This window comes from Atractosteus spatula, chromosome 13, assembly GCF_055471065.1.
Source record: "Atractosteus spatula isolate fAtrSpa1 chromosome 13, fAtrSpa1.hap1, whole genome shotgun sequence".
Lineage (NCBI taxonomy): Eukaryota > Metazoa > Chordata > Actinopteri > Semionotiformes > Lepisosteidae > Atractosteus > Atractosteus spatula.
Window position 1 is genome coordinate 1,962,218 of NC_142718.1, and position 139,558 is coordinate 2,101,775.

Here is a 139,558-nt window from a genome sequence, read left to right on the forward strand (position 1 = left end):
CTAGTCCCTGGGGAGTCCAGCACACTGACACAGCCCAGTCACAGGCTCTAGACTCTTCTAGTCCCTGTGGAGTCCAGCACACTGACACAGCCCAGTCACAGGGCTCTAGACTCTTCTAGTCCCTGTGGAGTCCAGCACACTGACACAGTCCAGTCACAGGCTCTAGACTCTTCTAGTCCCTGTGGAGTCCAGCACACTGACACAGCCCAGTCACAGGGCTCTGGACTCTTCTAGTCCCTGTGGAGTCCAGCACACTGACACAGCCCAGTCACAGGCTCTAGACTCTTCTAGTCCCTGTGGAGTCCAGCACACTGACACAGCCCAGTCACGGGGCTCTAGACTCTTCTAGTCCCTGTGGAGTCCAGCACACTGACACAGCCCAGTCACAGGGCTCTGGACTCTTCTAGTCCCTGTGGAGTCCAGCACACTGACACAGCCCAGTCACGGGGCTCTAGACTCTTCTAGTCCCTGTGGAGTCCAGTACACTGACACAGCCCAGTCACAGGCTCTAGACTCTTCTAGTCCCTGTGGAGTCCAGCACACTGACACAGCCCAGTCACAGGGCTCTAGACTCTTCTAGTCCCTGTGGAGTCCAGCACACTGACACAGCCCAGTCACAGGCTCTAGACTCTTCTAGTCCCTGTGGAGTCCAGCACACTGACACAGCCCAGTCACGGGGCTCTAGACTCTTCTAGTCCCTGTGGAGTCCAGCACACTGACACAGCCCAGTCACAGGCTCTAGACTCTTCTAGTCCCTGTGGAGTCCAGTACACTGACACAGCCCAGTCACAAGCTCTAGACTCTTCTAGTCCCTGTGGAGTCCAGCACACTGACACAGCCCAGTCACAGGGCTCTAGACTCCTCTAGTCCCTGTGGAGTCCAGCACACTGACACAGCCCAGTCACAGGGCTCTAGACTCTTCTAGTCCCTGTGGAGTCCAGCACACTGACACAGCCCAGTCACAGGGCTCTAGACTCTTCTAGTCCCTGTGGAGTCCAGCACACTGACACAGCCCAGTCACAGGACTCTAGACTCCTCTAGTCCCTGTGGAGTCCAGCACACTGACACAGCCCAGTCACAGGACTCTAGACTCTTCTAGTCCCTGTGGAGTCCAGCACACTGACACAGCCCAGTCACAGGCTCTAGACTCTTCTAGTCCCTGTGGAGTCCAGCACACTGACACAGCCCAGTCACAGGGCTCTAGACTCCTCTAGTCCCTGTGGAGTCCAGCACACTGACACAGCCCAGTCACAGGCTCTAGACTCTTCTAGTCCCTGTGGAGTCCAGCACACTGACACAGCCCAGTCACAGGGCTCTGGACTCTTCTAGTCCCTGTGGAGTCCAGCACACTGACACAGCCCAGTCACAGGCTCTAGACTCCTCTAGTCCCTGTGGAGTCCAGCACACTGACACAGCCCAGTCAATTTCAATTTAAATGAATATAACAATGATTTCTAAATCATTTCTGTAGGGTTAGAAATCTGTTTGGCAACACGCTGCTGAACAGCATGATTTTCAGTTTCCATTATGACCTACAAAAAAATCATTGTCATTGCACAGGGTCTGTCATCAGGGTATCTGACATGGCCTGCAGTGTATTTTTATCCGTTGTGCTCAGAGCATTTTGAAGTGGCCTGGTGAAATTAATAGAGTCCAGCCCACAATTATTCCACTGTGCTGAAGCACGGAGGGGTAGGGGGGTGGGGGGAGACAGTAACTTGCCAGGAGTTAATACGTTCATTTTTTAAAACAAAACAAAAAACAAACGGCAGCTCTGAAGAATTCAAGACCAGCGCTTTTTGTGTGTGTGTGTGAAGCTCAGTGTTCATCTCCCACAATGTCGCACTAAAAGCGCGGGCGGACGGGGGGGGAGCGGGTAACGGTTTCCTAACGGCGCGGTCTCGCGGGGAGGCCGTTAGGAATTGATGCCGTTTTGAATTCGGCTCGACGGGCTCAGGCCGCGCGGCGCCCCGGCGCTGGCGGAGCTTCACGTCGTAACCGAGTTCCGTCCTGACAGCCCGCCCTGGGAGACCAAGGGGGAGGGAGGCGGCCGGCCGGTTCCTCACACATAAACACAGCAGATCCGAGTTACATTACACGGAGCCTGAAAAATTACAATTTGTTGTGGTGGTGTTTTTTTTGGGGGGGTAAAAAGTCAGCGAACGCACACACTTCTGCGGCGATTCGGTCGGACTCGCTCTCCCTCCTCACGACTCGGAGGCAAAAACCTGCACAGACCAAAACATGAAAATGTCATGTCGATTTTTTGGGGGGAGGGGTTGGTAATGGAAAAAAATAAGGGGGATATAATTTTATTTGGATCGTTTTGAAGCGTACCAGTCGCCAGTCGGTAGTACAGATTAGTAGTTTACCACAGGAGGAGTGTTTCTTTAAACGCGCCACCAGAGCTGCGGGTCCATAACCACAAAAGACTTAAGTTTCACAGCTCGAGAAAAATATTTTCCTACATCTCTCTCCGTTTCTCATCCCTTTCTTCTCTCCTTTCTCTCTCTCTCCCCTGCTCAGATTAGGCACCGTTATTACAAACTGGCGCTGGCTGGCGTGTGGAGACGGTTCAACTCCTGCGCAGCAAAAATGACGCACTTTTATTTCTACCGTTAACCATGCTGATCCCTTCTAGTTTCTTAAAAATGTTTTTAATTCTCAAAACGTGTGCTGTTAATTACAGAGACATAACGACAGGATAAAGCTATCTGATCACTGACAGCCGGCAGACTATATGCCGCAGGTAGATTGGAAATATACATTGAATAACAAACAATATATAACACCTCGACGAGCAAGGAGAATTCTTTAGATATATTGGTCGCGGTTTTAATCGCGCAATACAGTGATGGCGGGTATGAGGACATCAAGCCACAATAATAAAATACTGAGCACGGATAACTGCTATGAAAAGCAACATTTATCCTTGTCAAGGGACCGCAGCAGAGAGAGAGAGCGCGGTGCTGTTTTCCCGGCTGTTGCAGACAGATGAATGTAGGTCAAAAATTCAACTGGATAACTTGAGGCCTTTTTTTTTTCCCCTGCCTGAAACTCGGTGTTAAACCAGGCAAAGGAGAGGGGCGCACACTCCGGCACAGCCAGGAACAAATCTAGGGCAGTTCCGAGCCGAGGCAAAGTGACCTCCACTCGGGAAGAGGAGACAAAACAGCGCTTTCGATTGAGTGTGCGGTAGGGCTGCGCCGGAGATAACAGCCTCCTCATTCAACGTCTGCTGAACGTTTTGAGAGCAGGAATAATAGCGAAAGTAACACCGGGATTAAGTCTCAGGGCTGCATACAGAATCAGCCAGCCGGCGTCAGGTGGAGCCGGAGCCGGAGTTATTAATAACCAGGTGTATCAGCAGGTGCGACAGGCTGTTCAGCTGGTCCAGTTCAGTAGACTGGAAACCTGCGGGCACACTGGGACTGGGGACCCCCCCCCCCGTCCTGAACTTAAGTTCCGCATATTAAACTGTAGTTTAATAACGAAGTTACAGAAGCGGTTTTATGAGAAATAGAGTCGCATGAGCCATCTAAAGAACAATATTGGCACGGTCACAGGTTTCTATGGTCTTCAAAGGTCCATCTCTAAGTTATTTGCAGCAATCGTTTAGGATCATCCTAAAACCGAAACAATAAAATCTCAATAAAAAATATGGTAAATTTAGGGTGGGTTTGCTTTCACTTCACTATTGATTTTTATGCAGTCTGTGTGAGAATTGTGTTTTTATATATCTGTGGACCAGTGCCTGTGTGAACGTCTGATGTCTATGGTATCTGATATCTATCCACACCTGTGCGTATTGTAGGTACAGCAGTGTGTCTGTGCATGTGTTTACGTTATCTGTGCTTGCACCTGTTTGTGTATGCGTGCAGAAGTGTGTGTCTGTATCTAAGTAGCAGCATGTGTCCTCGTGTGAGCGCCTGTGTACCCAGATATGTTTGTTTGTGCCTGTCAATGTGTGTGCACCAGAGAATGTTTGTATGTACACTGGCGTGTGTGAACCTGCATGTTTACATACAGGCCAGCGTGTATCTGTATGTCCGTGAACATCACAGTGTGCATGATTGTCTCTGTGTGTGCAAACGTCATGCATGAGGATGGGTGTGATAAACAAAAGTTATAAAAGTTATAAACATTACTGACAGATGCTACTGTATGTGGACGTACCCAGAAAGCAAATTATTTTTTTGTGAAGTACTTCTTTGAAATCCAACAACACCTGCTCTTACCCAGTAATGGCGTTTCTTTTGTTCCAATCAGAACACAAGGAGACAGGGGATACTCCAGAGTATAGCAGGAAGTACACACGTCCGCCGGTGTGTGTGTGCGTGAGTGCTCGAGTCTGTGAGAACCGTACTGTTGATGCTGGTGTCATCAGTCTTTCTCTCATAGTAAACACTGCTGGTCGGATCATCTGGAATCTGACAGCTCAATTTGTTACAGCGGTGGGATTTCACTCTGTCAGCAATCTCTCCCCACAGCTCGCTTCATCAGTACGGCCTCCCAGTCCCTGAAAGCCCACAGCCTCCAAGAAATCTCCTGCCCTCCCCTTCGGTGAGCCTACTCTTCCCTCTCTCGTTTACTTTCTTTGTCCTGTCGCTCCATTATTCCGACCCCAGCTGAGGAAGTACAACCCTGGACTGACCGGTGCTGCGTCCAGCCTGATCTCTCCCAGTCTGTCGTACTGCAGGGCTTTGTGAACTCTAAATGACCCCACTGACCTGTGACACAGTAACGGGTGCAAAGGCCTCTGATGGGCGCTGTACAATGGCTGACCCTGCGCTCTGACCTCCAGCTTCTCTCCCTGTCTGTGTGTCTGTGTCTCGTGGAGAGACAAGTGGAGGTATGTGAAAAGACGAATTCCTAATGCAAGAAATTGTATAGGGCCAATAAAGTGATCTCTCTCTTACCTTGGGAGCCGATGACCAGGGTTCAGTGCTCTACTGGACCTGCCCACTCTCACTGGTGTCAGCGGTGGGATGGTGGGCTGTAGGCTGGTTGCTGAGCTGCAGCAGGGGACGCAGGCCCGTGGGTCCGGAACGCTTTGCGACAAGGTCATGCACTCGTCATGGACGCTGGTCACTAGGGTTCGACCCCCCCCCAGTTTCCCTTCAGTTGCAGTTCGGTCACTCAGCAGCTCAGTGTCCGTCACCTCTTCAGCGCGGTCAATGGGCTGGGTTTGTGTGTGGTGACCTTTCCATATCCCTCTCGGGCAGGGTCAGCACACTGCGGCGTCCGTTTGGCCAATCACTGAGTCTGCGCTGACCTTCCTGTGCCGCTCTCAGGCAGGGTCAACACGCTGCACTGACCGTTCGGCCAGCTGGTCAGCGCCGCCCTCTCTCCCCCTCCGAGCGGCGCCAGGGGGCCTGAAGCAGCCCTCCTCTGCGTGGCCCTGCTCCACGCTGCTCGCAGGCAGCCAGCCTCCCCCCCCGTCTGACACTTAGCTATTCTCTTTAAACATCCGCGTGCAGCAGCTGCAGTCGCTCGTAGGCATTCCCAACTGGTGCCACAGTCACTGCTGCACAGAGGGGCCCCTGGGCTGTGGAGTGTGTGTGGCTCTCTGCTTCGGAGTGTGGATACAGGATATACGGGTGTGTGTGTGTGTGTGTTTGCATGGTGCAATGCGTCTGTGTGTTCCTGTGTTATATCTTTGTTTGCGCCGGTCTGCGCCCATCCGTCTCTCTGTCTGGTTGTGTCCTGTTCGTGTTCTGCTGGATGGACGTCTCAAGTACTTTAACTTGCCCCTGTCCAGACTTGCAGGAGTTTGGGGTCACACACCCCCTCTCTGCCTGTTCCCCCTGACCCACAGGAGACGGGGGCCGCACGCCCCCTCGCTGGCCCCTCCCCAGCGCCACGGGAGACGGGGGTCACACGACCCCTCGCTGGCCCCCCCCAGCCTCCATGTGACAGCGGCTGTGTCCTCCGTGCTCAGCGACGGTCTCCAGCAGCGTGCGGGCTCTTCACAGCTCCCCTCCGCCCGCGATTCGCTGTGCAGATTAAATCAAACCGCTGTCACCGAAAATCCCACAAACCTGTCAGAACCCACAATTTATTGACGCTGCAGTTTGGCCCGTGTGTTTAATACCGCCACACACGTGCGATTAATCTTGGAACAGTCAGGGAAACCAAGCACGCGCGGCCACCTATCTTCCAAAATAGGGGCCTGTTTGTTTTTCAGAAATTCGCTGTCGGTTTTCGACACAGAATAAAACCCGGAGGAGCTGGAGTTATACCTTCACACCTCTCCACCCAGGAAGCTGAGTGGGGTGGAAATTCAGCCTCCAGGAAATCAATACTTCCCCCCAAAACAGTTCAGGTTTTGAGCTTTCGATTTCCCCCTTTTTCTCTGCGCCCTGGGCACACGCATGAACAAACTGCACCAAGCACACTGCTGGCTTGAAAGGCTCCGAGTCTCATTGGCCACAGGGTGTGCCAGCACAGCAGTTAACAAAACCTGCTTCAGTTTACATTTCTGACCCTCGGGCAAACAACTGGACACAAGGAACTAGCAGGACGAGCATTTAAACCCGGGGGCAGGAGGCAGGTCATTACTCGAAGGGTGGCGGGAGCGTGGAACAAGCTACCCAGCCTTAAATCTGATCGTCGGATCTGATATCCAGGCTTCTTTAAAAAAAAACAAACAGTTGGACTCACTGAACCACACCGGCCCACAGACCTCTCTCATGTTTTAATCCCCAGTCAGACAGTAATTACATTTGTTTGCTCATCCAGGAGTTTTCACTAAGAAAACCTAGGAAAAAAAAGCCTCTCTATTCTCTGGATAACGGAATGCGTCTGGCAAGAATGAGTGAATTGCGTCACACTTCATTCAGAAAAGACCAAACTCCGACCTGTCTTCGGCGCGAGAGATTTTGAAAAGACAGAAGGAAAGAGGAGATTACGATCCGAAACCCTCCAGCGTTATAGACCCAGACGACCCGAGGGATCAGCGCATGCTTAGCAGGGAGGCAGGAGCTCAAGGGCAGGGCTGGGTGCTAGGAGGAGGCGCTTTTTTACGGCTAAGGGTGGGCTTCACTTTGCACCAATAGTGGCGGGAGTCTGGAACGAGAGCTGCCAAGCTGTGCAACCCTGTATAAAAAGAGAGAGGCACAGAAAGAGAGTGTGTGAGAGAGCAGGGAAGAGACGAAAAGCAGAAAGAGAGAGAGAGGAGCTGTGTCTGGAACAGGGGACCAGTAAACTAGGTGAGGGACTGCGTGCAAGAGCCAGGCACAGCTGACAACGTGCTCCCCCAAGAGCGCTGTCTGATCAGAGCGTTTGAAGTCCTAAGCGTCAGAACGAGGCAGCGATCGCGGGCCCTGCTTGTTACTGTGATTATTCCAAGTGCATCAAAACAAAACAAAATGGGAACAGAACTGTGGCTTCAGTATTTTTAGAAGGAGGAGGGGAGGAGCTGGAGGATGAGGAGGAGGAGGAGGGGTGGCTGTCTTGGGCTGTTTAAGCTTGAAGGAGAGAGGATTGCAGCCTGGATCACAAGGAAAGTCGCTGCCACACACACACACACGAGCACACACACGCACGCACGCACGCACGCACACACGCACACACGAGCATACACACACACACACAAACACACGGACACACGCACACAAACACACAAACACACACACGAGCACACACACACTTACGGCCAGACACTCGCGATCAATCCGATCTCACAAACACCCAGGCCCAAGCCAGCCACGTAGAAACTCTTTCAGGGGAATTAAGAGGGAATTAAAAGCATTTGCAAATCCCCCCCCCCCCCCCCCCCCCCACCCGCCCCACCAAAAAAATCAGACTACAAAGCTCCCGACTCTCGGAAGGAGGTGCCGGGGTGGGGAGTCTATATTTGGAAAGAGAGGAAGGTATTTAGTTACAGAGCAATCAGATTATGGCGCGCAGCCTCTGCGGTGGAGACGGCACTTCAGAATTCAGCACCTGCGAGATAATTTAGCACAGCCACACGTAAGTGGATCAGAGCGGCTGAAGATGGGAGCGAGACTGAGCCCCCCCCCCACCCCCCGCCCGCTTGCCTGTCTCACACTTTCTTTCTCACTCTTTCCATCTCACTTCTCCCTCGTGAACGGCTCTGTCTCGGGCGTTAACTCTCATCTGGCATGACGGACGAATCACAGTGCCGCCAGAGCAGAAACCAGCAGTAACCGTTCACAGACACTGAGGGCTGTATCGATATGATGACTGCAGAGACTCGCGGCGCGCTGCTCGGGCGGGGACAGGAGGTCACGTGCAGCTCCCAGCCCCCTCGGGACAGGACGCTCTCCCGTTTTCGGTAGGACTGGGCGTTCTGGGATTAGGCTTGTGATTTCAGGGAGGCAGGTCTGTCTAGTCTCGGAAGATTTTCTGCAGTCACTGAGTCGGAAAGTAATGGTTTCTCTCTCACCCACGCGGGCTCTCGCTCACCCTGGGTTACTGGTCCCAGTGCAACAGCTTCTCCCAGCTCTTCAGGTGCTGCTGCTTTAAAGAGAGAACCTGCAGACACACTGACTGACCCCTCCAGGACCAGGACTGGACAGCCCTGCTGCAGACACACTGACTGACCCCTCCAGGACGAGGACTGGACAGCCCTGCTGCAGACACACTGACCCCTCCAGGACCAGGACTGGACAACCCTGCTGCAGACACACTGACTGACCCCTCCAGGACCAGGACTGGACAGCCCTGCTGCAGACACACTGACTGACCCCTCCAGGACCAGGACTGGACAGCCCTGCTGCAGAAACACTGACTGATCCCTCCAGGACCAGGACTGGACAGCCCTGCTGCAGACACACTGACTGACCCCTCCAGGACGAGGACTGGACAGCCCTGCTGCAGACACACTGACCCCTCCAGGACCAGGACTGGACAGCCCTGCTGCAGACACACTGACTGACCCCTTCAGGACCAGGACTGGACAGCCCTGCTGCAGACACACTGACTGACCCCTCCAGGACCAGGACTGGACAGCCCTGCTGCAGACACACTGACTGACCCCTCCAGGACCAGGACTGGACAGCCCTGCTGCAGACACACTGATCCCTCCAGGACCAGGACTGGACAGCCCTGCTGCAGACACACTGATCCCTCCAGGACCAGGACTGGACAACCCTGCTGCAGACACACTGACTGACCCCTCCAGGACCAGGACTGGACAGCCCTGCTGCAGACACACTGACTGACCCCTCCAGGACCAGGAGTGGACAGCCCTGCTGCAGACACACTGACTGACCCCTCCAGGACCAGGACTGGACAGCCCTGCTGCAGACACACTGACTGACCCCTCCAGGACCAGGACTGGACAGCCCTGTTAATGTAAGAACTTCCTCCCCTGGCTGACGGAGTTTCAGCAAGGAAGCCAGCTGACCGGCCTGCTGCCCTGAGGTCACGTGAGCAGGACGGTTAGGAGGGTGAAGAGTGCCGGTGACAAGGGTGACGAGGAAGAGGGGGACTGCACGCCCTGGCAACATTCAGCCGTCTGGAGAGAATTTGGCTCAACCCCTTGCTTTGCCTTTTTACAGATTTCCTGCTAATTAATTTTGATTCGGCGTCTCATTGCTTGCTAACTTGCCGGAGCTTATTAAAACCGAACGGGGAAGCTTCAGGTTTGCCTTCAGCTCCGTCACGTTAAAGGACTCGTGCGTGACCCAGCGTCGCCAGATCTACTGGCGAAGCTGCAATCAGCCGATGTTTATGAATCTTTTATTTCTTTTATAAATGATTAACAAATGGTTAATAAATACATTATAAAGTATTAATAAAACATTACGGATGGCTGATTAAAACATTGCAATATGGGGAGCTTTTCAGTTTCTGTTTAACTGTATAATATGGAGACGTCAATACATTTTAATAACACACCTGTAATCTTTTATGAACACCTTGGAATTTACAGAAATGAGTCTATGGTTTAATTAAATGTGCTGGCGTTTAAGTCATTTGTTCATGAGAACAGGTGTGAACGAGAGAATGTCATTGTTCAGCAGCAAAACATAGGTGCTGTCTTTTGTTCAAAGAAAAACACTGAGAGAAAGTGCCTGGTGAACAGTGTGTTTGGCTTTTAGCTCCACCAGGCCTCCTAATGATGTCATTCAACAAACTGTTGGCTATTATTTTTCTGCTGTCTTAATTGGACCAATTAATCACAGTTCGAAAGTCTTGAGCTGGTAGTTACAGAGCAATGGAGGGCCCGTCGCAGTGGGAGGAGCTGAGTTCACTGTATCAGTGATGTCAGAGAGAGACACGCCCATCGTCAGGCCCGTTGCAGTGGGAGGAGCTGAGTTCACTGTATCAGTGATGTCAGAGAGAGACACGCCCATCGTCAGGCCCGTCGCAGTGGGAGGAGCTGAGTTCACCGTATCAGTGATGTCAGACGCCCATCGTCAGGCCCGTCGCAGTGGGAGGAGCTCAGTTCACTGTATCAGTGATGTCAGAGAGACACGCCCATCGTCAGGCCCGTCGCAGTGTGAGGAGCTGAGTTCACTGTATCAGTGATGTCAGAGAGAGACACGCCCATCATCAGGCCCGTCGCAGTGGGAGGAGCTGAGTTCACTGTATCAGTGATGTCAGAGAGAGACACGCCCATCGTCAGGCCCGTCGCAGTGGGAGGAGCTGAGTTCACTGTATCAGTGATGTCAGAGAGAGACACGCCCATCGTCAGGCCCGTCGCAGTGGGAGGAGCTGAGTTCACTGTATCAGTGATGTCAGAGAGACACGCCCATCGTCAGGCCCGTCGCAGTGTGAGGAGCTCAGTTCACTGCATCAGTGATGTCAGAGAGACACGCCCATCGTCAGGCCCGTCGCAGTGTGAGGAGCTGAGTTCACCACATCAGTGATGTCAGAGAGACACGCCCATCGTCAGGCCTGTAGCAGTGGGAGGAGCTAAGTTTACTGTATCAGTGATGTCAGAGAGACGCGCCCATCGTCGGGCCTGTAGGGGACTAAGAGGGGTGTTTTGTGGTCCTCGCCAGTCTCTGGGGCACTGGTTGTTAAAGTTGTTAATGGGTGACGGAGGTGAGGACTGTGGTAACAGTGCTTAAGGTGTCAGCTCCCATCACCAGAGTCCATTAAACAGGAAGAACGTGCGCAGAGTCACAGCTCTCAGTTAGGAAGACGCACAACAGAGGCCCAGATGTGCGTCTGTGTTTTCCTGTCAAAGCGCATTTCCATTTCTCTCTCCCTTTTTAATTCCTTTCTTGTCTGCCTCACTGTCTCATGCAGGCAATGGAAGCTCTGTGTAACGCAGTGAGCAGTGTAGGGATGTAAACAACATCTTTTCATAACTCACAAAGTGCCATCACAGGTACAGAAATCCCAACGATAGCGCCAATGTTTGTGCGTGGCAGTGTGTGCACGTCAGTGTCAGTGCAAGTTCGTGTGTCAGTGTGAGTAAGGGTGTGTCACATACTGGACAGTCCCACCACTCACATTCATGCTGACAGTGTATGTCAGTGTGCATGCATGTCGGTATATGTGTCAGTGTGTGTCAGTTTGCATGCATGTCAGTGTATGTGTCAATGTGTGTGTCAGTTTGCATACATGTCAGTGTGTGTTAGCGTGCATATGTGTGTGTCAGTGCATATGCATGCCAGTATATGCGTTAATGTTGTGTCAGTGTGAGTATGCATGTGTCAGTGTGCATGCATGTCAGTATATGCGTCAATGTGTGTGTCAGTGTGAGTATGTGTGTGTCAGTGTGCATGCATGTCAGTAAATGCATCAATGTGTGTGTCAGTGTGAAGGCATATTGGTATACAGTATGTGCCAATGTGTGTGTCGGTGCATATGCATGCCAGTATATGTGTCAATGTGTGTATGTGTGTATGTCAGTGAGCACGCACGTCAGTGCGATTATGTGTCAATGTGTGTGCGCGTGGGTGAGTACAAGCCTGTGACAAGCACGTGACCCGGACTGTGCAGAGCACTCACCCAGAGGAACAGGCCTCTTGCCTGCTCTGGCCCTGCTCCACAGCAGGCTGAGTGATGGAGCAGGGAGCTTCAACAAACTCAATCCGGCAACTTCTGCGCAATTTGCATTTAAATAACTCTAATAACCGGCTAATTCTTTGTGGATGTCTCCTTTGCAATGCTTAATTGCAAACTGGTAATTTGTCTAATCAGGAGTCTTTTTAATTATTTTCTGCTCTTGAAACACTGGGAGATTTCGAGTCGCCAATAAACATTTTTTCAAGGGGCATTAAATCGGCAGGTTTTTTTTTATGATCTGAAAACAAATGAGAAAAAAAAAAAGACTAATTAGGCAAGTAATTTGTCCCATTAGGGGTTCAACGATTAAGCTGAGAGCTCAGCTCCCACTCAAACCCTCCCCACTGGCTGAGCCCTGACGGCTACTTGTGCAGGCCTCGGCCAGCTCGGGGGTCCCTGGCCCCGGCGTGCGTTTACACAGGTGCCTGTGGCAGCCTCCAGAAGAGCGAAAAATAAAAAATAGCCAGCGACAGCACCCCCTGCTGGCAGAGGTGGGGACTGCGCCCCTTGCGTCAGCCAGAGGAACACCCGCACGGGGGGGGGGGGGGACTGTGCGAGTTGCCACGACAATGCGCCCCACTCGACCTTTGTCGAGGGCAAGGGGGGCGCCGTCTGGGCTCGGGCCTGGGATGGGTGATGGGGTTCAGACGAGCGTCTGGGCTCGGGCCTGGGATGGGTGATGGGGTTCAGACGAGCGTCTGGGCTCGGGCCTGGGATGGGTGATGGGGTTCAGATGAGCGTCTGGGCTCGGGCCTGGCATCGGGCTTCAGGCTGAAATCGTCACGCAGCCTCACCAATCTCCTCCGCCGTTCGGGAAAATAAAAATGTCTGTCAAGGATTAGGAGTGTTAGTGCAGCGCGGCGAGGCAGCCCGATGAAGAGTCGCCATGGAGAGTAATCAGCAGCTTCACATTTCCCTGACAGGCCAGAGAGAAGCCCCACTCGATTCCTGGCAGCGTCATCCAGCAACATTTCGAAATCCATAAACAAGAGCGAGAGTTTGTCCAGATAATGGGATTAATGAGGTCCGACGTGTGATTGGGAGCTCCAGGTGGTGAAAGGACAAAAAACAAACAGCTGAAGTTCAATACCCTACTGCCATAACAGCTAGCTCAACACCCCCTCCTGAACACACCAGCACTCCCCCGACACGTCTCCACACCCCCTCCTGAACACACCAGCACCCGCCCAACACGTCTCCACACCCCCTCCTGAACACACCAGCACCCGCCCAACACGTCTCCACACCCCCTCCTGAACACACCAGCACCCGCCCAACACGCCTCCACACCCCCTCCTGAACACTGAACACACACCAGTAATAGAAGAGACAGCCCCCCTTGTGGAACGGGGGCTCTGGACTTGCTCTGAGCCGCAGGACGAGAACTCGATGGGACAGGACTCGCTCAGGGAGGGCGGTCTGGGGAGCAGCAGGGCAGACACGGCTCTCCGAGGAGGAACTGAGAGGATTAATCCATCCAGGGATTTGGGAGCATGGAATTAGAGAGCTGTGGATAAGTCGGCGACAGTGAGACGGATTTACACAGGAAGAGAAGAGATACCCTGGCAGGCTAGGGAAGAGCTAGGTGAGTCACTGACACTCGCAAAACACACAGACTCAGAGAGACACACAGAAATACACACAGTCTCAGCCACACAGACCCAGAGAGACACAAACACACACAGTCTCAGACACACAGACTCAGAGAGACACAAACACACACAGTCTCAGACACACAGACTCAGAGAGACACACAGAAATACACACAGTCTCAGACACACAGACTCAGAGAGACACAAACACACACAGTCTCAGACACACAGACCCAGAGAGATACAAACACACACAGTCTCAGACACACAGACTCAGAGAGACACAAACACACACAGTCTCAGACACACAGACTCAGAGAGACACAAACACACACAGTCTCAGACACACAGACTCAGAGAGACACACAGAAACACACACAGTCTCAGACACACAAACACACAGAGAGACTCACACACAGACTCTCTCTGAGTAACCCCTACAGCTCCCCCTGTGGACCCCACAGTCTGCCCTGTCTTGACAAACAGACAGACATAGAATCACAGACAAACAGGAGACATGGAGTCACAGACAGAGAGAGACACAGACAGACAGACAGACAGACAGACAGACAGACAGACAGACAGACAGACAGACAGACAGGCCTCTCCCTCTCTCTTGGCTCTGGGGAAGAGAGCAGGGCCAGCAGGGCTCGGGATCAGGCCGCGAGGAAGAGGAGTGTCCCAGCGAGGTTTTCCCAGTCACTGGCTCTAGACTCGGGTTACAGTCAGACAGTCAGGGGTCACCACTGACCCTCACAGCACGGCCACACTTAACCGGGCCCGAGACCCGGTTTTAAGTGACGATGGACTATGGCTTTTAAACACACGAGGGGCGTGTGCTGGCGGGAGAGGGGGCAGTCTGTAACCCTGGCTGCTCACAGGGCCAGGCTGTGCAGTGCCCTGTGCAAGTGCTACTGGAAGTCAATAGGTCTGGAATTACTGACGCCTCACTCCCTCTCTCGCTCTCATCCTCTCTCTCACCCCTCCCTCTGTACCCCTCTTTCTCTCACCCCTCCCTCTGTACACCTCTCTTTCTCACCCCTCCCTCTGTACACCTCTTTCTCTCACCCCTCCCCCTGTACCCCACTGTCTCTCACCCCTCCCCCTGTACCCCCCTCTCTCTCACCCCTCCCTCTGTACCCCCCTCTCTCTCACCCCTCCTTCTGTACCTCTTTCTCTCACCCCTCCCCCTGTACCCCACTGTCTCTCACCCCTCTCTCTGTACCCCCCTCTCTCTCACCCCTCCATCTGTACCCCTCTTTCTCTCACCCCTCCCCCTGTACCCCCCTCTCTCTCCCCTCCCCCTGTACCCCCCTCTCTCTCACCCCTCCCCTCTCTGACCCCCTGCCTGTGTGCAGTATTGACCCAGCGTGATGTCCAGTCAGCCCCTCCCCCAGCTCCTGCAGGGTCAGTGGCGTCTCTGGTCTGCGGTGAGTGACAGAGAGCGGCCGCAGGCGGATCCACACCGGAGAGAGAGAGGAGCCGGACTGTCCGCCCTGAGGTCTCTCCCTCTCCGGGCCCTGGGCCTCTCCCCTCTCTCCCTGCGCGTGCACAGACACACTCACACACTCACTCATGCTCACGCGCCTCACACACGCTCTCACACACACATGCTCACACACTCACACACATGCTCACACACTCACTCATGCTCACACACTTTATACACTCTCACACACTCACTCACACGCTCACTCACACGCATGCTCACACACTCACACGCATGCTCACACACTCACTCATGCTCACACGCGCCTCACACGCGCCTCACACGCGCCTCACACGCTCTCACACGCTCTCACATGCTCTCACACGCATGCTCACACACTCACACATGCTCACATGCTCACATGCTCTCACACGCTCTCACACGCTCTCACACGCTCTCACACGCTCACTCACACGCTCACTCACACGCTCACTCACACACATGCTCACACATGCTCTCACACACGCTCTCACACACGCTCTCACACACGCTCTCACACACATGCTCACACACTCACTCATGCTCACACGTTCACTCTTGCTCACTTGCACATTCTCACGCGCTCTCTCACACACGCTCTCTCACACACGCTCACTCTCGCCCCGAGAGGGCTGGTGCTCAGTCGAGGAGCCGTGCCCTCCCTCTCCCCCCGGCCTGCCGCGCGGAGATGAATATTCAGAGCCGTGATTGTTGGGGAAGAAGAAAATATAAAAAATTGAACAGTAAATTTCTAATCTGGTAAGAACATTCTGATGAAGTGGCAAAACTGGCTGATCCCCAAAGGCACTTTTCACAAAAGCCCTGTTTCTGTCTGCCAAGGAAAGAGGAGGGGGTATTATATAAACCCCCCCGATCTCCCCCCTCCTCTCCTCCTCTCCTCCCGAATCCCTTCCCTCTCCGAATCCCTCTGATCCCTCTGTCAGAGCTCGGTCAGCCGCGCGCTCGGGCAGGGGGCTCTCAGAAGGTGCCCTTCCTCCTTTCCTCCCCTCCTGTCTGTCTGGCTGCCCCTCCGGCCCCCCCCACTGCCCTCCTGCCTCTGTGTGATGTCAGGGGGCATGCACCCCGGCCTTCCATCCCAGGGAGACAGGGGTAGAGAAGGAGAGACAGGGGGACAGTGGGAGAGACAGGGGTATAGATGGAGAGACGGGGGACAGATGGAGAGACAGGATGACAGAGGGAGAGACAGGGGGACAGAGGGAGAGACAGGAGGTCAGTGGGAGAGACAGGGAGACAATGGGAGAGACAGGAGGACAGAGAGAGAGATAGGAGGACAGAGAGAGAGATGGGGGACACATGGAGAGACAGGAGGACAGTGAGAGAGATGGGGGACAGAGAGAGAGACAGGGGGACAGTGGGAGAGACAGAGAGAGAGAGATAGGGGGACAGAGAGAGAGACAGGGGGACAGTGGGAGAGACAGAGAGAGAGAAAGGGAGACCATAAGACAGAGAGAGAGAGACAGGGGGACAGGGAGATATGAAGAGAGACAAGGAGACAGTGGGAGAAACAGGGAGAGAGACAGGAAGAGGGAGAGAGAGACGGGGGACAGAGGGACAGGGAGACAATGGATGAGGGACGGAGGGAGGTGGAGAAAGAGGGGAGGAAAGGGAGGCAGTGGGATGCCGAGGGATACAGGGAGAGGAAGAGAGGGGGGTGTCAGTGACAGAGAGACAAAGAGTCATTGAGTGTGCTTCAGAGAGCGAGCGAGGGAGAGGGGGAGAGAGAGAGCCTGGGAATGTTACAGACATTTGCATTCAGCGCCGGGAGATCTTCACACAGCGACACAGCATCGCAGAGAGCGCAGAGGAGGAGAGGACCAGGCAGAGCCAGCGCGGACGGACAACTTTCTTCACAGAGCCATGCTGCTGCCCCTGTGCCACAGGGGAACCCCGGAGTGAAAAGCCAAGACCCCTGGATAAGAACAAACAAACCTTCACCTGTTTGGCTGCACGGCGCCCGGCTCTGGGGAGGGCTGCCTCTGTCGGAGAAACTTTCCCTGTCCGACCCCCGGCTCCGGGATTCTGGAGGGGACGCGGGGGGGGGTCTGGTGATGAAGGCGACCCCGGAGTGAGTCGGATCGATCTGCTCTCCCGGGAGGGAAGACAGGTGTGTGCGTGCGTGCGAGAGAGGGGGAGAGGCAGGGTGAAGCCCAGCACAGCGAGGAGGGAGAGGAACAGAGGGGGGCTGTGAGAGAGACGGGAGGTTCATACAGAGAGCGAGGAACCAGAGGTAGCAAGAAAGAGTGCAGAAGATAGAGGTGAGAGAGAGACTGAGGCACAGGAAGAGTGTGAGAGAGAGGCTAACGCAGAAGACGAGTGTGAGAGAGAGACAGAGGAAGAGTGCGAGAAAGAGACTAGCAGAAAGAGTGAGAGGAAGAGTGTGAGAGAGAGACTAACGCAGAGTGAAAGAGAGGAGGAAGAGTGTGAGAGAGGAAGAGTGTGAGAGAGAGACTAACGCAGAGGACGGGTGTAAGAGAGACAGAGGAAGAGTGTGAGAGAGAGACAGAGGAAGAGTGCGAGAAAGAGTAACAAAAAGACAGAGGAAGAGTGTGAGAGAGAGACTAACGCAGAGTGAAAGAGAAGAGGAAGAGTGTGAGAGAGACAGAGGAAGAGTGTAAGAGAGGAAGAGTGTGAGAGAGAGACTAACGCAGAGGACGGGTGTAAGAGAGACAGAGGAAGAGTGTGAGAGAGGAAGAGTGCGAGAAAGAGAGTTTTTTGCGGGCCTTGGCGAATTCCTGTGTTGACGTGAGTCTTGAGGGGACCATCGCGGAGATAACGTCGCTGGCGCCTCTGGGGCGCTGGGCTGGAGGAGGGGGAGAAGCTGAAGGAAAAGGTAGAGACGTCCTACATAAAAACCACTTCAGGGAAAATAACGGGACACACAGGGCGCTCAGGCCGGGCCGTAAACCTGCAGGCGATAAATCCGAAGATTAACCACCGAGAGGTGAGAACGCAGGGCTGGAAGAAAAATCCTGACCTCTGAAGTGCGGCCCTTCGGGGAAGGGGAGAGCTGTGCCCGATCGGTTTTTATTTCCACTGACACTCCTCGCGCATCTCGGAAGACCTTTTCCCTTTTTGTATTCTGCGGCATCGTGCGGCGGATGTTCTCCTCGGAAGGGGTGGTGGGGCTTGCCGACGCTGTCGGAGAACGGTTCCTGTTCTTCCAGTGACGAACTTTTCCCAAGGAGTGAAGTGCAGTCTGGATTTTGCGCGGGACAGGGCGGCCCTCGAGTTCGAAGACGCTCATCCCCGTCTCCGATTCCCTCCCGAGCCGGGGAAAAAACCCGCCAGCCCTCCCGCCGCGCACGATGGGAGCCAATCCCCTCTCCCTCCCGCTGCTGCTAGGCGCGTTGCTAGGGGCGGCCTCCCTGGGCGGGGCCGCCAAGCAGAGGAAAATGGGCTTGCAGCAGGCCAATCAGACGCAGGCCTCGCCCCTGTCCCCGGAGGTCACCCTGGCGACCCCGGAGGAGGCGGAGATGACGGTCCCGCCCTCCGGCAGCCGTTGCCGGGGTTACTACGACGTGATGGGCCAGTGGGACCCGCCCTTCAACTGCAACGCCGGGATCTACCTGTTCTGTTGCGGGACCTGCTTCTACCGGTTCTGCTGCCAGTTTCGCCAGCACCACCTGGACCAGACCTCCTGCTCCAACTACGACACCCCCAACTGGGCTAACACCGGCAGGCCCCTGGTGCCGGTCACCGAGATCCACGAGGAACCGGACCGGGACAGAACCAACATGATCGTGTACATCATTTGCGGGGTGGTGGCTGTTATGGTTCTGGTCGGGATTTTCACCAAGCTGGGACTGGAGAAGAGCCAGGGCCCACAGACTGACATGACCAACTCCAGGTAAGGGCTCATGGGAAAGCATCGCGGGCTGAAGGCGGGAACTATTTGTGGGGTAGGTCTCAGAAGGCGGGAAGGGCTGGGATTGGTTGGTTTCTGGTTGTCATGGAGAGGACGTCGTGCACAGATCACAAAGGGGGGCGTGGCCTAAGAATTCTTGACCCTCCAATCAGAGAAGACGGCTATCCAGTTTTCAGGTACTCAGATGGTACTGTGATTGGCTCGCCAATCTGCTTTGTAGCCAATCAGGAACCTCATTCCCCCTGGGCCGTTCTTATGCCCTGTTGGCGAACCACACGCCAGCGTTGTGTGAAGCACAGAGAACGTGTCCCTCATGTCCACTCTGGGCATTTGGAATAGGGGCGATATTTTATGTTCTTACCGCGTCAGTGGGGACGGTGGCGACTCGCTGATATTTTCCTGTGGCTGCTGAGGAGGTTTGTCAGGTTTAAACCTGACCGCACAGAACAAACTCGGATACGAGTGCACACAGGATCATCGGAAAAAAAAATGAAAACAGGACCTAGACACATGCTTCCCGTACTGTAGTGGAAACGGAAGAAATTCTCTTACCGTTGTTTTTGCAGAACGCAGAGGCTGTAGTCTCGTCGAGCGCGAATGAAACACAGAGGTTGGGTGTTCAGCAGTAACTCACTGCTGTGTCTCGTTTCCTCAAGGTGCAAAACTCCCTTCATCTGGTTTTTCTTCTGGAAGTTGCTCTGAAAGTCAAGACTCATCAGACTTCGGTGGGAGTCCAACAATACAGCACGACGGGGGCTTTGCTGTAGAACGGGGGGGTCTCAGACTCCGTTCCCGGAGGACCTGTGTCTCCTGGTTTTTGCTCCAACCACATTCCCGGTTACATAACCGGTCTAGTTATTAATTACCTGTGATAATTCTGAGCACGCTTTTGAAGTGCTTCAGAGATAGCTTTTGTCTTCAGTGGTTTGAGTTTGAGGAACATCCGGTATATGTCTCACTGAGAATAATTAGGCTGCTGTTTAATTGGGCTGCTCCGGTTGGAGTGAAACCGAGGAGACACCAGGCCTCCCAGGAGAGGAGCTGGAGAACCTGCGGTGTCTAGTCCAGGGGTCTGTAACCCTCTTCCCGCGGGGGTCTGGTGTCTTCAGTTTGTTTTCCTAAGTCCAGTCACTTAAACAATTCAGCTCTGTGTGGTCTTTTACAGTTGATTAGACAAGACGTCCGCTTCATTAACCCCAGACCCTGGTGAGAAGGGTTACAGGTCTGCAGTTGATCAAATAATTAGCCCAGCTGTGTAACAGAGGATGAGGCCGGACCAAAGAAGACACTGGCCCCCCCAGGCCCCCCGAAACCCTGGTCCAGGGGCAGTCGTTTGCCTGTGGGGTCCACAGCCTCGTTAAAGCCCTGGATGACTGTCTGGGTGTCTCCAGTGTCCCTGTAGTCGAAGCCACTGTTGGCTCCAGGGTTAGTGAGAGGGGATGTGTGTGGGTTAAGTGCTGGGGAGGGGCCAGAAAAAGGGACAGGACTGCTTTTGGAGGGCAGTCAGGGGGGTCTGGAATAGGAGGAGGAGCTGGAAGGCGGGATGCAGTGACTCCAAGCTGGGAGCGAATGTGCTGGGTTTCTGGGAAGGCAGTGGTTGGACTCAGAGGCTGAGGGCTAGCAGGGGTGGCTCAGGTCTGGTCAGATTTGTGGGGTATGACAGCGACGGGGCGTGTCCAGGGGTGGGGTTATGTCGCTCAGAGGGGAGGGCGTGTCTCGGAATCCGGGCTGCTCATTGGCTGGCAGGTCACAGGAAGTGGAGACGGAAGGGAAGTGCAGCCACCTCTCTCAAGGCCCATCAAGGAGCTGGATAACCTGCCGGCTTCCTCTTCGGGAGCAGACAAGTCCCGCAGAACCCTGAAAAACGCAGTATCAGAGCAGGTGGCAGTATCCTAACGTCCTCATCCTCCTGTACCGCGTGACGTCACGGTGTGACTGGCGTGCACGCATGTCGTTGCTGTACTGGGATGCAACTTCTGTCTGCACAGCTGATTGTTTTGAAAGCAGTGAGGAAGAAGCAATGGCCGATCGGATGTCTCTTGACTACGTTAGCGTTTTCACACGCAAGGATGCGGTGCACAGATTTCGGCCCAGTTCTCAATGACACCTCCCCTGGCTCCGACCCAGGCGCCTGGCTGAGCCTCCCCCTCCCCCTCCCCACTCACTTCAACTGCACTCAAGAGGGCTCCATCAGTGGGGGCTAAGATACCACACAGAGCGGTGAGAGTTTGGGGGTGCAGTGTGTCAGAGAGTTGAGTGTTTCCAGTTTAGTGTGGAGGGGTGAGAGTTTCAGGGCGCAGGGTTTCAGAGAGTTGAGTGTTTCCAGTTCAGCGTAGAGGGGTGAGAGTTTGGGGGCGCAGTTTGTCAGAGAGCTGAGTGTTTCCAGTTCAGAGTGGAGGGGTGAGAGTTTGGGGGCGCAGTTTGTCAGAGAGCCGAGTGTTTCCAGTTCAGGGTGGAGGGGTGAAAGTTTGGGGGCGCAGTGTTTCAGAGTGTGTTTCCAGTTCAGAGTGAAGGGGTGAGAGTTTGGGGGCGCAGTGTTTCAGAGTGTGTTTCTAGTTCAGTGTGGAGGGGTGAGAGTTTTGGGGCGCAGTGTTTCAGAGAGCCGAGTTTCCAGTTCAGCGTGGAGGGGTGAGAGTTTCGAGACGCAGTGTTTCAGAGAGTGTGTGTTTCCAGTTCAGTGTGGAGGGGTGAGAGTTTCGAGACGCAGTGTTTCAGAGAGCCGAGTGTTTCCAGTTCAGCGTGGAGAGGTGAGAGTTTGGGGGCGCAGTGTTTCAGAGAGCGTGTGTTTCCACTTCAGCGCGTGTCGGAATGGGCAGACAGGAGTGGCACAGCGGTGGACGCAGGCAGACAGGGAATCACGCTAACTTGTGAGAATCCTGTCCGGGAACAAGTACAAAAACACATCTCCACCAGCCCCAGCCCCCACCTCAGCCCAACAATCTCATTTCACAAGCCATTCTCGGAACAAAGAAACCTCTCCACGGGCCCCGCCACTCAAATCTAATCAGAGGGCTCCCAAACTCAGAGTGACAGTGTTTTTTCCTTTTATCTCCTTTTCTGATCCGAACTGCTTGTTAATCAGCGTTTCAGCCGTGTTTTAACGAGTCACCGCTGTTCGCAGCCATGTGAAGCCAGCAGTCGAATACCTCCCAGTGGCACTGCAGTTTGTGAATCGCCCGAGGTGCTTTGTTATATAATTTATGATTCTCCTTTCATTTTCATCATCTGGGTACGGAACTGCCTGATTACTGTTTGATCGAGTTTGCTCTCGACACGCCCTTCTCTCTCTCCGGTGGCCCTGCTGTCCCACTTTCAGCTGCAGTAACTTGGGGGTGCACCCTAGCGCTGGGTGGCTTAAAGAGTGGGCGATGGGGGAGCCACAGCCCTTCAAACAGAGGTCTTAAAAACGAAGCCCCCAGCGGTCCCTCTGAGGAGCTGACCTCTTGCGCTGGCTGTGGTGGGGGGAGTGGTGGAAGCAAGGCATGCTGGGAAGGGCTGTTTTTTTTTGTGGAAGACAGATTTCTACTTATCCGGGCGTGACCCAGGGTTAGCTTTTCCCGCTTGATCTTCAAGGTCGTCACCCCGGGGAGCTCTGAAGGGTGACCGGGCCGAAAGGCCGGGGAGCTCCCACTGGGAATCCCAGTTCCAACACTCGGACACACCCCGCGCTGGAAAGCCTGTGGTCCAGGTGGTGAGAAATATGGTAGAGGTGAGCAAGAAATACCGATGGCTTTCTCTGATAACATCAGACTAGACTGCAGCTGTTTTCCTCTCTTCTTGGCCCTTTGGCTAAGATCAAGTGTAGCTGTTCCTCCCTTGAGTGCGTTGGGGTATGGCGGTAAGTATAGCTGCCTTCCCAACGGTTGACTTGGGCTTGATTCTCAACTGAAGCTGTTCCTCGCTGGTGAGGCTGTGGCCTGTTCTGTAGGGGCGCAGGGCTGATCTGGGTGTGTTTGGCTTGATGTGTCTCTGCAGACTAGGTGTGATGGAGTAGTTCCCCCCAGCAGGTTCATGAGCGCATCCTCTTCTAATTGAGCAGACCTGGCCCGATCGCGGGTGTGGGCGATGGTTCATGCGTCGTTCACCTGGAGAATCGCCAGCCGAGGCTGGAGCGGTCGTTGTCTTGTTATCAGCTGTGCCAATTAAGGAAGGAAAGAGTTTCTCGTCGCCCGGAATCAGTCTGGGTCCTGACATGGTAGCTCCACGTCCGTCCCGGGGGCTGGAGATGGGAGGGCAAACAGAAGCCAGAATTCCGCCTGGGATAAGCGAGGCCGGAGTCCGGAATCCAGCAGGTTTCTTGTGGCTCTCAAAGTCCTGACAGCTTTAGTCTCAAGAGAAGAGGATTAAATTTAGAGCCAAGAACAGTTTCAGCAGCCTGAGGTAGAGAGAAGGGGTAATTAATATGATTACTCAGAATAAAGTATTGGCTACACCTGAAAAGCAGACCTGCTACGACCACAGGACCCTGCTGTCACCATCCACGAGGACACACACACAAACTGGACCGCTGCAGGACCCTACAAAGACCACATACACTAGAGGAGTACCTGGCCAGGGGAAGAGACAGCAAAGACAAACAGACTCTGATGAAATACAGGCTCAGTGACCACAGACTGGCCATAGCAACTGGACGCAGACAGACCTGGCTGTCCAGAGAGGACAGGCTCAGTGACCACAGACTGGCCATAGACACTGGACGCAGACAGACCTGGCTGTCCAGAGAGGACAGGCTTAGTGACCACAGACTGGCCATAGCAACTGGACGCAGACAGACCTGGCTGTCCAGAGAGGACAGGCTTAGTGACCACAGACTGGCCATAGACACTGGACGCAGACAGACCTGGCTGTCCAGAGAGGACAGGCTTAGTGACCACAGACTGGCCATAGACACTGGACGCAGACAGACCTGGCTGTCCAGAGAGGACAGGCTTAGTGACCACAGACTGGCCATAGACACTGGACACAGACAGACCTGGCTGTCCAGAGAGGACAGGCTTAGTGACCACAGACTGGCCATAGCAACTGGACGCAGACAGACCTGGCTGTCCAGAGAGGACAGGCTTAGTGACCACAGACTGGCCATAGACACTGGACGCAGACAGACCTGGCTGTCCAGAGAGGACAGGCTTAGTGACCACAGACTGGCCATAGACACTGGACACAGACAGACCTGGCTGTCCAGAGAGGACAGGCTTAGTGACCACAGACTGGCCATAGACACTGGACGCAGACAGACCTGGCTGTCCAGAGAGGATGGGCTGTGCTCCCACTGCCAGGAGGAAGACTCAGAGACAGAGATGCACTTTCTGCTGTGCTGTGAGAAATATTCAGGGATTACACACACACACCGTTACCTAAAATAAATCAAATCCCCGAATTCCTATTCCTGCTAGAATCAACGTAGTTTCCAATCCTGCTGGGAGAGGAAACCCTATTTTTATCCATCCATCCATTTTCTATCCACTTTATCCAGTACAGGGAGCCTATCCCAGCAAGCAGCGGGCACAAGTCAGGGTAGACGGACACTGACGCTGCACAGACACGGACACACCAGAAAAACCCATACGAACATGGGGAGAACATGCAGACTCCACACAGACAGCACCCCAGGTCCAGAATTGAGCCCAGGGCCCCAGCGCTGCTGCATTGACACAGTGCCCCCCCCCAGAAAAGCCACTTGGGAGTGAAAAATGAGAATCATGAATCTGTTACTGTCACCTCTTCTGCACCCCTTGAACACAGCTCCCCCCCAAGGCATCACACCGGCCGACACAGCACCGGTATGAGGGGTAAAGACACAGGTGTACTCCAGGAGTGCAGTGTGTGTGTGCAGTCTGTATACCCCAGGAGTGTATTGAGTGTGTGTACAGTCTGTATACACACCAGTCTGCACGTGGTGGAGATACAGAAAAACAGGTTAGCTGAAGATGGAGCGAGAGAGAGAGAGAGAGAGAGAGCCCAGAGCTGCTGGAATGGCAGGGAGGGCCAGTCCTGTTCCCAGGTCCTATTGCCCTGGTGGCTCCTGGTTGCGAGGGGTGAGGGGAGGACTCCGACACGCGGAGAGCTCTTCTCCTCGTCATGGCGGTGAATCACGGCCGCCCTGTCAGGCCTGACGGCAGACCCCTGATCCGATGTGACAGGTGAAGCCGAGCGAGCCGACTCCCAGCTGCCCCCCTCGCTGCTCCGGGCGCGCACGAGCGCAGCTCGCTCTCTCTCCCGCAGCTCCGGGCCGGCGCGCCGCGGCCCTGCTCCTGGACAGCCGGGGCGGCAGGTCCGCTCCGGCACCGCTGCACCCCTGCAGTCGGGAAATTGCTTCACCAGGAGGGAGAGAGCTGGGAGTGATTCCTGGCTTTCCACCAGGAGTGAGAGAGCTGGCAGCAGTTCCTGGCTTTTCACCAGGAGGGAGAGAGCTGGCAGCAGTTCCTGGCTTTCCACCAGGAGGGAAAGAGCTGGGAGTGATTCCTGACTCTCCATCAGGAGTGAGAGAGCTGGGAGTGATTCCTGGCTTTTCACCAGGAGTGAGAGAGCTGGCAGCAGCTCCTGGCTTTCCACCAGGAGGGAGAGAGCTGGGAGTGATTCCTGGCTTTTCACCAGGAGGGAGAGAGCTGGGAGTGATTCCTGACTCTCCAGTAGGAGAAAGAGAGCTCAGAGATATTCCTGACTCTCCATCAGGAGTGAGAGAGCTGGGAGTGATTCCTGGCTTTTCACCAGGAGTGAGAGAGCTGGCAGCAGCTCCTGGCTTTCCACCAGGAGGGAGAGAGCTGGGAGTGATTCCTGACTCTCCATCAGGAGTGAGAGAGCTGAGAGTGATTCCTGGCTTTCCACCAGGAGTGAGAGAGCTGGGAGTGATTCCTGGCTTTTCACTAGGAGTGAGAGAGCTGGCAGAAGCTCCTGGCTTTCCACCAGGAGGGAGAGAGCTGGGAGTGATTCCTGGCTTTTCACCAGGAGGGAGAGAGCTGGGAGTGATTCCTGACTCTCCAGTAGGAGAAAGAGAGCTCAGAGATATTCCTGACTCTCCATCAGGAGTGACAGAGCTGGGAGTGATTCCTGGCTTTTCACCAGGAGTGAGAGAGCTGGCAGCAGCTCCTGGCTTTCCACCAGGAGGGAGAGAGCTGGGAGTGATTCCTGGCTTTTCACCAGGAGTGAGAGAGCTGGCAGCAGCTCCTGGCTTTTCACCAGGAGGGAGAGAGCTGGGAGTGATTCCTGACTCTCCAGTAGGAGAAAGAGAGCTCAGAGATATTCCTGACTCTCCATCAGGAGTGAGAGAGCTGGGAGTGATTCCCAACTGGCTGCACCTCAAAAGATGCTTTTTTTTTACTGAGCAGAAAAGCAAACATATTTCCTATCACCTTTGCTCATTAAGAATGAATTAATTTTATTTTCTGAATGAAATAAACCACACGAGGAAACAGGCTTCAGATCTCAAGCACCGGGCAATGGTTTAGGCACCAGGGCCTGCAGCTGCTAAAAGCTGGAATGGATCAAAATGCAGAGCAATGGGAGTCCGGTTCAGGTTGCGAGTCCCTTCCTAGGTCACAACGCGAGCACAGTGGATCCCCTCAACACAGAGAGCGGTCTCCACACGGGTCCTCCTGCTTGTAAGGTCGACGGCATTTTGTTTGTTTTTTCGGGATTTTAAGCAAACTGAACCTCTGTACCTCTGAGATGCTCGAGAGAAATCTGTCTGTTCTCACTACAGGGGACTTTTAAATGAGCATCCTGAGAAAGAGACGCTGCTGTCTCATCAGGACCACAGCCAGGCCAGCGCGCCTGGGCCCCGGGGCTCGGCGAGGTCGTTGGGCTCCAGAGCCGAAGGGGATAATTGGCGTGAATGATTGATTGTTGCAGGGCAATTAGCAAGGGGGGTGGAGAGCTCTGTGTATAATTCTTGTGCACCACAGTAACAGACATGCCAGTACAAGAACAGTAACACAGAGGACAAGGCCTAGAGTCAGTCTCGTTAGTGCTGAAATCACCTGGACAGCTGGTGGACTCTGTAGGAAGAGGTGCTTTCTCCTCTGCCTCCTGGGACATCTCTCTTCTCTCCCCTACTTATCCTAAGAAAGCTGACTTTGGAAATGCATTTAAAACCGAGCACAGCAGGCACCTCTTTGCACACAGGATGGTGGGTGTGTGTAACAGGCCGCCTAGCCATGGTTGAAGCTGATACCCAGACTTCTCTCAAGACACAGCTGGATGAGACTCTCCAGGCAGGACAGGAGGTGCTTCTGTACACGAAGGGTGGTGGTAGTGTGGAACTAGCTGCCCAGCCATGCTGTTAAAGATGATATGCTGGGTTGTTAAAGGAAATGGCTGGATGAGATCATGGGATCAATGAACTACTAACTACCAAATGAGCTACATGGGGAAAATGGACTCCTCCTGTTTGCAACATTTATGATCCTACGACTTTTGTCTGGCCACGTTCGCTGCTTCAGGGACATGATTTGCTGTGAACATGTTGATCTGCACTCCTAAAGCACAACCCTCCATCCATTTTTTTAACCTCTTCTTCCAGTACAGGGTGGCGGGGGAGCTGGAGTCTGTCCCAGCAAGCAACAGGCACAAGGACACCTGTCCATCACAGAGCGCACGCACGCACGCACATGGCAGATTTTCAGAGAAGTCACGTCTTTGGACTGGGGGAGGAAACCCACACAAACACGGGGAGAACATGCAAACTCCACACAGACAGCACCTCTCTCTCCCCTGGAATCGGCCGTCACTCCTCTGATCCCTGTTCCCACTCTTTCCAGGTCTTGTTGCGGAGGGTTGTGACCTCTAGCCCCTGGTGTACTGGAGGTCAGCAGGGTCAGGGGTGACCCCTTCTCTCCGAGTCCACCAGTGCCTCTGATTGTGCTTCTGTCGCTGTGTGTGTCTGAAGGACGCTGACGGACCTCCTGAAGCAGCCAGGGGGAGTGCCAGGGGAGGGCGGCAGCGCGGATGGGACAGGGGTCAGCCTGCGCATCCCTCTCGGATCAAACGGGATTTCCGCCCGTGTTTTGAGGAACAGCACAGGTGAGTCAGATTCCGCACCACGGTAAATACACTCAGACTCACGAGTGACCCACTCGTGTACACACTCACACACACACAGGCAGATAGACTCACTCATAAATACTAACACAGGTGTGCACACACTCGCACAGACACAGGTGTGCACACTCACACAGATACAGACATGCTGTCGCTTAAAATGAACTGAGACTTCCTTTTGCAAAGCCAGGCTCTTCCAGATTCATTCTCAAGCTCACAATTCACCTTCTTCCAAATTAGGTTTCACAAATATCCTGACTTTCTAAGGGTGTCATCTCTGGAGCTAATTAAGATGAACACGTCAGCTGCAGTTCCCTCAAAGGTCCCGTCACAGAGCTCATCTGGAAGACAAACTACTTCACAGGGAGAATTAACCTTCCAGAACCTGATTTGGGAAGGCTTATTCATAAAGGTCTCAGCCATATAGCGCTGAGCTGCTCGTTTCACTGAACGTTTCCTCCTCCTCGCACAGAAACACGATTCTGCTGTGATCGTCTGCTACAATTTGAGCCTCTTCGTCTGACTCTCACGGTTCATTGTGATCGATCTGTAACTTGAAGTACAAGACGCAGATTTTTAGCTTTGTGTGTGTGTGTGGACAGGAATGAACGATGTGCATAGCGAGGACCACATGACAGTGAGCCAATTAGGTTTTCTTGCTTTATGTGACCGATGAGTTACTCGGACACAGCTCAGCTCGAGCTGCCTCGAAGTCTGATCCCTGTGGGTGGAAAGTTCGCTAAACGACAGGTAGTGGAGTCTTTAGTAATCCAGATGTGGTAAAAGAGCTTCAGCTGTTTGGAACTCTGGACTGCGGGTAAGATATGAGAACAGAGGAGAGATGGGCTCATCTGACCTGGTAGAAGTATTCAGTTTCTTGAAAGAAATCAGGGTGCCGACTTCAAAAACATGGCCGGCACAGTTTGTTCCCGTTTCGCTGTTCATCGCCAAGAGGGGGGCTGGCTTGACTGTGTCAGTGCCCGTGAGGATCTGGGCATGCCTGTGTCAAGGGGGTTCAAGGCTGAAGAGATCCAGTTCCTTTGGCCTGTCCATTGAGCCCTGGAATGTAACGCAAGACATTTCGATGACACGATGGCCGAAATTAAACACAGTGTGCGGAACGCGGCCTCACTCGTGCACAGTGCAGTTTTAACACAACACAACCCTTGATTAAAATCCCACACTTTTCACCTTGTATCCTAACACGCCAACACAAAGCCTCAGTCTTTTTCATGAGCAGACTCGTGTGTGTTGGATGCAGGGCTCGTGCTCAGCGAGCGTGTGCCATCTACCTGGAGTGGGCATCTCTGTGCCTACGTTCCTCTCCTGCTGTCCCCCAAGCGGATGTAATTGAAAGTTAATCCTCTTAATATTGTTTGTCAGCAGGGGCGATTTTTAATTTGTGGTGTCCGACCAAGAGCCAGGGGACGGATCTCAGACACACGGACTCCGTCATCTGGCCCCGCATAGCAGCACAGCAGCACAGCAGCAGGCCCTGGGTAGTGGACAGTTTTAATAACATCTTAATTAAAGCCTGACGAGCCAGCGCACACAACGCCAACATGGAGGGTAATATGATGGAGAGAGGAAGGGGGGTAAAGGGAGGGAGAGAGAGAGAGAGAGATTAATCAAGATTCATAGAAATATAGGTTAATACAGACACACTGACTGACTGGACACTCCAGTACATGAACACTGCACTGAGAGAGAGAGGGGTTCATACAGACACACTGACTGGACACTCCAGTACATGAACACTGCACTGAGAGAGAGAGGGGTTCATACAGACACACTGACTGGACACTCCAGTACATGAACACTGCACTGAGAGAGAGAGGGGTTCATACACACACACTGACTGGACACTCCAGTACATTAACACTGCACTGAGAGAGAGAGGGGTTCATACACACACACTGACTGGACACTCCAGTACATGAACACTGCACTGAGAGAGAGAGGGGTTCATACAGACACACTGACTGGACACTCCAGTACATGAACACTGCACTGAGAGAGAGAGGGGTTCATACACACACACTGACTGGACACTCCAGTACATGAACACTGCACTGAGAGAGAGAGGGGTTCATACAGACACCCTGACTGGACACTCCAGTACATGAACACTGCACTGAGAGAGAGAGGGGTTCATACAGACACACTGACTGGACACTCCAGTACATGAACACTGCACTGAGAGAGAGAGGGGTCATACAGACACACTGACTGGACACTCCAGTACATTAACACTGCACTGAGAGAGAGAGGGGTTCATACACACACACTGACTGGACACTCCAGTACATTAACACTGCACTGAGAGAGAGAGGGGTTCATACAGACACACTGACTGGACACTCCAGTACATGAACACTGCACTGAGAGAGAGAGGGGTTAATACAGACACACTGACTGGACACTCCAGTACATGAACACTGCACTGAGAGAGAGGGGGGTTAATATACACACACTGACTGGACACTCCAGTACATGAACACTGCACTGAGAGAGAGAGGGGGGTCATACAGACACCATGCTACAGTGTCCACCTGTGTGTTCCTCATCCCAGCCCCACATCAGTGCCGCCCTTCAACGCGTTGCCCCCGGTGTCGCCTGGGCCTCGCAGGGCCTGCCACAGATGCTCGTGCAGATGGCTGCTGTTTATCCCCCAGGAGGCGCTGTGGGAGCCGACCAGCAGCGAGGTCATGTTCTGCTGGTGGTTTTCTTGGGGGGTGGTTGCAGTCGGAGAGTTCCTCCCAGGGAGAGGGGGTGCACCTGCGGGTGGGGGGCGTGCTGCATTGTGCGTTTGCTCGTGTCCACACATGTGTCAGTGTGTGTGTGTGTGTGTGTGTGTGTGTGTGTAGCTGCTGTCACCAGTCAGTGCTGGAGGGGGGCAGTGTGACCCCAAAATCTCAAACCGAGTCAGCAGTGTGTGTCCAGCGCTGTCTGAGTACAGTGTGTATATGTGTCCAGTGCTGTATTTTTTAGTACAATGTGTATGTGTACAGTGCTGTTTGAGTACTGTGTGTGTGTGTGTGTGTGTGTGTGTGTGTGTGTGTGTGTGTGTACTGTGCTGTGCTCCCTGCGTGTGTGAGTGTGAGTGTGCTGTGCTGTTTGAGTTCAGTGTGTGTGTGTGCTGTGCTGTGCTCCCTGCGTGTGTGAGTGTGCTGTGCTGTACAGAGCACAGCCCCTGGTGCAGGACTAGACACAGCCCCTGGAGCGGGACCGGGCACAGGGCACAGCCCCTGGAGCAGGACCGGGCACAGAACACAGCCCCTGGAGAGGGACCGGGCACCAGGCACAGAGCACAGCCCCTGGAGCGGGACCGGGCACAGGGCACAGCCCCTGGAGCAGGACCGGGCACAGAACACAGCCCCTGGAGAGGGACCGGGCACCAGGCACAGAGCACAGCCCCTGGAGCGGGACCGGGCACAGGGCACAGCCCCTGGAGAGGGACCGGGCACAGGGCACAGCCCCTGGAGAGGGACCAGGCACAGAACACAGCCCCTGGAGCGGGACCGGGCACAGGGCACAGCCCCTGGAGCGGGACCGGGCACCAGGCACAGGGCACAGCCCCTGGAGCGGGACCGGGCACAGGGCACAGCCCCTGGAGCAGGACCGGGCACAGAACACAGCCCCTGGAGAGGGACCGGGCACCAGGCACAGAGCACAGCCCCTGGAGCGGGACTAGACACAGCCCCTGGAGCGGGACCGAGCACAGAGCACAGCCCCTGGAGCGGGACTAGACACAGCCCCTGGAGCAGGACCGGGCACAGAGCACAGCCCCTGGAGCGGGACTAGACACAGCCCCTGGAGCAGGACCGGGCACAGAGCACAGCCCCTGGAGCAGGACCGGGCACCAGGCACAGGGCACAGCCCCCGGAGCGGGACCGGGCACAGGGCACAGCCCCTGGAGCGGGACTAGACACAGCCCCTGGAGCAGGACCGGGCACAGAGCACAGCCCCTGGAGCAGGACCGGGCACCAGGCACAGGGCACAGCCCCTGGAGCAGGACCGGGCACAGGGCACAGCCCCTGGAGCGGGACCGGGCACCAGGCACAGAGCACAGCCCCTGGAGCGGGACCGAGCACAGAGCACAGCCCCTGGAGCGGGACCGGGCACAGGGCACAGCCCCTGGAGCGGGACCGGGCACAGAACACAGCCCCTGGAGCGGGACCGGGCACCAGGCACAGGGCACAGCCCCTGGAGCGGGACCGGGCACAGAACACAGCCCCTGGAGCGGGACCGGGCACCAGGCACAGGGCACAGCCCCTGGAGCAGGACCGGGCACAGGGCACAGCCCCTGGAGCGGGACCGGGCACCAGGCACAGAGCACAGCCCCTGGAGCGGGACCGAGCACAGAGCACAGCCCCTGGAGCGGGACCGGGCACAGGGCACAGCCCCTGGAGCGGGACCGGGCACAGGGCACAGCCCCTGGAGCGGGACCGGGCACCAGGCACAGGGCACAGCCCCTGGAGCAGGACCGGGCACAGAACACAGCCCCTGGAGCGGGACCGGGCACAGGGCACAGCCCCTGGAGCAGGACTAGACACAGCCCCTGGAGCGGGACCGAGCACAGAGCACAGCCCCTGGAGCGGGACTAGACACAGCCCCTGGAGCAGGACCGGGCACAGGGCACAGCCCCTGGAGCGGGACCGGGCACCAGGCACAGGGCACAGCCCCTGGAGCAGGACCGGGCACAGAACACAGCCCCTGGAGAGGGACCGGGCACCAGGCACAGGGCACAGCCCCTGGAGCAGGACCGGGCACAGGGCACAGCCCCTGGAGCGGGACCGGGCACAGAACACAGCCCCTGGAGAGGGACCGGGCACCAGGCACAGGGCACAGCCCCTGGAGCGGGACTAGACACAGCCCCCGGAGCAGGACCGGGCACAGAGCACAGCCCCTGGAGCGGGACTAGACACAGCCCCCGGAGCAGGACCGGGCACAGAGCACAGCCCCTGGAGCGGGACTAGACACAGCCCCCGGAGCAGGACCGGGCACAGAGCACAGCCCCTGGAGCAGGACCGGGCACCAGGCACAGGGCACAGAGCACAGGGCACAGCCCCTGGAGCAGGACCGGGCACCAGGCACAGGGCACAGAGCACAGGGCACAGCCCCTGGAGAGGGACCGGGCACAGAACACAGCCCCTGGAGAGGGACCGGGCACAGGGCACAGCCCCTGGAGAGGGACCGAGCACCAGGCACAGGGCACAGCCCCTGGAGCGGGACCGGGCACAGGGCACAGCCCCTGGAGCGGGACCGAGCACCAGGCACAGGGCACAGCCCCTGGAGCGGGACCGGGCACAGAGCACAGCCCCTGGAGCAGGACCGGGCACCAGGCACAGGGCACAGAGCACAGGGCACAGCCCCTGGAGCAGGACCGGGCACCAGGCACAGGGCACAGAGCACAGGGCACAGCCCCTGGAGAGGGACCGGGCACAGAACACAGCCCCTGGAGAGGGACCGGGCACAGGGCACAGCCCCTGGAGAGGGACCGAGCACCAGGCACAGGGCACAGCCCCTGGAGCGGGACCGAGCACAGAGCACAGCCCCTGGAGAGGGATCGGGCACCAGGCACAGGGCACAGCCCCTGGAGCGGGACCGGGCACCAGGCACAGAGCACAGCCCCTGGAGCGGGACCGGGCACCAGGCACAGGGCACAGCCCCTGGAGAGGGACCGGGCACCAGGCACAGGGCACAGCCCCTGGAGCGGGACCGGGCACAGAGCACAGCCCCTGGAGCAGGACCGGGCACCAGGCACAGGGCACAGAGCACAGGGCACAGCCCCTGGAGCAGGACCGGGCACCAGGCACAGGGCACAGAGCACAGGGCACAGCCCCTGGAGAGGGACCGGGCACAGAACACAGCCCCTGGAGAGGGACCGGGCACAGGGCACAGCCCCTGGAGAGGGACCGAGCACCAGGCACAGGGCACAGCCCCTGGAGCGGGACCGAGCACAGAGCACAGCCCCTGGAGAGGGATCGGGCACCAGGCACAGGGCACAGCCCCTGGAGCGGGACCGGGCACCAGGCACAGAGCACAGCCCCTGGAGCGGGACCGGGCACCAGGCACAGGGCACAGCCCCTGGAGAGGGACCGGGCACCAGGCACAGGGCACAGCCCCCGGAGCGGGACCGGGCACAGGGCACAGCCCCTGGAGCGGGACTAGACACAGCCCCCGGAGCAGGACCGGGCACAGAGCACAGCCCCTGGAGCGGGACCGGGCACCAGGCACAGGGCACAGCCCCTGGAGCGGGACTAGACACAGCCCCCGGAGCAGGACCGGGCACAGAGCACAGCCCCTGGAGCAGGACCGGGCACCAGGCACAGGGCACAGAGCACAGGGCACAGCCCCTGGAGCAGGACCGGGCACCAGGCACAGGGCACAGAGCACAGGGCACAGCCCCTGGAGAGGGACCGGGCACAGAACACAGCCCCTGGAGAGGGACCGGGCACAGGGCACAGCCCCTGGAGAGGGACCGAGCACCAGGCACAGGGCACAGCCCCTGGAGCGGGACCGGGCACAGGGCACAGCCCCTGGAGCGGGACCGAGCACCAGGCACAGGGCACAGCCCCTGGAGCGGGACCGGGCACAGAGCACAGCCCCTGGAGCAGGACCGGGCACCAGGCACAGGGCACAGAGCACAGGGCACAGCCCCTGGAGCAGGACCGGGCACCAGGCACAGGGCACAGAGCACAGGGCACAGCCCCTGGAGAGGGACCGGGCACAGAACACAGCCCCTGGAGAGGGATCGGGCACCAGGCACAGGGCACAGCCCCTGGAGCGGGACCGGGCACCAGGCACAGAGCACAGCCGCTGGAGCGGGACCGGGCACCAGGCACAGGGCACAGCCCCTGGAGAGGGACCGGGCACCAGGCACAGAGCACAGCCCCTGGAGCGGGACCGGGCACCAGGCACAGGGCACAGCCCCTGGAGAGGGACCGGGCACCAGGCACAGGGCACAGCCCCCGGAGCGGGACCGGGCACAGAACACAGCCCCTGGAGCAGGACCGGGCACCAGGCACAGGGCACAGAGCACAGGGCACAGCCCCTGGAGCAGGACCGGGCACCAGGCACAGGGCACAGAGCACAGGGCACAGCCCCTGGAGAGGGACCGAGCACCAGGCACAGGGCACAGCCCCTGGAGCGGGACCGGGCACAGGGCACAGCCCCTGGAGCGGGACCGAGCACCAGGCACAGGGCACAGCCCCTGGAGCGGGACCGGGCACAGAGCACAGCCCCTGGAGCAGGACCGGGCACCAGGCACAGGGCACAGAGCACAGGGCACAGCCCCTGGAGCAGGACCGGGCACCAGGCACAGGGCACAGAGCACAGGGCACAGCCCCTGGAGAGGGACCGGGCACAGAACACAGCCCCTGGAGAGGGATCGGGCACCAGGCACAGGGCACAGCCCCTGGAGCGGGACCGGGCACCAGGCACAGAGCACAGCCCCTGGAGCGGGACCGGGCACCAGGCACAGGGCACAGCCCCTGGAGAGGGACCGGGCACCAGGCACAGGGCACAGCCCCCGGAGCGGGACCGGGCACAGAACACAGCCCCTGGAGCAGGACCGGGCACCAGGCACAGGGCACAGAGCACAGGGCACAGCCCCTGGAGCAGGACCGGGCACCAGGCACAGGGCACAGAGCACAGGGCACAGCCCCTGGAGAGGGACCGGGCACAGGGCACAGCCCCTGGAGCGGGACCGGGCACCAGGCACAGGGCACAGCCCCTGGAGCGGGACCGGGCACAGGGCACAGCCCCTGGAGCGGGACCGGGCACCAGGCACAGGGCACAGCCCCTGGAGCGGGACCGGGCACAGAACACAGCCCCTGGAGCGGGACTAGACACAGCCCCCGGAGCAGGACCGGGCACAGAGCACAGCCCCTGGAGCGGGACCGGGCACCAGGCACAGGGCACAGCCCCTGGAGCAGGACCGGGCACAGTGGGAGAATGGGTGGTGGCTGGCCGCCTCACGTCAGGCGGAGCAGGGAGCTCTGGGTGAGCCTGGACTGTGGGTCCCATCGCGGCAGACAGGGACAGGGGAGCACAGGTCAAAGGTTGCTCTTGCGTGAAGGGGAGCGGGCCGGTGGAGAAGCCCCCTCGCTCGTGGCCCGTCCGCTGCCGGTCTAAAGGTCACGGGCGCGGCGCTGGGCCGTACAGCAGGGAAATGTCAAGCGTGCTAATGCACTGTGTGCGTGCGTGCGCGTGCACCTCTGTGTGTGCGTGTGCGCGCGTGTGTGCCAGTGCCAGTGCGGGGACACAGTCTCAGATGGGCACGGACAGGCCTGATGTCCTCAGGGCACAGCTCTGTGGTCTCGCTCTGCTCCACTCGATACCCCGAGCCCTGCTGCAGATTCCTGGGGGTGTCCGGTGGGAGGTCTGGAGAGAGCCGGGTCGCCGTGCTCCGTCTCGGTCTTCAGCCTCTCCTCCTCTTCCTCCATCATCCTCCTCTTCCTCCTCCTCTCCCTCTCCGAGGCCCGAGATAAAAACAGCTGACTTTCTTCTCCAGCTCTCGTCGCCACCCAACAGTTACCGCAAGGCCGCTAAATATCCGTCAAAACATCCGCTAGACATCCGAGCCCGTTGTAATGACCGAAAGAAGGGCTCAAGTGCCCCTGCGCTTTGTCCCAGGTCCGTCTCTGCCCCCTCCCCCTGGCTGGTCTGTCTGCTAGCCCTGCTCAATGAGGACCTGCCAACCCCCCCCCCTCCAGGCGCAGCGACCCGGCCCGGCGCCGCAGAAACCAGGTCAGCGCCGGCGGCCCCGAGCGAGCAGGGCGTGAGTGAAGGTCAGCAGGCCCCGCCCCAGGAACGTGTGCACATCCCGCCAGCCCGCGTGTCGGGGGGGGGGGGCGATCGAGCGACAGGGCGGGCTGCTCCGGCCCCCCCCTGCGGCGCCATCCGCATGGCTGCTGTCCTGGTCGGGAGGTGGTCGTTGTTCTCGGCCGTGAATCTCAGCACTGACGCACTTGGCAAGACCCCTGGGGGTGGGGACAGAGCTAACGAAGGCAGTAAATTAACGAGCCAGTCAAACAACGAACTTGTCTCACCCGCTTCTCCCCACCCCACCTACACTAACGTTCACGTTCCAGCAGGTCCGAGGACAGTGGCGAAGGGGGTGGGCTGACACAAGCCTACAGGAGGGGAAGTACACCCTGCCCCCTGCCTCTCCCCCTCGCTGTAGTCCTTCAGGCCTCGTCATTCTCCCTGCATCATATAATGTCTTAGCTGTACTGCGCACAACGTATTGTCACACTGCCTGGTGTGTGTACAGACCATGCACACACTGCACATCTGGGGTATACAGACTGTACACACACACACACTGCACGCCTGGGGTATACAGGCCACATACACACACTCACTGCACACCTGGGGTATACCGACTGTACACACATACACCTACACACCTGGGCTATACAGACCGTACACACACAACCACTGCACTATTTTTTGTAGGAATTATTATTTGAATCGGAAGGGTTAGGGTTATCAGTCACCTTACAAACTACTGAGAACATGTCACAAGTGGCGGGGGAGGAACATTTTCCTTCCTTTAAATCCGACGGATGTACATTAAATGGGCCGCATGAAATCTACACAAAGTCCAGAATATATCAAATCCGAAGGGATCATTCCATGCGGGTCCGGAATGCAAGCTCTTTTCCTCGACCTTCGAGGGCCCACAGATCGAGATCGACCGCGTCGTTAGTCCACCCAGCCCTGAGTAATTAGCAATGGAAAAAAAAAATCCACTAATTATATTGACGGCTTTGGCTGCTGTGTCCGCACGGTGAAGAGAGTGCTGGAGCTGCCCATTGATCGCTGCCCGAAGAGTTCGGAGCGATCCGAGCGGGAGGGGGGCGGGGTGCTGCCGCCTGTGGTCCGAGACCACCCCGCCAGCTTCCGCTGTGAAACAAAACACAACAAAATGAGCTCAGCCACGACATCTGAGGCTTGCTGTCTGAGCGGGAGGGACACCTCTGGGAGGTGCTGAGCTTTTCCAGGGCAGGCGGCCTCTCCTGCTGTCAAAGCCACCGGATTACCTTCAGTTATCTGCTGTCCCACAAGGCTCTCCGATTCGTCTGGAGAGAAAACTTGACAATCTGCAATATTTCTAAATGCCCTTGAAGAAAAATAGGCACAGACACTGCTAGAGACACTGCTGTCCCTCTCCTCTCACACTGACACACTCCTGACTGGACTGGAGACACTGCTAGAGACACTGCTGTCCCTCTCCTCTCACACTGACACACTCCTGACTGGACTGGAGACACTGATAGAGACACTGCTGTCCCTCTCCTCTCACACTGCCCCTGAATTCACACACTGACACACTCCTGACTGGACTGGAGACACTGATAGAGACACTGCTGTCCCTCTCCTCTCACACTCCCCCTGAATTCACACACTGACACACTCCTGACTGGACTGGAGACACTGCTAGAGACACTGCTGTCCCTCTCCTCTCACACTGCCCCTGAATTCACACACTGACACTCCTGACTGGACTGGAGACACTGCTAGAGACACTGCTGTCCCTCTCCTCTCACACTGCCCCTGAATTTCTTCTGCTTCTTGTGTTTCTCACAATAACTGTGACAGGAGAGGGACAGCAGTGACTCTTGCAGAGAGCAAGGCTGCCTCTCAGACTGGCATTTCACTCAGTGTCCGTACAAACCCGGATTCTGAGTTTACCAGAAGATGTGTGACCCGTCACCTGCTCAAGTCCCTTTCTGTACCAGATAAGCATGAATCCACAGGGTGAAAAATATTAAAAAAGCAAATGACACATCAACAGCGACATTGAAATACTGACACCGAGAGACAGAGGCAGAGGCTGAACATCACGCTGAGAACTGCAGAGCCATACTGCAGACAGAACCCGACAGCACCAGGCAGCCTGTGCGCTTGTGCTCACCACGCTCCCCTCATCCCCTCCTCTCTCCTCTCCTGCAGATCCCAACCACCTAAACAATGCTGCAGTTCCCCCGCTGGGCCCCACGGTGGCGCTACCCCACCCTCACAACAATCTCAACATGCCAGGCCTGGCCTTCAACAAGTACACCTCGCTCAAGGCCGTGGGTAAGCACACATGCACACACATACACACTCGTGCACACATGCGTGCCCAAGTACACACACACGTGCAAGTACATACACACACATGAACACACGCACGCATGCACACATGCACGCACGCATGCACACACACACTCATGTACACGAGTGCCCAAGTACATGCACGTACACACACACACACACACACGCACGCACACGCACACGCACACGCACACGCACCTGCATGCAAACACGCACACATGCACAAACACACACACACGCACAAACACACACACACACACACACACACACACACACACATGCACAAACACACACACTATTGCTGGCTGCTGTTCTATGCCCTGGGCCCATCTCTCATCCCTCTGCTCCTTTCCCCTCCTGTCTGCTGAGAGGGGTCAGGGGTCACAAGGAGAATCCATAACAAAGCCCAGGGGGAGGCAAACCAGACCAATCCACAACCAAACCAGCAAAAACACAAAAACAGCAGGGAGAACAGAGTCGAGAAGGAGAGCGGGCGGCCGGCGTGTCTGGGGGGTGCCAAGCGCCGCGGAAACACTAATCCAGCCCGACATTTCGGCCTGCTTCTATTTTTGTTTCCTCAAAACGTCCGCCTGCCCGCTGCTCTTCGGCTGTAAGTCAGTTCCAGAGCACAGCCCCGACCCCCAGCACCCCACTCAACAGCACGGGGGACACTGCCCCCGCCGGGCCCTCCTGGAGCTGTGGACAGGTCTGCTTCTCCCTCCTGTAACTGCTCATGTCCACCTGCCCACAGCCAGTCACTCTCCTTGCCCACAGCCGGTCAGCCGGTCACTCTCCCTGCCCACAGCCAGTCAGCCGGTCACTCTCCCTGCCCACAGCCACAGGCCCTGGTCACAGTGCTACAGCACCCCACTCTCCCCCAATCCGGAGTCCTGTCGCAACCGCACTGCAGACGTGGACACCAGCAGGAACCCCAGGGGTACCAGCTGCACCTGGTCACCTCAGACACACTGCTGTCTCAGTCCAGGTCAGGAGCAGCACAGCTTTATTGGAGCACAGCTAGGACATGCAGACTGTACAGACTGCACCCCTGCGGTATACAGACCGTACACACACACTGCACTCCTGGAGTATACAGACCGTACACACACACTGCACTCCTGGAGTATACAGACCACACACACACACTGCACCCCTGGAGTATACAGACCACACACACACACAGTTGGGGTTAAGGGCCTTGCTCAGGGGCCCAACGGAGTAGGATTCCTCTGCCACCAGGTGGTGTAAAAGACCTTATTGATAGCGGCCAATGGCCAGTGTAAGCCACTGAAAAACTAAAGAGATGTTTTTTGTCTTCCTCTCTCTGTAGCAGACACTGGCGCCACCGATTACTACAAGAGCTACCCAATGATGGATCTCCCCCCACAGGCCACGCCCACCTTCCAGCCAATCGCCTTGCACCCCAAGGACAAGCCCCTCCTCCCTCCTCCAGACCTCCACGGCCCATTGGCTGCGACACTGAGCTCCACCCCCCTGCCCAAGACCAAGATATCCAAGACCAACACCCACCCCCTGACCCCCAGCTCAGCCTTCCGAGCCTGGGACCCCAGTAAAAGCCACCCCCACACTCGGGCCCCCCACGCTGGGCAGTCAGCCAACCGGCGGCAGGGCTACTCGAGCAAGAGGCAGTTCAGCATTGAGACTCTCCCAGAGCTGTTCACACAGCCCCTGGGGTACGGACACGCGCCCCCACCGCCCCCCAAACACAAGGGCTTCTCTACAAACAGCAAGACGGAGGTGACAGTCTGAGGCAGGGCGGGGCAGAGCTGGGGCAGCGCTCGAAAGGGGCACAGTCTGCATTTCTTCAAAAACAATATTCTCTTTACAAAGTCCTGGACTCTTTCCTTTTGCTCCCTGTAAACCGACTGGGGCACGACTGGGAATTTCTCACGCGCGCTCTCAAAAGACAACAACAACAACACAACCAAAAACACAACCTTTTTTCAGGAGGACCCTGACACCGAGAGACTCTGGCATTCCTGCAGAGGTGGAGAAATCCCCCGGATTCGGCTGGAGGAAAACGCCTGAACCTCACCGCGTGATTCCCAGATCTCAGCTCCCAGGAGTTTCTCCAAAAGCCTGCTGGACCACGGGTTTCCAGTTCCCTGGGAAGGGGTAGGACCAGCTTTGCTCCGAGCGGTCTCTCCGAGCCCCTGCTGCCTGCTCCCGCCACGCCTGCACCCCCAGAATCTTTCTGCAACTCCTGGGAAAACCGGGGAGCGTTTCTGTCTCTGGAGCCAGGAGCTGGGAAGTCGTCCTCGCTCCTCTCTCGAGCCCAGGGATCTGGCTCCGGGACTCATGGAACCCGCAAGGCAGCAAACGGGTCTGCTCGGGATCCTACAGTCCGGAGCCCAGCGCTCCGATCGGGATTACACAGAGCCCGGCTATGCAGACACCAGGGAGCAGACACCTTCGCCACAGCAGGCTGCACGGTGCAGGGCCCGACGCAGGCGCGCTCGGCAGGGAGGTGTTACTGGGAAAATGGGCGTTGAGTTGTGTCTGGGGGAAGGAGGGTGTTGTTTCATTCCAGCAGCTCCGTACCAGACTGGGAGAAATCCCAGTGGGCTGCAGCTCAGGCGGAGAATCAGGCCGCGATGTTTATAGCTCACATGTCGAGAGAGCAGACCGGGAGCTGGTCTGGGCTGCAGGGTCAGCGTGCACGCACACACGCACACTCATCCATCATTCCGGCTCGTTCTCACAGAGGGCCTGGGGGCTCTAACCACTAGCCCACACTGCCTCCCTCTCTCTCTCCCAGTCTCTCAGCTGTAACCACTAGCCCACACTGCCTCCCGCTCTCCCTCTTTCTCTCTTAGCTCATGAGCCCACACTGCCTCCCTCTCTCTCTCTCAGCTCATGAGCCCACACTGCCTCCCTCTCTCTCAGCTCATGAGCCCACACTGCCTCCCCCTCTCTCTCTCAGCTCATGAGCCCACACTGCCTCCCCCTCTCTCTCTGCGTCCAGGTGTGGAAGGCACAAGCAGGGCAGAAGCCTCTCCTGCTGCTGAAGGAACAGTCTCCTGCCCGTGCTGCCCCCCCCACAGTGCTGTCCGTGCCAACCAAGGACACAGGTCTCCAACTGCATCCTCAGCACTGAGCACTGAGCCCTGAACCCTGAGCCCGTCCGTGAGGCTCCCCCAACATGCATCACGCTGCACTATTAAATCACTGCCTCCCCGGATTTTGACTCAAGAGTTCACTTTGCCATGTTGGAAACACACTCCCTTATATGTTAGTGCACTGTTAGTTTTTTTAAAATGCACGTGGTCATCTTCGATCTTTGGTGAGACAGTTACACATGATGTTCGGCCACCACCCTGTGCCATCTGAATTTAGAAGTTCAAATGATGAGTGGTGCGTACCGCACTGGTGGTACAACAATGGAAGATAAAATGGCTGTTATTGTTATATTATATAGATATATATATGTTCTGCACATTGGGAAAGCTGCTATTTTGTGATCAGTGTTGATTAAAGACAGAGGCCTACAGCGCCTTCCCTTGCCCAGCAGCCTGAGCTCCTACGTCAGACAGTGGAGCCACTGCCGCATGAGAAAGTCTCAGTGCTTCCGGTGAATCCCAATCCAGAACTTGATGCGTTTCTTCCACCCTCGCGCTGCGCTGCGACTCTGTTCTGTCCCGCCGCGGGCCGCGCGCACGTTTCCGATCTCCACTTCATCCAGCTGGGTTTCCACTTGCTGATCTCCTCGGCATGAAGGGCTCGTCATTCCTGCAGCGCTTCGAGGCACCACACCTTCCTCCGCCAGAAAACGAAGAGTTGTGTTCATCCCCTGCGCCCAGAGCGCATCTTCAGTGCCGCCCAGGAATACTGCGGGGTGCGTGCTTTTATTTTTACTTAAGAAAAGACCAGGTGGACTATTGGTGGGCAAGGACAAGAGTGCTGCCATTGACCATGGTCAGTCTTCACAAGAACTGCACTGCAAGCCTCAGTGAGCGCTCGGTGAACAAACTCGCGGCCGCACGCTCAGTCCAGTGACGTCACCAGCAGCGGAAATGTGGCAAATCCAAAGGGAAGCGTTACAGCAACAACGTAAACGAGGGACAACCTTACCGGAAAAACAGCTGACTTGGCTTCCCCTCGTCTGTGGTTGGGCGCTCCCTCAGGTCCGTCACCGAGAGCTGCATCAATCCTCCGCCCGATGCTCTGGTCAGGCTCTTGGCACTGCAGGGCTCACAGGCTCACAGAAACGACTGAATGGTGGGGACGCCATCTTTGTTCCCATCCAGGCTGATGCCGAGAGGGAGGTGGTTGTAGGCGGGAGTAAGCGTCAGTTCCCTTCTTCCCCGGATCAGCACAGCAGACGGCCTTGACCGCCTTTATTTCCGAAGGCCAGAGTGGGAAACGAACTAGGAGGAGGTGGGGATCCGAGCGGGGAGAGGGATTCTCGATTTTTCTTTTTTCCTTGTGCGTGGTCCGGGAAATTGGGGTGCGAGAAATCCCGCAAAACTTTCATGGCCCCATTCCAACGCACTCCACCACCTCCTCCAGGAAAGGTCTCCGTTTTCCAGCGACGACACATTGCAAAAAAAAACAACCATAACAGATATCTCCGACCCGAGTCGGAGGTGCCCTCCATCATTTGTATTGTGATGATAAAAAGGCTTCCTGTTTACGTGTGCTTTTCTATACTGTTCTTACTTAATAGTTCAGGGTAAATCTAGAGCAAAAAATGCAATTGTATGCGTGTGTGACATATGTAGTTTTTCATATACGTAGCCTCTCTCTGTAATATTATTAATCCTACTCGCGAGCACTAATGGAGACACTGGAAGAGCTGGACCAACGTTCTTCTTCTTTCTGTCTTTACAGATTCAGCTCTTGTAACGTCAGGTTGTTTTCAAGAGCAAATTCATCTGATTTACACATGAAAATCTTGGCATCGAAACCACTGAGCGCCTGTTCAGAGCAGGTTACATATTTACACATTTAAATACATTTGCACGTGCACACGTTACGTTATGTACAATAAAGTTAAATGATGTGTTTATGGATGTAAAGGGTCTTAAAATTTTAAGTGTTGCATATTGATGTACCTCTGTTCTTCCTCCTTGATGAAAGAGGTTTGCACGATCCTGTCTGGTGTTGTGATGCCGAGTCTTTCTGCACCCCTACGATTTTTCGGTGAGGCTTTAATGGGGGGGGGACAGAAGTGGGAGGGACAAAACCCCGACCCAGCCCAGCAACCGCAAATTCACAGACCTGGCTTTCTATTGGACGGGGGCAAGAGGCCGCTGGCCAATGGCATAGTGCCGAAAAAGTGGGCGTGTCTGAATGCGGGTTTCTGTATTTCATCTGCGGCTGCATCAAGTCACTAGCCAATAGCAAGCCACCAAAATGTGGGTGGGGCTGTGGATTTGTAGATTCATTGGACAGAAGCAATAAGCTATTAGCCCACTTTAAGCCTGCAAAAAAGTGCTACTGCATGTGGCTCTGCTGAGCACCTCCTTAACCCGTGTTCAGACCCCGTATTAAAGCCTCACCTCTTTGTTTAAAATCACGTGCAATACGTTTTCGCAATAAGTCAGCGGAGGCTGTTCTATACAATACAGTAGCTGTAGTTAAGAAATCTATCTATATACACCTATGAAGAAAAAAAACAACCTTTGTAACTGCCGACCTGCTTTTTGTATCTGGCAAAGATTATGATGACGATGAGGATGATTATTTTTCAGGAAAATAAGTCCGTTTGAAATATGGAATTCCAAACAACTTTTTTTTGGGTGAAACCGAACTGTTCTTTGTACGACTTGATAAAAAAATAAATACTCTTGACATCAGTTGTGAGTGTTTTTCCTGCGAGTCCCCCGGAGGAGAAGAGCAGCTTGACGTGAGTAATTTCTGGGCTTGAAGAAGCCGCAGTCCTGCCGTGGTTTGGTGAGGGCTGTACTGTGCCCTGCCCTGCGCTGCCGAGCAGTTCAGTTGAAACGTCTCCCAACAGTAAGGACGGCGCAAGGGACCTTCAGAACCCTGCGCGCTGCTTTAATCAGCCCCCCCACAACTTTGGTTGCCTTCCGTCAGGGAGTTTTGGGAAAGAGAGGATTTGAATACAGTGAAGGAGAGGGGGGGGGGGGGGGTGAGAGTGGGAAGGAAAAAGAAAGAGGAGGCGAGAAGAGGAGAGACCAACGAGAGAAGGAGGAGAGAGAGGGAATTAGGAGAGGAGAGATTGAACAAGAGAGGAGAGAGAAAAGGAGAGGAGGTGAGAGATGAGAAAAGGAGGTGAGAGAGAGGAGCAGTGCGATGCCTCCAGTGCCCATATTAACGCCCTCTGTGGACTGCGTGATTGATGCTGGGCCACGCAGGGCAGGGCACCCGGGCGGGGGAGAGCAGGTTGGGAAGCAGCCAGTCTGGATTAGCAGCGGGGGGAGGACTGAACAGCACCGGAGCTCATCCATCACCCCCTCCACCCCCCCCCGGGCTGGTGCCACAGGAGCGACCGCCCCATCAATCTCTCGCTCAGGAAGCGCCAGGGCCCGGGTAGAGCAAGCGGGTTACTTCGGTATTAGCCAGCAGATCAGGCAGACAGACAGATCCACCCAGATAGGACTGGGCCTGGGCCGGAATTCGTCCTGAACGAGCCGGGCCTGCACCGCCAAGCCGGCGAGCGCAGAGCCGGGACAGCGCACAGACTCTTGCTCTTGTCCCGGGCAGCACAGAGCCGGGAAAGTGTGTGGTTCTGTGCTGTTCTTACTTCCGAGCTGTATTGCGTCATCCATCCACCTGTTTTCTAACCTCTTCCCCCCATAGAGTGTCACAGGGAGCCGTAGCCTATCCCAGCAAACAACGGGCACAAGGCAGGGTACATCCTAGACAGGACACCAGTCCATCACAGGGCACACAGACACAAACCCTGGACAGGACACCAGTCCATCACAGGGCACACAGACACAAACCCTGGACAGGACACCAGTCCATCACAGGACACACAGACACAAACCCTGGACAGGACACCAGTCCATCACAGGGCACACAGACACAAACCCTGGACAGGACACCAGTCCATCACAGGGCACACAGACACAAACCCTGGACAGGACACCAGTCCATCACAGGGCACACACAGACACAAACCCTGGACAGGACACCAGTCCATCACAGGGCACACAGACACAAACCCTGGACAGGACACCAGTCCATCACACAGACACAAACCCTGGACAGGACACCAGTCCATCACAGGGCACACAGACACAAACCCTGGACAGGACACCAGTCCATCACAGGGCACACAGACACAAACCCTGGACAGGACACCAGTCCATCATAGGACACACACAGACACTCAGACACCCTGCACGGGACACCAGTTTATCACAGGGCGCACACACATGGACACAGATGTACACACACACCAGGGCCAGTTTTCCCAGAAGCCAATTAACCCATCACCCTGTCTTTGGACTGTAGGAGCAAACCCAGGAGAACATACAAACTCCACACAGACAGCACCCCAGGAGCTGAGCTGGGTGACCCCGGCTATGCTGACCACAGCACCACCGCGCCTGCCCGTATTTCATTATGACTGCAGAACGGAAACGTCGCCCGGGACCCATTCCTGTGCACACTGATCACGAAGAGTCTCGGACACGAACCTCGAAGCTGGCAGGACACCCGACGGGTCTGTCCGCGGCCTGACCACTGCGATTATTCAGAGAAGCGGTTATCCCCAGGACGGTCAATGGGCTGGGTCTGTCTCTCGGAGCAGAGGGAGAGTTCCACGTCTCTGGAACAGCCTGGGCTTCTCTCCCCTGGGACCGCGATGAATAATTGACAGGGTCTGAATTATGCAAAACACAGAATCTAATGGCCTGCTCGTTAGCACACGCGTCTGGGAGAGTCAGGGCAGTTTTTAACGAAGGCCTCAGATCTGCAGTGAACATTTAATTGCAGGGCAATATTAATACAGCAAGACGCCGCCAGTTAGACAGCACATCAGTCGGTCAGTCAGCACATCAATCAAGCCATCGGTCAGTGTGCCAGTGTGTCAGAGCTGGCATGTCCGTCAGTGCATTGGTCAGCATGTCGGTCAGCGTGCCAGTCAGTCAGAGCACTGGTCAGCGCATCAGACAGCACGTCCATCAGCGTGTTGGTCAGCGCATCAGACAGTCAGAGTGTCAGTCTTTCGACCAGCACGTTGGTCAGCCAGCCAGTGCGTCTGTCCGCATTTAATCCAGTGCGTTTGTCAGGGTAAGAGAGAAGACATGAGCTTGTAAAATACTCCAGCAGACAGACAGCTAATATACAGCTGCGGTACTTCACCTCTCTCTTGATTTTCTGCAGTGATCCCTGCAGCTCTCACAGTAAACAAACCAGGCCCTTGCATCACAGCACACAGTGCCCTCAAGTGGCAAAAGGCAGAACTGCACCCCTACTCAAGCCCTCCTGCAGCCACACTGACCCCTCCAGGACCAGGACTGGACAGCCCTGCTGCAGACACACTGACTGACCCCTCCAGGACCAGGACTGGACAGCCCTGCTGCAGACACACTGACTGATCCCTCCAGGACCAGGACTGGGCAGCCCTGCTGCAGACGCACTGACTGACCCCTCCAGGACCAGGACTGGGCAGCCCTGCTGCAGACACACTGACTGACCCCTCCAGGACCAGGACTGGGCAGCCCTGCTGCAGACACACTGACTGACCCCTCCAGGACCAGGACTTGACATCCCTGCTGCAGACACACTGATCAGCCCTCCAGGACCAGGACTGGACAGCCCTGCTGCAGACACACTGACCCCTCCAGGACTGGACAGCCCATCATGTCAGATAAGTGACATTACAATTATACTGCCGATTATCATACTGTAGTTCACATGTCAACTGTCAAGACTGTCAGAGCAGACCTGAGGGCTGATTCTACACTCCTCTGGGGTGGATAGAGTTTCTGGAGAACCCCAGGGGATACCCCAGATCCCAGGATGAAAAGCTCTGTGCTGGAATGAGCTCTTGGCAGATTAGACAGCATGTTTAAGGGGGACCCCAAAAACCCTGTTTCTGCCACAGAGAGGCCCAGAGGAAAGTCCTTCTCCTCCTCCCCAGCCAGAGAGGAGGTCAGCTCCTTCCAGAACTTAACGCCCCAAAAGCACAGCCAGATCCCCGCGGTGACCCCTGCCGTACTGACGAAGCACTGCACAAACGGGTCTCTCTAGACAAAGCACCTGCAACTCAGACACGAGCTTTTCTGTTTTCATGGTGTATTTTTTCTTTAAAAAATTATTATTTTTTTACAATATCCAAGTTTGTTTCCCCCCCCCCACTCCTCCCTCGCACCCCACCCCCACCTCTCCCCTCCCCAGCCAACACAACCGGGATGAAACGATCAGTCCCTCTCGATCCTGCGGCACAGAGGGCACGCACGGCGGGCCCGGCGCGGCCCGGCCCTCCAGGAGGCGGGACGATCCCCACCCGCTCGGACCGGGCCGCACCGGTACCGCCACCGGCCGCGCGTCCGGGAGCCACGCAAACAAACTAGATTAAGTGCAAATCGGGGGAACGGCGCCGACGCCGACCCAAAGTCTCTGAGGGCCCTGAGGACGCCCCACAACCCCCCCCCCATCAGCAACGAGTGGAGGGGGGCGCCCCACAGGTCCGGCAGGGCTCTTCCGCCCTTCCTCCGAATTCCCAGTGTTTCGTCCGACATCTCCGCCAGCCCCCTTCCCCGAAAGTCAACAGCTGCCCTGATGCGACGGCGTCCTGGGATTCGAGGCCCGAGCCCCAGAAAAATCCAGCTTACAATACTACGTGGAACAGCGTGTGCGTGTGCGTGTGCGTGTGCGTGTGCGTGTGCGTGTGCTGTGTGTGATACAGGAAGTAGGAGTGAGGAAGTGTGTGTCTGTCTGTGCGTGTGTGATGTCACATGTGCTTCCAGGTGAGTGACACACAGGAAGTAGGAGGATCAGAGTGAGGAAGTGTGTCTGTCTGTGCGTGTGATGTCACATGTGCTTCCAGGTGAGTGACACACAGGAAGTAGGAGGATCAGAGTGAGGAAGTGTGTCTGTCTGTCTGTCTGTCTGTCTGTGCGTGTGTGATGTCACATGTGCTTCCAGGTGAGTGACACACAGGAAGTAGGAGGATCAGAGTGAGGAAGTGTGTCTGTCTGTCTGTGCGTGTGTGATGTCACATGTGCTTCCAGGTGAGTGACACACAGGAAGTAGGAGGATCAGAGTGAGGAAGTGTGTGTCCGAGTGTGTGCTGGCAGCTCGAAGTGGGTCTACTATAAGCAGGAGTCCCAGTGCAGGTGCAGGTCAGGGCTGTCCAGGAAATCGGTGGAGAAGACGCTGGGGGGCGTGTGGGAGCTCAGGTGGCCCCCCAGCCCCGAGATGCCCCCACCGCCCCCCATGGTGAGGTCCAGCCAGTCCATGCTGTCCAGAGCAGGGTCACTGAAGTCCAGGCTGGGGGGCTGGGGGGGTGTGGCGAAGCCCAGCTCGCAGGTGTCCATGGGGGACGGGGGGTGGTCCAGGATGCTGGAAGTGCTCAGCATTTGGCTGTGGAGGTCGTCAATCAAAGTCAGGGGCCCGTCCAGCTCCGCCCCCAGGAGGGGCTTGCCCGTGGTGCTCTCCAGGAAGTCCTCCAGCCGCCCGCTTCCTGCGCTGCTCTCGGCCTGGCGGACCCCCGCCTCCGGGGCCGCCCCCGTGCCTGGAGGAGGGTCTCCACCCAGGGCATGCTGGGAAGAGGAGGAGGAGCAGCCCGGGGAGGCGGGGGGGGACGGCGGGGAGAGGAGGAGTAGCCCAGGGGGGGTGGCATCTGAGGAGGAGGGGCCAGCAGGGGTGTGGAGCTGCTCTGCAGAGGAAGAGGAGGAGGAGGAGGGGTGGGGCTGGGCGACAGCTGTCGGAGGAGTGTTGGGGCGCAGGCGAGACGGGGAGGGGTCCGCGTCTTCCTTGAAGTCGGCGGGGATCTCTGAGAGAGGGGCGACCGAGAGAGGCAATTACAGAGCGAACAGGGGACCAGAGAAAATCGATTTGAGTGTAAAAGTTAATATCAATACTAAACGCACAACCACGATATACATACACCAGGTGTGAAGAGTGTGTGCGTGCACACGGTCTCTATACAGCAGGCGTGCAGTGAGTATGTACGCAGTGTGAACTTAAATTCAGTCTGGCCCTTGCAGGATGGGCAGGAGTGCCTGAGGATCTGTGTTTGAAAGACTCGCGCAGACTGAAGCAGCTGTGTTACTTGGCTGCGTCTCTTACCTCCTGTCTGAATGAGGATGTCAAAGAGATCGTCCATGTGCTGGCTGGAGGGACCGTTCTCCTGCAGACACAAAGACACCGGCCTGTAATGCAGCACCCCCCAGAAACGGACATACACAGGAGATACACATACACATGCAGACGCAGACAAGACAGGCGCTGGAGTCGGAAACATAATGTCAAGACAAGACAGGCTTCGGTAGAGAGACATACAGAGACACTGTCTGTGTCTCCAAAACCTGCTTGACTCTCGTCTGTGCCACTGTCTGTCTGATGAGAGACAGACAGGTGTTGGGAGACAGACAGGAACAAGCCTACCTTGCTGGGCTGTAGAGGAGACAGGGGTGGCTTGGCTGGTTCACTGACTGGCACTGGGGAGACTGATCCAAAATGAGTGTGCTGTTCAGGAGCCTGACACACCTCCAACACCTGGGAGGGAGAGTGAGGGAGAGGGACAGCAGAAGGAGGACATGAGCTGTGCCTTGCATGCTACAGATTGGCGCATTCACACGCGGTCACACTCCGGAAGAGTCGAAGATTTGACCAGAAGGGTTGTTGTATAAAGAAACAACATACACACGGACCCACATTGAAGAAAAAACGCACACGCGCTCAAAACAGGAGATGGCTGTGCGGACAATCCCTTACCGACTGTGCTGGCGGGGAGGGGGCGTGTCCAGCGGAAGGGGCGGGCTCACTCACAAAGAATGGCTGCAAGCTGGGCGGGGCAGAGAACGAGAGGACCGCCCCCTGGGCGTGGCCACCCGTCAGCACGTGAAGCCCCACCCTCTGTCCCTGAGAGAGGAACAGGGAACAAAACCTGTGTCAGGATCTGTAAAAACTGAATTAGCATCATTGCTAGATTTTTTCCCCACCCCCAAAACCGCTGCCTACCTTTCTGATTGGCTGATTGATGAGTCCTGGCTGCAGCTGCTGTTTTGATTGGGTGTCACTGGCGGTCAGCTGAGGAGGCGATTGGCTGGGCAGCTTTGTGGGAGAAGACTGCAGTCTCTGAAGGTCAAAGGAGAGATCAGATCGGTCAGCGATGGAGTATGTATCCTACACAGGCACACACCACGCAGAGACAATTATACACGCCAGTGTCTAGCAGAATAAAATGTGCTCCCATCCATGACACTGAACATTACAGTTGTGCTAATTTTAATTTTACTCCAGGTCTGGAGACCCTGTATACTGTGTTGGTGTCACCTGGTGCATGCACTTTTCGGGTTTGTACTTGACATCGACGTTGTAAAAAGCATCGTTCCTCCATCTCACAAACACCTTCAGACTATGTCCTGTGCTGACCGAGCGGTTCTGTCCTTCCTAGAATTGATTATTGCGATGCCCTACACGCTGGAGTATCCAAATCCACATCGAACAAACGAATAGGTTTAGAACTCGGCAGCCAGAATCCTGACCGGGTCTAGTGCAAGTGATCCCATTACTCCTGTCCTGGAGCCCTCGCACTGGCTTCCTGTCACGTTTTGTGTCGACCTCAAAACCCTCCTGCTCGCCTATAAGGCTTTGCACAGTACCCGTCTGAGCTATTATCACCCTGCTCCCCACCTCGCAACCTTCGCTCTTCCAATTTTGGTCTCCTTTCTGTCCCCCAAGCCTCTCTACCCTCTACCAGTGACAGGGCTTCTCCTGCTACGTCCCACAGTTCTGGAATTCTATCCCTAAGGATACCAGAGATACTTACCTTAAATACATTTAAATCTCATCCCAAAACCTCTCTCTGCAAAAAGGCTTTCGATTAATTTTGATTTTTATTTCTAATGACCATGCGTCTTCTGTTTTCTTTTAACATCTAATGTAAAGCGCTTTGAGACTCTACTTTTTAAAAGTACTATATCAAATCAATATTCATCTAAGGGTCATAATAAACTTTAAATAAAGCTGCACTTTGCTCCTGCTGGAAGTAGCTCTAACAACAGGCGGCGGGATACCTGCAGTGTGATGCGGCTGGGCGTTCTACCCTGTGGGGAGTGGTTTGGCTGGCCTTCTGCGCAGTGATTGGTCAGTGCGATGAGGAAGTGGTTGCCTCTGCTGTCTGTCAGCAGAGTGGGAGGGGGGTGGGCCTTGAGGAAGTCCAATGGGAAGGAGGGGGCGGGCACTGGCTGCTGGGGAGGCGGGGGCTGCTGTCCCAGGAACACTGGCGACACCTGGTGGAACAGATGGGGAATGACACCCAGATCAAGTACAGTACTTGAGCAGAATGCCGATTTTGCATTAACACTGGCAGGTACAGATTTTACACAGAAGATTACGAGTCCATTTAAAAAAATGAAACTCCAGCTCCTAAAGGGGAGAGGCCTTCCGTGGCAGGACAACCCCGAGAAGTGCGGGCGCCGTCAGCCAGCGTGCAGCGAGCGAACCCCAAAGGGAAACCTCGCGTCTCTTCCTGGGGTACCCCACTCCGACATCTCTGTGCAGGACGGCGCTCTGCCCCCCCCCGACTCGGCCATCTTGACCTCCCAGGCGGGCACTGATGCGATCGATCGGCTCTACTCATCGACACCAATACCAAATCGATCAATATTAATCGTCCCACTTCCCTTTCTCAAGGGACACACTGGGCAGAGAACAGAAGACCCCCCCCCACCTTTAATATTCTCGCTGTTCTCACCGAGAGCAAGGGCACGATCCCTTGCAACCCCACTAAATTCTTCGTACAGACAAACCTTTTCTCTCTGGATTATAACCAGTCCAGTCTTCAGGTCAGACACGCGGCGGGGGCTCGTACGAGTGCTCGACTACCCGACTGATCTCGTTATTACACTACAACGCCTTTTGCTAGTTTCCTTAAAAGCGGTCTCGCTGAACCCTTCACCCAGCGAAAACAAGGCCTGCCCTCCCCTTGACACAGCTGGAAGTGCAGAACCTCGCTCCAGGGCGCAGCAGCTGTGCCCCCTCGGCGATTCGAACCCGGAGCCCTTGGGTGGAGAGTCCAGGACTCTGACCACCGCCCCCAACCGCTGTCCAGCTCTTCCCGTGCCCGAAATCCGAACGGAACTTCACTACCCGACAGACTGCAGCCCTCCCAGGATGGAGGCTCTGGGCCCGTGTTCCCCGATGGCACGTCTCCCGCACCGAGGAGACACTCTGTGGAGCAGCAGCCTGCCCGTCGGGCTGCGGGAGAGCCCGACGCCTTTCCCCCAGAGCGCCGGAGGAGCCGAAGCGAGCCGAGAAGCGCAGGCGCCTGCGCAGAAGGCCACAAGATCCACGCAGCTGTGACTCACCTGCTGAGCTTGGGACTGCTGCAGCTGCATCTCCTGCAGCTGCTGCAACTGTTGCTCCGGCGTCTGCTGCAACTGTTGCTCCGACTGCTCCATCTCCTGCTCCGGCGTCTGCTGCAGCTGCTCCGACTGCTCCATCTCCTGCTCCTGCGAATTCTGCAGCCGCTGCAGCTGCTGCGTGTGCTGCAGCTCCTGCATCTGCTGCAGCTCCTGCATCTGCTGCAGCTGCAGCTGCTGCCTCGCCTGCGGTCTCCGCTGCGGCGGGCGCTCCTGCGGCTCCCGTGGCCAGAGAGTCTCGGCAGGCAGCAGCATTTCCTCCTCTTCCTCCGGCTCCTCCTTGATGGTCACCTGGATGGTGTCCTCCGGCAGGCCGGGCGACGGGGGGGCGCAGGGGAGGCCGAACGAGCCGCAGGAGGACCCCGAGCACGACGACGCCCCCAGTTCCGGGGGCTCCTCCTTCACCCGGACGTGGAGCGGCATGTCCGCGACATCGCCGCCGCCGCCGCCGCCGCCGCGGTCCCCCGGCCGCTTGCCCCGCTCCAGCTGGGACCTCAGCGTCTCCACCAGCCTCTGCTTCTGCCTCAGCATCCGCGTCAGCTCCTCGATCTGCTTGTCCTTCTCCTGCAGCATCTGGTCCTTGTCCAGCGGCCCGGGAGCCGGCTGGGAGAAGCGGCAGGGGGCCGCCCCGGAGACGTTCTCCTCCTTGACCTGGAACAGCGCCTGCGGGGGGGAGGGGTGGAGGCTGAGCTGGGTGAGGGGGGAGCTGACCTGGAGAGGGATGGAGAGAGAGAGAGAGGGGAGGGGACATGAGAGAGCAGAAGCACAAGGGCAGCCTGGAGCAATATCAACGACATCCCTTCGAGACAAACCCCAAGCCCGAAGATGAAACGGAAACGGAAACGGACTATTTTCCCATGTCGTGCAGAAGGGCAGGAAAGCGGATTTGCAAAAACGCAGGAGAACAGGCAGGTGGGATGGCATGGGCATTGCGAGGGACAAACGTTCGTTGGCGGAAGGCCAAATATCTCGGATTAATATCCCCGGCGTTTGGCACGGAGGTGCAGTGGCGTGCACCGCTGCCCGACCACGCTGGGGCCCCATTCCTGGGGTGCTGTCTGTGTGGAGTCTGCATGTTCTCCCCAGGTTTGCGCGGGTTTCCTCCGGCAGTCCAGAGATGTCCTGGTGTGCAGAACGGTCTTCTGGGAAAATTGGCCCTTGTGTGTGTGTGTGTCCATCCTGTGATGGACTGGCGTCCCATCCAGGGTGTGTGAGTGTGTGTGTGTCCTGTGATGGACTGGCGTCCCGTCCAGGGTGTGTGAGTGTGTCTGTGTGTGTCCTGTGATGGACTGGCGTCCCGTCCAGGATGTGTGAGTGTGTCTGTGCGTGTCCTGTGATGGACTGGCGTCCCGTCCAGGGTGTGTGAGTGTGTCTGTGCGTGTCCTGTGATGGACTGGCGTCCCGTCCAGGATGTGTGAGTGTGTCTGTGCGTGTCCTGTGATGGACTGGCGTCCCGTCCAGGGTGTGTGAGTGTGTGTGTGTCCTGTGATGGACTGGCGTCCCGTCCAGGGTGTGTGAGTGTGTCTGTGTGTGTCCTGTGATGGACTGGCGTCCCGTCCAGGATGTGTGAGTGTGTCTGTGCGTGTCCTGTGATGGACTGGCGTCCCGTCCAGGATGTGTGAGTGTGTCTGTGCGTGTCCTGTGATGGACTGGCGTCCCGTCCAGGATGTGTGAGTGTGTCTGTGCGTGTCCTGTGATGGACTGGCGTCCCGTCCAGGGTGTGCGAGTGTGTGTGCGTCCTGTCCAGGTTGTTCCCCGCCTTGCGCCCGTTGCCTCCTGGGATAGGCTCTGGCTCCCTCACAACCCTGTGAGGAGGAGGAGGAAAAAAAAACAGGGCTAGACTGCGTACCGTTTCCCCGAACGCATCCCCGTTGCAGCTCGTCTCATCGGGGCTCATGCCCGCCAACGACCTGTCGGAGGGCGTGGGCGAGACGGGAGGGGTGGAGCTCGTGCTGCCGAAGTGCATCACGCCGGCGGCCCCGCCCCCTCCCGGCCCGGTCACCGCAGTAACCAGGGGGAAGGCCGCCACGACCACGCCCCCTTCCCCCGGCTGGTGCAGGACCGCGGCTCCGCCCAGGAGAGGGGCGGGGTTAGGGGCAGCCTGGGACAGCTGCTGCTGCTGCTGCTGCTGCTGCTGCGGGAGATGGCAGTTCTTGAGAGCGCCCCCCGCTGGCGCCGCTCCGGGCACGGCGCCCCCGCTCTGGTCCTGGTAGCTGCGCAGCCGCTCGATGAGGTCGTTCTTCGTGCCCGACACCGGCAGCCCCCGCAGCTTCAGCTCGTGCTTCAGCTCCGCCACCTGGGGGCCCAAGACAGAAGCACACGGGACTCAGACCGGGGCCTCGGCCCCAGCGCAGCCCGGCGGAATGCGGGAGCCGGGAGCCGGCCACGTCTCCATCGAATGCGGCGGGACTGCTGCTCTGGGTCCGATTCCAGGAACGGGAGTCTCTCTGCATGAAGCATGTCTGCCACATTAGTCCCTCCCCCCCCGGCCTCTATCCTGATTGGCCCAGAGCCTGTCTGCTGCTAGCTGTAAATATGTAGCACCCTGGGGCACCACGCTGCGCAGATCCAGGTCCCCTTTGCCCCCCCCCCCCCCCAAGATCCTCCTTCCACAGGAGGGGGAGGAGGAGTTGGCGCACCTTGAGGTCCTCCAGGTTAGGGGGCAGGGCTAAGTGCTTCGCCCCTCCCCCCGGAGGCTGGCCCTGGCGGCCCAGTCCACCCTGATTGGAGGACCCCGGGTTGGAGGCGGGTGTGTTACGGGAGGGGGAGGGGCCCACGGTGGAGGAGGTCTGCTGATCGGCTGGCGGCCTAGAGAGAGAGAGAGAGAGGGAGAGGTGTGACGATAACAGATAAGGGGCAGGCAGAAGGAAGTGAAATAAAAAAATACAAAAAAGGAGAAACAGAAACACAGACAGGCAACAGAGCCAGTGTTGTGCCTGAACAGAGAAGCTCTTTTCCGCATTGTAGAAAAGCTCAGTCGCCACAGGCAGAGAAACGACAGATATTTAGATTACGGGCGAGTCAGCTGTCTTAATGAACCACTATGAGAAGCCGATGTCAATTCCTGAATGACAGGAGGGCAGAGACAGCTAAGTCAAGACGAATCACATCCTTCCGCACACCCTGAGTTTGCTAAACCGAGCCCAGCAACGAACTTCACAACTTCATATAGCAGTTTCTGCGCAAAGGTCAGATAACATGCAGATACAGAAAAAACAGAGATACTCCAGCCCACTGCAGCATCACTCGACAGCCCACACACTCACACTTCAGTCCTGCGGTGGGACTTTAACACAGACACACAGACAGCAGCTTCTCTGTTGGGGAGCTGGGGGCAGGAGAGGGGCTTTCTACAGACAGACCACTACACCCTGGGCCTCACTAGAGCAGCGTGGCGTGGCAGTTTATAAAGAGACACACTCGTGTGTGTGCACACACACAGTCACCTGGGCGGCGTGCACACATACTTGGGTGGTGCGTACCCACCCAGCCTAATACTCACACACACTTGCTTGCACGCTTTGCACACACACTCACTCCCTGGGGCAGTGCGTGCACACACGCACGCACACACACTCACTCCTTGGGGCAGCGCACGCACGCACGCACGCACGCACGCACGCACGCACTCACGCACTCACGCACTCACGCACTCACGCACTCACGCACTCACGCACTCACTTGGGCGGCGCGGGCAGGATGGCCTGGTAGTTGTAGTGCTGCTGCTGCTGGCTGATGATCTGCAGCTGCAGGAAGAGCTGCTGCTGGTGCAGGATCTTGGCGTAGGAGGAGTCCAGCGGGGCCGGCGGCTCGCGCTCCGGCTTCTGGTCCGGCGGCACGTACTGGTGGTACTTGAGCTTCTTCACCTTGGGCTTGCTGTCCTTCGCCTTCTTACTGCGCTGGCTGGGGCGCTCGGGGCCCGGCTTGCCCTGCGGCTGCTGCGGGGGGGCGAGGGAGGAGCGGGAGTGAGGAGGAGGAGGAGGAGGAAGGCGAGGGAGAGAGAGGGAGAGGATGCATGAGTGAGGGGGAGGAGGAGGACGAAGAGGGACAGAGAGAGGGAGAGACAATGGGAAGGCGAGGGAGAGAGAGGGAGAGGATGCATGAGTGAGGGGGAGGAGGAGGACGGAGAGGGACAGAGAGAGGGAAAGGCCAGGGAGAGAAGATGGGAAGGCGAGGGAGAGAGAGGGAGAGGTAAGTGAGTGAGGGGGAGGAGGAGGAGGCCAGAGAGCGAGAGAGAGGGAGAGAAGGCCAGGGAGAGGAAGAAGATGGTGTAGTGAGGAGGAGCACCAGGCAGAGGGAGTGAGGAAGTGGGAACAAGAACAAGGGAAAAGAAAGAGGTTTAGAGGGGGCGAGAGGGAGAGGGAGATTGAAGCAAGCAGACAGTGGGAGGGTGGAGTGGTACAGATGGCAGGGTCAAGTAGGTCAAGGGTCAAGATCAGAGCAGTTTAAGGAACAAGAAAGCACAGAGAGAGAACGAAGATGAAGTACCAGGCAGGGAGAGTCAGGAAAGGACACCACTGTGACAATGGAAGTAACCAAAAGATGAAGAGGAGCAAAAGAAACAGCTAGCAGGTGTTCTGCCTGCTCCGTACCGACTGGGGCAGAGAGCTGTCACTCACCTTGATGAGAGTGGGGGTGGGCCGGCTCTGAGCTGGTGCTGCCGCCCCATTGGTCAGCTTCTGCTGGGGGGGTGGTGGTTCCGGGGTGGGCGGGGCCAGAGAAAGAGACTGTGGAGATGTGATTGGTTAAAGCTAAGGTGAGCACATTTGTGCCCGCCCCCCCAGATTCCCACCCTGACATCATGGACAAGACAGCGAGTGGGCAGCGTGCGTCGAGGCTGCGGTACCTGTGTGGGCGAAGGCGTGCTGCTCTGCGCCTGCGTGTCCATCGGGGGCGAGGGCTGAGGGACGGTGCTGGCAGGGGACCCCCGGCTGCCAGGCTGGTCGGGGGACAGGGCGTCGCTGCTGTCCTCGTCGAAGGACGAGCTCTCGCCCGCCACCTTCGGGAACTCCGTCTCTAGAAGAGGGAGGCAAGGAGAACGGGGAGATAAGCCATCGGCACCTTCCGTGTCTCGACAGGACAACGTATCCCGACTTTAGTAATCTCACTCGGGAGAGATTATCCTATCTGAGGCTGCAGATATCAGTGGTATCAGATTATCCTTTCAAAGTCCCTGTTGTTAAGATTATTACAATTCTGACTGTGGGATACGACTGATTCTCACAGTGAGCGAGGCACCAGAGTCTCACTGATGAAGACCTGCAGGGATCTGTGAGGAAGGCTCGGTGTTACTGTGACAGTCAGACTGGGGTTCACTGTCCCCCTCACTGATGAAGACCTGCAGGGATCAGTGAGGAAGGCTCTGTGTTAATATGACAGCCAGTCAGACTGGGCTTCACTGTCCCTCTCACTGATGAAGACCTGCAGGGATCAGTGAGGAAGGCTCTGTGTTACTGTGACAGAGTGGGGTTCACTGTCCCTCTCACTGATGAAGACCTGCAGGGATCTGTGAGGAAGGCTCTGTGTTACTGTGACAGGCAGACTGGGGTTCACTGTCCCCCTCACTGATGAAGACCTGCAGGGATCAGTGAGGAAGGCTCTGTGCTACTATGACAGAGTGGGGTTCACTGTCCCTCTCACTGATGAAGACCTGCAGGGATCAGTGAGGAAGGCTCTGTGTTACTATGACAGAGTGGGGTTCACTGTCCCTCTCACTGATGAAGACCTGCAGGGATCAGTGAGGAAGGCTCTGTGTTACTATGACAGAGTGGGGTTCACTGTCCCTCTCACTGATGAAGACCTGCAGGGATCAGTGAGGAAGGCTCTGTGTTACTATGACAGCCAGTCAGACTGGGGTGCACTGCCCCCCTCACTGATGAAGACCTGCAGAGCCCCGAGCCCGTACCTCCCCAGATGACGCGTGTGCACTTTTCGGTGACCTGTCACCGCTGGCTTGGGGGACCCCTCCGGGCTCCTAGGATGTACCAGTGATCCCCTTCCGGGGAATCCTGCTCGGCTCCAAAAAGCCAGCCCATCACAGAGGCGCTGCTCAGCAAGTCAGAGACCTCCAGTTCCTCTTCTCCCCCGGAACAACTCTACCGCCCTCTACGCCACTGTAAGTGTCGGCTCAGACTGACTCCCCCTAGTTCTCCATTTCTCTTCCTCGTAAAATATCAACTCTTCCTTCTCATTCCCTGGAACCCCTGGCAGGCAGCCGGACTCAGCCGGACTTTCCCATCCACAGCCAGCCTTCCCTTCATTGGAAGATGCACATTCCGGCTTACCCACTGGCCCCCCACTTCCAGCTATAAACAACACTAACCTACCACTCCATACAGCCTGCAGAGAACTCGGATGAATCCAGGAATTCATACTGGGAAAACAAAAGCTAAATTTTTGTGTTTTGGTATGTAATCCTACTGTAGGTTAATTTGAATTCTCTGCAGGGATCAGTGAGGAAGGCTCTGTGTTACTATGACAGTCAGACTGGGGTGCACTGCCCCCCTCACTGATGAAGACCTGCAGGGACCGGGCGAGGAAGGCTCAGCGTTCCCATGACGGGCGCCCTCACCAATGATGGCCTGCTTGAGGCTGCCGTGCACGGGCAGGATGTTCTTCTGGATCAGCTCCATGGGCCCGGGCCGCTGGGAGATCTTCTCGTTGAGGTCATCGGCCAGGCGGGCCCTCTTCAGCCTCAGCTGCTTGGCCTGGAGGGAGGGCTCCGCCGACGTCTCTGCACGACACGCGCGCCCCGTTAACGGCGGTACCGTGCGCGCGCACACCCCGTTAACCCCAAGCGGACCGAGGTGGCACACACCCTGTGGACCCCTCACCCTCCATCGCTAACGCACCAACGTCAATGAGGAAACACGCCTAAGGCTTTCCTGAAGATCAAACTACATTCAAGGTCTAAAACATACAACAAACTGCCGACCGAATCAGGGGCTTCCCACGCTAAATGCAGAGAAGCGTGGTGGCCCGTCCCACGCACTGTCAGGTCTGACCCGAGCTGCGTCACCGAGAGTATTTATTAACGGTCTGATTCACAGCTCTCCAGTGGCTCACAAGTACGCGATCTCGACCACGGCACCTGTCCCCGCCCCCCCACTCTGCCAGGGCAGGCCACAGGCCAGGAGACGCGGCCGCGCGCTCGACACGGCACCTCAGACTGCGCAGCCCGTGCAAACAGCGAAATGAAACCAAAAGGGGAAACGGAGGAGAAGGCAAAAGCTGCTGTTTAACATTCTGCTATCAGACCACAGTGCACGGGGAACAGGCCGAGCTCTGCACCTCGGCGGACACCTGCTCGACGCTGACCGAGCCCTCGCGTTCTCACTCGCGAGCGGACGTGTGTTCAACACCCGCTGACCGGAGGGGGAGTGTCGCCCACATGGCAGAACAAACTGTCGAGCTCAGCTCATGTAACTTCCTAACAAGCTACACGAGCTGCAGCTCCGTCACCCTGCAGCTCCCGGCCGGCAGCCCCACTGGAGCCCAGCAGGTGGGAGCCTGGCCAGTGCCTGGAGGGGAGACTCCTGGGAACAACTGAGGCTGCTGCTGGGAGAGGTGTTAGTGGGGCCAGCAGGGGGCGCTCACCCTGCGGTCTGTGTGGGTCCTGATGCCCCAGTATAGTGACGGGGACACTACACTGTAAAAAGGCACCGTCCTTCGGATGAGACGTAAAGTCCTGACTCTCTGTGGTCATTAAAAACCCCAGGGTGTAGAGGTGTAACCTGTCCTGGCCAAATTTCCCCCCTGGCCTTTAACCATCATGGCCTCCTAGTAACCCCCCTCTCTGAACTGGCTCCATCACTCTGCTCTCCTCCCCACTGAGAGCTGGTGTGTGTGAGAGGACTGGAGCATCATCCAGGTGGGGGTGGAGGGGATCCCCGTGACCTGAACAGCGCTATGAGTGGAGTGTCCAGAAAAGCGCTGTATAAGGGTAAGCAATTATTATCATTACTATTATTATTCTTGACAAGGCACCACCTTAAAACCTGTTCACTCATTAGCAAGCTTTACAGACGGTCAAACAGACCTGCAGCTGAACTAGTGGCCATCGTCATGATTAAATACCCGCAAGGGCAAGAGAGCGAGAGGCTCCAAGTCACCACCCCGGCCCCGGGAAAGCCAGGGGACCGGCCCCATGAGGGACAGGAGCCACCGGAAGGTCACCACGCTGGCCCAGGTGGGCGAGCACCCCCACGCTCCTGCGCGATCCAGACAGGAAGACACGACCCGCTGCCCCCCCGTCCGCACGCCGCGGGGCCCTGAGGGGGCTGTGGCTTCACAGCGCCCCCGCTGGCCAAACGCTGTTAACGAACACCGCGTGTGTGGGTACGCACCCTCCAGGATGTGCATCCTGACCAGCTCCGAGCGCTCCGGCCGAGAGCGGATCTTCCTCTTCAGGTAGTCCTCGGTCTGGGGACAGACAGGCAGGTAGAGACGTTAGCGCAGGGGCTCCGGGCACAAGGACAGAAACACAGAGCCGCACCGAGAGAGAGCCTCACCCGAGCTCGCTCCAGACTTCTTCTCTGTTCGTGGAAAGCAGCTGGACTTTTCAGTGCTGGAAGAGAGAAAGGACAGAGAGAGGGGTTAATACAGACACACTGACTGGACACTCCAGTACATGAACACTGCACTGAGAGAGAGAGAGGTTCATACAGACACGGTGACTGGACACTCCAGTACATTAACACTGCACTGAGAGAGAGGGGGGTTAATATACACACACTGACTGGACACTCCAGTACATGAACACTGCACTGAGAGAGAGAGAGGGGTTCATACAGACACACCGACTGTTCTTGTGCACAACACACGGACCGCGTGGCGACCGAGAGACAGAGCGAAAGCAGGAACCGCTCAAAGCAAAACCTCCGGCCATTTGGGGACACCGAGAGCGTCCTGTACAGCACCGGGGCCACACCATGCCCCCCGCAGTGCCGACCGCGAGCAAGACAGCGACTCCCGGGCCTGCGCCAGGCTGGGTACAGGCGCGCGCGGGCGCTCAGACATCGGGAAGCCGAAGACACCCCTAGCACTGCATCTGGCCAGCAGGACGAAAAGCGACAGGTTTTGAGGTGACCCGTTTCAAATTCCTCCTACGCCGAAACGCCTGGCCCGCACTCCTGCCGACGCCCTGCAGGAGGCGCCCTTGTGCACGCGGGGGGGGGGGGGGGGGTGACTCCCACATACGCCCGTGTCTCTGCCGGCTTGCCCTTTCTCTTCAAACATAAAAGCGCAGAATCACTCTGACCCTTATCTGTCAGACTCCCTTTCCTGATCCGCTTCCTCAATCACTCAGTGGCCGGTTCCCCCCCCCCCCACCCCCAACGCTGCCAGAGGGGCAGCCCTGCCTGCCTCCCGCCCTGCCCCCCCCAGCCAACACCACCGGTCCCCCCTCTTCCCAGATCACCCCTGCGGAGCCTGACGCCCCGAGAGGCCGCATCCAGAATGGAAACCCAGCACCTTACCTGACATCGCGCCCGTCCTGCTCCGGCTCCCTCCCTGCAGCACCGCCAAGCCAACACAAGCAGCCCGAGCCTCGTTAGCTGACGAGCCCATGACCCCCCACCCCACGAGTCCGCCGACGAGCCCCTGGGTCAGAGCAGCAGGGTGCAGAGGGACTGTCCAGCCGGCCCGGCTGGCTGACCGCCTCCGTCTCGCCACTCTTTGGACTAGCGAGCGGACACCGCGCTCGCCTCCCTTGTGTTTCTCTTTCTGCCGTTGTGGACTGACCCCTCCCGCGCACACCAGCGACACTTTTAAGAATATTTCCCCGAGCCCCCCCCCACCCAGCCCCCATCTCGGCCGGGCTAGTTCTCCAATTCCTCCTGCACAGTAAGAGAGAGAGCAGAAGCGCTCGCACCCGCGATAACCAGACTCCCCCCCCCCTCCTCCTCCTCCCTTCTCTCTCTCTCGTTTTCACACTCACTTTCTCTCTCTCTCACTCTGAAACAGGAAGTGAAATCTTCCGAGCCCGTTTCCCGGACCATGACGGAGAAAGAGCTCTGTTTTGAAAAGGCAGCCCAGCCCACAACAGATTAATGATCTGCCAAGGCCGTCGCCCGAGCCTTAAAGCTGAAAGGTTTCTCGGCTGCCCTACAGCCCTGCGGAGAAACATTACTTGTGTGGCGGCTTCAATCGCTATAATTGAGCCTCCGGAGTGGGGAGGGAGGGGTTGAGGGTTCGGGATCTTGGGGGGGAAATCGAGGATTCTGAGAACCATAGAGTAGCGTGTGGTCTGCCGGGGGCCTGACCTCTGACCTCTGACCCCTGGGCTTCTTCGCACACTCACCCAGCCCCCGGAAATTGCCGCGGCGATGTTTGGGCTGCTCCGAACAGGGAGCCCCCCTCCTCGACGGCGCACCCCCAGAACCGCGGGGTTCTGTGGTCGATTCGGGCTCATCTGTGCGCGAGCCCATTGCACTACGTGAAACTGACGACCCTCTTGTCAGAGCTCAGCAGAGAGACTAAACACTTAACGCTGCGACAGGGTTCAGAAGAGAGAGAGACGCGCACACACGCGTGTGTGGATGCACACCCTCTTTATCTATTATTCTCGAACCTCTTTAAACAACTCAGGGTCGCAGGGGAGCTGGAGCCTACCCCAGCAAGCAACGGGCTCGGGGAAGGCCACACCCTGGACGGGACGCCAGTCCATCACAGGGCAGATACGCACTCCCGCCAGGGCCCGTTAGTCCAGAATGATCCCACCAGCCTGTCTCTGGACCGTGGGGGGGGGGGGGGAGCGGAGCACCCAGAGGAAACCCACGTGGACACGGGAGAGAACATGCAAACTCCACACAGACAGCGGCCAGGAATCGAACCCGGGGCCCCAGCGTCGCGAGGCAGCAACGCTAACCTCTCCGCCACTGCGCCGCCCATCTTCATCGCCCACTGCTGGCTTACTCCTTACAGGCGAGGCCTCTCTCCAGCAGTGCAGGCGAGAGGACCAGGCCACTGTGCCGAGTCCCCGCCCCCCCCCCCCCCAACTTACACACACAGCCCCCCCCCCCATCGCCTCAGCGGTTCCCCATTTCAGATCCTCAACTGGAGCTTCCCCAGCGATGACCCGTCCATGAGCGCGGACCCCACGCAGGCCGGAACCAGGAGCTTCTCCTCTTTTCCAGACGGGCCGCAGGCGGAAACTCGGCCGGAATGCACTTCACACCGGGGGGCAGCGGGCAGCTCTTTACACAGAGGGTGGTGGGAGTGTGGAACGAGCGGTCACAGCTTGTTCCAGCCCTCGCTTCTCTCTCTCACGAAAAAGCGGGACGAGAAACTCAGATCAATTCATTTACTAACCACCCAACGGGCCCGACACATCGAACGCTCAACGCTCGGCTCAACGACTTCTCATCTGCGTCCTGTCTCGAGCCCTGGAGGCCCCTCCGTCAGGCGGATTCCGAGAGAGAAACGCCGCCTTGACTTTCGCAGAACGAAAATGGAAGTGGCCCCCGTTCGCCGACTTTACACAACGCCACTTCAAAGGAGAGCCGTTTCCCTGCCGGGATCCCCAGTCGGCCGCGCGCTCCCTCACACCACCGCGCCTCGCCCACCCATCGCCACGAGCGATCGGATCGATGGCCGAGGTCGAGGGGAGCGGGGAGAACCGCCGATGGGGCACCCGCCTCCTCCTCTCCCGCTGCCGGACTGCGCTGGTGCCGTGACGAGAGAGAGAGAGAGAGAGACGGGGCTCGGCTCTGACGCAGTCGGCCAGAACGGCGTGATGGGTGGTCAACAGCGGCAGCCGCAGGCGCGCAGGGAGGGCATGCTCCGCGCTCGCTCCTCCTTTCACCGAGAGGCGCGGAAAGGCAGCCCCCCACCCGAGCCGGCGTTCCCAGCCGCTGTGCGGGCCCCGATCGGGCTCTGGGGTTTCAGGGACACCTCGCCACGCAGCCGAGGGCCCGAACTGAAACCGGACCGGCGCGGCTCCCGGAAATCGACTATCCGGGCGTGTTCAAGAATACCCTGCTTCGGGAACACCCCCCCATCACCAACCCACCCACCCACTCTGCGCTCTGCCCTCCGCGCAGCAGGGCGCAAGCAAGAAGCTTGCCGATCGGAGACCCGTCCGGACTGGAGGATCTCATCCAGCTGTCTCCTGGAAGAAGCCAGGGTAGCAGTCAAGCCAGGCTTGTTCCACGCTCCCGCCACCCTCTGGGTAAAGAGCTGCCTTCTGTTCGCACCTTTAAACACACTTCCACTTCCCCTGCAGTTTGTCCTCCATGTTTCATCTACCTCCTCCGTCACACTTGATATCTGGCTGCTGACTTGAGCCCACAGCGGCTCCCAACAGCAGAAACAGACAGTGAAAACGCGCCGTCAGCTCTGCTTCTGTGTGCAGGCTGCACCCTGAACGGAACCGCAGGGCTCCCCTCGGGCCGAGAGCAGACACGACACACCGGGTCACCAGAACCCAGACCCGCCTGGCCCGCGGCAGGGAGCGGGCTCTCCGGAGACGAAGGAGAGGAACCCGAGCTGCTCGGAAACGGGAACTCGGCGGATTGAGGAACTGGGCTGCAAATGCCAACCGCTGTGGCACAGAACCGACCCACGCCAGACACCGCCGGGCCTGCCTGGCAACCGGGCCGAGCGGGCGAAACGGTATCTCCCTGTTGCAACGCAAGCTGGACTCGCCCAAGCTGCACTCAAGCCCAGGCAGGAACCAGAACCAGTGCCAAGCCGTTTCCAACTACTGTCCGTGCAGAGGTGCGCTGCAACTGGACCGGACCGGGGACGACCCGGCACACAGGAAACGCCGTCTGATCCCGCTCTGCTGTGCGGGACCGGGCCTTGATGCAACACCCACCCGGCTGCCTCAGGAACGGCGCTCGCACCCACCAGGGAGCCGAACCGGGCCGCTCCAAGCCGAGCGGGCTCGGGGGGCGAGCCGGGCCCGGCCGGACGCACACACACGCAGGGCACCGACCTGCCCCTCGACCGCAGAGCACAGGAACTGAACCGCCCGAGCCAGTTAGGAAGCTGACGGCACCGCCCCCACCCCCCTCCCCTCCTTCAGCACCCCCAGAACGGCAGGGGCCCCCAGACGGGCGCAGGCGGCACCCCGACTTACGTGGCATGATTCCCTGGCTGACCAGCTCCTCCCGGGTCCGGCGCTGCTGGAGCTTGAGCTGCAGGACTGCATGAGGAGGGGGGAGAGAGAGAGAGAGAGGAAGAGGGTGAGCCAGCGCGAACGGCACCCACGCGGCGCCCCTCGATCCGCCTGCCTTCCTGCGCCCCGCTTTCTGGACGTGCGGAGCAGGAGGGGCAGGAGGGGCCTCGGCCTGAGAACGCAGCAGCGGGCTGAGCAGTGGCCACCCGAAGTCGGCCTCCCGTCCGCTCCGCTCCGAGACGACAAGAGAGCGAGAGCCGAGGGGCGGCGACAGTCGGTCGACTTCCTGTTTCTCGGATTTGCTCAACACTGCTGCTGCTGCTGCTGTTGCTGCTCGTGGGTTTTTCTCTCTCTCCTCCTCCTCCTCCTCTCGATTCTGCACAACCTCGCCGCGGGGGGGGGAGGAAAAACAGAAAAAAAGAAGAACCACTTCCGCGTCACTCAAAACAGGAAGTCGTGGCAGCCAGGAGGGGGGTTCGGCCCCAGTCCCCCCCCCCCCCCCCCAGTCCTTGATGGGGGTGGGGGTGGGGGGTTTGGACAGGGAAAGGGGGTCTGAGCCGCGGCACCGGGAGAAAAAGGGGGTCACCTTCAGGATTCGGTTGCTCTTTTAAGGGGTGGCGGTCTTGCAGGAAGCAGTAAATCCGAAACCGCCAACTGCTCGGCTGCTCGGCTGCGCGGCCGCCGGTGAGGAGCACCTGATGCGACAGAGTCGGGAAGAGGCTCAGGGGAACGAGGAGATGGCCCTGCGGCTCCGCAGGACCAGGGCTGAGAAGCACCGCCCTGAGGCGCTAAAAACAGGAAACCCAGGGACCTGCGGCTTCAATAACGCCGAAAAGGGACGAAAGAAACCTAATCCAGCCATCAGCCCGGGATACTTTAGAACTTGAAGGCTGGAAACGAGGGGCGGCTGGCAGGACCGATCCCCCCCGACCACCTGGCCTAGAACCTTCTGCCACTTCCTGGACACTTAATGCTGGGACACGGCTGCCAGAAGGAAGTGGCACGGGCTGGGGGAAGTTCTTTAGCGCGACGCAACCTTCTGAAGCCCGATGGGCAGAGCTGCATGGGGAGCTGATACCCCCCCACCGCTGAGACAGCGGGTCAGAACCGCTACCTGAGAGCTGGCCAAGCCACGGGGGGGGGGGGGGGAATGGATCGGAACTGGCGGACGAGAGCAAGACAAAAGCACACAGAGGAGGAAACGCAGAGGCTCGAAGTGCACCCACTCCCTCTGCGCCTGCCCGAGGGGTCTTTTTTTAATTTTATTTTGCTGCTGCTGTTGTTGTTGTTGTTTTTCTGCTGCTGGGCGTCAGAGATTGCAGGGCGATAACAGCCTTGAGCTCAGTGCCGAGTGAAGAGAGAGCCCACAGGTCTGACAGCACAAGCTCACTGGGCTGCAAGCACAGCTCTGCGCACCCACCCAGAACCCCCCCCGATGGCCCCCAAACTGACACCCCACCTCACCCAGAACCCCTCTTGATCGCCCCCAAACTGACACCCCACCTCACCCAGAACCCCCCCTGATGGCCCCCAAACTGACACCACACCTCACCCAGAACCACCCCTGATGGCCCCCAAACTGACACCCCACCTCACATTAGAACCCTCCCCTGATGGCCCCCAAACTGACACCCCACCTCACGCAGAACCCCTCTTGATCGCCCCCAAACTGACACCCCACCTCACCCAGAACCCCTCTTGATCGCCCCCCGAAATGCTGATCATGACCGGACAAGCGCTGGGTATGCCGGCGCAGTTCCAGGCACAGATAAAGTCTCCATTCCGGGAAAAAAAACGTGGGGATCTCTCCCTCGCTCTGCCTCCACCCCCCCACTTCCCTCACTGCCCGAAACCCGACTCCAGGTCCGCAGAAACCCAAGAACCACGAAGCCCTCGCGTCAGAGAGGCAGCAGGGGCCCACTCAAAAACACGTTTGAAGAAACCTCAGGTTACGCCTGAACCAGCTGTTTGAATCATTTCCTCTTAGCTAAGCTTTAAAAAATAGACAAGAAACCCCCTGCTGCCAAGAGAGACGCGTCGAGTTATCTTATCGAAAGATTAAGACACAAGATGGCAACAAGGCCCAGAACCCATCTGTGCTTCCTCCCGAGCGGAGCACAGCTGGCAGCATCTCCACCGCCCTGGTAGGTTTGTCCCTCTTGAGGTACCGTAGCCTGAACCCAAAAGACTAGAAAAAGTGGGGACAGTCGCGCCGAGGCCGGACCTCGAACCAGAAACGCGACTTGTTGACAAAGCGATGTCCATGCGAGTCTCTGGAAAGGATCTAACTCGCGATTGTCCGTTCCCCACAGTGGGTAGAAGGGAAAGGACGCATGACAAGCACACGGCACAAACCGACACCGCGTCTCAACACTGCCTCCACTGAGCACGTGCAGCACAAGCCCCACCTTCCCGCAGGCTGTGGTAGGCGTGTCTGCTGTAGCCCAATCGCCTCTGCCGCTTCTCCGGGGCGCCCCCGATGGGTGGGGGAGCCCCCAGGGGGGCGGGCTCGATCCGCATCCTGGGACCCGTGTCCAGCATGCCCGGAGCAAGTCGGCCTCCCGAGCGGGGTTCACGAGGCGGCCCGGTGACAGGTTCGACTGGAGACGGAAAAGTCTAAACGCAGGTCAGGACCGGCGCACAAGTCATGTTCCAGCGTCGACTGCAGACGCACGGATTATAGAAACACAGACATGGGATAGACTCAAAACAGTCTCCAACCGCTCCTGCTGCGTTGAACCGCTGTGTTCAGACGGCGTCCCGGGCGGCGTTCAGGTCCTGGACCGCGCAGCCTCCTGGGGTCACGATGTCGCGGGGTCACACGGGGTCCGTTTGGGTCCCACACACGCGCGAGCACGCACAAAACCACACTTCAACGTCGATACAAGGCTCCGCCACAGGATCAGGGGAAAACGGGCGACAGGGGTGAGAGCCACTCCCCGTGTAGGGCACGGGCGACTTTCCTCGGAGCAATCCGGACAAGGGGCACGCCGGGTGGTGGGAGGGGGGTCCGTGCTGCGCCCCGGCGACACCCCTCCTCCCTCCAGCCAGCCTCGCCCCCCACCGCCTCTGGGTGTGCAGGCGCTGCTCTCTCTGCTTCAGGGAACGGCCGACGGGACTTCCAGGGAAAACTCGGATATCTGCAAGCACTCTGGCACGGGAACCGTCACTCGAGGAGATCCTGGCTCCGCTCCAGCAGTGGGGGCAGGTCCCAGCCGGGCTGACTGACTGACTGATCGATCGATCGATCAATGAAAGAATTCCTCACCGTACCAAACAGGAAAACACGCTTTCGTGTGGACAGTGCATTCCACAAATCCCACCTCCTCGAGACGCCCGGAAGCAAGGAAAAAAAGAGAGGAATCCAGGCGCAGCGCAGGGCAGCGCACCCGGACTGATTCAGCACAGGGGCGACAGCTGCCAGCACAGAAATAACAAGATCTCAGACGCCAGGCTGTTCAGCGACGGCAGCTGCCGAGTCCAGGAGGAGGAACAGACGAGCCCCCCGAGGTCCTGGTCCACTGAGGTCCGGGGAGCCCCGCCACGGGCCGGTTCCGTCCCCGCCGGAGCAACGGGCCGGGACAGCAGGAGGGGCAGCGGGGCAGCAGGGCAGGGCAGGCTGGCACCGAGGCAGGAGCGCGCACGCCGAGACCGAGCGGGCGGGTGTGGGAGCCGCAGCTGCTGCGACACGCGATCCCCGCTCGGGAGAGGTCGGAGCAGGGCACGCCCCCCAACCCCCCCACCCTGGGAGCGGCCCAGCAGAGCCTGGCGAGACTCCCGCTCCGCGGCGCTCCTCTCCAGGCTTTCCCTCCGCAGCACGCGCCCCTGCGGGGGCAGCCTGGACACCGGCTCTTCGCCGCGCCGGAACGGTGCGGACCGAGGCGCGGAGCACGGCGCACTGCCGTCTGCGGGGCGCGGGCGAGAGAGCGAGAGGCTGGCGTTTGAGTTCTACAGCAGAGACGGGACCGCCGTTTTCAAAAGCCAGGCGGGCAGGCAGGCAGGGGGACCGTTTTCGGCGTGACGCGGCGTGCCGAAGCCCTTCAGGCGCAGCGCCCCTCACGGCGTCTCGCAGATCCGCTCACAGCTGCTTCCTCTCTCTTTATTGCCCTGCCAGCGTCTCGGAGAAGGACAGCGGACCAGCGAGCCCTCTGACACGGGGGGCAAGGCCACGACGTTCAAGCACGACTCGCTGGTCAGATCCACACGGAACGCGGCAGGAAGCCTCCTCCTCCTCCTCCTCCTCCTCCTCCTCCTCCTCCGGGGGGCGCCGTAACCCAGAGGCCGTCCGGGGGGTTAACAAGTCTCAAGCTGAGCTCCCCCTGAATGCTGAAACCCTCCCCCCCACCACCCGACTGCAGATGGGCTCACAGTTTTAAATAGCAAAGCCAGCTGGCCCTGCCGTCTATATCGAGCTCGGTGTCAACTGTACAAGCACGGGCTCGGGTTACTCACAGATATTCCTGCCTGCAGGCAAACACGCCTCCCTCCCCCCTTCTCCTGCAGTCTGCTCTGACCTCGCACCCCCGCGCCCCAGCTCCCCCTCGCACAACACACTCACCCAGAACCCCTCTTCAAACTCCCCCCCACACACTGACACACCTCAGCCAGGACCCCTCTTGATCGCCCCCCCCTTCTCTTGAGGTCGGTGTTGACCTCGAACCCCTGTGCCCCGTCTCCCCCTGGCACATCAGACTGACGTGCTGAGGTCCAAACGGACCATGCAAAAGGCTCAGAGACGGGTCAGCCTCCTCCTCTCCGGGTCCCTCAGTACCACAGACCCCCGCTGCTCAGAACACAAGTGCACGATACACATACCTGCACGATCGCCGTCATTTAATCTAAGCCCTTCTAAGTTTTTCTGGGGACAGACTCCCTGAACAGACCTTTAGGACCCCTAGGGTGCCCCTGATGCCTGATTCTGAACCCCTGCCCTACATCGCACCTATTAATGCAAACCTCAGGCCCGTGTGCAGCTGCAGCAGGATCCCTGGCGAGATTTCTGCTTTCTAAAGCCAGCAGCTCGACCTCTCTGACGCATTACCCCTCCGCCAGGATTTGACAAGCACGTCACCAGCTGAGAACGAGACGAGTTTTCATCCGCTTTCTTTAGTTTCTCAGCTACAGCAGGGATCCCCAGTCCCGCCAGTCGGTGCATCTACAGCAGGGGGCCTCAGTGAAAGGCTGAATTTTTAACTGTAAACATCCTCTAACTTATTCACCCTGGCTTTTCAGAAATCCGTTTGGGATTTTATTTGCATACAGCACAATCAGTTAGGACGTTAGGGTCACGACCCAACGACGCACCCTTCTCGCAAACTGCCAGCCTACCATGTTCTAAACCAGTAGCTCCTACTGCTTTCGCAGTTCTTGTGCTGAGCACCAGAGAGCACCCCTGAGCAACAGGCAGCAGACTCTTTGCTAAGCCCTCCAAGGGGAGAGTTAGAGAGGCCCCTCTGTCCTGCACTGGAAGTCAGGGGGCTGGAGTTTCCAAACGAATACCCCAGTATGAGATGGAGACGCTGTGCAGCAGGTGGAGCTGTCCCTACGGTGACCTGTAGAACCATGGGCCTGACTACTTGGTTGTTAAAGACACCAGGGCACCGTTTGTAAGAGTAGGGGTGTTTAGGTGGGGCTGCTGGTGCAGAATGGCCACTGTGTGTCTCCCAGCTGGGGACCCTGGTGCAGAATGGCCACTGTGTGTCTCCCAGCTGGGGACCCTGGTGCAGAATGGCCACTGTGCAGGGGGAGCAGGGCGGGGGGGTCAATTAATAAGCATTACAACCCATCTGAAAAATAATTCAACACACTCCATCCCAACCTGACAGCACTTCACATGCACAGAGGAGATGATTCACTTCATCCTCTCCTGATGTACAGCTCCATCTCAAGCAAACCACCTCCTAACGCACAGTGTCCCCAGTCACCATACCGGGGCATGGGCTTGGGGCTTCTGGCTCAGAGTGCCACCTACTGGTCCCTCAGTACCAGCTGCAGCAGCAGCAGTAGCATGGCTGCACACAGTTATAGCTGGTGTGACTAAAATCAGTCATTCAGATAGCCTGCCCTGGTGATGCCTCACAGGCCACGACTCACGCCAACTGTGCTGTGCTTGTGCCTGGGGTCTTGCTCCTGGCCGGGGGGGCGTGGCTGAGGTTTTATCCACAGACCCCCCCCCCCCAGGGCACCCTGACTGCCCCCGGCCTCCGGAGAGCAATACAGGAGACGCCAGCCTGCGCTGCTCTCGCTGAGGAATTCACAGACAGCGCCTCGACCTGTCTCGACAGAGCAGGGCCGCCCCAGCCCACCGAGCTGTTTCGACACGATTGCGACAGATCCCTCACACACCTCCCCAGCAGCCCCAGCCACACCAGACTGCTCCTGGAGTACCCACACTGCCCCCAGGAAACATCCTTTCCCATCAGCCCTCCACCTCCTCGGCCGCGCCAGTCAGCTGCAGCGCGTCTCCTGCACACCACTGTGCAGCCTGCTTGGTGCAACTATCACTGCCCCTGGTGCAACACCAGCAACTGACACTCCTCTAGTGCAACAGTACCCCTGGTGCAACACCAGCAACTGACACTCCTCTAGTGCAACAGTACCCCTGGTGCAACACCAGCAACTGACACCCCTCCTGGTGCAACAGTACCCCTGGTGCAACACCAGCAACTGACCCTCCTCCTGGTGCAACAGTACCCCTGGTGCAACACCAGCAACTGACCCTCCTCCTGGTGCAACAGTACCCCTGGTGCAACACCAGCAACTGACCCTCCTCCTGGTGCAACAGTACCCCTGGTGCAACACCAGCAACTGACCCTCCTCCTGGTGCAACAGTACCCCAGGTGCAACACCAGCAACTGAGACCCCTCCTGGTGCAATAGTACCCCTGGTGCAACACCAGCAACTGAGACCCCTCCTGGTGCAACACTTCTGCAGCAAGTATTATTTTGGCAGCACGGATTGCTGCTGCTGTAATGATGAAAGCGTTCTGCTTAGCCCTCCAGCTCTGACTGCTTCCATTGCTCATGTACCTGTTACTGCCGGTACAGCTACTCCTGCAACGCCAGCAGCCCTCCTCCGCCTCCCCGGGCGAGCAGCGACACACACGCACACATCCTGCCAGCGGGAGGTGATCCAGGGAGCGGAGTTCCCCCCCTCCCCCTGGCGCGGGACAGCGATCAGCCCATCGGCGTTATCAGGCAGAGAGGCTGAATGGCCCGTCTGTCTGCCCGGCCCGCGGTGAGGTGTGTGTGTGTCGGGGAGGGGGGGGGAACAGCCTTCGGCAAACACTTCCAGGGAACAACGGCGGGGGTGGGGGCAAAGTGCGAGAGGAGCGGTGGGTCCAGTCCACACCCCGGGCTGTACTTCCCGGCCGCGCCATCCTCAGGGGAACCGCGGAGCCGCGGGCGCGAGGTGTCGGAGGAGAGCGGGGCTGGGAGCCTGCAGCTCTCCTCGGAAGCCGAGGCTCTCCGTCCGGCTCTCCCGGGCAGACAGGGCCCCCGAGCCGGAGTTCCCGGTCTGGATAATCTTTAACGGGCCTGCGGCTCGGCCATGACTAGCGCCTTCTCTCCCACCGGGCCCCGGAGCTCCGGCCCCCGCGCCTGGGAAGCGATGAGCTCCTCGCCTCCCCCTGCTCGGGCCGTGCCCACCTTAGCGCAGCCTGGGTGACAGGACCTGAAGCTTTCTGCACAACCCCCACCCCCCCATCCACACACACACACACACACACACACACACACACACACACACCAAGCTCTGCGTACTTCCCCCAGATCAGCAGAAGAGTTCCCTCTGCAACCATCACCGCTCCACAGTCCCACCGCAGGTCTCCCACCTGGGGGCTACTGGTTAACCGGGACCGGAAGCGCTCTTTGGAGACGAGTCCCCAGGTTTGTCCAGGAAAACGAACAACATTCTTGTTACAAAGAGTGGTGGGATTTGGGAACAAGCTGCCCAGCCACATGCGTGAAGCCGATACCCTGGCTTCTCTCAAGAAAGAGCTGGATGAGATCCTGGGATTAATTAGCCACTGGCAGTCTAACGAGCTGCACGGGCTCTTGTCTGTAGCCTCTTAAGCCACTGCACGACCCAGGGAGAAGGGCGCTGTGAGCTTTCCTGCGCCCCCCCGGCAGCTCACCGAGTCGGGACCTCTCCCCGGACCAGGAAACCCGAAATCCGCAGGCTCCCGCCCCCCTCTTCCCCCGCCCGCCGGATCAAACCGCTTCTGAATTCCGCTGCTGCCACAGGTCCGGGCCCAGCCGCTGGCACCGATCTCCGGATCCCGCGGACGTGTGTGTGTGTGTGTGTGTGTGTGTGTGTTCTGGGGTTCTGGGGGTTATGCAATTGAGCGAGAGGGGAGCAGCGAGCCGCAACGTCCCAGCCAGCAGGGGAACACCTCTCACGCCCGTCCTGAGACGGGGTGCCGAGGAAGCTGCCCTTCTTGTTCAGAAAGGCGCCCCAAGATTCTCGAAGATCCAAATCAAGAGACAACTTCAGTACAGAAAACATGACTGCTATTATTATTATTATTATTATTATTATTACTACTGATCATCCTCTTCGCCTACTGTCTAAACACTTCGCACAATTCAGGGTCGTGGGGAAGCCGGAGTCTATCCCAGCAAGCAACGCCGCCCTGTGTGTCAAGCGGCGTCTCCCGTCCTGATTTTGGAGGTATCGGCTTCAACAAACACTGCCGCCAGCCCTGACCACACCCACACCCACCCAGGTTGCTGTGACCTACAGCCCCGCAGAAGAGGCCCAGACCGAACCCGCATGTTGTGCCACTCGACGGGCCCCTGCTGCCCTGGCGCCACGCGCTCTGCTACTGCGAGGGCAATAAATACAATCACCACGCCACTCCCCAGCACCTGAAATCTCGACGTCTCCGCAGGAGCGCAGGAGCGCAGGAGCGCAGGACTGGGGCGGGACGGAGCAGAGCTGCCGCCTCGCGTGGGACAGCCCAGCACTTGCCCTGACTCTGGCTTTAAATAATAACACATTCCTGACACTTAACACACCCCCCTCCCGGACCCTCCCCTCACAGCGCTGTACAGGCGATGGGGATCCCCTCCACCCCACCTGGATGACACCCCAGTACTCTCCCCACACGCCAGTCCCGGCTGCACAGAGAGCCGGAGAGAGACCCCCCTACCTGAGCAGATGGCCATGAGTCCCTTGCTCCTAATTATTCCTTTCGGGATATACACGTTCCGACGGGGGAAAGGCAAAAAATAAAAAATAAAGCCAACCAAGTAAACAAAAAAAAAAAAGGCAGCTCCTGAACCAAACTTCGGGAGCCAGGACTCTCCCGCCCCCCCCTCCTCTCCCGATCGTCCAGCAGGGCGCGGGGTGATCTCTGCGCCTGCGGAGCCAGGAGACCGGAGACCGGAGACCGGAGACCGGAGCAGCACCTACTTCTCCCTCCCAGCGCAGGAACAGTCCGGCCCCGCGCGCGCGTGTCCGTATCTGTGCGCTCCTGGGCGGGGAGACGGTGCTCCAGTGTGAGTGCGTGCGAGTGTGTGCAAGCGTGTTCCTCGCCCCTCCCTGCGCTATCCGAAGCCGACCCACTCTCTCTCCCGCATTCCCTCTCACCGACAAGTAAAAACACGCAAACAGGAAGGGGAAAAAAAACAAAACAAACAGCAGCTCGCCTGGAACCTGCATTCCAGGCCACCTTTGACCTCTCGCTACCGACGACCCCTGCTCCCCCCCCCCCCCTCCTCCTCCTCCTCCTCCTCCTCCTCCTCCTCCTCCTCCTCTCCCTCGCCCCTCCCTCTGCTCTCCTGCAGCGCGGCACCGACACCCAGCCCTGCGTCCGGCAGAGTCCAGCCGCAGGCTCCCTGCGGACACAACGGATCTGGATCTGACACTGGGATGGGCTGGGGGGGGGGGGTTAACTTGTCAATTTGCGGGTGGGGGCCGAGACAGGGCCAAAGGGTCCCCTTGGCGCCACGATGACCGCAGCCTTCCGGACAGCACTCACCGTTCTTCCTCTCCCGGAGGGGCAGCAGGCTGGGGGCGGGCTGGAGCGACAGCTCCTGCATCTCGTTGGTCACTGCCTCGCTCTGCGGGCTGGGGGCGGAGCCCGGCGCCGCGGCGACCGCCATGGCGACGGGCCCCGGCTCCTCCCCCATGGGCAAGGGTGCGGTTGCCAGGGTGACGGAGGGTGGGCGACGGGCAGACCTGGGGAAAAATAAAGGAAGAGAGATGCACGTGAGGCGGGCGAGGGGGGGGGGCAGAAATACAAAATACTCGACCTTGTCTACGAGCGGCTCAGTTTGGCTCATCTTTTCTACTCTGGGATCATCCAATCATGGCGCCCATCAGACGAGACATCAAAATATCATGTGACATCTGCTCCCTAAAGACGTTTTGTCCCCAGTCCTGGGTTTTAAACGTCTCTCCTGTAGTTACCAGCTTGTTCCACTCTCCCGCAACTCTTTGTGCAAAGATGTACCCTCCCAAAACACAAACTGACATTCTCGGTTTTAAAAGCACCCCTCCTGGAGCTCCCACTTGAACCCCCTTTCACATGGCAGCACTGTGCGGGTCTTCCAGTTAGACCTCTCCTCCTCCTCCTCCTCCTCCTCCTCCTCCTCCTCCTCCTCCTCCTCCTCCTCCCTCTCCAGGGCGGCGCTCCGTCCTGACTCGGCCTCGGGGGGACCCCCGCGAGAGCCCCCTCGCTTTCCGCCAGACGCGGCGGGCGGCGGGAATGGGGAAGCAGTCCCAGTCGGGTCAGAACCCGCCCGCAGTGCCTCGCCCTTCTTCCTGCCGCGGGCAGGGTTACGACACCGCCCTCCCGAGACGATCCCCAGTCACCAGCAGGGAGGCCTCAAAAACACAGCAACAGAGGAACCGATGGATCACCGCCGACCCGGAACGGGCCATAGTGTGCCTTCAGGTAACACTCCCTGTCCAGATGTGCAGAGGAGCTGAAGGAAGGCACGCACGTCAAGCTCATCCACAACTAAAGTTCCACCCTCTCGCCTTCAGATCCCTGGAATAATTCGAAGAGCCCTGGACGTTGTCAGATCTTGGCCTTTCCTCAACTCCGGAGAGGAGATCCCCATCGGAAACGACCTCCGTCCAGCTGGCTCACATTTCAGATCAACACTCCCGACCCCCCTCTCTGAACTGGCTCCATCACTCTGCCCTCCTCCCCACTGGGAGCTGGTGTGCGGGGGGAGCGGACTGGAGCATCACCCAGGTGGGGGTACACCCCGGTGGTGGGGGTGGAGGGGATCCCCGTGACCTGTCCAGCGCTGCGAGTGCCTCCCAGAACGGGGGGGAGAACAGCTCTCCGCTCAGCAGCGACCGGCAAGACCCAGACAGGACAGGGAGGGACGGGATGAGGTAATTCTCCTGGCAGGGGACGCCGGACGTAACCTCATTCTTTTGTTCGTGCACACACACAGGCGCGCACACACTCCTGCCCCTTTCACGCAGAAGCGCCCGGGGGGGGCTGGGGGTTGTCTTACAGGGAGATGCCCTCCTCCTCCGAAGCTCCCTCTTCCCAGAACCGTTGCCGGGAGCGGACCAGGCGGAGCACACTGACCTCACCTCCCCAGCTCTGATCCGCCACAGGCACTGCAGGCTCTGCCAGCTGGACTCTGGTCTAACGATTCACAAGGCTGACCGCAGCCCCTCGGACACTGCGGTCCAGTCTGGTTCAACACGATCCTGACCACAGTCCCACCGGACATCGTAGTCCAGTCTGGTTCAACATGATGCTGACCACAGACCCCTCGGACACTGCGGTCCAGTCTGGTTCAACACGATGCTGACCACAGCCCCACCGGACACTGCGGTCCAGTCTGGTTCAACACGATGCTGACCACAGCCCCACCGGACACTGCGGTCCAGTCTGGTTCAACACGATGCTGACCACAGCCCCACCGGACACTGTGGTCCAGTCTGGTTCAACACGATGCTGACCACAGCCCTGCTGGACACTGCAGATCCCTCTAATTCAACACAATGGTGGTGTCTAACAGAGCCCTGTTGGACCCGACGGTCCAATCTTCCTCAACACCACAGTGGCCTGAGCCCCTCCGGACACCATATTCCCATCCCGGCTCCATCGGAATGCAAACGTCTGACCCTCCCCCCCCCCCGCCCGGAGCGCTCCACTTTCACCCCCCCGGAGAGACACGCAGAATATCGGGCAGGCGAAGAGGAACAAGAGAGAGGGGGAAGAGAACACACCAGGTACAATAAGAGGAAGAGAAGAGAAGCAGACAGAGGAGGAGGAGGAGGAGGAGGGCGATACCTGCTTTACTTCCTGTGTGCGGGGAATCTGGGTATTTCCATTTCAGCAGGACCGCTGCTCACTGCAGGGGGTGAAGAGAAACACAGGGATTAGGAATTACAGGATCAGCACCCCCCGACTGTGCATGCGTGTGCGTGCGTGTCAGACCACAAGTTGCATGAAGGTGTTAACGTCTCGTTAATTCCCTTATTCCCACACTGTGGAAAGTGTAAAAACAGGCCGACGCAACGCTGTGGCAGGCTGTGGAAAGTGGAATCAACCCAAGTCAAGAGCTGTCATGTCACAGTTGTGCAAGATTCTGGTTAAACCCACATCGAGAATCCTGTGCAGGTTTTATTTATCATTCCTGCTCCAGAAGGAATTCTTCCGTCAGGTCAGCTGGTTACAGAATCCCGACACACAGATCTACGATCCTGGATCGTGAAAGAATCTTCTGAACCTCAAACAGGGAAAACTACAGGTATTCAGTGTCAAAGACCTCAGGACTGGACAGGACAGAATATTCAGGACTGGAAACAGGAGGTAGTTTTCTTTACACCAAGAGCAGTGGGGGGTCTGGAGCAAACTACCCAGCCATGCAACAGAAAAATTCCCTGGGATCCCCTCAGGACAAGGCTGGATGACAGCTTGGGATCAACCACAGAAGAAAGTGGGTCCCTGTCCTCTTCTCCGAAACATCCCCTAGGATCTCTCGTCACAGATGACAGCACACACACAAAACTTATAAAAAGCAAAAACTATTAGCTACAGGCTGACGAAGATTCACACATGATTAATTAGGGACTGCAGCCAATCCCTAGACACCGGGGTTGACCTAGTTTGCTGGAACGCCCACATCCTTATCTGAACAGCACCGCGCTCGCAGAAATATCTGCGTTTTCCATCTCCCCTTTGCTGCAGCACCCTTCCGGGTCTGACGGAGGAAACCACTGGTGGCTTTCAGCCCAAAAAAAAAAATCCCTCTCAGCAGAAGAGATCGCCCCGCTCCCAGTGGAACGCGATCCACTGGCACGGGCCTCTCCCGGCCACACGTGCTGACCTGTCCCCCCCGGCAGGAAGTGTGCAGGGGGGACACCATTCCCTGTGACACACCTCCCGCTAATAATTCCTCACAGGAGAGCAGAGTGATGGAGCCAGTTCAGAGAGGGGGGTTATTAGGAGGCCATGACTGGTAAGGGCCAGGGGGGAGATTTGGCCAGGACACAGGGGTAACACCCCTATTCTATTCGAGAAATGCCCTGGGATTGTTAATGACCACAGAGAGTCAGGACCTCGGTTTTACGTCTCATCCAAAGGACAGCACCATTTTTTTTTTTACAATGTAGTGTCCCCGTCACTATACTGGGGCATCAGGACCCACACAGACCGCAGGGTGAGCGCCCCCTGCTGGCCCCACTAACACCTCTCCCAGCAGCAGCCTCAGTTGATCCCAGGAGTCTCCCTTCCAGGCACTGGCCAGGCTCACAGGGGGGTTGTGGGGGGGGGGGGGCTCCCAAATTCCTCCTGAACCACCCCGGAGCTCCAGTCGGCCTGCGGGACCAGTCCTCCCAGTGACTAGGATGTCAGAACCGGGTCCGGGACAAGACCTCCAGCCAGGAGATCAGAACCGGGTCCGGGACGAGCCCCCTGTCTCCTATCGGATCAGGAGGCTCCAGGCCCGGGTGTGTCGGGCCCAGCTCGCACGGAGACGGCCTCCCGAGGCCGCCCAGCACACGGGACGGAACCGGCCCTCCGGGGTCTCCCTCCGGCACGGTCCAGCACCACAGCGCTGCACTCCCGGCTTCGCGAACACCGCCCGGGAGACGGGCGGACCAGCACATGGTCCCCGCGGACCCGAGCCCTGCCCCGTCACCTGGCGCTCGGGGTGGGGGGGGGTGGGGTTAGGGAGACACGACAGCTGTCCGGGGACACCGCCGCCAGCAGCGCACTGCGGACTCCACGCCCCGGAGCTGGGCTCGCTGTCGCGGGCGTGGAGGTGGAGGTGGAGGCGAGGGGGGGGGTAGATGGGTGGGTGAGCCTCCCGCCGCGCCTGTCGCGACACTGACCAGCCGCCCCCCTCCCCACGCGTCGCCCCACTCAGGATTACAGTAACACGGACAAGGCGCCCCCGCAGGGGTGACACGGACTCACCTGGCGGGCTGCGCGCAGGCACCGCTCCCTGCGGCCCATTTCTCGACAGCGAGGTGGCGTTGGAACAAAAAAATAAAAAATGAAAAGGCAGGTTTTTCTCACAATCACCGCCGCCAGATAAGACTGGGGCAGTTATGTTCCAGCTCCCGTTCAAAACACAGACATGTCACAGGCCACGGGCTTCCAGCCGGCGGGAGAGCGTTACCGAAAGTTGCCTTATTGTGGGTGCTCAGCTGTTAAGAGAATTAATGTTTATAAAGCAGTATTTTCGTCCAGGGTTGTCTCACCCCCCTCCCCTACCCACTATCAAAACTAGCTTCCGATTTACAATGTTGAACTTAGACCGGAAAGCCCTCCCCCTTCCCGTCCACCCCTCCTCCACCCGCCTCCGCAGCCGAGATCATCCAATCAGCGGGCAGAAACCGGGTCGACTGACGTCGCCGACGGGCCAATCCCGCTCCTTCGCCTGCGCCCCCGCGACCAACTTTTTTTTTTTTAGTTTTTCCTGTGACCGACGCCTGGCGCCGTCCAATCACAGCGCAGGACCATTTCGGCAGCCTGGCTTTTGCACCAATCAGCGGGCGCTGCGGCAACTGGTTCGCTACGGTGCTGGCCAATGGGAAGCGAGGAGGTTTTGATTCCAACTTTTAGCAGCAGGCGTGAGACAGCGGAGGTGTGGGGGCGCCTCGCTCGGTCCGCTCCCGAGTTATTGGAAGGAAGCAAACAGGCGTCATGGCAAATGCTGCAGTACAGATGTTGAGAAAGTACCCAAGTGTACTGTATATTTTTATCGTCAGCTTCAAATATGTGAAAAACGTGCTTATAGCTGCACGTGTTGTATGCAGAATCTGCATAGTCACTCAGATGGGATGTTTACATACTGTGCGTATTTATCTTACATATGTTTCAATAACCCAGCTGTATTTGGCTGCGCTTCCCTCGTCTTCAGAGAGAGGAGGAGCTGTAAAGGACAGAGAGCTAAGAGAAGAGACAGAGGAAAATCACAGCACAGGTATCGGTCATCTCACCATTTATTCCAGACATCTCGTTCGCTGGCCCGGTCAGCCGCACCTGCTGCAGTTTGTAAAACGACAATAACATCGTCGGACACGCCGCGTGACCGCACTTCAGGGTGCAGTGGCATTATTTACCTTTAGGGACGAACGGCGGAGAGAACGTGCAGACTCCACACAGACAGATACGAACCCAAGATCCGTTTGTAATGGATCACAAAATAAAATGTACACATGCAAGGCAGGGAGTGAACGGCAGCAGCGGGGTGGAAACGTTTCTGACCCAGGGTGCAGGGGTACCAGGCAGGCAGACATCTACCCCACACAAGCCAATATAATCACCCAGCGTCATGACCCCCCCTTTCCATCTGCGTGTCCACTTCAACCACAACACCCACATTCAAGTGCCATAAAACTAAACTATCCTTTATTCCCTGGACTATTAGCCAACTTAATCCGGACAACCGATATTTTAGTTTTTTCATCATGCGAACTTCGACTAATAATTTAAAGCTGCTGGTTTGTTTTCCATTGAATGCATGCCTGTTTTTTTGTTTTATTCGTTAATTCATTCAGATTATTTCGTACTGTCTTTTAAAAGCCAGGTTTCACCTTCCTGCAAAGCAAATTCCCCCATCTGGGACAATGCAGGCAGGAACCTCCGAACTTGACACCGACTGCGGGCAGAGGGCTCCGCCTGGCGGCAGGAAGGTGGAACTGCACGGCCCGGAGAGAAGCTTCGAGCGCCTTCACGCCAGGATACGGCAGGGTGTCCTGGGAAAGCCCGGTCGTCGCTGAGCAACGCCCGTCTGACCCCGCCGTGGCTGAGAGACCCACCTGGCCCGGCGGGACGGCAAGAATTATCTCTGAAGCCGGACGTAGCGACCCGACTTCTCGGAACCGAGCCCCCAGGGCCGTGCTGTCGAAGCCGATCCCAGTGGATCCCGCTGGATCCCAAGGGACCTGCAGGCGCGGTCTGAACCGCTGGCTTCTGCCTCCGCGCAGGCCCCAGGCCTCCAGTTCCACCCCAGAGGTGGGCTGGCGGGGCGAGGAGCAGGGACAGCGCCACGGGCCCGAGCGGCCCTCCCTCCTCCCCGGCTCTCCGTCCAGGACGAAGATGCGCCCCCCCCCCCCCCTTCTGGCTCCCGCTGGGACAGGAGCGTCCTCCCCAGCCGCCCACCGCCCGTCGGCACAGCAGCAAGGGAACAGGAAGAGCCAGCGAGTCGGGCGTCAGGTCCGAAGCGCCGGACCGGCACCCCTTTTATTGGGACGTAGGGGGCGCCTTTCATTTCGGGGTGACGAGCGAGCGAGCAGTTCGAGCGCCACCTCCCTCTCCCCCCCAGAGTCAGCTCCCGTAGGGGGGGGTGTGCGAGGCAGAAAGACGTTAACCCGCCGGCCCAGACATCGCCGTCCTCGCGCCATCCGCCACTGCCTGGGGCGGAGCTGCTCTCCACCAATCAGGGCCCGCCACCTGCCCCCCTTTCTTCCCAGGATCCCCCCCGGCGTCGCGTCTGGGCGTCAGCGGCCGGGCACGGTCCTCCGCAAGCCCATGGCCCTGAAGGTGGCGGCGGCGATCTTCTCGTAGAGCAGGAACATGAGGGCGGCGGTCAGGACGGTCTGCAGCAGCTTGGCCTCCAGCCCCTTGAACAGTCCCAGGATGCCCTGCTTCCTGCGCGGGAGACAGAGAGAGAGGGGCGGCGCTCCAGTGTCCAGCTGTGTCTCAGGGTGTCTGATCCAAGATGGCTGCCGTGTTATCTTACACACTGAGGCCGTGCATGCATGGAGTGCGCTGCTACTGCCGGGGCAGGAAGGGGAAATGGAGGAATGACTGTGGGGGGGTCGCTCACTCTTCCAGGCTGACCCACCCCAGTGCGGTCACTCTCCCTGCCCCACACCCCCCTGCAGTGCGGTCACTCTCCCTGTCCCCCTGCAGTGTGGTCACTCCCCCTGCCCCCTGCAGTGCGGTCACTCCCCACACCCCCCTGCAGTGCGGTCAGTCCCCCGGCTGACTCACCTGACTCTCTGGCTCAGCAGGTGGACGGTGCTGCGCAGACCTCCCAGTAGACGGCGTCCCTGCGGCTGGGCGTGCTGCCCGAACTGAGACAGGAGCAGGGAGAGCGTGAGAGACCGGGGGGGGGGGGGACAGGAGAGAGGACAGGCCGGCCGCGCGGTCACTCACCCGCAGGATGGACTGCACCGTCTGGAGCGGGTAGGTCACGGTGGTGGCCACAGCCTTGGCCACGGCGCCGATCACGAACACCTCCAGGGAGAGCAGCTGCAGGAGCAGGGACGAGGGCGGCCAGTGGTCAGTCACAACCGCCCGCGGGCAGCGCGCCCGTCAGCGTCCGAGCGCCAGGCTCTGTGCCAGTCAGGCAGTGTGCCAGCGAGGCAGTGAGTCTCTGTGACAGTCAGGCAGCAAGTCTCTGTGCCAGTCAGGCAGTGTACAAGTCAGTCAGTGTGCCAGCAAGGCAGCGAGTCTCTGTGCCAGTCAGGCAGTGTGACAGTCAGGCAGCGAGTCTCTGTGCCACTCAGACAGTGTGCCAGCGAGGCAGCGAGTCTCTGTGCCAGTCAGGCAGTGTGCCAGCGAGGCAGCGAGTCTCTGTGCCAGTCAGGCAGTGTGCCAGTGTGACAGTCAAGCAATCAGGCAGTGAATCTCTGTGCCAGTCAGGCAGTGCGCCAGTCTCTGTACCAGCGAGGCAGTGAGTCAGTGTGCCAGTCAAGCAGTGTGCCAGTCTCTGCCAGTCAGGCAGTGCACCAGACAATGTGACAGGTAGCGTACCAGTCAGGCAGCGTGCCAGCGAGGCAGTGAGTCTCTGTGCCAGTCAGGCAGTGCGCCAGTCTCTGTGCTAGAGAGGCAGCGAGTCAGTGTACCAGTCAGGCAGCGTGCCAGTCTCTGTACCAGCGAGGCAGTGAGTCTCTGTGCCAGTCAGGCAGTGCGCCAGTCTCTGTACCAGCGAGGCAGTGAGTCTCTGTGCCAGTCAGGCAGTGTGCCAGTCTCTGTGCTAGAGAGGCAGCGAGTCAGTGTACCAGTCAGGCAGCGTGCCAGTCTCTGTACCAGCGAGGCAGTGAGTCTCTGTGCCAGTCAGGCAGTGCGCCAGTCTCTGTACCAGCGAGGCAGTGAGTCAGTCTCTGTGCTAGAGAGGCAGCGAGTCAGCGTGCCAGTCAGGCAGCGTGCCAGTGCGCCAGCCTCTGCCAGTCTCCCGGTTTCGCCCTCACCTCTCTGTGCGCTCCCCTCGTCAGCTGTCTCTTCAGCCCCTCGTAGATCATGAACTGCACGGCGGGGTTCAGCACCAGCAGCAGAGACGGCAGCGTCCCATTCCACAGCGCCAGCACCCCCTCCGCCCGCACGATCTGCCTGAAGGCGTCTGCAGCGCCAGGGACACAGGTGGCGGAAAGACAGGAGAGGGACAGGCTCAGCTCTTCTGGGCTCAGTGGGGAGAGGTCTGCCGACCGTCTGAGATGACCATACAGGCCAGTGCGTTGAGGCCATGACACACGGGGCCTGTTCCAAAACCCAGGGCTGTCCAGTCCTGGTCCTGGAGGGGTCAGTCAGTGTGTCTGCAGCAGGGCTGTCCAATCCTGGTCCTGGAGGGGTCAGTGTGTCTGCAGCAGGGCTGTCCAGGCCTGGTCCTGGAGGGGTCAGTGTGTCTGCAGCAGGGCTGTCCAGTCCTGGTCCTGGAGGGGTCAGTCAGTGTGGCTGCAGCAGGGCTGTCCAGTCCTGGTCCTGGAGGGGTCAGTGTGTCTGCAGCAGGGCTGTCCAGTCCTGGTCCTGGAGGGGTCAGTCAGTGTGGCTGCAGCAGGGCTGTCCAGTCCTGGTCCTGGAGGGGTCAGTGTGTCTGCAGCAGGGCTATCCAGTCCTGGTCCTGGAGGGGTCAGTGTGTCTGCAGCAGGGCTGTCCAGGCCTGGTCCTGGAGGGGTCAGTCAATGTGTCTGCAGCAGGGCTGTCCAGTCGTGGTCCTGGAGGGGTCAGTGTGTCTGCAGCAGGGCTGTCCAGTCCTGGTCTTGGAGGGCTGGTCAGTGTGTCTGCAACAGGACTGACCAATCCTGATCCTGCAGGTGCTGCTATGTAAACCAGACCAGCAGACTCACTGACCAGCCATCCAGGATGAGGACTGGTCAGTGGTCAGTCCAGATTTAAACCAAAGCACACCAGTCAGTCATTTCTGAGAAATGCAGCCAAAGTTGTGCACGTATTCACTTCACTGCAGCCCCCTGTACTGCTGGAGGGGTTTGTGACTGGCAGTGTTGGGGTCTCATTGCGCTAGCGATTCAACTGCCCCTCCATCGCAGTGATAACTCTTACCCAGTATACCAGCGTAGTGTGTGGGCCTGATGTCAGTATTGCGGAACTTCGCCCCCTGCAGTTTGAGCCTGGTATTGACCACCCAGAGTGGCGTAGTCATCAGCACATTCACCACGCCTGCAGAGTGGATAAAGGTCAGAGGTCAGAGGTCAAGGGCTGAGAGCGTGCACCTCTTTCTCCAGCTGGGGCTCATCAGGTCAAGCAGCAATCTAATCCCCCCTCTGAAACACACGCACCCCAGGAACCCTATAACTGTTCCCTGCAGGTCTGCTATGTGCTGTGCATGTTGGAGGCAGGCAGGGGGCGCCATACCTGCCGCGATGCCCATGAGCAGGTCTCTGCCCGGCGTGGAGCGCTGGCCTTTGATCCAAACGACCTTCAGGCTGTTGAAGCAGTAGAAATAGACGAAGTTGGAACAGCAGAGGCTGCAGATGACTGGGAACCAGCCTCTGTAGGGCGCCAGGCTGGGAAATGCAAAGAACACGTCGTTTTCACTATCACCTCCCAGACAGCCTGCAAAAACAGACACTTCCTCTTCCTGCCATGACCTGCCCTCAGTCCAGTCGGCCATTCAGCTGTCGCGTCACCTACGAGTCTCTGACAGCCTGACAAAGACACTTCCTGTCCCGCCAGGTACCCAGTCCAACCAGCCAATCAGCTGTCGCATCACCTACGAGTCTCTGACAGCCTGACAAAGACACTTCCTGTCCCGCCAGGTACCCAGTCCAGCCAGCCAATCAGCTGTTGCATCACCTACGAGTCTCTGACAGCCTGACAAAGAGTCCTGCCCGTCGACCTTAAAAACCGCTCGTTCCCAAAAATCCCCTTAACTGGTGCCAGAAAGGAAGACCTTGCGAGGGCCGGATCAAGCCGAGAGTGAATCATCTGTCATCCGCTTTTTGGTGTTCAGGCATGCCTGCAGTCCCATCACAAAAGATCTCACATCAGTGAATCCACATCCTTAAAGGTCACTAGCAAAAGGCAACCCAGTGGACTTCTACAGGACCCACACTGACAGAGGTGCCTTTAAGTGCATCTGAGGCAGGATGTGCTTCTTTACACAAAGGGTGGTGGGGGACTGCAACGGGTGACCTAGTCCATGCTATTCAAGTCAATGCCCTGGCACTCTCCGGAAAGTAGCCAGTAGGATCGGGAGGCTGCTGAGCCAGGCTCTGCGGTGTCACCTTTCCTGTATTCATCAGCGCCTTAAACTCCGCACACCCCCTCCCCTCGCCCTGGAGAGCAGACACACACGGACTCACATTCCCTCCTCCCTGATGATTTCCGTCAGGACACCGGGAGTGGACCTGGCCTTCCGCTTCTCATCCACTGCGGAGAGAGAGAGAGAGAGAAGAAAGCAGGAGGATCGGAGGAGGAGGAGGAGGAGGAGGAGGAGGAGGAGAAGGGAGGGAGCCTTGTGTAAAACTTCTGTTTTGAAACGCTGCCCCTGTGTCTTCCTCTCCATTCCAAACAGTGTCACGTGTCACATGGCTGTGCCTTCAGTCACTCTGGACCACAGGAGGACTGTAAGAGGTTCCTGCTACCTCAACTGGCAAAGGGTCATCACAGGTCACAGTCTTATAGGTCACCCTAAATCAGGGGTCTCCAGCCCTGGTTCTGGGGAGCCCCAGTCCACTTGGTCTTTCATGATAATCAGCAATACGGACAGCACTGCTGGGCTGGGGACCCCCGGGGTACTGCGTGACCTATCGACCCGGCTGGCCTGGGGACCCCTGTGGTACCACGTGACCTATTGAACCCGCTGGCCTGGGGACCCCCGGGGTACTGCGTGACCTATCGAACCCGCTGGCCTGGAGACCCCTGGGGTACCGCATGACCTATTGAACCCGCTGGCCTGGGGACCCCCGGGGTACTGCGTGACCTATCGACCCCCCTGGCCTGGAGACCCCTGGGGTATCGCGTGACCTATCGACCCCGCTGGCCTGGGGACCCCTGGGGTACTGCGTGACCTATCGACCCCCCTGGCCTGGAGACCCCTGGAGTATCGCGTGACCTATCGACCCGGCTGGCCTGGGGACCCCTGGGGTGCGAGCTGTTACCTTGCAGGCGCAGGCGGGCCGTGTCCAAGGGGAAGAAGACTGTCATGGCCGTCACACTGCCCTGCGCAGGGAGAGAGAGCACACAGGGTCACAGGCCGGACTCCTCCCATAGGAACTCGACTCACCGGGGAAATCCAACATGTTTTAATCCTCGACCCCTCCGAACCTGCCAGCCCCTTATTTATATTCGTTTTAGGAACTCAGAAGCCCATCACTGCTCGTAGTCGCCGACGTTCAGAGAGGTACGTGCTCGCCTGTAACAAGCAGAACCGGGATAAAAAAGAGGATCGCGTGACCGGGAGTTTGCACGTTCCTCGTTTTTTTTAAACTACTTTCAACTATTTTTATTTATTTTAATTGTTTTTGGTGTATTTGCGAGCCAGCTAAATCGCCACCCGGGACAGGTGGAGACCCGTCCGGCCATCCTTTCACGAACCTTAAAAAAAACAACAACAACAACAACAACATTTCCACGCAGACCGCGACACCTGGAAACACTGCCCCAGCTGTGTGGACATGAGCACACGGGACAGCAGCTCCAATTCAGCCCCCAAAATCCCTCACCATGGATCCGGCTACGGCGTGAACCAGGCTTTCGTAAGAGAAGACGTCAGCCAAATTAAAATCTACCTCGACCCCCATTTCAGCAGGCTCCCCAGAATACAAGTATTAAATTCTCCAGTACTTCCACTTTTGCTAACTTCACTACACCTTCCCGTCATGCTATCACACACAGGTCACCGCCCCTCCCCCTTCTCCGATAGATGCGGCTGAGAGCCTTTCCTGGAAGCCGATTGGCCGAGAGCGACAACGTCCTTTCAGTTTCATTGGCTGAGGAACGTGTCCGTCAAACAAAACTGCGTCCTACTTCCGTAATGTTTTTTTAGACAAAACTCGATTTAAAGTCGTACGAGCAGCTGTACCACCTATGAAACAGAGCAGATATTTAAGCATAAATAAAAAAAATAAATAAATTAAAAAAAAAACAGAGCAGATATTTTTACAGTCTCATCCAAGACCGTTGCATGGAATATGCTTATTTATAACGTTGTAAATTGAATTCAGTCTCAATGCTTTGAGATACTTTGTTTTGACACGCTCATTGTGCTGATAATCCAATTCGCTCTGACTTTTTTATAATTCGGTTCGTGTTTTGTCGACAGCTGGAAGTCGGAAGTTTCTTACATTAAGTTTATTGTAAGGCAGTATCGCATATTTAAAAAGCAAACTCCATCTTAAGAACACAAGAAAGGTTTCAAAGTCAGACGGTAGGAGTCAACCCAGTGGACTTCTTCAGTACCGAGAGCGAAACACGAACCAGAGGACACCCGTGTGAACTACCTGGAAGTGCTTTTATAACCGAGAACAAGAGGCGCTTCTTTAATAATAATAATAATAATAATAATAATAATAATAATAATAATAATAACTGGCGTCCCTCGTCCTTCCCAGATGCCTCCTCTCCGCCCGCCCTCCCCTCGAACCCCTTCCAGCGTCTGGGCGGACGCCAGTCCCCGCCTGCCGAGCGGCCCTGGGGCGAGGGGGGCGCCCGGACCTGCTCGTCCAGATTCCAGCCCTTCCTCCCGGAGCAGGGAGAAACAGCGCGCGGAATTCCGGCTGGGGGGCACCTGCGGCATCACCTTTCCCTCTCCCTGCATCCTTGAAGACGGGAGAGGGGCAGAATGCCTTGGAGAGGGGTGTCCTTGGAGAGGGGTGCCCTTCACCCAGGGGGTTTCCAGCCGAGTCCCGGATTGCAATGCCATAAGGGAAAATAAGGCCGACAGCCGGAGTTTAAAAAGGCTTTATTTGAAACTTGGAGTGGTGGAGCCACAGGTACAACACTCCCCCTTTCCCAGTGAATGACACACTCGTGTAGCCCCCCCACTGTACCCCAAAATCAACACTGCGGTGAACCAGCTAACACTTCTCCATTTGATTGCTTCAGACTAACCAGTTACCTCAAAACCCCCCTCATACCAAGAGTCTGATTAAACACCTTTTTAAAGAAAAATTCAACACAGAAAAGGCCTGTGAACCACGTTTCACAATGTCGTTACAACCTTTTCTCAGTGCCAACAATCCTCGAAGACAAAAAGACACAAAGAAATCCCAGCGGCCGTCTTCAGACCCAACAGTGAAACAGGAACCAGTGGAAACTACCTGGAAGTGCACTTAAAACCGAGAGCAGGAGGCACTTCTTTACACAAAGGGTTGTGGGGGAGTGGAACAATAACAAACAGTTACAGTTCACGTCTTTACATAAACAATGCACGTACATTTTCTCAAGGTCAGTATGATGTGATGAGTTGTAAAAACTGCAAAGAAAGGCAGCAGGTGGAGGTCATGCTAAAATCCTATCGAGGTTACCTGGCTCTGATCTCGGGGTTGAATTAGTGTGGATTCCGGCGACAGGTCGGACGATACCTTGTTGTGCCGGGTCTGCTGTGGGCATTGGCCCTCACCCCCGGCCCAGGTCTTTCTGCGTGTCTGCAGTCCAGAGGCCATATTGGAGTTCACTAGGAATAACAACACCCAGGTACCCAAGTGTACCAAAAGGATAATGGAGCCTTATAGTCAAACTCTGGCTTAACCGTCTTGGCTGAGGGCTAATCTCCTGGCCATAAGACCCCCCTGGCGAGTGAGGAGTGACCAAGGGGCAGCTGCAGAGGGGGAGACGGGGCAACAGATGTACAGTACGTGAGGGGAAGAGGGGATCAGGTACAGTATTATAATAGTTTAGGCAAGGAGGCGACGTCAGCAGGGATTGTGAATGACCGGCAGCTGTGTCTGTCTGAACGTGGCTTTTGTCACCCCTCCCAGGCTCCTTCAGTCGGCGTTCAGAGACGCCACTGATGGTTCAGAACGAGAGCCAGGAGACTCTGGGGCTCTAGACCAGTGATTTTCCCCCATGATGCCCACAGCACCAGTAAGAATTCAACTGGAATATGGCGGACAGAACAGATACATTCCAGGCTTGAAGAGAACAACCACCCCCCCCCCCCTCGACAGGGTGAAGGAACTGAATCTCTTTAATCTTCAGCAGAACAGAACACAAGTGCACCTGATGCAAGTTTTCAAAGTCCCTGTGAAAGGCCCAGCCCAGCGAGCTCCTTCAGAAAGAGCACTGAACCATGGTGCACAGGGCACAACTGTAGATCAGGGGGAAGTTACCCAAAACAGGAGGCACAGGGCACTAGTGGAACGGGCTGAGCAGCCTTGTTGATGAAGCCAGAACCCTGGCTGTTTCCTTTGGGAAACAACTGGATGACGTCCTCCAGTCAGGATAAGGGTTTCTTTACACAAAGGGTGGTGGGAGTCTGGAACAAGCTGGCCAGTCATGATGCTGAGGTTGATCCCCCGGCTTCTTTCAGGAAACAGCTGGGTGAGACCCTCCAATCAGGACAGGAGGCGCTTCTTTACACAGAGAGTGGTGGGAGTGTGGAACAAGTTGCCCAGCCACGACATACCCCTCAGGCCACTAGGAGGTGCTGTGTTACTCTAAAGGGGCAAAGTGTGGGGGCGCCCGCAGGGACTCTGCCTCTGACTCAGGGTGACTGCAGTGGGTGTTGGCGCTGATCACCATGAACAGCCCCTCCACGACCTCCGCCAGCGACCGGCACACCGCGCTGCCCGCCCTCAGCGCCACGGCGGCCATCGCGGAGCCCACCGACACGGCCACCAGGGCGGCGCCCAGGTCAAGGGGGACCCCCGCGCCCACCGCGCCCGCCGCCGCCACCCCGACTCCCACCAGCGCCCCCGCGATCGCCGCCCCGATCCGGGTGGGGCTCGTCGCCTCCGCCGGGGACGCGCCCCCCCTCCCCAGCCCTGCCCACGCGCCCAGCCCCCCAGCTGCCAGCAGCCCCAGCACCCCGGCGCCCCCGGTGGACCCCAGAACCGCCCCCACGAAGGCCCCCATGGCCGTCGACCCGGGCGCCAGGCTCAGAGCCAGCCGGGCAGCCCCCCCGGCCACGGACACGGTCATCAGGGGCGCCACCCTGGCCCCCCCCTTCACCACCCTGCGGACCGCGGCCAGCGCCCCCGCGCACATCAGCCCCCCGATGGCCAGCGCCCCCGTCACGGCCACCTGCGCCCCGGCCGCGGCCCCCAGCACGCCCCCGCTGACCGCGCCCCGCAGCGCCGGCGCCGCCGCCCCGGGCCCCAGCCGCGCCAGGGCCCCCGCCAGCGCCCCCGCCGCGCCCGCCCCGGCGCCGCACAGCGCCCCGGCCAGGGGGAGCCCCCGCACGCAGGCCGCCAGGCCCCGGGAGCCGGACAGCAGCTCGGCGGCCCACACCGCCCCCACGGCCAGGGCCCCCAGGACCAGCCCCGCGCCCGCCCCCCAGGCCCCCCCGTCCAGGACCATGCCGGCCGCCCCCCACAGCTCGCCCCGGCTCTCCGCCCCCCCCAGCGCCGACGCAGCCCCCAGGGTGAGCCCCCCCAGCAGGGCGGCGGCCCCCCCGCAGCTCCTCATGGCGCTGGGCGGGACGGGACCGGCATGGCTCCCCCCGAACAGCCGATCCGGAGAGGGTGGCTGTGCTTCCGAATCCCCGACTCCTTCAGCTGGGACCTGGGGCTGCGGCTCCAGCCTCCTGGCGTTCCCTCCTGCGCCTGCGTCCGGTGGGAGGGGGCCCAGTGGCTCCCGGACGGAGCTCTCTCCTCCTCTGCCTCTCTCCGGACAGCGGCTGGAACACCGGTCACAGCCTCAGGACTCTCTCTCCTCCTCTGCCTCTCTCCGGGCAGCCTCAGGACTCTCTCTCCTCCTCTGCCTCTCTCCGGGCAGCCTCAGGACTCTCTCTCCTCCTCTGCCTCTCTCCAGGCAGCCTCAGGACTCTCTCTCTCTCCAGGCAGCCTCAGGACTCTCTCTCCTCCTCTGCCTCTTTCCAGGCAGCCTCAGGACTCTCTCTCTCTCCAGGCAGCCTCAGGACTCTCTCTCCTCCTCTGCCTCTCTCCGGGCAGCCTCAGGACTCTCTCTCCTCCTCTGCCTCTCTCCGGACAGCCTCAGGACTCTCTCTCCTCCAGCCCTGGGGGGAGAGAATATTGGTTCCAGCCCAGAGTCTCCCTGCACACTGAGGCACTGAACTCTCCCACTGACCACTCTCTCCCACTGACCACACTCTCCCACTGACCCAGTCTATCCCACTGACCCACTCTCTCCCACTCTCTCCCACTGACCCACTCTCTCCCACTGACCCTGGACTGTGGGAGGGAACCAGAGCACCCAGGGGAAACACAGGGAGAACATGCAGACTCCACCCAGACAGCACCCCAAGTCCAGAACTGAGCCCAGGGCCCCAGCGCTGCGAGGCACCAATGCTGACCCCTGCGCCCCACAGACTTCGCCTCCAGTGAGTAAAGACATCAGATGTCAAACCGTCCAGTTAGCAAACGACCGGTCGTGTGGAAGAGCACTGAAAACCGGGACCGGGAGGCACTTCTTTACACTGAGGGGGGTGGGAGCGTGGAACAAGCTGCCCAGACATGTTGTGCTCTCAACGCACGACGGGGTGAAAAACGCTCCGGCCCTTCCGAGGAACGAGCCAGCGGTGTGTGTGTGTGTGTCTGTCTGGGCGTGTTTCACCGGAGCTCGGTTTAAAATGACGCACTTCCACAAGCACGTGTAAACAGTTGCGTAGCGCTGAGAAACCTCTTCCTGGTGCGTACAGAAGCAAAAAAAAAGATATAATAATTACGCTGATTCTTTCAAAACACAGCGTCGCTCGGGCACCCCCCGTTCTCGGGGCTCAGCAAACAGCGCTCTAGCGCGCGAGGGGAGACCGACGGGACCCCCCGGCTGCCGAACCTCACTTCTGTGTGCCCCCCCCCCCCGCCCCCCGAACAACTTAAAAGTTTCGCCTTCAACAACAACCAAAAAAAAAAACACCCGAAAGCTCCTGTTGCAGTCCGGGCACCACCAGTCACCCGAAGCTGAGTTTGGGGCTACCTTTTTTACTCATCTGAAGCCTCGGCCCAGGCAGCGCGACGTGCTGTCCGCTCCTGAACGCGGCGGAGAATAATTATGCGGTTCTCTTGCCGTCTGTTTTTACCGGTATCGCCAGTCCTCACCTCCCGTTCCCTCTCGGGGGGGGGCACCGGCATCACTGGGTGCCCGCTGGGCGACCTGCCTGCAGGGTTAAATTCTGTCCGAGGTGCCGCGGACCCGACTCGCCGGCCGCCCGCCCCCTGGTGGCCGGCCGCCGGAACGCACAGGAGCCGGGCGAGCCGGTGAGATCTCCAGACCGCCTCCTCCTCCTCCCCGGGACGCGTGTCAGGAAAGGCCGGCCGGCTCCGTGTTTCAAACTCCCGACGGGCCGGTCCCGACAGCGGCGGGGCGCGTTAAGCAGGGACGGCCTAAACCGGACGCCGCACCGCCGGGAGTTTGACGAGCCCCAGGAAAAGAAAAACAAGTAGTCGACAGCCCCACCCCTCACCTGCTCGGCGCCCCTCCGACACAGCCGGGTCGTCACGACGCAGGGCGAATCTCCCCTCGGACCGGCGGCCAGCGCTGGGCGGTGGGAGCGGACACCCTGCCTGCAGCGGACTGTGGCGACTCACCCCCGCCTACCCGAGCCTGCAGCTGGGTGGGGCGAAAGACAAACTCGCACCGTGATTAAGGAAGGAAAGGAGAGAGGAGCTGGGCCGGACTCGCTCTCCGGCGTCTGCCCCCGTGTCGCCCGGGGTTAGCGCGTCCTCCCGGGGCTCTGCCGGAATGTGCCTGGGGGACATTTTCTTCTTTTTACGGATTCTGAAACAGCTGAACCGGTGGGGTGGGGGGGAAGTTCTTCTAAGCGAACGAGGCGGAGACGCGAGTTTTGTCTGATCAGCCGGTTGTAACACAGGCGGACCGGTTCCACAGGCGTCCTGCTCCGGTGTTTTCACACGGAGGCGATCAACTGGTACCAATCCCGGTTTCCAGCGAGATTACTCCCAGTGTGGTCGTCTGAACTGGACAGGTAGATTACTCCCAGTGTGGTCATCTGAACTGGACAGGTAGATTGCTCCCAGTGGGGTCATCTAAACTGGTTTGATAGATTATTGCCCATGTGGTCAGTTGAACTGGTTTTGACAACAACATTATTCCCCGTGTGGTCATCTGAACCGGTCTGGACAGATAGATTATTCCCCGTGTGGTCATCTGAACCGGTCTGGACAGATGAATCCCCACATGGTCAGGTATGCCTGCTTCTCCTGCCGAGCAGGAATGCTGGGAAATGCAGTCCCCCAGAGTGCCTCCATCGCTCTTGTAGTCCAGGGACTGCAGGGGGCTGCCGCCCCTGCGTCACCCCCGTGTGGTCCAGTCTCTCCCACCGGCAGCTGGAGCAGCGTGTCCGCGCCGCCGAACCGCGCCAGCGACTCGACTGACCCTTGCTCATCTGGACAAGGCGGCCCGGCGACACTCGGACTCGGACACAGGGAAGCGTGAGCAACTGCGGATTTTAATTTCAGACAAGCACGCCCCCGGAAGGTTAAAAAAAAAACAGAAAGAAAACCATCTGTACAGTCCGCCCATTCACCCCACCCCACCCACCCACCACTCAAAATCAGGAGTCTGGGAGGCCGTCCCGAATCAGAGAGCACAGATCCGGAGCGTCACACTGGGGCTGGGTGTCCTGCCCAGAGCTCGCCACCAGGGGGCGACGCTAGCCGCTTCCCTGGGCTCCCAGACTGCCCCCCCCCACCTCCCCGTTGACCAGCTGCGAGAATGAAGCGGGGACACAGAGGGGGGGGGGGGGGGGGGTCACAGATCCCGTACCCCACAACCCCCCTCCGCCAGTCTGTCCAGGGGACGACGAGACAGACTCCCCCTCCTGCTTCGTGCGGCTGATTTCCACGAGGACAGAGTGTCCGCCGCTCTGCTGGCTCTGGGGTCGCGCCCCCCCGCGCCCCCCTACTGCCGGTCGGCCAGCCTCTGCAGCAGCGCGATGATGGTGTCCTGCTTGGAGGAGACCAGCTCCAGGGCGGCGGCCATGCGGCTCACGGCCTCCAGCGCCTTGGCCTCCCTCCTCTCGCGCCGGCGCTGCCGGGCCTCCTGGCGCCGCTGCCGCTCCTCCTCGGCCCGGCCGCGCTCCTCCTGGGCCGCCAGGAAGCCGCGCAGCAGGGAGGTGCGCGTCTCCGCCTGGCTCTGCTGCTGCGCCAGGAAGGAGGCAGCCGTGTCCGCCGGGGGGCGCCGCAGCTTCCGGCGGATGCGCAGGCGCGAGGCGAGGCGGTGGGCGGGGCGGGGCGGGGCGGCGGCCGGGGGCGGGGGCTCGGCCGGGGGGTCCTGGGCGGCGGCGGCAGAGGAGGAGGAGGAGGAAGAGGAGGCGTGGGCCGGAGCCGCGGGGGTGGACTGGGGCGTCAGCGCGGGGGCCGCCGCCGTGGGGATGAGGTTGGGGATCTGGGCGTAGGCGGTGACGCCGGCGGGGAAGAGGCAGGGCTTGGGGGCGTCGGGGGTCAGCGTGGTCACCATGGTCGCGGCCGCCGTGGCGACGGGCTGGGCCCCTATCGTGTTGCTCAGCAGGGCGTCCATCATCTTCGGAGAGAAGGGGGGGGAAAGGCAGCGTCAGGGAAGTGGGAATCTGCACCATACTCTGGCAGGGGTACAAGGACCCCTGTTGCTCAGTGCTATGATCCGTTCCAGGTTTTCCTAGCTGGCCTGTTCGGAAGCCTAGGCGGTTTAAGAAGCTGTATTGCGTCAGGCTGCAACTCCCAGTGTGCGCTGACTCAGCCCCAGGTGAGGAGCCTGAAGCAGGGCGGAGCCCAGGGTTGCCTTGTGAGCAAAGCCTGGAACGGATTCATCATCCACTGAGGATACCCATTTCTAACTGCTGTACAATTCTGTAGTGTCCTTTACAGACCAGTTTCCTTTACAGTACTGTCCTGTTATACGTTGTAATTAATAGTGTTGTGATTGCAATCTTATAGTGTGCTGAACTGGGCTGAGGAGAGGTGTGATAGATTATGCAGTGCTGAACTGGGCTGAGGAGAGGTGTGATAGATTCTGCAGTGCAGTGAGCTGGGCTGAGGAGAGGTGTGATAGATTCTGCAGTGCAGAGCTGGGCTGAGGAGAGGTGTGATAGATTCTGCAGTGTACTGAGCTGGGCTGAGGAGAGGTGTGATAGATTCTGCAGTGCTGAACTGGGCTGAGGAGAGGTGTGATAGATTCTGCAGTGCACTGAACTGGGCTGAGGAGAGGTCTGATAGGTTCTACAGTGCACTGAACTGGGCTGAGGAGAGGTCGGATAGACTCTGCAGCGCTGAACTGGGCTGAGGAGAGGTGTGATAGGTTCTACAGTGCACTGAACTGGGCTGAGGAGAGGTCTGATAGATTCTACAGTGCAGTGAACTGGGCTGAGGAGAGGTGTGATAGATTCTGCAGTGCAGAGCTGGGCTGAGGAGAGGTGTGATAGATTCTGCAGTGTACTGAGCTGGGCTGAGGAGAGGTGTGATAGATTCTGCAGTGCTGAACTGGGCTGAGGAGAGGTGTGATAGATTCTGCAGTGCACTGAACTGGGCTGAGGAGAGGTCTGATAGGTTCTACAGTGCACTGAACTGGGCTGAGGAGAGGTCGGATAGACTCTGCAGCGCTGAACTGGGCTGAGGAGAGGTGTGATAGGTTCTACAGTGCACTGAACTGGGCTGAGGAGAGGTCTGATAGATTCTACAGTGCAGTGAACTGGGCTGAGGAGAGGTCTGATAGATTCTGCAGTGCACTGAACTGGGCTGAGGGCAGGTGTGATAGATTCTGCAGTGCTGAACTGGGCTGAGGAGAGGTGTGATAGATTCTGCAGTGCAGTGAGCTGGGCTGAGGAGAGGTGTGATAGATTCTACAGTGCACTGAACTGGGCTGAGGAGAGGTCTGATAGACTCTGCAGCGCTGAGCTGGGCTGAGGAGAGGTGTGATAGATTCTACAGTGCACTGAACTGGGCTGAGGAGAGGTCTGATAGACTCTGCAGCGCTGAACTGGGCTGAGGAGAGGTGTGATAGGTTCTACAGTGCACTGAACTGGGCTGAGGAGAGGTCTGATAGATTCTACAGTGCAGTGAACTGGGCTGAGGAGAGGTCTGATAGATTCTGGAGTGCACTGAACTGGGCTGAGGGCAGGTGTGATAGATTCTGCTTTGCTGAACTGGGCTGAGGAGAGGTGTGATAGATTCTGCAGTGCTGAGCTGGGCTGAGGAGAGGTGTGATAGATTCTACAGTGGACTGAACTGGGCTGAGGAGAGGTCTAATAGACTCTGCAGCGCTGAACTGGGCTGAGGAGAGGTGTGATAGGTTCTACAGTGCACTGAACTGGGCTGAGGAGAGGTCTGATAGACTCTGCAGCGCTGAACTGGGCTGAGGAGAGGTGTGATAGGTTCTACAGTGCACTGAACTGGGCTGAGGATAGCTGTGATTGACTCTTGCAGTGCTGAACTGGGCTGAGGACAGGTGTGATAGGTTCTGCAGTGTACTGAGCTGGGCTGAGCCGCACCTCGTAGTACTCCCAGGTGGTCTTGGCCTGGCCCGTCTCCCTGCTGCGGTCCTTCACCCTCTTGTAGGTAACCACCAGGTTGTTCCACTTGCGGCGGATGCGCTCCATGGTGAAGGTGTGTCCCAGCGCCTCCAGCTCCTGCTGCACGTTGTGGAAGAGGCGCGTGCGCTCCCGGGCGCTGTACATGTCCCAGCGCTTCCCCACGGCCTCGATCAGCTGCAGGATACACTGGTGCGTGAACTCCGAGGACGGCCCCGGGGAAGCCAGGGGCAGCGGGAGAGCACCGGCTGAGGCAGGGGGAGGAGGGGGAGGAGGAGGAGGGAGGAGATAGGAGGGAGATGAGAGAGAGGATGAGAGGAGGGAGAGGGGAAGAGAGGAGAGAGAGGGGAGTTACTTTAAAAACACCAAATAACGCCTGCATGGCTAGATCAGACCAGTACTCACTGCCCATCCATACAGAGAAGAGAGAGAAGAATAAAATACTGATTATACCTATAAAACTGTGAGCAGACCTGCTGAGCCCAGAGAAGAGCCCCTCAGCCAGCTGGTCCTGAAGCTCACTGACACCAGCCAGCCTCAGGACAGCACGGCACAAGCCTAAACCTCACCCACTAGGACACACACTGCTACAGGACTCTAAAGGACAACACACGCTAGCTGAGTATCTGACCAGGGAAAGAGACACAAAAGAGAACCTGATGAGGGACAGGCTCAGTGTCCACAGCCAGCCCATACAAACTGGACACAGGCAGACCTCTTTCTTCAGAGAGGACAGGCTCAGTGTCCACAGTCTGGACAGAGCAACTGGACCCAGACAGACCTCTCTCTCCAGAGAGGACAGGCTCAGTGTCCACAGTCTGGACAGAGCAACTGGACACAGACAGACTCCTCTCTCCAGAGAGGACAGGCTCAGTGTCCACAGTCTGGACAGAGCAACTGGACACAGACAGACCCCTCTCTCCAGAGAGGACAGGCTCAGTGTCCACAGTCTGGACAGAGCGACTGGACACAGACAGACTCCTCTCTCCAGAGAGGACAGGCTCAGTGTCCAAAGTCTGGACAGAGACACTGGGTGACACTGGGAGAAACAAAATGAACGAGCAGTGGAATCCACAGGAAAGTCCTGTACCTGCTTCTGGCGCCAGCTGGGGCACCATCACCACTTTGGGGGTGCTGTCACTGGTCCCTGTCTCTTGATGAATGGTGTCAACCGCATCCACAGGGCCTGTGGTGACAACAGTGCACAGCCTCTGTTATAACACAGTCTTCTGATTAAGGGCTTCTGATCACTTTAAAACAGGGCTGTCCAGTCCTGGTCCTGGAGGGGTCAGTCAGTGTGTCTGCAGCAGGGCTGTCCAGTCCTGGTCCTGGAGGGGTCAGTCAGTGTGGCTGCAGCAGGGCTGTCCAGTCCTGGTCCTGGAGGGGTCAGTGTGTCTGCAGCAGGGCTGTCCAGTCCTGGTCCTGGAGGGGTCAGTCAGTGTGGCTGCAGCAGGGCTGTCCAGTCCTGGTCCTGGAGGGGTTAGTCAGTGTGTCTGCAGCAGGGCTGTCCAGTCCTGGTCCTGGAGGGGTCAGTCAGTGTGTCTGCAGCAGGGCTGTCCAGTCCTGGTCCTGGAGGGGTCAGTCAGTGTGGCTGCAGCAGGGCTGTCCAGTCCTGGTCCTGGAGGGGTCAGTGTGTCTGCAGCAGGGCTGTCCAGTCCTGGTCCTGGAGGGGTCAGTGTGTTGTGCAGTGTGTCTTATTAGAACTGATACTTCTATCCAAGAAACCTGACGGGTTCGAATCGACAGCTGTGAGTCATGGAAAGTGAGGTGTGAAGGTTCAGTCCAGCACACTGCATCTCGGCTGTGGGCAGGAGGGCACGGACCTGCAGCGATCTGGAAGGTGGTTTTCCCAACGGCAGGAACAGGGAAGAGCTTATTGGCACTGACAGGATCTGCAGGAAAGAAACAGGGAACATAGACGTTATCTGTCCCTATAGACATTATCCACCCCACAGACACAACATCCACCCCACAGACACAGCAACCACCCCACAGACACAGAAACCACCCCCACAGACACAACATTCACCCCACAGACACAGAAACCACCCCCACAGACACAACATTCACCCCACAGACACAGCAACCACCCCACAGACACAGAAACCACCCCCACAGACACAACATTCACCCCACAGACACAGAAACCACCCCCACAGACACAGAAACCACCCCCACAGACACAACATTCACCCCACAGACACAGCAACCACCCCACAGACACAGAAACCACCCCCACAGACACAACATTCACCCCACAGACACAGAAACCACCCCCACAGACACAACATTCACCCCACAGACACAGCAACCACCCCACAGACACAGAAACCACCCCCACAGACACAACATTCACCCCACAGACACAGAAACCACCCCCACAGACACAGAAACCACCCCCACAGACACAACATTCACCCCACAGACACAGCAACCACCCCACAGACACAGAAACCACCCCCACAGACACAACATTCACCCCACAGACACAGCAACCACCCCACAGACACAGAAACCACCCCCACAGACACAACATTCACCCCACAGACACAGAAACCACCCCCACAGACACAACATTCACCCCACAGACACAACATCCACTCCACAGACACAGAAACCACCCCCACAGACACAACATTCACCCCACAGACACAGCAACCACCCCACAGACACAACATCCACTCCACAGACACAGCAACCACCCCACAGACACAACATCCACTCCACAGACACAACATTCACCCCACAGACACAACATCCACTCCACAGACACAGAAACCACCCCCAGAGACACAACATCCACCCCACAGACACAGAAACCACCCCCACAGACACAACATTCACCCCACAGACACAACATCCACTCCACAGACACAGAAACCACCCCCACAGACACAGCAACCACCCCACAGACACAACATTCACCCCACAGACACAGAAACCACCCCCACAGACACAGAAACCACCCCCACAGACACAACATCCACCCCACAGACACAGAAACCACCCCCACAGACACAACATTCACCCCACAGACACAGAAACCACCCCCACAGACACAGAAACCACCCCCACAGACACAACATTCACCCCACAGACACAGCAACCACCCCACAGACACAGAAACCACCCCCACAGACACAACATTCACCCCACAGACACAGCAACCACCCCACAGACACAGAAACCACCCCCACAGACACAACATTCACCCCACAGACACAGAAACCACCCCCACAGACACAACATTCACCCCACAGACACAACATCCACTCCACAGACACAGAAACCACCCCCACAGACACAACATTCACCCCACAGACACAGCAACCACCCCACAGACACAACATCCACTCCACAGACACAGCAACCACCCCACAGACACAACATCCACTCCACAGACACAACATTCACCCCACAGACACAACATCCACTCCACAGACACAGAAACCACCCCCAGAGACACAACATCCACCCCACAGACACAGAAACCACCCCCACAGACACAACATTCACCCCACAGACACAACATCCACTCCACAGACACAGAAACCACCCCCACAGACACAGCAACCACCCCACAGACACAACATTCACCCCACAGACACAGAAACCACCCCCACAGACACAGAAACCACCCCCACAGACACAACATCCACCCCACAGACACAGAAACCACCCCCACAGACACAACATTCACCCCACAGACACAGAAACCACCCCCACAGACACAACATTCACCCCACAGACACAACATCCACTCCACAGACACAGAAACCACCCCCACAGACACAGCAACCACCCCACAGACACAACATTCACCCCACAGACACAGAAACCACCCCCACAGACACAGACACACGGATAAAAACAGTCGGGAGCTGGTGACGGAAAGTGGTACCTATCCCCTGCCCCGCGCCACCCCGGCGCCTCCACGCGTGGGTGTGGGCGGGCGGGCGTGCGTGCGTGCGTGCGTGCGTGATCGCTGCACGACCAGCGCGGCGGAGAGGCAGCAGGACTCACAGACGACGATGCGGCAGGCGCTGCCCAGGGTGACGTCCTTCCTCCGAGCCGTCGGGGGCTCCGGCGGTGCCTCCGTGCCCTGGGCGTCCGAGCTCATGCTGGCGCTCTCCTCCTCCTCCTCCTCCTCCTCTTCTTTTTCTTCTTTGATGATTTTCGGCGTTTGGCTGCTGGTGCAGGTGGTTGGGGTAGCCAATTTTAGTTTCGATGACGAGAAAACAAAGAGTGCAAAGTTACCGCGCCCGTCGCTAGCCGCCGCCGCCGCAGTCCGGCCGGTGTGCGGGGGGGGGGGTTCAGGTGCAGTTTGAGAACTTTTAGTTTTTCATTTCTGTGCCCACCTCTCTTCGTACTTTCCCCCCAGCGCACACGCCGCCTCCTCCTCCTTTTGGAAACACATATACCTTTGCTTTCGGCGTCTCCTTTCCGCTGCGCCCTCGCTGTATCGATTATGTTTTAAATATGAGTTGGGGTTTTTTTTTCTTTCTTTCGGAGGGGGACGGAGGGATAATGGCTGCGTTGTTTGCAGGGCAGATCTGCGCAACCCCGCTGCGCATTCTGGGCAGAATTCCGCTGCCGGCCTTGCGAGTGACGTCATACGCAGGGACTGCAGGAACGCAGGCAGCTGGGGGGGGAGGGTAGCGCGCATGCGTGCGGTATGGCTCTCTCTCACACAGCACGCACATGCAGAATGATACTGGTATCGGTCTTCTCCCCAAAGCACTCAATCTACTCAGGCTCTGGGGCGCCTCCAGCAGTGGGACAGCTCCACACGACCCAGAAAATGTGGATTTTACTCGCCGTCCCCTGTGCCGAGGGAGCAGAAACAGTGGCCAGCGATGCCCCCCTCCTTCTCAAAGTAGGGGGAAAAAAAAAAGATCCCCCCGTCCGGTCGCCGAACCCCGCTTTTGCGAACGGGCGCCCCGCAGGGCTCCAACCCGAGAAGAGATGGGTGCAGTGGCTCCAGGGGTCCACCAGGGGGCGCCCTCGCCCAGCGCCGATTGTATTTAGCTGTACAAACCTGCGAATGAGCCAGACTTCCTCTGGGGGCTGGGAACTGCTCATACAGCATCTTCTGCTCTTTGTTCCAGTATAATAATAATAATAATACTCCTCACACTTATACAGCACTCTTCCGGACACCCCATTCACAGCGCTGTACAGGTCGTGGGGATCCCCTCCACCCCCACCAGTGTGTACCCCCACCTGGATGGTGCTCCAGTCCGCTCCCCACACACCAGCTCTCAGTGGGGAGGAGAGCAGAGTGATGGAGCCAGTTCAGAGAGGGGGGTTATTAGGAGGCCATGATTGGGAAGGGCCAGGGGGGAAATTTGGCCAGGACACCAGTGTAACACCCCAACTCTTGTCGAGGAACAACCTGGGATTTTTAATGACCACAGAGAGTCAGGACCTCGGTTTTACGTCTCATCCGAAGGACGGCGCCTGTTTACAGTGTAGTGTCCCCGTCACTATACTGGGGCATCAGGACCCACACAGACCGCAGGGTGAGCACCCCCTGCTGGCCCTACTCACACCTCTTCCGAATGACACGCATTATCCGAACTAGACACATTACAAGGTGAATCATTGAAGCGAGGCGCTTGCCGATCCGGGTCGCGTGGTTCAGTTACCACTTAGCGCCACAGGACTGGCGCCCCCTAGCGTCAGGGCAGAGAAGGAAAAGGCTTCCTACTTGTGCAAGCAGAGGAGTCATCTGAGCCCCAGGCCGCACAAGACCGGACAGGTCCCAGGTGGCCAGTAGCTGGGAGCACAGTGTACAGACTGAGGCCCCACTAACTGCTTCCTGAGACCACCCTCCTCCAGAACAGCAGTGCGGACACCCCATCAGCGCCCCCCAGACCTCCTCCTCCCCGCCCCACCCCGAGTCAGGGACAGGGCAGCCGAGATTTCCCTGTGGGTCTGTGTCTTGGTTTGGGTACAGAAGAATCGAACGCAGGCGTAAGAGAAATAAGATACAGGTTTATAAAACCGAGCGCGTGACTCGTCATTCACAGGGTAGGGCTGGTGGGCCCAAAATCCACATTCTTTCGCAAAAACATTCGCGGGCCTGGCGTCGTCACCGAGGCGCGCTCACTTCGCGCTGGGGCACGAGACGAGCCCCCCGGTCCCTCCTCCCGCGGGGGTACAGTGTGCGTTGCTGTGGTCCAGGGAAGTCTCGTTGCGCCCCCAGGCCTCTGCGTTTGACATTCACCCAAAGTAAAAAAAACAAAAGAAATCCCACAAGCAGGATTTCCATTCTCACAAAAGCCTTGGAAGAGCTGGCCTCCAGGGCGGCTCTCGGGGAAACACAAACAGTTTTAAAACAAGAGACAAGAGAAAAACAAGAGAAGGCGATACTGGTATGACAGCGTATGAATATTTACATCACTTAAAAACAAACAAACATTTCTCGTTCCCGATCGAGGCTACAATCTCAGTTGATGTCAGAGTGCCATGGCATTAACAGGATTTTTGTGCAGTATATCACCATAATAATATTGAAAAAATACTACTATTGTAGGCTACTGCATTATACTGTAAGAACATGAAAAAAGGTTACAAACAAGAGCCTGTGTGGTACTCTATAATGACACAATCCTCCTGCAATTATCCCCAAAACACAAGGTGCAGTAGCCAGACTAAATATTCTGAGATGCTGGCAAGGATAACTGGATCACCACAAGAGTTCACAAGAAATCATGAAGATTTTTACAAAGACAGGAGGCTGCTGGCCTCTGATTGGTCAGTCTGGGACCTGCCCTGTGATGTCATACCAGGAAGTATGGAAGGTCATCACCAGGTACAGCCAAGCAGCACCTACTGCAGTGTATTGGTACGCCACACAGAGAGCCCGACATGTGCAAAAGGAACTATTTTACATGGCATGAGGATAACTTCCAGTTTGAAACACTGAAAGCATTTTAAGGCACCTTACAACCGGAGAAGGATCGCTAGTCGACAGCGAAAACCTTCTTGAATTCCTCCTCGAACACATCCCTGAGCTTGGCGCCCATCTCCCCAAACTCATTATCCTGGAAGGAAACAGAAATAAGAAGAAGAGGGTGAGAAATCTGGAGGGGATCGGACCAGTCCTGCGAGAGTCTGCGATTGCAGAGTACGTGAGGGACTCTCTTGACCGAGCGGTGCATCCCAGCACACCCCACTTCTGTTTCCTCCTGCAGCAGCCCTGGGCCGATCGATACTGCAGGCGCACTGTGGAGAGCGAAGGCTCGAACAGGCCTCACGCCAGGCCTCTGGGTCTGAATCTGTCCCCCCACTGTCCCTCCTTCATTAACGAGGCGCAGGAGGTCTCACCTGGTTGAACCTGGCACAGTTCTCGAAGATCAGCTCGATGTCTGTGGCGAACTGGCCCACGGTGTGATAGCGCTCAGACTGTAAGGTGTCCTTCACTTTGTCCAACCACATGGGACTCTCGATGACATCAGCATAGCCCTCGACCTGCAACACACACACTGTCTCTCTCACACTGGTGTCTCTGACTCAGTATAGCCCTCTCACACACACACACACTGCCTCAGTGCTGCACACAGAATACAGACTGTTATCTCCAGGTCAGATGGAAATGGACTCCCTGCTCTCACTCACTGTGTGACAGGGGTTGGGTGCGAAGACTCTGTGGTTGTCAGCCTTGTACAGATACAGCAGCAGGTAGTGGCATTGCTGTGGAGAGGAGCAGAAACAGTCACACACTGGCCTCCAACCTCATAGTCCCCAAAGCAGAGAGGACCAGGCCAGCAGAGCATCACACAGAACAGAGCAGCGACCCCCAGCAGGACCTACCGACAGGTACTGTGTGATATCGGAGCGCAACAGCTCCGGCAGAGAGAGGGGGTCACCTCTGGAGGACTGCTGCACTTCTCTCAGGGAGCAGTAGCTACAGATCCACTTCTCCGTGTCCCTGTCAAGACACAACAGGCCAGAGACATCACAGTCATTCCTGGACGGCCTCACTGTCTTCCACCATTTTCTAATCATTGGCTCAGTACATCTTCAAGCTCCTTTGAAGCTGTTGGACTCCTCAGTTGTGTTTTATCCACTCCCCCAGTTTGGAAGGGGCAAGTGTTTGAGTGTCAGCTTACTGTCGACAGTCCGGCACCTGTGCTGCACCTGAACAACAGACACCTGCAGGCTTGCTCCCTGGACACGCCCACCTGGCTCCGCCCACAAACCCCTACACTGAGCTCCACAGCGCCTGATTGGAGGAGAGGCGTGGCTCTAGCTGACATCACCACCGGCTAATAGCATGGCACAGTCTCATGCTGGGGTGAGATCAGGCAGTGTGCTGACCCAGGAGTAGATTTGGGTTGGGAGCGGGCAGTGTACTGACCCAGGAGTGGGGTGGGGGCGAGATCGGGCAGTGTACTGACCCAGGAGTGGGGTGGGGGTGAGATTGGGCAGTGTACTGACCCAGGAGAGGGGTGGGGGCGAGAGCGGGCAGTGTACTGACCCAGGAGTAGATTTGGGTTGGGAGCGGGCAGTGTACTGACCCAGGAGTGGGGTGGGGGCGAGATCAGGCAGTGTACTGACCCAGGAGAGGGGTGGGGGCGAGAGCGGGCAGTGTACTGACCCAGGAGAGGGGTGGGGGCGAGAGCGGGCAGTGTACTGACCCAGGAGAGGGGTGGGGGCGAGAGCGGGCAGTGTACTGACCCAGGAGAGGGGTGGGGGCGAGATCAGGCAGTGTACTGACCCAGGAGAGGGGTGGGGGCGAGAGCGGGCAGTGTACTGACCCAGGAGTAGATTTGGGTTGGGAGCGGGCAGTGTACTGACCCAGGAGTGGGGTGGGGGCGAGATCAGGCAGTGTACTGACCCAGGAGAGGGGTGGGGGCGAGAGCGGGCAGTGTACTGACCCAGGAGTAGATTTGGGTTGGGAGCGGGCAGTGTACTGACCCAGGGGGACTCTCCTCCACCGAGGGCACGTGACAGTCGTGGTGGAAGGCGCGGGGACACTCATCGCAGCACACCAGGCTGCCCCGGCTGCAGCACACGTAGCAGTCGTCATCGTTGTCCTGCTGCAGGCCGAGGAAGAGGAGGGGGAGGAAGAAGAGGGATCGCAGGGTCAGTCTCGAGAGGCTGCAGAGCTCAGGCACAGAGTCAGTGATACACGGCGCCCTGCAGAAGACTCTCTCTTCTAACAAAGCCACTGCTGTATAGTGAGTACTGTCCGTCACAGCTCGAGTGCTAAAACTGAACATTATTATGGGTGAAATAAGAGCAATAGTCCTGCAAGTCTGTCTCTATACATAATCCAGGGAAACTGCTCATATATAAGTGTGACAAAGCTCTGCCGGTTTAATATTTCAATGATTTAATATCTCCTGGATTCAGGACTAGAGACTGGCAGGCTGCAGGATTTACAGGATTTACAGGTTCAAATCCCAAATCTCGAGGGAGAGATGCTGTTCTCAGATTTCTCCTGTACAACCATGCCCAGCTGTACACATGGGTGCAAACGTCAGTGTCTGTGGATGAAGGCGTCAGTGAAGTAAGTGAACGGCACAGATGCCTTACCCAGCGGTCCGCGTCTGTGGTGCTGCACGCCTTGCATTTACACTTAATAGAGTGAACCACCAGGACGCGCCTCTGCACCAGACCGGGAAGAGGGAACGAAGACAACATTAGTACACAGTCCCAGAGAAACAGAGCGACCCGAGCGCACGGCTGGAAGGCTCCCCTGCTCTGCTGCTGTCACTGGTTACACTCCTCCTGGGCCTCCGCGGCAGTGACACCCAGGGACACCGCCCACAGGCTGGAGGGTAACAGCTCGGCCCGGCCCGGCCCGGCCCACCCTGCTGGCGCCGATCTCGTGCCGCCCGAGCGTGCGTTTCTCCAGAGGTACAGCGTCGCAGAGGCGCATCAGCAGCAGAGCTGCCAGGGTACCATGCTGGCCATCCTGGATTCCCTAACCTCCCCGACCCCCGACCCCTGACCTCCGACCCTCGACCCCCGACCCACCTCAATCAGGTATCTCAGAGGCTCCCCCAGGCACAGGATACTCCTCTGCCAGGAGCCCTCCTTCACTGTGGGGTCCTCCTTCAGGAAGTCCGTAGGGGTCACCCACTTCTCCTCTGTCCTGATGCACTTCCCACAGGTCCCTGGGGCGGTGAGGGGGACACAGACAGGCACAGCGGGCGTGAGAACAGGGGTGTCAGCTCAGGACGCGGCCTGTACCCCTGTAGCCCAAGCCGGCCGGCGAGAGGCAGGCGGACAGCAGAGCGCCGACACTGACCGCTGGCGAAGCGATCCCTCTGCAGGCTCCCGGCCGCCGAGCCGCACGTGACCGGGAGGCGATCGCGGAGGAACATGGACACCTCATCTCCCACACCAGCCTCCCCTTCGTCACCCTCCTCTTCTTCCTCTTCGCTGGGGGTGTCCGACGCTGCAGGAGAAACAGTATCAGCATCTCACCTCAACGAGGACGTCAGTCCCTGCACTGCTCTCACCCCTTTTTGCCCCCAGAACTGGGAGGCGTCAGGGTCTAGTTTCAACCACGCCTGCTCTCGCCAGTGGTGGCAGCGGTGGGATGGCCGGACCCATAGAGGGAGAATGGCACCAGCCTGTACACTAGCAACAGCAAAGCCAGAAGAAACACAGCCCAGACAATGGGCGACCACGGACTCTACAGTCCTGAAGGAGAAGACTATGAGGGTACCCCCTCTCTCTGAGGGGAGCCCCAGTACCCCCCCCCTCCCCCCATCATGTCCTTGAGACGCTCCGGCTGCTGGAGCTGTTCGAGCAGCAGGCAGGGAGATCCGAGCGCCGAGGCGTCTGGATGGTGCACCCCGACATCAGATACTCCTGGGGAGAAGAGGCTCAGAGATGAGAGAGTTGCTCACCTGAAGGGGAACTGTCTCGCCATTTGGAGCCAAATACCTTTTTCCTCCCCTGAAACCAAGCAGAACAGCCATTAGTCCCTGATGGGTCTCTGTGCACTCGCTAACAGGGTGTCCCGCCTGTCCAAGACCAGCAGCTTCAAGATGACCTGCAGGTGTGTGCGGGCTGGTAAGAGTGTGAATGTGTGTGTCTCAGTGCCTGGTTGCGCGCGAGTGTGACTCCATAACAATAATTCCTCACACATACTGTGTATGGACACTCCCCTCACAGCGCTGTACAGGTAATGGGGACTGTGCTTGTGTGTGAGAGTGTGTGCGTGTCTGTGTGAGAACAGGACAGTCTTATCCTCGCTGCTGTTGTGTTGTGTGTGTGTGTGTGTGTGTGTGTGTGTGTGTGTGTGAGAGCAGGACAGTCTTACTCTCGCTGATGTCGTGTGTGTGTGTGTGTGTGTGTGTGTGTGTGTGTGTGTGTGTGTGTGTGAGTGAGAACAGGACAGTCTTACAAACTGCTGTTGTGTTTGTGTGTGAGTGTGTGTTTGTGTGAAAACAGGACAGTCTTACTCTTGCTTATCTAATGTGTGTGTGTGTGTGTGTGTGTGTGAGAACAGGACAGTCTTACTCTTGCTGATCTAATGTGTGTGTGTGTGTGTGTGTGTGTGTGTGTGTGTGTGTGTGAGAGAACAGGACAGTCTTACTCTTGCTGCTCTTGGAGAAGGTGTCTTCTTCTTGACACAGGAAGGCTTGGTCACACTGTCCTGTAATGTTAAAGCACACACACACAGCTCAGACCGCGCTGCCCAGCCTCAGTAATCCCACCGGAAAACATTCCACAGAACCCACTCAGTTTTCCAAGTCTCTAACTTGCATCGGACAGAGGGAAGGCCCGCAGACTCACCTCGTCACTCCTCCTACTGCGTTTGAAACCGGGAGATGTCAGGTGGCCTTCCTGTGTGGAGAAACACAGATTCAAAAGAATTTTCCCAAACTCCAAACTCGTATCCTGGGTATCCTCTTTCCTCCTTCCACATCATCGAAACGGCTTTCAGGACTGTCTGGCTCTCTGCCTTCTCTCTAGGTCTCTCACCCTGTTAGCCCTCTGTCTCTGTTAGTCTCTCTCACAATCCCTCTCTGTGTGTCCCCCTGTCTGCCCACCTGCTCCCTCTCTCACCTGGGTCAGTGTGATCAGGGGCGTGGTCTGTTCTCTCTCTCACCTGGGTCAGTGTGATCAGGGGTGTGTTCTGTTCTCTCTCTCACCTGGGTCAGTGTGATCAGGGCTGTGTTCTGTTCTCTCTCTCACCTGGATCAGTGTGATCAGGGGCGTGGTCTGTTCTCTCTCTCACCTGGATCAGTGTGATCAGGGCTGTGTTCTGTTCTCTCTCTCACCTGGGTCAGTGTGATCAGGGGCGTGGTCTGTTCTCTCTCTCACCTGGATCAGTGTGATCAGGGCTGTGTTCTGTTCTCTCTCTCACCTGGATCAGTGTGATCAGGGGCGTGGTCTGTTCTCTCTCTCACCTGGATCAGTGTGATCAGGGCTGTGTTCTGTTCTCTCTCTCACCTGGATCAGTGTGATCAGGGGCGTGGTCTGTTCTCTCTCTCACCTGGATCAGTGTGATCAGGGCTGTGTTCTGTTCTCTCTCTCACCTGGATCAGTGTGATCAGGGGCGTGGTCTGTTCTCTCTCTCACCTGGATCAGTTTGATCAGGGCTGTGTTTCGGCAGCGGATGCTCAGTTTCCAGTTCTTGAAGCTTTTTTTTCCTGCGAACTCCTCAAATGCACTGGGAGTGAACCACCGTCCCTCTGAGAGTATACAGCTCTCCCCTGGAGCACACGGACAACACAGACACGCATCATCACTGCGGTTTACACAAACAGTGGTGGGAGTGTGGAACAAGCTGCCCAGCCACGTTGTTGAAACCCATAGTTTCTTTCTAGAAATGGCTAAATAAGATCCTCCGATCAATTAGCTACTAACTGCTTGTGAGCTACGTGGGCACTGGAGTTTTATGGGCGTGGGACCGGTTTCTCAGCTAAGTGTATGAAATTTGACATTCGGTCGGATACCAAACAACCAAAGAAGTAAGATGTGTTAAATAATCTGCCCTTGAGTGTTGCCTTCCCTGTGTCCTGAGGAGTCATGCATCAGCCAGCAGGCGTGTCAGACTGCGGTGTGGGCATGACCCTCACCTCTGGTCAGCTTGCCCCGGTCCAGGGTGCCAGTCTTGGTCCCGCAGGAGACGGGCAGACTGGCCTTGTACAGAGGCCAGGTCCAGATGGGCTCCGCTGGGTCGGCCTCGCTCTTCCTCAGTGGAGATCCTGCAGCACACACAGCCCTGTCGGGACCCTGAGACACACACCCCCACCCCTGCCGGGACCTTGAGACAAACACACACGCACACAGCCCTGCCGGGACCCTGAGACACACACCCCCACCCCTGCCGGGACCCTGAGACAAACACACACGCACACAGCCCTGCCGGGACCCTGAGACACACACCCCCACCCCTGCCGGGACCCTGAGACAAACACACACACACAGCCCTGCCGGGACCCTGAGACACACACACACACACACACACACACACACACAGCCCTGCCGGGACCCTGAGACACACACCCCCACCCCTGCCGGGACCCTGAGACAAACACACACACACACACACACACACACACACACACACAGCCCTGCCGGGACCCTGAGACAAACACACACACACAGCCCTGTCGGGACCCTGAGACACACACCCCCACCCCTGCCGGGACCCTGAGACACACACACACACACACACACACACACACACACACACAGCCCTGCCGGGACCCTGAGACAAACACACACACACACACACACACACACACACACACACACACAGCCCTGCCGGGACCCTGAGACACACACCCCCACCCCTGGCGGGACCCTGAGACACACACCCCCACCCCTGCCGGGACCCTGAGACAAACACACACACACACACAGCCCTGCCGGGACCCTGAGACACACACACACACACACACACACACACACACAGCCCTGCCGGGACCCTGAGACACACACCCCCACCCCTGCCGGGACCCTGAGACAACACACACACACACACACACACACACACACACACACACAGCCCTGCCGGGACCCTGAGACAAACACACACACACAGCCCTGTCGGGACCCTGAGACACACACCCCCACCCCTGCCGGGACCCTGAGACACAGACACACACACACACACACACACACACACACACACAGCCCTGCCGGGACCCTGAGACACACACACACACACACACACACACACACACACACACACACACAGCCCTGCCGGGACCCTGAGACACACACCCCCACCCCTGGCGGGACCCTGAGACACACACCCCCACCCCTGCCGGGACCCTGAGACACACACACACACACACACAGCCCTGCCGGGACCCTGAGACAAACACACACACACACACACACACACACAGCCCTGCCGGGACCCTGAGACACACACACACACACAGCCCTGTCGGGACCCTGAGACACACACCCCCACCCCTGCCGGGACCCTGAGACACACACACACACACACACACACACACACACACACAGCCCTGCCGGGACCCTGAGACAAACACACACACACACACACACACACACACACACACACACACAGCCCTGCCGGGACCCTGAGACACACACCCCCACCCCTGGCGGGACCCTGAGACACACACCCCCACCCCTGCCGGGACCCTGAGACACACACACACACACACAGCCCTGCCGGGACCCTGAGACAAACACACACACACACACACACACACACAGCCCTGCCGGGACCCTGAGACACACACCCCCACCCCTGCCGGGACCCTGAGACAAACACACACACACAGCCCTGTCGGGACCCTGAGACAGACAGGCAGGCAGGCAGGCAGGCAGGCAGGCAGGCACGCACGCACGCACGCACGCACGCACGCACAGGGTGGCCTGGCGTTCCTGTGGCACAGTGGCGTACCGTAGACAGGCTTCTGCGGCCTCTTCCTCTTCTGTGACTTCGCCGGGCTGGAGGGTCCCGGCTCTTCCTTGTCCTTATCCATATCCTCATCCTTATCCTTGCTCTCCTCCGGCTTCTCCTCCGTCTGCAGCAGCTTCTCCAGCGATCCTGCGCAATGCCGAAGCAGGAGAGAAAACCCACACGTGTCGCCATCGGGCTTCTGGGGACCCCTGCACCGCGCCGGGCCGACCAGCAGGGGGCGCTCAGGAGCGTCATCTTCACAGCCGAGCGGCTCCGCACGGCCAGGGACCGGCCACGGAGAGGAGCTGGCGGACTGGGGGCTCTGCGGATCCCGGGGTACTCACCGTCGATGATGCTGCTCCTGATGAGTTTCAGCGTGGGGTACACGTGCACGATGTGGTCGGCGAACAGGCACTTCCAGAAGGCGATCACCCGCTGGGGCCTCTCCCTCCCCAGCCAGTCCAGTAGCTTGTACAGGGCCCTCTCCCGGCGCTCCCTGCTCTTCATGCGGCTCACCCTCTGCGGGCGGCACGGTCTCTGGTGAGCGACCTCGGCCCCGCGCCACCCCACCCCACCCAGCCCCTCTGCCTGAGGACATGGACCCCCACCATGGCTCGGACCCAGGCTACAGCAGCTCATCCTGGACTGGGACCCTGGCTGTGATCTCCAGGCTGTAGGGGCTCATCCTGGACTGGGACCCTGGCTGTGATCTCCGGGCTGTAGGGGCTCATCCTGGACTGGGACCCTGGCTGTGATCTCCGGGCTGTAGGGGCTCATCCTGGACTGGGACCCTGGCTGTGATCTCCAGGCTGTAGGGGCTCATCCTGGACTGGGACCCTGGCTGTAGGGGCTCATCCTGGACTGGGACCCTGGCTGTGATCTCCAGGCTGTAGGGGCTCATCCTGGACTGGGACCCTGGCTGTGATCTCCGGGCTGTAGGGGCTCATCCTGGACTGGGACCCTGGCTGTAGGGGCTCATCCTGGACTGGGACCCTGGCTGTGATCTCCGGGCTGTAGGGGCTCATCCTGGACTGGGACCCTGGCTGTGATCTCCAGGCTGTAGGGGCTCATCCTGGACTGGGACCCTGGCTGTGATCTCCTGGCTGTAGGGGCTCATCCTGGACTGGGACCCTGGCTGTGATCTCCTGGCTGTAGGGGCTCATCCTGGACTGGGACCCTGGCTGTGATCTCCAGGCTGTAGGGGCTCATCCTGGACTGGGACCCTGGCTGTGATCTCCGGGCTGTAGGGGCTCATCCTGGACTGGGACCCTGGCTGTGATCTCCGGGCTGTAGGGGCTCATCCTGGACTGGGACCCTGGCTGTGATCTCCGGGCTGTAGGGGCTCATCCTGGACTGGGACCCTGGCTGTAGGGGCTCATCCTGGACTGGGACCCTGGCTGTGATCTCCAGGCTGTAGGGGCTCATCCTGGACTGGGACCCTGGCTGTGATCTCCGGGCTGTAGGGGCTCATCCTGGACTGGGACCCTGGCTGTGATCTCCGGGCTGTAGGGGCTCATCCTGGACTGGGACCCTGGCTGTGATCTCCGGGTTGTAGGGGCTCATCCTGGACTGGGACCCTGGCTGTGATCTCCGGCTGTAGGGGCTCATCCTGGACTGGGACCCTGGCTGTGATCTCCGGGCTGTAGGGGCTCATCCTGGACTGGGACCCTGGCTGTGATCTCCAGGCTGTAGGGGCTCATCCTGGACTGGGACCCTGGCTGTGATCTCCGGGCTGTAGGGGCTCATCCTGGACTGGGACCCTGGCTGTGATCTCCGGGCTGTAGGGGCTCATCCTGGACTGGGACCCTGGCTGTAGGGGCTCATCCTGGACTGGGACCCTGGCTGTGATCTCCAGGCTGTAGGGGCTCATCCTGGACTGGGACCCTGGCTGTGATCTCCGGGCTGTAGGGGCTCATCCTGGACTGGGACCCTGGCTGTAGGGGCTCATCCTGGACTGGGACCCTGGCTGTGAACTCCGGGCTGTAGGGGCTCATCCTGGACTGGGACCCTGGCTGTGATCTCCTGGCTGTAGGGGCTCATCCTGGACTGGGACCCTGGCTGTGATCTCAGGGCTGTAGGGGCTCATCCTGGACTGGGACCCAGGCTGTGAACTCCGGGTTTTTTTTAAAAAAAGGGGGCCTAACAGTGTTCATGTCCCTGAAACTCCACAATAAAAAAAAACAGGACCCAGGAGGCAGCACCAAAGGTTCAATGCCAGTGTATTCGAGACAGATGGCAAAAGGTGGTTCTGTACACAAAGCATAGCGGGGGTGTGGAGCAGCACAACTTGCTCCTGCTCACCTTGCACCACGGGGCGGAGGGGGGCTTTAAACCAGTAAAGGAATACACACACAATATAGTAAAGCTCTTTCCTTAAACAGAACACGTGACCTGCGGCAGGGTCGGCTCAGCAGGGTGGCAGAGAGCGGGCTCACCTCGTACTGCTCCTCGGGGATGATGTTGTGGTCCCTGAGCTGGTTCAGCAGCCTCTGGGGCTGCTCCAGGCAGGACAGCTCCGTCTTCTTGCTGTGGAAGAAGGCCAGCATCTGATCCAGGGTGAAGAAGTCCAGCGGGTCGATGCCTGTCAGGAGGAGACAGAGGCTCACTCCGGACCTCGTGGGGGGGGGGCGTGTGGTCCGCCGGCCACCAGGGGGCGCCGCACCTGCAGGAACGCCTCTCAACAGCGTCACCCGACCCGCGGTGCCGCGCTCAACTGGTAATGAGAGCCCGGCTCGGGGGATTATGCAACGCCACTGCACTGTTTCCCGAGTGATTCACACACCACCCTCCCGAGCCCGACACGTACTCTCTCCGTGGCCTTTTGGCCAGATTTAAACCGAGCGTCCCTATTAATTCGTGCAAAGAAGTCACCCCCAACGTCTCCTGCTCGGCTACTCAAATGCATGGTCTCCCTTCCGCAATACAGAGAAAATAAAAAGTCCTTTCTGCCTGCAGACCGAGGGGCGGTTTAAGCACCGTTCAGTGCGGGTTTAAGGACCGACAGCTGCCGGACCACCTCGAACAGGGAAACGGGACGCAAATTTAGAGGTTTTTTAGAGGCACGGCACGTCACCCCCCACCATCATCATCATTTATCCGCTGTCTCCTGTCGGCGGCAGACATGTTGCTCCTGCAGAGGCTGGGGCTCTGCGGGGTTACAACGAGCCAGTGCCCCCCGCCCCACGCAGCCCCCGGGCGCACCGATCAATGATACCTGCGGTCGCCATGTCGTACAAACACCCTCCACCCTGCAAAGACGAATCTCCCGCCCGCCTTGAGATTTCAAATTACGGCAGAGCCGTTCACCACAGCGGAAGTCGAGCTGCCGCTGCCAGGAAGCGTGGGGGGGGGGGCGGAGAACGAAAGTAACTTTGTTGCCGACGGCTGCCCATCCTGAAATCTAGGGCTCAGTTCAGTGTCTGACCGGGGCGGAGGGGGAGAAAAGCACATTATGCACGTTCGTAGATACAGGAGAAGTTCGGCTCCGTTCTCGGCAGAGTCTCCCTTCAGCACAAATCTGATAGCGGCGGGCTGCGATGACAACAGGCGCTGCAGTAACACGCCCGGGGACTGAAAGGTTTGTTTTACACCGTAGTGGGTAAACACGGGTGACACACTGCGAGCTCACCTCACACCTCTCCCCCGGACCGGCCTGGGACAGGGGTCTTACAGGGAAGCTGTAGAGCAGTGGTTCTCCAAGTCACAGGTGCGGTGGACCACCTGTGCCCGAGTCCACTTCTTACCCTGTGAAAATCGTCACCTATCCATGTCCTAGAAAATAACTCACATCGAATTAAAATCTGTTGAAAAATCTGTTGCATCTTTTGCAAACGTGTGTATGGCTTAAAAAGGTCGTGTGAAGAACGGAGCTGCTTTTGTCGGGCAGTCGGAGAAGTGACCTCCGGATCCAAGCCGGACAGCTTCGGTCTCACGTCCGGGAGCAGACGAGGATGTCACATCAAGCGCACCTTCTGCTTCCTCGTACATCGCTTGTGATCAGGCTGTTGGGATGAGAATTACAGCACTGCTGGTGTGGCTCGCAGATCAGCCCACTCGCAGGTTCACATCTGTTCTGCATCTCTCTCGCAGTTGCGCTGGCACTATCGGCGCTGTGTTGGAGATCCAGGGCCCCAGATTCGAGCCAGTGCTCCGCGACAATAACCCTTCTGCTTGGACTGCTGCTTTCAATGACACCTTGAACCTTCAGACCCAAAGTAAGAGATTCAGAAGTGAGAACAAAAGGGCACGAACAATAATAAGTGCAGCGGTCGAGCCGCACTCACATATGAAACCGGAAAGAGAGTAACCACGCGATCGTGACGGCTAGTGAGGCGCGGGTCGACTCGGGTTCAAAACAATATTTTAGATCGGGTTGGGCGGGTGCGGGTTGATATATGACCACAAAGCACAATACCGTGTCACGCTGCTGCCAAACGCCTAACTGTGGGATACCATCACGACAAGACCTCCGCGGCATGTCATGATAGGGACCCCAGTATATCCCATGTATATCGTGGCAGTGTATCAGGACTGGCGCCTTGCCTCCATGCCACCCTGGCACCGCTGTCGCAACAAAGGTCTCATATCAGGACATGATATACCCAGATATGGACTTTGAGTCGCGACATGGGGTCAGCATATCCTGTCAGGGTATGTCCTATTGCAACATATGGACTCCAAGTCACGACATGCGGGCGGGACATTTTGTCGGGGTATGTCATATCGCGATATACGGGCTTCAGGTCGTGACATGGGCTTGACAGTTTTTGTCGTATCGCGATATATGGACTCTATGTCGCGACATGGGGGGTGGGCATTTTAGCTGGGCATGTCATATCGCGATATAGGGCCTTTCATGTCGCGACATGGGGCGGGGCACTTTTGCCGGGGTATGTCATATCGCGATATGCCGGCTTCCTGTCGCGACATGGGGGGGGCACTTTTGCCGGGGGTATGTCATATCGCGATATGCCGGCTTCATGTCGCGACATGGGGGGGCACTTTTGCCGGGGGGTATGTCATATCGCGATATGCTGGCTTCATGTCGCGACATGGGCGCGGGTGGGCGTTTGTCATATCGCGATATGCGGGCTCCATATCGCGACATGGGGGCGGGAGCTTTTTTTCAGGATTTGTCATATCGAGATATATGGACTTAATGTCGCGGCAGTGGCCATGACAGTGATGCACTAACTAATGAGACCGGTTTGGTTTCCCTACGCCAGTGTAGGGGGGCTGAGTGACGTCACGACCCCGAAAAAACAATGCGCTGTATCTCGGAAACGAATGCAGCACAAACGCTACTTTCAAAGGCACAGACCGGCACAAACGTAGCACTGACGAATGAGGCGGGTTTCATCGTTTGTGCCGTCTGTAGGGGGGGCAACTTCACGGAGCTGGAATCAACACAAGTCCCTCCTCCCACTTTTTACAGCTTGCAGTTCTTCACAGCGCTCCTAGGGGGAGCGGACGCGACACTAGTCTTTCCTCTGACTTAAACAGCGGAGACGTGCTTTGTAAGAAAGATGATGAGGTCAGCCCGCGGACCACACTTTGAGAGCCACTGCTGCAGCGGACAGTTCTGCTGGGAGTCTGTCCTGGACTCGCCATCTGGCAGAAGCTGGAATTAGGATTTACAATACCCTGGCGAAAAGCGCTGTTTTAACAGCCTCGGCTTCAGCATTTAACACATTTTAAGAGTGTATTCCACCCATGAAATAGGCACTCTGAGCTTTCTCATCTTCACGCCAGCGTAGAACTAATCGGTTAAGTTACTTCACTGGAAAAAAAAATGCATCTTGTAACTAAGCGGTGGTGATAACTGAAGAAAAGGGCGTTCGGCAGCCGGCAGTTATCGCCACCCCTTGGTTACAAGATGCGTTTTTTTTTTCAGGAAAGTAACTTGTCCGATCGGCTCGTTAAGGTGAAGTTTAAGGGCTTAACACGTTTTAAGAGTGTATCGCATCCATGCAACAGGCGCTCCGAGCCGTCTCCCTTCCATGTCGTTGTAGAATTGATCTTTTTTTTATTTTATTTTCACACAGATTCAGAATGCCTCTCGACCCCCCACAAAAAAAACAGGCGCATACGTAGATGTAGAAATACAGGTGAGGTTCGGTGCCCACACAGGGTATTAAAAGAGATAGTAAATCTAGATATTCTGAACTCCCCTTGTCTAAACACTGAGGTGTGTTGCACAGGACCGTCGGGAAGAAAGCTGGATTACAGCTGTATCTCTGAACTTTGCAAAATGCTCGCTCGCCCGCCCGCCCGCTCGTCTCCATCTACGCGATGGCGGCCGAAGGTACAGTGGACCGTGTAGCGCAACATCTCAGCTGCGAGTTCGTTGTTGTGCTGGGTTTTTTACCCTCTCCTCTGAGAGGAGACCCGGTAATACAGGAAGCTGCCGAGCTCCCTTCCCTGGAGAGCGAAGGGAAACCTGCAGTCCTTCTCGTTTTATCTTCTCTCTCTTGCCGGAGGGAGGTCGTGCAAATTGCAGTTGCCCTAGCCGAGCGGGATGCGGCGCAGGGGGCAGAACTGTGCCCGCTATCCCACCTCGGTCAGATAAAAATCAAATCATACTGTAACGATCAACAGCAGCGGCTTCAGCCCGTGACGCCACAGACGGGGAAAAAAAAACCAGAGAGTGTACGTGTGAGGGTCTGGGGGTGTGTGGCTCTCTGGTCTGGGGGTGCTGCCGCTGCGCCGCCCCCTGCTGGCTGCTCGTTGTTCATATAAAACAAATGACAATGACGATAATGCCAGTACTGAGATGCGGTATTTGCTTCCACTGGACGGAGACCTTGCGTTCGTTTAAAATTCTGTTGCTTCGGATTCTCCTTTATCGCCGCGGCCGGATGACGATGTGGGACCTGAGAATCGGGGGGATGGGGGGGCGGGCGTTTTCACCCACACGAGCAGAATAACTGAAACTGGCATTTCATCACTGAGCTGTTGCGTTAAAACACACATAAAATTAAAACTAGCGGAAAGCAGTGATTAGCTGTGGGCGGCAGGGATCCCCCCCAGCAGGCCCTTACTGAGATACCGTGTGAACGCAAGATAACTTTTCCCCTGACGATTTATTAGCACAGTGTCACGGACACGGACTGAAATCCGTGTCAGATCTTGTAGAAGACCCTATGCGATGCGATAAGAGCTGGAGAAAACAGGAGGCGTGGTAAAAGGGAACACACAGGGGTTTAATAGTGCACAAAAATAATAGTGACAATCCGTGAGACAGTGTACAGGGAAGACAAAAACGGCATCCAAATCCACACGGGTCCAAGGGCAGGTCAAAGCACAGTCCGAGAGTCCATCAACAAGGAATCCATCCTGGGACGCGACAAAGTTAAAATCCCCGGGAGGGGGGAGCACACGGACAGACAAAACATGGAGGTCCAAGGGTGACGGGGCGAGATCCTCCAGACCCCGGGCTCAGGAAGCGGGAGGTGTCGGGGATGAGGCCTGTGCCCTCAGGAGACGGACGTAGGGTTTCCTGGTGCTGGGCGGGCCTCGTTACATCTTACCCTAATGATGAGCCCCGAGGACTGGAGGAGCTGGTCTTTAAATAATAACGCTAAAAGGGTACACCTGGGGAGCTTCATCACACGGACAATAGTGAGAGCAGTGGAGCGCCCTCCAGGGAGGGATGTCGGGCGTGACACACAGAAGGTAAAATGTCCGGAGTGTGGTCAGCTCATTGCATAGTGGACTTTTCCGCTCTAGAAACAGTTCGGTGACGATGAACAGGGCCAGACCCTGGCCTTAAATGGCTGGTCCTCACGGGCAGCTCGAAGAGACAGGATCTCTTTACTCGAGGACAGAGATGGCTACAGGGCCACTCGATACAAGCGCCTGTGTTCACATCGTCAGCCCAGAAGGCCACCACAGGACCCTTCAAGACTCAGACTTGGTGGGGACTGAAAGCAGGAAGCGCAGCCTGGCTATGCTGCTGAAGAAAGTCCCTCAGGAAAGGACAGGACGAATAATCCTGCCAGCAAGCAGACATGCCAGAGGTGATCGGCCCAGTCTCCTTATCACCGCAGACAAGCAATCTGATGTGATCCTGTCTCTCGGGCTCTTCTGATGAGCCCTGGGCAAGGTCTCCGAGGAGATCAACTCCAGGGCCTGGGCCGCTGTGCTCGCCGATGTCATTTCCTGTCACCTCTGCCCTCAGCGACGGCTTCCTGGACGAGGGCGTCGGCGGCGATGTCATCGTAGACGACCTCGCCGGGGTGGGCGGCCTCGCAGGCGCGCAGGGCCCGCAGCACGGCACCCAGGCGGCGGTCCACGGCGGCGAGGTGCGGCCGGGACAGGACGGGGCTCAGCGGGTCGCGAGACAGGGACTCCCGCAGGACGTCGCCCAGGCGGTACTCCGGGCGAGACAGGAGCTGGAGGCGCAGCATCGTGGAGCGTCTGATCCTGCAGGGAGAGTTCTGGGAGCTCACAGATGGACTCACACTGTGTTGTCCACTGCAGTGGACGTCTGTCTTTGGCTTCTCCCACAGAAGTACAGGACGCACAAGCCAAACACAGGAGTCGCGTAAAATCACAAGAGATCACAACAACAGTGTGTGAGACATAGATGGCTCAATAAAGAGGTTGAGGGGGGACTGCATTTACACACGTCCACTGAGTAGCGTTACTGCAGAGGGGACAAAGGACTTCTTCTCAGTGTTTTTATCTGAATCTGGCACCCTGTACCGTCTCCCTGATGGCAGTGTTATGGGTGTGTGGAGTCAGCGGTGATGTTCCCAGCCATTCTAGGAACCGTATGATGATACTGGTCAGAGCTGGGGGCTGCTGTGTCCCCAGTTATTCTTCCTGCCATTTTCCCAGTCCTGGACAGTTTGGTTTTGCTTTTCAAGCCCAGGTTTCCGTACCAGACTGTCCTGTTAAGTGCCATCTTTAGACACAGTCGTTTGCCATCTCTAGACACAGTGGTGCTCACTTAGTGTGTGCTGGGGAGGGGGCGATTAGGCCCCCAAACCTTAATGGTGGGACCCCCCCCTTCCCCCTCGGGGACGAGAGAGGTAGGGGTCTTGGCAGGAGGTTGCGAGAGGAGAGAGACGGACAGGCGCAGACGTGTTACCTGCAGCACTGCCGGAGAGGCACCAGGATGGAGGGCTCGTCGCGGGAGTGGCGTCCAAACCTGCGGCACAGGTGAGCACAGGTGAGCACAGGTGAGCTCAGGTGAGCACAGGTCAGCTCAGGTGCACTCAGGTGCACTCAGGTGAGCACAGGTGAGCACAGGTGAGCTCAGGTACACTCAGGTGAGCACAGGTGAGCACAGGTGAGCTCAGGTGAGCTCAGGTGAGCTCAGGTGCGCTCAGGTGCGCTCAGGTGAGCACAGGTGAGCACAGGTGTGCTCAGGTGAGCACAGGTGAGCACAGGTGCGCTCAGGTGAGCAGGGGGCGTGTGGGGGCGGGCTGTGGCCACACTGCACACACGCAGCACCAGCGCCCACAGGGACCCCAGGGAGGAGAGGGGAGGGACTGTTGCAGGAGGAAGCATCACTTGTCAACCACAACACAATCGTGAGCAAGCGGTGAATGAAGTCTTTAAGACCGGCCAAGGTCTCGCCAGCAGAGATGGAGTCAGGTACACCAGGTTCAGATTTAGGAGCAGGGCTCTTGGTTTACTGCCAGCGCTGACGCGAGCTGACGGCCGCACTCTCTCACCTTCTTTACACCTTCTACCGTAAGGCAACAAGCCGCTCTGGACCAATCCTGAACATTGACACTTTGTACGGAACATCTGCTCGCCTCAACCTGTTAACTTCTTAATCTCTCCTCCGTTCCTTATTGCAATAAAGAAATCACGACTTGCTTCATCAGACCCGCGCGAGGTTTTCTGTCTGGAGCAATAATAAAACTTTCTGTAGCTCCCTGAACAGACGTCACCTCAAAGCGCCCGAATCCTTACAACAGTAAAAATTAAAACCATACCTACAAGCAAGCAAGGAAGGAACTCTGATTCCCAGTGTACAGCAGTGTGGGCCGTTTCGGGTTTTGCCAGCTGGAGGATCTTTCTCACTTGCAAGCTGAATGTATTTAATGCACAACCTTTGCTGCCTCCATGAAGTCAGCAGCTGGTTTTGACTTTGACTTGGCCTGAGAGCCCTGCGGCTGCTAACTCCCGGAACGGCTCAGTCTGCTGAGCAGCGGGAGTCCCACTCACGCTCGCCCGTTGTCCAGGTGCAGCAGGAAGGTGTCGTTCCCGAACTTCTCGAAGGTCTCGTAGTGGTGCCTATCCATGTTGCCTGGGAAGACGCAGGGCAGGAGGGGGTTGGGGGGGGCTGGACACTGTGCAGCGCGCATACTGTCTGCCTCAGTGCAGCAGAAGACACTACAGCAGAATACAGGGTAGCAGAGCACAGCACAGCAGAATATAGCACAGCCCCAGAGAAGACAAGACAATATAGCACAGCCCCAGAGAAGACAAGACAATATAGCACAGCCCCAGAGAAGACAAGACAATATAGCACAGCCCCAGAGAAGACAAGACAATATAGCACAGCCCCAGAGAAGACAAGACAATATAGCACAGCCCCAGAGAAGACAAGACAATATAGCACAGTCCTACAGAAGACAAGACAATATAGCACAGTCCCAGAGAAGACAAGACAATATAGTACAGTCCCAGAGAAGACAAGACAATATAGCACAGCCCCAGAGAAGACAAGGCAATATAGCACAGCCCCAGAGAAGACAAGACAATATAGCACAGCCCCAGAGAAGACAAGACAATATAGCACAGCCCCAGAGAAGACAAGACAATATAGTACAGTCCCAGAGAAGACAAGACAATATAGCACAGCCCCAGAGAAGACAAGACAATATAGCACAGCCCCAGAGAAGACAAGACAATATAGCACAGTCCCAGAGAAGACAAGACAATATAGTACAGTCCTACAGAAGACAAGACAATATAGCACAGTCCCAGAGAAGACAAGACAATATAGCACAGCCCCAGAGAAGACAAGACAATATAGCACAGCCCCAGAGAAGACAAGACAATATAGCACAGCCCCAGAGAAGACAAGACAATATAGCACAGTCCTACAGAAGACAAGACAATATAGCACAGTCCCAGAGAAGACAAGACAATATAGTACAGTCCCAGAGAAGACAAGACAATATAGCACAGCCCCAGAGAAGACAAGGCAATATAGCACAGCCCCAGAGAAGACAAGACAATATAGCACAGTCCCAGAGAAGACAAGACAATATAGTACAGTCCTACAGAAGACAAGACAATATAGCACAGTCCCAGAGAAGACAAGACAATATAGTACAGTCCCAGAGAAGACAAGACAATATAGCACAGTCCCAGAGAAGACAAGACAATATAGTACAGTCCCAGAGAAGACAAGACAATATAGTACAGCCCCAGAGAAGACAAGACAATATAGCACAGTCCCAGAGAAGACAAGACAATATAGCACAGCCCCAGAGAAGACAAGACAATATAGCACAGCCCCAGAGAAGACAAGGCAATATAGTACAGTCCTACAGAAGACAAGACAATATAGCACAGTCCCAGAGAAGACAAGACAATATAGCACAGTCCTACAGAAGACAAGACAATATAGCACAGTCCCAGAGAAGACAAGACAATATAGTACAGTCCTACAGAAGACAAGACAATATAGTACAGTCCCAGAGAAGACAAGACAATATAGTACAGTCCTACAGAAGACAAGACAATATAGCACAGTCCCAGAGAAGACAAGACAATATAGTACAGTCCCAGAGAAGACAAGACAATATAGTACAGTCCCAGAGAAGACAAGACAATATAGCACAGCCCCAGAGAAGACAAGACAATATAGCACAGTCCCAGAGAAGACAAGACAATATAGTACAGCCCCAGAAAAGACAAGACAATATAGCACAGTCCCAGAGAAGACAAGACAATATAGTACAGTCCCAGAGAAGACAAGACAATATAGCACAGTCCCAGAGAAGACAAGACAATATAGTACAGCCCCAGAAAAGACAAGACAATATAGCACAGTCCCAGAGAAGACAAGACAATATAGCACAGTCCCAGAGAAGACAAGACAATATAGTACAGCCCCAGAGAAGACAAGACAATATAGCACAGTCCTACAGAAGACAAGACAATATAGCACAGTCCCAGAGAAGACAAGACAATATAGTACAGCCCCAGAGAAGACAAGACAATATAGCACAGTCCTACAGAAGACAAGACAATATAGCACAGCCCCAGAGAAGACAAGACAATATAGCACAGTCCCAGAGAAGACAAGACAATATAGCACAGTCCCAGAGAAGACAAGACAATATAGTACAGCCCCAGAGAAGACAAGACAATATAGCACAGTCCTACAGAAGACAAGACAATATAGTACAGTCCCAGAGAAGACAAGACAATATAGCACAGTCCCAGAGAAGACAAGACAATATAGTACAGTCCCAGAGAAGACAGCAGAGCAGAATATAGTGCAGTCCTACAGAAGACAGGACAGTGGAATATAGCACAGAATAGCAGAATACAGGATGATCATAGAGCAGACAGGACGGTGGACAGCGGACAGTGGAATAAGGCCAGCGGGGGCTGACCCATGAGGAAGTCCAGTATGGCCATGTCTATCACATCCACCAGCCTGGTGCTGGCGTTGTAGGGGGGGGTGTTCTTCACTGTAGCGCAGTAGTCTGGCTTCTTCTCCCACCTGCAGCAGATTAAGTGAAGGGAGAGGTGCGCTGGTGAACCGAGTCCTCCCTCTCAGCAGCAAACCCCTCCCCTTCCTGCCCCACTCCCTCGGGCCTCCCTCTGTCAGTCCTCACCTGCCCCCCTCGTTCTTATACTCTTCCCTCTCTCTCCCCTCCTTCCCCTCGGTCTCTCCTCACCCCCGTCTCTCCTTCCTCCTCTCTCTCCCCTCTCTCCTCTCTCTCTTCCCTCTCTCTCCTCTCCTTCCCCTCGGTCTCTCCTCACCCCCATCTCTCCTTCCTCCTCTCTCTCCCCTCTCTCCTCTCTTCCCTCCCTCTCCCCTCCTTCTCTCTCCTTTCTCTCCTCCCTCCCTCTCCTCTTTCTCCTCTCTCTCCTCACTCCCGTCCCTCCTTCCTCCTCTCTCTCCCCTCTCTCCTCCCTCTCTCCTCTCTCCCTCTCCCCTCCTTCTCCTCGGTCTCTCCTTCCTCCTCTCTCTCCCCTCTCTCCTCTCTCTCTTCCCTCCCTCTCCCCTCCTTCTCCTCGGTCTCTCCTTCCTCCTCTCTCCCCTCTCTCCTCCCTCTCTCCTCTCTCCCCTCCTTCTCTCTCCTCTCCCCTCTCTCCTCTCTCCTCCCTCCTCTCCCCTCTCCCCCCTCACTCTGCTCTGCGGTGCCGGCTGTAGGACCGTCTCCAGGGGCTCCTCCAGCTGCGCCGGGGGGCCAGGCTGAGGTCGGGCAGGAAGGCGGCCAGGGAGCCCTCCAGAGCGTGGGGCCGGCCGCACACCGCGTGCTCCGTTGAGCAGTAGTACGAGCACTCGCCGTGGAAGCACAGGTTGCCCACTGGGGGGAGACAGAGAGGTTAACAGTGCTAGTACTGCACTCCCAGAAACAGGGGCTGCACAGACAGACAGGTGGACAGGCAGGCAGGCAGAGGGGCTGGACAGATTGACAGGTGGACAGGCAGAGGGTCTGGGCTGACGGACAGGTGGACAGGCAGAGGGACTGGACAGATAGACAGGTGGACAGGCAGAGGGGCTGCACAGACAGACAGGTGGACAGACAGAGGGTCTGGGCTGACGGACAGGTGGACAGGCAGAGGGACTGGACAGATAGACAGGTGGACAGGCAGAGGGACTGGACAGACAGGCAGGTGGACACAGATGGACAAGTGGATGGACGAACAGGTGGCCAGATGGACAAGTGGACAGGCAGGCAGAAAGGTGGAAGGACAGGCGGACGGTCAGATGGACAGGTGGTCAGACAGACAGCTGCACGGACAGGAGGGCGGAGGGTCAGGTGGACAGGCAGGCGGTCCAGCGGGCAGACCGGGAGAGGTGTAGAAGGTGTGGGCCAGCCTGCGGTCAGTGGTGATCTGCTGGATTTCCGAGGACACGTTCACCAGCCGCCCCACCACTGGAGGAATCCGCCGGAAGTCCAGGATCCTGGGAAGCGAGAGGGAGACAGAGGGGCAGAGGGTTCGAGGCTGTTCGCCTGCCTCAGGGTTGCTACATGAAAACCAGGCCTGGGCCCGGTCCTGGTTCTGGTCCGTCACGCGCCTGGGGTACCTGTCCAGGTGGAAGGCAGCGATCTCAGCGTTGTGTCTCTCGAAGTCCGAAAAGTAGAAGAGGTTGGGGTCCGTCTCCTCGTCCCGGGCCTGCCTGGAGAGAGCAACACCGCGGGCCGTGAGTCCACAGGACCCACGGGCCCGTCCGGACCCCCCCTCCACGCTATCTACACCAGGACTCACTTCATGGGCTTGAACAGGGCCTGGCCGTAGTTGGAGAAGGACATCACCAGCTTGAGCTGCGTCCCTCCCGGTTTCTGAACTGTGGCAGACAACAAACACACCAGCGCTCAGTCACTGAACACACCATTGCTCAGTCACTGAGCACACACTGACACTGAACACACCAGTGCTCAGTCACTGACCACACCAGCACTCAGTCACTGAGCACACACTGGCACTGAACACACGAGTGCTCAGTCACTGCACACACACTGACACTAAACACACCAGCGCTCAGTCACTGAGCACACACTGACACTGAACACACCAGCGCTCAGTCACTGCACACACACTGACACTGAATAGCACACGCACGGATACTGAACATGCTTGAACACACACAGACAAGTACCCTGCAAAGGTATGCGTAATACACATTCCAACAGTGCAGTTCAGGTGGGTAACTGCGTCAGCATGATACACCTGAAGAAGGATCCACAGCCGAAACGTTGTGTTTTCTTCCTTCTCTTTTCAGCAGGGAATAAGCCTATTGCTTGTTCCTTCCATAAACGCAGTTTCCGAACACCACGACATCAAGACTCCCTCAACGCGCAGTACCCCGACCAGCCACAGGGGGGCATCGCAGGCCCATGGGTGCGCCACAGCTGCTGCGAAGACGCAGTCGATCAAGTCTGGGCAACGGCCACGACCACGGCGTGTGTGGGGTGGAAGGCGAACCCGAGCACGCCGTGGGCAGTCGGCCCGTTGTGCGGCCCTGACTCTCCTAGGATTTCCAGAACCACCGTCCTACTCCGACAGGCTGGGGGAACTGGACCCTTTCAGTCTTGAACAGAGACGCCGACCGGGGGCCCCAGCTAGAAGCTACGTGGGAGCACATCTCTACAGCCGACTGCGGGAAACGCTTCTTTGCGCGAAGGGTGGTGGGAGTGTGGAACAAGCTGCCCCGCCGTACGAGCCTCGACTGCTCGGGCATTACAACAGCCCCACAGTAACGAGAGCCACCTGACCCCGAACCTGAATACTCTGGCCGCCGAGCCGTCGTTATAAATGCCCCTGGAAACCGACATCTGAGCAGAGCAGAACGCACACACGGGCCTGGCCCTGCGGGGATTAAAACACTGATGATGATGATGATGAAATATTCCGTGGATTACATAACTCATCCGCTGCGTTAAAAGGCGATTGTCGTGAGTGGCGGATTAGGGTTAACGGCCTCTGTCGGCTCTTTGTCTCAGACCGCAGGCCGACCTAATGAAAAAAGCCTTTTTTTTACCCTCCCCACTGTGCTTTTAAAGCAAAGACGTCCTCCTCCTCATGTTCCTATTGGGGGGGGGTGGGGGGGCTGAAGGCGGCCCCTCCCTGCGGAGCAGCCGCCAGTCGGAGCGTCGGAGAAACCGAGCAGAATCCGGCTCCGCAGCAGTGCAATCCATCCCAGGTTTTCCCAGGATTCCGGCTTATCGTGGGACTGCACCGAGGCGGCGCAGCGGCGCGTGTGCTTGGCATGACCTGAGCCCCACACGCCTGGCCGAAGACACGCCGGCGCCAAGAGCCGTGGGCTAACGAGGCTAACGAGGCTAACGAGGCTAACGAGCCGCGGGCCCCCGGTGGGTGGCAGGTCCCGGAGCGGATCACACCCCCAAGCAGCGGGAGCGCGGAGCTGCCCTCCCGCGATGAGGCCGGCGGCGCCCGGCCGTCCTGCGGTCCGCACCTGCGCTGATGATGCGCTGTCCGGCCAGCTGCTGGGTCAGCGGCTCCAGGGCGGGGTCGTCACGGCGATACAGCGCCCACCGCGTGATGCCCAGGTGGAAACGCAGCCAGGGAGGGTGAGTCTGGGCACTGCCATTCCACTGGGCGGCATCGTAGCCCACATCATCGCTGACCCTGGGACACAGACAGGACACCGGTCAGTCTGGACACTCCCCTGTCCACTGGGCAGGGTCACAGCCCCAGTCATCGCTGACCCTGGGACACAGACAGGACACCGGTCAGTCTGGACACTGTCCACTGAGCAGGGTCACAGCCCCGATCATCGCTGACCCTGGGACACAGACAGGACACCGGTCAGTCTGGACACTGTCCACTGGGCAGGGTCACAGCCCAGATCATCGCTGACCCTGGGACACAGACAGGACACCGGTCAGTCTGGACACTGTCCACTGGGCAGGGTCACAGCCCAAACCCCGGGCTGGTCAGCTCACTGTGTAGAAAGACGCTGCATCCTCACCACTCCTCGGTGATTCTGTTGCTGTCTTCGTTGCTGTCTCCGACCTTTGACCTCACTCGCAGTAGCCAATCGTCCTCTCCGACCTCTGGCTCCGGCAGGTTGTACAGAGGATGCTGGAATAAGGCCTGCAGCTTGGAGCGGACTGGGCTGTCGGCCATCTTGGGCGAGTCCTCTTGCCTCCTCTTTGCAGCCATGTTGAGCGAGGCAGTGGGCCCCCCGTTCCAGGCTGGGTCGGGGTGTGCCTTGCTGGCGGCCATGCTGGGTGTGGCAGTGTCTGAGGGCTGGCCGCTGCCCAGCGGAGCGGAGCGGGCTGTCTTCCTCACGTACTCCCCATGAGGAGCGAGAGGAGTCCGGGAGCAGGTGTCCTGCAGGAAGGAGAGGGAGTACAGGGCGAGGAGGAGGTGCAGGGCCAGGGAGAGGCAGACCAGGAGCTCGAAGATGGGGCCCGACCTTCGGCGCAGGACGAGGGGGACACAGCGCAGCCTCATGCCTCTGGACAGAAGGACAGAGGGACAGAGGGAGAAAGACAGAGGAACAGAGGGACAGAAGAACACAGAGAGGGACAGAGAGAGACAGAGAGAGAGAGACAGAGGAACAGAGGAACAGAGGAACAGAGGGGCAGAAGAACACAGAGAGGGAAAGAAAGAGACAGAGAGGGACAGAAGGACAGAGAGACAGAGGGACAGAAGGACAGAAAGAGTTAGAAGAACAGAGGGACAAAGAGAGAGACAGAGAGGGACAGAGAGAGAGACAGAGGGACAGAAGGACAGAGAGACAAAGGGACAGAAGAACAGAGGGACAAAGAGAGAGACAGAGAGAGATACAGAGACAAAGGGACAGAGGGAAACAGAGGGAAAGAGAAGTAAGAGAGAAGCAGAGAGACAGAAAGTTTGATTATTTCTGATCAATTAGATCAATTAGTTACCTGCATATCACTGTTCTTTCTCTGGATCTCTCAGGAATGTGCGCCAGCAGTACCACCGTCTACTGTATGCGCCCCGTGTCTGGGTGGCACCGCAGTTACTGATAGAAGCATACATCCTGTCTCTGGAGCTGTGATCAAGCCTCTCCCCCATCATCAGACTCGGCACCCGGGCAGGAAAGCAAGCGATCCACTTACCGCTCTCCTTCTGAGGCCAGAATCCGGGACGTTGCGAAGAGCTTCTGTCTCCTTGCGATGTGAAAGCCCGCGGTCTGGGCTCCGTCCTCTTTATCCCCCAGGGCGTCCCTCGATCCAGTTCTGCTTTTTTTCCCCCTGTAGACACTCCGATCGCTGATCAAACAGAGCCCAGCGGTCCTTGCCAGGTTAGGGTGATCTGGAACAGGTGCAAGGGGGAGGGAGGAGGGCAGGGAGAGACAGAGATGGGAGGATTCATCCATGTTGAGTATTACTGGTGCTGTAGAAACTACTACAGCTACTGATACTGGTACATTTTACCATTAATACTGCTACTGGAACTCCTACTGCTACCAGTGCTACTACAACTGCTCCTCCTCCTACTTATTCTAACAATACCAAGCCACTAACTTTAGCATCCTGGACTGGGACCCTGGCTGTGATCTCCGGGCTGTAGGGGCTCATCCTGGACTGAGACCCTGGCTGTGATCTCCAGGCTGTAGGGGCTCATCCTGGACTGGGACCCTGGCTGGGATCTCCGGGCTGTAGGGGCTCATCCTGGACTGGGACCCTGTCACGCTCGAGGGGATAGTGAACCATTAGAGTCAGGGATTTAAGTTTTCTTCCTTTTGTTGTAGGGTCAGAGCTGAACACCCAGGAGGAAGAGTAAAGAGGTTTTCCAGGGTTATTCCAGTCTCAGGAGTTGGAATTCTTCCCGGATGTCTGGACATTGCATCCATAGATATCCCAAGAAGAGCAGGGATGGGCAGCTCTGTTTCTGCAGGGGCTTCTGGGGCTTGTCTGTGTTTAGGGTTCAGTGTTCAGTACTGGTGTCAGACAGCAGACAGATTTCTCTTTATATAAGAGAGGATGGAGCTTGTCTGCGTTTAGGGTTCAGTGTTCAGTACTGGTGTCAGACAGCAGACAGATTTCTCTTTATATAAGAGAGGATGGAGTCCCTCTGTCATCACTTCCTCACATGCACAAGCACACACACTAACAGTCACACACTGATATACATGCATGCACACACACTGATATACATGCATGCAAACACACTTGACAGTCACACACTGACAGTCACACACTGATATACACATATGCACACACACTTGACAATCACACACTGATATACATGCATGCACACACACTGACAGTCACAGACCGACAGTAACACAGTGATATACACGCATGCACACACACTTGACAGTCACACACTGATATACACACATGCACACACACTGACACAGGCACCAAGCTCCCTGCCTGCTCTGAGACACACACACCGAGCCACACACAGGCGCTGGAATAAAATACGAGACTTTGTATTAATATTAAATTTCTCATCTCTCACTTGACTGGAAACAGTGCCCACTGGCACCACATGGATGAAAAATTGATCTCTCCCCCTGCCTTTCTTTCCTCTCTCATATCCGCCTCTCTCTCCTTCTCACAGCGGGGCTCATTCCTGCTGTCTTTCACTCTCTCGTCTCCTGCCAAAGCCTGTGCTCGCTGTCTCTCCCTCTTCGCTCCTGCACGAGCACTGCTCACCCCCACCTCACCTCTCTCTTCCTCTGTCTCTGTGGTGAAACAGAACAGGGGGCACCTGTGCTCACAGTCACACGAACCCAACTGTACGACCAGACACACATTCATGTGAGCACGCACAACAGTGCACACACCCATACACATCTATGCACAAGAGCACATATACAAACACACATCTGCACAAGAGTGCACACACACTACTTGAGCACGCACAAGAGTACACATACAAACACACATCTATGCACAAGCACACACACACATACATAAGAACACACAAGAGTGTACACATAAACACACATCTATGCACAAGATGGCACACACACTATGTGAGCACCCAAAGGAGCACACATACAAACACACATATATGCACAAGAGCGCACATACACACATACATAAGAATGCACAAGAGCACACAAACAGGTATATGAGCAAACACACACACATCTATGTACGTGAGTGCATACACATGTACTGTACATGGGCACACACACATCCATGCGCAAGAGTGCACACACCCAAACAGATATCTACGCACAAGTACACACACAGGTACACACAGGAGCACACAACAAATACACATCTAAGCACAAGAATGCACACAGGACACAGGTCCACACAAGAGCGCGCTCACACACACACACACATTCCCATCTCTCTCTCCATCTGTCTCACACTCACACGCTGCGTATTCCTCAGCTCAACGGTCCCCACAGTGTTGCTGTTGCTTGGCAACCTCTCTCCTCACTCCTGGTCTGCCTGCTGGCTGCTATTAGTGTGTGCGAGCGAGTGCCTCATCATCAATATGAGAGAGCGCCTTCAATTTTTCACGTTCAACGAATTCCAAGCATCCAGCAACATCTACATGCAGAGCGAGCTCCACTGACCTCCTTGCAAGTGCAATTTTTATGCCCTTTGGTTGCTCCTGCTCAGAGCCCAGCTATGCTGAAGCAAAACCCTTCCTTTATGGAAGGAGAGGAGTGAGTGAACCAGCACTGGCGCTTTAGACCCCCGTGTGAATGAGATGGTGGAGGGGCAGCCCTGGACTGGCAGGGGTTCTACTTAACTTTTAACGCAGCAACACCTGAAGAGATGAAGAGCTGGTTGTTCAGTTAGTCCCACATAGCCAGCAGCTCCGTCTCCCTGCAGCTCCCAGTCGGCAGCCCCACTGGAGCCCAGCAGGTGGGAGCCTGGCCAGTGCCTGGAGGGGAGACTCCTGGGATCAGCTGAGGCTGCTGCTGGGAGAGGTGTGAGTGGGGCCAGCAGGGGGCGCTCACCCTGCGGTCTGTGTGGGTCCTGATGTCCCAGTATAGTGACGGGGACACTACACTGCAAAAAAGAAAAGGTTTTGAGATAATGGGTGTTTCTTGAAAAGACTAGGGGTGTAACCGTGCTGTACTCCCCACTGTGAGCTGGTGTGGGGGGGGGGTATACTGGTGTACTGGAAAGAGTCGTCCACCATCGGGGGCTCAATCACCACGATCTGCTGCGGCAGCATCTGTGTCAGGCCCTGCGCACACATGGCCTAGCTGTGGCCCAGACCCCGCCACGCGGGCTTAGTGTCAAACCTGCGGGTTTTAACACAAAGCGTCCACTCGCGCAACAGTCGTCCTCTCCTGCCTCATCGGTCCGCTGAAAGACCTCGGATTTCTCCCCGTCCCGGGCCAGCGCTGATCCGTAGGGACGTTTCCGGTCTAAAACACTGCAAAAAAAAAAACCGCTCTGATCTCGCTTAGAGACAGAGCGCTGTCCGCGTCGTTTCTTTAAGACACAGTGACGGCTCAGAGGGCTCGTTGATGAGCGTTTCTCAAAGCAGGTCAGGAATTTAAAAACCGGTTACGGAGCTCAGATGCACCCTGTCCTCTTTCAAACCACAGCGGGTCTGTAAGCGCTGCTGGAAGAGTGGAAGAGAGAGAGAACATACAGGAAGGAAAAACAAGCGAAGTCTCTTTGATGCGGCCATGAATTTTTCATCATCTGCTCTGACACAGAGAGAGAGATGGAGGAAGCAGGAGACAGAGAGGCACACACAGAAGAGAGAGAGAGATAGAGAGAGGAGGGAGGACGGGCGTGAGGGAGAGAGGGAGGGATGAAGACAGAAAGAGAAGAGGGGACGACCGATTCCGGATCTTCAGAAACATCGCTGGCCGCTGTGCCCTTGCTGGCGGCGGGGTGACTCTCGGAGCCCCGCTCCCACCCCAGGCCGGGCCCTGCAGGGCCAGTCCTCATCTTCATGTACAGCTGGGAAGGAGCCAGCGTTTCGCCTTCGAGACTTGGGAAGAGGAGGAGAGGCCACACGTACAGGGATATACGTTTGCCTCACGGCTCTCCCCCCCCACAGGGTACTTCCGGTTTAATCAAGAGCCCCAGAGCCTGAGAAGAGCTTCTGGTCAGTGGCCTCCAGTCTACAATCCAACTGGGCTCTTAATCAATCCGGCTCATTAACCTCTACCTGCTCGTTAACACCTTCTTTTGGCTCTTTAGGGGGAATGTAATCAGCACGAGCCCTGACACTGATCAATTTCTTCCCCTCCCTCACGTGGAATATGATCGATCGGAGCCCTGCCGACCACAGAGATGTCTCCTGTCGCTGGGAGGGTCCGACACAGCGCCGCCACCCCCTGCCCGTGTCTAAACTGGTCACCTGTGTGGCTCAGTGCGAGCAAGGGCCATCCAGACCAGCTGGCATCGGCTGTGCCACCTGTTCTGACTCCCCAAACCGCGCCCTGGTCTCAGCCTCTGCAGCTGTGGACCGTAATAACAAAACATGAATCAATAAGAGCTCCTCCCCTAGTCCAAAGACGTGCTGTTAGGTGAATTAGATTCCGGTAAAATTAGCCCTGGTGTGAGTGTGTGTGTCTGTGTGTGTGTGCCCTGTGATGAACTGGTGTCCTGTCCAGGGTGTACCCCGCCTTGCGCCTGTTGCATGCTGGGATAGGCACTAGCTCCCCCATGACCCTGTATTGGACAACACAGTTAGAAAATGGTCGGATGGAAATAAAGAAAACCTACAAACGAGAGGAGGCTAGTTAGGCTCATCTAGCCTGTAGGGCAAGTGATGCTCACGGGTGGGGGGGGGGGGAAATGAGGAGTTCCTCAAAACCTGTTCCCTCTCGAACAGCTGTCTGCCGACGTGAAGCAGAAGCCGTGTGGGATCGGGACAGCAGCCGAGACAGGCCTGTTTATTCTGTGCGTTTGTTTGCGATGGGGCAAACGAAACGAGATCAGGACGCCCTGACAGAGAGCGCGCATGTGAGTGTGTGTGTGTGTGTGTGTGTGTGTGTGTGTGTGTCCACGCGCCTGTGGAGATCACTGCGTCTCAGTGTGCAAACAGAAGGCTAGATGCCAAAGAACTTAATCTGGGAACTGCGCAATCATCTGGCACCAGGCTGCGTGGCTCGGGGGCCTGTGGAAATCTCCCGGGGGCCGGCAAGAACTCTGCTCTAATCCCCCTCCTCCGTCAGCAGGGCAGAGAGGCAGGAGCCGAGCGCTCCAGCGCGGAGCAGGGCAAGACAGGGCACGTGCTGCGGGGATTTGCTGCTGCAGCTGCGCATTAATCACGTCGCATTAAAAAAACAACCCCATAAAAAGACAAACGCACACGTATTGCCGCACATTCTAGGGCCGTACCACTCTCCCTCCCCCTCCCCCTCCCCGCCCAACTTGGACAATTGGCGAAGACATGCAGTGAAATTACGTGGAAGTGCATTTTAAAATGAGCGTGGGGGGGGGGGGAGTGTGGAACAAGCTGCATATCCCTCTTGCTGACGCGATACCCTGGCTTCTCTCCCGACACAGCCGGAGGAGGTCCTCAGATCAATTAGCTACTGACTGCCCAACGGACTACCGGAGCCAAGCGGCCTGCTCTCGTCTGTACCCTTACGTTCTTGTGTGACGGGGGAGCGAGCTCCACATCCCACCTAGTTCCACCATTTTTCCGTAGGATGAGCCGGAGTTTGTTCTGTCCGACGAAGGCGATGGAAGTCTGTCCCCCTATTCTTTGATCTGCAGGCTTCGCGGGTTGCAGCCAGTGAGCCTGCTGGAATTTACGTAGCGGCTCGCAGACGCGAGAGGACTCATCCTCCCTACCCGAGTGCAGCTCTCTGCAGGCGGGCGCACCAGCGATGGCAACTGGCAAAAACTAAAGCAGAGACCCATGCCAGGACGCCTTCATGTAGCTTTTGTGACCCCTAATCACCCCCACGGAGGTTCTGTGACCCCCAGTATAATCACCTCTAACCCCCACCCCAGTGTAACTGCCCCAGCGTAGCTGTTGACCCCTTAATATTGCCCGATCATTGCTGCTGTGACCCACAGGGCAATCGCCACGACCGTCACCCCCACCTGCAGAACTGCTGCCGCCCTCAAGACCAGAGCACGCCCGCCCCCCGTCGTGCTGGCGTCTGCCCCGTGCCGTGACTGATCACGCGTCGCACACGCAGGGCCCGACACCGACGCTCACGGCCACAAAAAAAAGCTTCAGCGGTCGCCAACCGCCATCGCACGTGAACACGCCACCCTGCGTCAGCGCTTGTGGGCGGGGAACGTCAGGAGCACGTGTCCCAGCATGCTCCTTGGCGGGACTCCTTCCCACGCGGCAGGGATGGACGGGCGAGGCACAGCACTGAATAAACCCCCGAACCAGCCCCACGCTCGCTCGCTCCCTCGCCCCCTCCCTCCCTCTCTGCCGCGCTCAGGCCTCGCAGGAACACCGACGCACAGCTCTGCTGGCGCCGGGCTCCATCACGACTTGGCCGGGCGCCGTGGGCATCTTCCCGCGAGCTGGAACAGCTTCAGAGGACAGCGTGAAGGAGAGAGCAGAGAGAGCCCAGTGTGTGTGTGTGGGGGGGGTGGAAGAACAGGGCCATCTGCGTCTGCGTCTGCTGGGCGGCCCCCCAACCGACTCGGAACAAACAGCAAGACACGTCTGCGATTTCCCAAATCCAGAAACCGAATGCCGTCTCTCTGGGGTGAAGACATTCACTTTCATCGTGCTCTACTTCGTTGTGTAGAAAAAGCACTGTGTACTGTTTTTTTAAAAAAATATTTCTATACATCTACCCATTTTCTAGCCACTTTATTTATACAAGACAGGGTTGTGGGGAAGCTGAGCCTATCCTAGCCAGGAATGGGGACAGGGCAGGGTACACCCTGGACAGGACGCTAGTCCATCACAGGGCACACACACACACCCTGGATGGGACGCCAGTACATTGCAGAGCACACACACACAGAGGCAAACACACACCAGGGCCGGTTTTCCCGGGGCACGGTGATCTAGCGATATCAATGTGGGAGGGGGAGAGACGCCTGGGCCCCCCGAACCGGTCTCTGCCGTGGGGGAAACGGCTCATCAACACTTACACACGGAAGACCGGCCGGGAGGGGCTGTGTGATGCCGGGACCGGTAGGGGCAGAAATGGAAAGACACCGATTCACCTGGGGGGGAGAGGAGAGGAGCACAGCACACGCACTGAGCTTCTTGGGATTTAGAACTTCTTGATTTGATTTGAGCGCTGGCATAACGTCGGAGCCACCATGGACAGACAGCAAGGCACAAACTCGATGATTTTAACACTCGTAGAATTAAATCAATTGATCTGTGCGGCTCCAGCATATCTCATTTTCTGAATCTCTCCTTCTAAATAAAGCTGAAGACACAGAGTTCTGCAGACAGTAGAACAGATCAGAGGGATCAGGGGGCTTTACCACTTTTCAATTAATGTCTGATATTTGGATGAAAGCTAACAGAAATTCTAGCGTCTACAATCCTGTTAAATCCAGTGGCAGATAGTTAGCAGGACAGGTTTGCAACTCTGTCAAAAGACCCACAGAGATCGTGGACTTTGGTCATCTAAGATCTTTACAAAATCCCAGCAGTGGGCAACTTCAGAGCACACAACGAAGCACGATGCAGAGAACAAAAAAGTAGAAACTACCTGGAAGGACACTTCAAACTGAGTGCAGGAGGCGCCTCTTTACACAAAGGGTGGTGGGAGCGTGGATCGAGCCGCCCAGCCATGATGTTAAAGCCAAATTGAAGCCCTGGCTTCTTTCAAGAAACAGTGGGATGAGATCTTTGGATCCTCAGCTCAATTAGCTACTAAGTACAAGAAGGTCTAGATGAGACAAATGCTGGACTGCTGAAAGCCCAGTGGAATAACCTTCAGAACTGCTCCTTTCACAACGAGTTACGGGAACAGAAAGAGACCAGCGTGTGCTGGCACGATCCCACTCCAAGGTACAAAAAAAAATAGAATTCATGGAAGAACTGTGAAATAAAAAAAACAGGAAATACAGCAAAGAAGTTTCCGATCTGAGAAGAGCAGATCAGAGAGCAGGAGTGGTCGGTTTATGACAGCGCTGTCCCTCGGGAGACCCCTGCTGGAGTAGACAG

The 139,558-nt window shown here is 57.5% G+C and overlaps 6 protein-coding genes across 11 annotated transcripts; 1 reads left to right on the forward strand and 5 right to left on the reverse strand.

Annotated features, from left to right (window-relative positions):
- The first annotated feature begins 16,813 nt into the window (after positions 1-16,813).
- On the forward strand, positions 16,814-41,034 carry LOC148821598 (protein shisa-8-like). Its single transcript, XM_088931029.1, has 4 exons — positions 16,814-18,919; positions 27,822-27,955; positions 38,939-39,064; positions 40,413-41,034. Exons 1-4 carry the CDS (start codon positions 18,378-18,380, stop codon positions 40,850-40,852), a joined length of 1,242 nt encoding a protein of 413 aa, XP_088787155.1. The 5' UTR covers positions 16,814-18,377; the 3' UTR covers positions 40,853-41,034.
- A 7,265-nt stretch (positions 41,035-48,299) lies between these two features.
- mrtfab (myocardin related transcription factor Ab) lies at positions 48,300-81,234 on the reverse strand. 4 transcript variants are annotated; one of them, XM_088929947.1, is made up of 19 exons: positions 81,132-81,234; positions 79,002-79,062; positions 76,716-76,915; positions 66,695-66,760; positions 62,124-62,179; positions 61,959-62,034; positions 60,185-60,346; positions 58,460-58,629; positions 58,233-58,340; positions 57,295-57,551; positions 56,253-56,421; positions 55,463-55,909; positions 53,560-54,324; positions 52,267-52,482; positions 51,209-51,325; positions 50,963-51,109; positions 50,633-50,743; positions 50,315-50,375; positions 48,300-50,018 (listed from the first exon to the last, which is right to left on the reverse strand). In XM_088929947.1, the coding sequence occupies exons 3-19, from the start codon at positions 76,864-76,866 to the stop codon at positions 49,336-49,338; spliced, it is 3,762 nt and encodes a 1,253-aa protein (XP_088786073.1). In that variant the 5' UTR covers positions 76,867-76,915; positions 79,002-79,062; positions 81,132-81,234; the 3' UTR covers positions 48,300-49,335. The 4 variants fall into 4 exon arrangements, with proteins under 4 accessions (XP_088786073.1, XP_088786074.1, XP_088786076.1 ...); XM_088929948.1 differs by lacking the exon at positions 81,132-81,234 and adding an exon at positions 79,314-79,331; XM_088929950.1 differs by lacking the exons at positions 76,716-76,915; positions 79,002-79,062; positions 81,132-81,234 and adding an exon at positions 75,885-76,092.
- A 914-nt stretch (positions 81,235-82,148) lies between these two features.
- On the reverse strand, positions 82,149-89,254 carry slc25a17 (solute carrier family 25 member 17). Of its 2 annotated transcripts, none has more exons than XM_088929952.1 (9): positions 89,072-89,254; positions 88,508-88,568; positions 87,710-87,776; positions 86,760-86,911; positions 86,448-86,564; positions 85,361-85,509; positions 84,324-84,419; positions 84,159-84,241; positions 82,149-83,813 (listed from the first exon to the last, which is right to left on the reverse strand). In XM_088929952.1, the coding sequence occupies exons 1-9, from the start codon at positions 89,147-89,149 to the stop codon at positions 83,663-83,665; spliced, it is 954 nt and encodes a 317-aa protein (XP_088786078.1). In that variant the 5' UTR covers positions 89,150-89,254; the 3' UTR covers positions 82,149-83,662. The 2 variants fall into 2 exon arrangements, with proteins under 2 accessions (XP_088786078.1, XP_088786079.1); XM_088929953.1 differs by having other exon boundaries at positions 89,138-89,225.
- A 6,663-nt stretch (positions 89,255-95,917) lies between these two features.
- LOC148821601 (uncharacterized) lies at positions 95,918-103,557 on the reverse strand. The gene is made up of 5 exons (XM_088930672.1): positions 103,015-103,557; positions 100,815-100,883; positions 100,082-100,177; positions 98,953-99,239; positions 95,918-97,010 (listed from the first exon to the last, which is right to left on the reverse strand). The coding sequence occupies exons 1-5, from the start codon at positions 103,109-103,111 to the stop codon at positions 96,390-96,392; spliced, it is 1,170 nt and encodes a 389-aa protein (XP_088786798.1). The 5' UTR covers positions 103,112-103,557; the 3' UTR covers positions 95,918-96,389.
- Positions 103,558-104,970: 1,413 nt separating this feature from the next.
- On the reverse strand, positions 104,971-117,196 carry LOC148821602 (autoimmune regulator-like). 2 transcript variants are annotated; one of them, XM_088930673.1, is made up of 17 exons: positions 117,069-117,196; positions 116,290-116,435; positions 114,199-114,373; positions 113,855-114,001; positions 112,044-112,172; positions 111,544-111,677; positions 110,755-110,805; positions 110,555-110,614; positions 109,863-109,911; positions 109,256-109,405; positions 108,982-109,121; positions 108,538-108,609; positions 107,917-108,038; positions 106,810-106,927; positions 106,615-106,689; positions 106,324-106,467; positions 104,971-106,040 (listed from the first exon to the last, which is right to left on the reverse strand). In XM_088930673.1, exons 1-17 carry the CDS (start codon positions 117,079-117,081, stop codon positions 105,960-105,962), a joined length of 1,806 nt encoding a protein of 601 aa, XP_088786799.1. In that variant the 5' UTR covers positions 117,082-117,196; the 3' UTR covers positions 104,971-105,959. The 2 variants fall into 2 exon arrangements, with proteins under 2 accessions (XP_088786799.1, XP_088786800.1); XM_088930674.1 differs by lacking the exon at positions 112,044-112,172.
- A 3,841-nt stretch (positions 117,197-121,037) lies between these two features.
- Positions 121,038-132,426, reverse strand: LOC148821603 (extracellular serine/threonine protein kinase FAM20C-like). Its single transcript, XM_088930375.1, has 12 exons — positions 132,028-132,426; positions 131,620-131,815; positions 130,500-130,989; positions 129,984-130,156; positions 128,276-128,354; positions 128,094-128,186; positions 127,855-127,970; positions 127,188-127,368; positions 126,445-126,554; positions 124,037-124,118; positions 122,949-123,008; positions 121,038-122,278 (listed from the first exon to the last, which is right to left on the reverse strand). Exons 3-12 carry the CDS (start codon positions 130,985-130,987, stop codon positions 122,008-122,010), a joined length of 1,653 nt encoding a protein of 550 aa, XP_088786501.1. The 5' UTR covers positions 130,988-130,989; positions 131,620-131,815; positions 132,028-132,426; the 3' UTR covers positions 121,038-122,007.
- Positions 132,427-139,558: the final 7,132 nt, after the last annotated feature.

Bases quoted from the DNA above. Each gene is read 5' to 3' on its own strand.
- LOC148821598 (XM_088931029.1), top strand. From the start codon at position 18,378: ATGGGAGCCAATCCCCTCTCCCTCCCGCTGCTGCTAGGCGCGTTGCTA. The intron at 27,956-38,938 runs GTGAGTCAGATT...CCTCTCCTGCAG, and splicing joins TGTTTTGAGGAACAGCACAG to ATCCCAACCACCTAAACAAT. The intron at 39,065-40,412 runs GTAAGCACACAT...CTCTCTCTGTAG, and splicing joins CACCTCGCTCAAGGCCGTGG to CAGACACTGGCGCCACCGAT.
- mrtfab (XM_088929947.1), bottom strand. From the start codon at position 76,866: ATGGGGGAGGAGCCGGGGCCCGTCGCCATGGCGGTCGCCGCGGCGCCG. The intron at 62,180-66,694 runs GTAAGTCGGGGT...TCTCTCTTCCAG, and splicing joins CAGCCAGGGAATCATGCCAC to CACTGAAAAGTCCAGCTGCT. The intron at 51,110-51,208 runs GTAGGCAGCGGT...TTCCTCTCTCAG, and splicing joins TCAATCAGCCAATCAGAAAG to GGACAGAGGGTGGGGCTTCA.
- slc25a17 (XM_088929952.1), bottom strand. From the start codon at position 89,149: ATGGGGGTCGAGGTAGATTTTAATTTGGCTGACGTCTTCTCTTACGAA. The intron at 86,912-87,709 runs GTGAGTCCGTGT...TGCATTTCCCAG, and splicing joins ATCATCAGGGAGGAGGGAAT to CCTGGCGCCCTACAGAGGCT. The intron at 83,814-84,158 runs GTGAGTCAGCCG...TCTCCCGCGCAG, and splicing joins CTGCTGAGCCAGAGAGTCAG to GAAGCAGGGCATCCTGGGAC.
- LOC148821602 (XM_088930673.1), bottom strand. The intron at 114,002-114,198 runs GTGAGTACCCCG...GGCATTGCGCAG, and splicing joins CAGGAGCAGCATCATCGACG to GATCGCTGGAGAAGCTGCTG. The intron at 108,039-108,537 runs GTAAGGCATCTG...CTCGGCCTGCAG, and splicing joins CCACAGACGCGGACCGCTGG to CAGGACAACGATGACGACTG.
- LOC148821603 (XM_088930375.1), bottom strand. From the start codon at position 130,987: ATGAGGCTGCGCTGTGTCCCCCTCGTCCTGCGCCGAAGGTCGGGCCCC. The intron at 128,187-128,275 runs GTGAGTCCTGGT...TGCTCTCTCCAG, and splicing joins GCCCTGTTCAAGCCCATGAA to GCAGGCCCGGGACGAGGAGA. The intron at 123,009-124,036 runs GTGAGTGGGACT...CCTGTGCCGCAG, and splicing joins CACCTGGACAACGGGCGAGC to GTTTGGACGCCACTCCCGCG.
- LOC148821601 (XM_088930672.1), bottom strand. From the start codon at position 103,111: ATGAGCTCGGACGCCCAGGGCACGGAGGCACCGCCGGAGCCCCCGACG. The intron at 100,884-103,014 runs GTGAGTCCTGCT...TCTTTCCTGCAG, and splicing joins CGCCTGCCGCATCGTCGTCT to ATCCTGTCAGTGCCAATAAG. The intron at 100,178-100,814 runs GTCCGTGCCCTC...TTGTCACCACAG, and splicing joins CACCTTCCAGATCGCTGCAG to GCCCTGTGGATGCGGTTGAC.